The 121,896-nt window shown below is 40.2% G+C and overlaps 6 protein-coding genes across 10 annotated transcripts; 1 reads left to right on the top strand and 5 right to left on the bottom strand.

Moving 5' to 3' along the window:
- Positions 1–13,090: 13,090 nt before the first annotated feature.
- On the top strand, positions 13,091–14,801 carry rasd4 (rasd family member 4). The gene has a single exon (XM_075464341.1). The coding sequence runs from the start codon at positions 13,403–13,405 to the stop codon at positions 14,027–14,029; it is 627 nt and encodes a 208-aa protein (XP_075320456.1). The 5' UTR covers positions 13,091–13,402; the 3' UTR covers positions 14,030–14,801.
- A 2,477-nt stretch (positions 14,802–17,278) lies between these two features.
- LOC142378281 (phosphoribosyl pyrophosphate synthase-associated protein 1-like) lies at positions 17,279–32,133 on the bottom strand. Of its 2 annotated transcripts, XM_075462594.1 has the most exons (11): positions 31,468–32,133; positions 29,094–29,146; positions 28,913–28,979; positions 24,040–24,212; positions 22,601–22,716; positions 22,420–22,475; positions 21,651–21,796; positions 21,030–21,071; positions 18,918–18,988; positions 18,368–18,514; positions 17,279–17,705 (listed from the first exon to the last, which is right to left on the bottom strand). In XM_075462594.1, exons 1-11 carry the CDS (start codon positions 31,629–31,631, stop codon positions 17,547–17,549), a joined length of 1,194 nt encoding a protein of 397 aa, XP_075318709.1. In that variant the 5' UTR covers positions 31,632–32,133; the 3' UTR covers positions 17,279–17,546. The 2 variants fall into 2 exon arrangements, with proteins under 2 accessions (XP_075318709.1, XP_075318710.1); XM_075462595.1 differs by lacking the exon at positions 21,030–21,071.
- Positions 32,134–33,908: 1,775 nt separating this feature from the next.
- LOC142379203 (uncharacterized) lies at positions 33,909–41,124 on the bottom strand. Its single transcript, XM_075464342.1, has 7 exons — positions 41,071–41,124; positions 40,325–40,441; positions 40,017–40,158; positions 39,758–39,866; positions 37,970–38,054; positions 37,392–37,589; positions 33,909–36,946 (listed from the first exon to the last, which is right to left on the bottom strand). The coding sequence occupies exons 1-7, from the start codon at positions 41,105–41,107 to the stop codon at positions 36,819–36,821; spliced, it is 816 nt and encodes a 271-aa protein (XP_075320457.1). The 5' UTR covers positions 41,108–41,124; the 3' UTR covers positions 33,909–36,818.
- Positions 41,125–45,359: 4,235 nt separating this feature from the next.
- On the bottom strand, positions 45,360–66,414 carry pik3r6a (phosphoinositide-3-kinase, regulatory subunit 6a). The gene is made up of 6 exons (XM_075462596.1): positions 66,192–66,414; positions 59,991–60,111; positions 55,948–56,021; positions 54,326–54,440; positions 52,287–52,357; positions 45,360–50,467 (listed from the first exon to the last, which is right to left on the bottom strand). Exons 1-6 carry the CDS (start codon positions 66,268–66,270, stop codon positions 50,355–50,357), a joined length of 573 nt encoding a protein of 190 aa, XP_075318711.1. The 5' UTR covers positions 66,271–66,414; the 3' UTR covers positions 45,360–50,354.
- A 170-nt stretch (positions 66,415–66,584) lies between these two features.
- Positions 66,585–91,134, bottom strand: pik3r6 (phosphoinositide-3-kinase regulatory subunit 6). 3 transcript variants are annotated; one of them, XM_075462598.1, is made up of 21 exons: positions 91,043–91,134; positions 79,555–79,639; positions 79,269–79,373; positions 78,761–78,852; positions 78,461–78,529; positions 77,923–78,055; positions 76,475–76,544; positions 76,148–76,346; positions 74,615–74,762; positions 73,575–73,655; positions 72,332–72,575; positions 71,952–72,248; positions 71,198–71,297; positions 70,719–70,841; positions 69,876–69,983; positions 69,679–69,781; positions 69,401–69,462; positions 69,114–69,204; positions 68,886–68,947; positions 68,659–68,765; positions 66,585–68,453 (listed from the first exon to the last, which is right to left on the bottom strand). In XM_075462598.1, the coding sequence occupies exons 2-21, from the start codon at positions 79,574–79,576 to the stop codon at positions 68,297–68,299; spliced, it is 2,373 nt and encodes a 790-aa protein (XP_075318713.1). In that variant the 5' UTR covers positions 79,577–79,639; positions 91,043–91,134; the 3' UTR covers positions 66,585–68,296. The 3 variants fall into 3 exon arrangements, with proteins under 3 accessions (XP_075318713.1, XP_075318714.1, XP_075318712.1); XM_075462599.1 differs by lacking the exon at positions 91,043–91,134 and adding an exon at positions 80,977–81,140 and having other exon boundaries at positions 68,659–68,762; XM_075462597.1 differs by lacking the exon at positions 91,043–91,134 and adding an exon at positions 80,977–81,140.
- Positions 91,135–92,539: 1,405 nt separating this feature from the next.
- pik3r5 (phosphoinositide-3-kinase, regulatory subunit 5) lies at positions 92,540–120,614 on the bottom strand. Of its 2 annotated transcripts, none has more exons than XM_075462600.1 (18): positions 120,357–120,614; positions 111,256–111,371; positions 105,011–105,126; positions 104,836–104,904; positions 103,490–103,628; positions 102,841–102,910; positions 102,241–102,415; positions 101,917–102,085; positions 101,725–101,793; positions 100,719–101,620; positions 99,789–99,914; positions 99,461–99,592; positions 99,167–99,260; positions 98,582–98,658; positions 96,963–97,056; positions 96,628–96,710; positions 94,944–95,059; positions 92,540–94,496 (listed from the first exon to the last, which is right to left on the bottom strand). In XM_075462600.1, exons 2-18 carry the CDS (start codon positions 111,353–111,355, stop codon positions 94,346–94,348), a joined length of 2,682 nt encoding a protein of 893 aa, XP_075318715.1. In that variant the 5' UTR covers positions 111,356–111,371; positions 120,357–120,614; the 3' UTR covers positions 92,540–94,345. The 2 variants fall into 2 exon arrangements, with proteins under 2 accessions (XP_075318715.1, XP_075318716.1); XM_075462601.1 differs by lacking the exon at positions 120,357–120,614 and adding an exon at positions 113,739–115,352.
- Positions 120,615–121,896: the final 1,282 nt, after the last annotated feature.

Raw genomic sequence — 121,896 nt, forward strand, 5'->3', positions numbered from 1 at the left:
AATGTTTTAATTTGTAAAACTGGGGATTAGGAAGAGGATGAGAGAAAAGAGTGCAGAGTAAGGAAAAGTGCAGTGGATCATAGGTTCCCCGGTAGCGTGGCCCTATGGCAGCATAGCTAAAGGGATGGAGATAAAGAGGATTTCTTCATCCAAAATACGTTATCATTATGATCAGCTGGAGGCTCTGCCTCACATGCTACCTACGGAAACTCAAGGAACCACCACTCAGCCTGCAGTCTGAGAGGGTAATCTCATAAATGGGGAAATATGGAACTGTGAGGTCTTTAAGGTACGAATGAGCTTGGTCATTAATAACTTTATATCAGTGGAGAAGGATTTTAACTCCGTTTCCGAGTTTCACAGGGAGCCAATGAATAAAGCTAAAATGGAAGAAAGATGATCTGTCCTAATTCTAATCAGTGATCCCACTGCAGCATTTTGGATCAGCTGGTGGCTTTTCTGAGAATTTATGAGAAGGGCTGATGGGGAAATCCCAATAGTCCAATCTGCAAATGCAAACGTGACAAATGAAGCAACAGATTCAATTAATCCTTTAAACACAGATGGTGTCCGAGTGCTGAGGGCTTGTCTGAATTCAACGTGAATTCTCATGCCAGAAACTTTATTCTTTGTAGATTATTATAGTGTTTCTCTACAATAGTTATTAGGTTGTAAGCATGTTATTTTTTTTCCTCCTGCATATTAGGGGCTGCAATTTTCTAATTATGTTTGTAATTCTAGAAACAAAAGTGCTAAATTAATGTCTGTGGTCATTGTTTTCATGGTGCCAGTATACAATTCAAATGCATAATGTCCTCAAACACATTATGCCAGGTTAAATAAATGACAAACCCCAGCTGGTGGAGGCGGATGGCCACCCTTCCTGAGTCTGGTTCTGCCAGAGGTTTCTTCCTGTTAAAAGGGAGTCGTTCCTTTCCACAGTCGCCTCAGGCACGCTCAGGACGGGAGATTGGACTGAAGACAAGTTTCGGTGCAATCTGTTGGTTTCCTTAGCAAGGAAATAGTTTTTGAATTGGCTCTATATGAATGGATTGGATTATTTTATAAATAATTATGATTACAATTAATTGAATTCCAATTGGCTTGAATTGGACTTTATTATTTAAGTGCCTTGAGATGACATTTGTTGTATTTGGCGCTATATAAATAAAAATTAATTGAATTGAATTAAATATGGATAACACCTGGATCAAAAACAAAAAGTGTCACAACAAACAAAAATACTTTACAGAACATATTATCACAATGCACAACATTTAGTTCACAAGGGAGGATGTGAGATGCAAACTGCAACGCTGTCTCGTCTTTGCTTCCCACCAGCCACACCACCGGGCTGAGGATGTAGACATCAAATAAGAAGCTCGACAATATATTACAACAACATTGTTGTAATGTTTTAAATACTTGAACGCAGTTTTTTTCTAGAGAAGATAATTGTTTTGTATATGGGAGTATCGTCCATTGACTCTTTTGGGCTTTCACATGCACGCGCATACCAACAACCGGTGAGTTACATGCTGTTTATAAAGTTGTTTTGTAACGTCCCCATGCCAGTAATGTGAGAACCATGCATTTGGTTTTGATGGTAAGGCTTGTGACTTTATTGTCGGATGGGTTATAAAGTGGTGTGATGTTTCTGCAGTGTGCAAGTTGTTGTTTTAGATGGAAGGTTTATTATTTCCCATTAGCCACCACGTATTTGGTTAGCATAACAGGCTGCGCAAACAGCGCAATGGCCGCACAGGAAGTGCCGATTTGCACCAGTCTGTTATCCTATCGTCAGTGTTTTACAACCTCTAGCATTGGGATTGCGCTTCAAATATACCGGAGTTCCCCTTTAAGTAGCCAAGTAGTTGTATCAACATCTGCATGTAATCAATACCTGACGGTTAAATCAAATGAATTCATCCATCCATCCATCCATTTTCTATACCGCTGAATCCGTCGGTCGGGTCGCGGGGGGGCTGGAGCCTATCCCAGCGGTCGATGGGCGAGAGGCAGGGTACACCCTGAACAAGTCCAAATGAATTCAGTACAATTCAAAAACTTTTAGACAATATTTATTGTCCCAGTGGGAAGTATGAACAGAAACGAGTCTGTCCATTCCGGATTAAATGCTCTATTTTCGCTGTCCACTTTTTTTTTTTTTTGGAGAGCGCCATTTGTTACTTAAAGTGATACTCCGGAGTAGATTCAACTAGTAGATTCAGCTTCGTACAAGGATTAATGGATCCTGGCAGTATCTCCAAAATTACCACACTAAAATCACATGCCATGACACCAAACTTCTACAGTAGTACATCAGCTGAGTACTACTGTAGAAGTTTGCTGCTCAATTTCTCCATTGATAAAATAATTTCACAACTCTACAACATAAAAATTCATAAAAAACATGTAGAATATAGCATATACTTTGTTGTCTACAGTAGTAGATCAACCCTCATCTTACTTTGAAGCTCCCAGCTCCCGGAAGTGACGTCGACGCAGCTTTAGCAGCAGAAAAGCTATCAGGCTTGTGTTGATAATAATAAACTCCTGGACAATTTTCAAACTTCCAAATGCATCGTTTTGTGAGTACAGACCATATTTGTACTACTGTAGAAGTTTGGTGTCATGGCATGTGATTTTAGTGTGGTCATTTTGGAGATACGGACCAGGATCCATTAACCCTTGTACGAAGCTATTCGGGATAACTCAGTAACTCGGCTGATGTTCAGCCAATATCGGAAAAACTGCAGGTGGGCTACTTGGCTGGATGTCACGGTTCAAATGACCCCAGGTTGAATCTACTCCGGAGTATCACTTTAAAGGTAGGGTAGAAGATCCTGGATTTTGAGTCCAGCGAACCTGCATTTTGAAAATACACCGGTAAAAAGTCCCAACCCTTTTCTTCACTTTTCCCCCGAAGGCACGCCTCTAGAGTACATGAACGAGCACGAAGGTGCACGAGCGCTGTTCTGACAGCATGCATCGATCGTTGCCTTATTTAGTATTTAGTTTATGCTAACTATACGTTTAATAATGCTAGGTGCTAGCCAAGATGGCTCTAGTTTAGCTTTCTGCCAAGCTTCTGGGCGTTCACGGAGCAGGGTACGCGCACAGGGGGAAGGAGGGGGAGGGAGGAGCAGATTGCCGTTTGATAGACGGCATCAGTATCCAATCATTGTGAACGGTCCGTTCACAATGATTGGATACTGTTTTTCCTAGATTGTACGTTCTAGAGACCACTAAGAAATTTCATATTTGTGTCAAAACTTTTAATTAATTGGTTGCAATGGGGATGTGAAGAGTATTTCAAGCAATATGTAAAAAAATGTTCCAGAAAAAGATCCCCTACCCCGCCTTTAATTTTCTCTACCTTTCTCCGGCTCCGTTGTCCGTTCCTCTCCCTTTCTCAGTCTCACTCCTGTTTCTTGTTTAATACATCACGCGGTCCGCCAGTTGGTGACCTCGGCACTATATCTTTAGGCAGGTTCACAGCATATAAATATAGTGAGAATGCGATCCTTTGTTCAAATAAAGTAGATTGGCTAAATTGCATAGATTCATAGATAACTCTATCTTTCTAGATTACTCTGGTCAATTTAGGTAAAATAGTAATTGATTTCATTGCATGAAAAGACGTGTTTTCATTAACCTTATAAGTTTACATCATCATATAAACCCACAAGTACTTAAAATGTATATGTTTTATGTCATCAATTCTCTTTTTTTCATGAGCTCCTCTTGATTATCCATCATTGGGATGCACACGTCTGCATGGCTGCAAACCAGTAACTACAGAGATAAATAATGGCTTCTAGACTTTGCTCCAACGCTGAAAGTCTTTTACAATGTTGTCAAGTATGAGTGTGTCTACTTTCCTTTGGTTTGGAAAATGAAGGCAACAGACATTCTTCTAAAAAATGTCAGTTTGTCTTGGCCAAGGGGAGCTTTGGGAACATGTTTTTGTGTTGATGAATCACCTTCAGACATCTCCAAGAATGTGCCAAAGTGATAATCACACTCAACTCCAGGCCCAATAATACTTGCGTCAAGGAAAGTGTTGAAAACCAAAAGCCCCCTTGCCAATTAAGAATAACTGTGAGATAAGACATATCAATGGATGCACTTGAATGTCCAACACAAATATACACAAAACAAATGGTAAGCACTAAACTGGCCCATTTAAACAAACAACAGTTTATGTTTTCTTATTGTAAATAAACCTAAACAAAATTACCCCACACTTGTCCAAAAAAACCTTTGAATACCCAACATTAAGGCATACTGTGAAATTATATGCTTCCAGAAAATTACTGTTCTTCTTTGAAAAAGGAGCTATCTGGTCCAACTATTGTCTCAAATTATCAAATTCTTCTTTTCTTCAAAGGATAAGTTTTCCTATCTTGTTTTTAGATTTTGTCTCAAGTAGGTGAGAGCAGGCTTTGGGTCAAGTGCCGCGGACACAGTAGGGTAACCAAAGAGTGTTGAGAGAATGCTCAACCCATTCATGTCATTGTTTAGCTGGAAGGAAAATCAAATAAAGCTTGTAGAATTCCATCTGTGTCTTTCAGGTTTCCTTTATTATGCAATCAGTTTCCTAATACAATCTCTCCTTTGTACCTGCACTGAAACATCAGTCCTCCTCCACCTCTTCTTTTAAAAAACACACAAAGGGAGAAAAGTCGAGTGACAGTAAAGGTCATCTGTTACTGTCGGGCAAAATTTATATTTGGCATCCATCAGACTTCGACTCCATCATCTTGTCATCATTTTGACAGGATGGCAGTGCAGTGCATACGTTTCCCACTGGAGTGTAGATGCAGACAGTCAGGCCAGAGGGTCAAAACACAAGCAACTTTCCATCAATACACGCAGCCGGGGCCCTCACTGCTTACACAAGGAGCTCATCGCCTACGGGAAATCAGTTCCAAGTAATGACATAGAGTAATAATAGTTAACGCTACCAGGACAGATCTGGGGACAGTGTGTGAAAAATATAGGTTCCTTTGGGAGAGTTGAATATTTTTTTTTTGTTTTTTAAACAGAAAAATAACATTGTCCTTGCTTGACTTTGAGAGGAACAAATGAACATGAATACACGATCACACAAGACAGAAAGAAGCAGCAAAAAGATGGAAAACTAAATGAATAAATAAATAAATCACTGACTGAGCAAGGTTGCATTCATATACAAAGAACCCACTAAAGCACAATGGCACATTCAGTACAGTGGTGTCACGACACAGCTGGTGTAAACAAAGCCACCTGTGACACAGATACTGAAAACTGCTGGTAAACTGAACATAGCATTAAAAAGACAGATGTTATGAGGATAGGATAAAAACTATCTACTTTTATTCTTTTAATAAAAGCCATTTTGTACCAAAATGATCAACAAAAGCTTTGATGATTGAATGCAGGCTACAAATAAATCTAAAGAATATCCATGAAATCATTATGATAATGGTGTATAACATACACAAATGTTTCTTGCCAGCACGCATCAGCGCTGAACATTTCAGTGCATTGGGCAATGCCATCTGGTCATTCTCATCTCCACAGGGCAACATAAATAGAAAATGCCTGGAACAATGGAGATAAAAGCACACGAAAAACAACAGAACCACCACTGTCCACAGACAGGAGGCACCACCTCGGGATATGCACGGTTTCAGCTTTCTTCGGCATTTTGTCACACAAAAGTTGGCAATTAAGGGTAATTAGAATGCTGCATTGGTTAAGTAATTAATTAAAATTAGCAACATGCAAAATGTAGTATGAAGTGCATCGTCTGTTTTTTTCCCCTGACATGTGCAACTCGTGGCAAGTATATGGAATCATCACTCTCTGTTAATCTTCACTCAGCTCTTTTATGTTATAGACAAAAATGATAGATAGATAGATAGATACTTTATTACCCCAAGTGAACTTAAATGTTAAGTATCCATCTAAATATCAGTGGTACACTCTCTGCAGAAAATAGTTAGCACTCGTTATCATTTATAGACAAGGCTCCCTCTCTAACCATTAATGCATAAAGTTTTATATCAAAGGGATATCATCATAGTTTGAAATGTAGTGCAAGCACACAGACCTCATAAAAATGTGTGTGAGACAGTATACTCAAGTGCTCCAACATCTGCTCTAACGCTTACATGCATCCAGTTTATCTTTTTTTTTTTAGCAATCAAAGTCAATACTTTAAACCAAGTCTTGTTCAGTTTTACATTGGTATATTTGCAGCAGTGGTATATCTTTCACTGTGACAGCAATAATATGGTCTAACTTATTTTGGCTCATTTTGTATGCATTGGAAAAAATCAAAGCCTTTGTTGTCAGCCCTGGTGTACTGGTGTAGGTTTTCAGGTGAAACAGGCGATGGATGTTGGATCTTTTTTCTGTGCTAATACAGTTTGTTTGATGTTTGGTATTATGGATCTGTGTTGGTCAGCTCCTGGAAGAGGATGTGAGCCAAGACAGTTTGTGTTCCAAAAGTACTTGTCTTAATAATCTCCTTTTCCCCATTATAGGGTCCAAAGTGTGCCCAAAACATGACTTCACTGAAGCCTGAACTGACTCTAATTACCAACTCTGAAGTTGACTCAACACCAACAGCCTTTCAAATGTCTGAATCATTCCTGAATCTAAGAAAATATGAAGCCCGGTTCTTCTGTGATTCTACTTTTTCCAAAACCCAAAAGTGCTTTAAGACTTTGTGTCTGTGTGATTGAGAGGAATCTTCAACCAAACCAGAGAGCAGTCAGTTGAAACAATTACTCTTTCAGTAAGGTGATTAAACATGGTGTGTGGCAAAAGATATATGTCGATCCAAGTCAGCTGTGGGATCAAGTACAAACACCATGGAAAGGTTTTAAAAGGGAAGCATACAGGTTGACCAAAAAAGATGTCAAAGCATCAAGACAGAAAAATCGAATTAAAATGCACAGCAAAAAAGAAAAAGAAATCAGCAGTATCTAGAGGATATTTTGTGACTGTACTGTAAGCAATTGACTGAATAATTATGTGATATACATCCAGAAAAGCTGAACACAAACCCTCACTAACACCTAAACAGAAGAAAACAAGGTTACTGTGGGTTTAAGAGAAGTAGTCATGGACTGTGGATGAAAATGGTGCCCTGCATCTTTTCCCTTAACCTAACCATTTGGCTATTTATTCCTTTATATTTCAAGGGCAAAATGCAGATAAATCCATATAAATGTCAAGCGAAAAGCACCAAAAGCGGTGTGCTATTTCTGTGCATTGCCATGAGATCATGTTGACAGTTCAACTGGAACAAAAATCAAGCATAGTTTGAAGAAAACAAAAACATTTTCATAATTGTTTCCTCTGCTTGATCTGATAGAAAGTTTGCCATTAATTACAACAACTGTATACATTTTATTTTTTTTTAGCATTTTTAGAAGTATATTTAACAAAACAGTGTGCTGTTAGAATAGTTTTGTTTCAAATATGGGATTTCTTTCTTTCTTTTTTCCTGCCAAATAAAACAACTGAACTAATGTCCTCAAACAGTGATGATTCCATATTTTTCTTGGTGTTGTAATTTTCAAACTCTAAAGTGTATTTATTTAGTTTTTTCATCAGTGTGTCAAGAAAGCCACTCTGCAAATGCCATATGTTCACAAACCCTAATTTATCTTCCACAGCATTTTTGCTGCTCATCTCATGTTATACACAGCTAATGTTCCCCCGGTGCTTAGCCCTGCGCTCCTGCCCGGCTCAGGTACAGCAGTCTCCAGAGGAAAAAATGTATGAGTGTGCACTAAAAGTGTGAGCTACTGCAACCATGGGAGGTTTACAGTATTCCCTGAGGCATGTCTTTCTTCCACACCGCTGCATAACCAAACAAGACGGGCAGAGTCACAGTGTGTGAGACGATACCACTCTCAAGGGAAATTTAGGAGGATCACGAGTCAGACTCACTTCTCTGGAACAAACTCTGACAAACTGGAAGCAGACAGGATTCTGTCGCAGACGGTTCCAGCCAATGCATCACATCTAATTGGGCACCAAGGACAGCTGAGAGAGTGATTCAGAGTCATGCATTCTCATGTGTGACTGATCAACATGCTGCACTTGCCTGGTGAATAAAATGTCATAGACTTAAGGACAAATAAGTTCTGCAACACAACAGGAGGTTCATTTTTATTTCCTGAAAATTTTTTAAAATAAACAGAGGAAAACTTGACTGAAAGTTGTCCAACACCAAATATACAAAGCTTTTATTTAATCTAAGTTAATACCCTTGAAAATAAATTCTCTCACTGTGTCTTTTTCAGAGATTAACCGGCTACAGGCAAGATGGTGGAACTACAGAGCGAGAGGAACCGCAACAGCTGAATTACAGATAAAGTTATTAGGTATTAGAAATATATTGTAAAGTCAATTGATTCTCAAGGATTTTAAACAGTATCAAAATTGAGTTTAAAGTTACAGGAGACTTGCATCCAAGTCAGAGGGCTCCCGTCATATGAGAAACAAGATAAACCAAACAAGACACCTTTCAAAGTTCCAAAGATGGAAGTTCGAGTTTAAACATCTTGTGAATTAAATGTCACATTAGAGAAACTGCAGCAAACACGGCTCTCTATTTATGCCTAGCTGAAGATGTCAGCATCCCTTCAGGATTTTTTTTTTTTTCTTTCTACTCTCCAGATTGTTAATGATACTACCGAGCTGTCGGCACACTGTGCATGATGCCAGACAATAGAATTAGCCATGTTTGCATCGATACAGCCAACTCTTACCAGAAACTTTGAATCAGAAACATTTGTCCATACGTACAAATACATGCAGTCTCAAAATTCAGGCTTAAAAACTGAGATGATGTTCTCTGTAGGCGTTTCACACAACAGGAGCCGTGACGAATGAGTAATAAACTGTGCAGTCTGTGGCAGTGAGTACTGTTCCAACCTTAACCATGTACCTTTAACCCCTAACCATCACCATTAGCTGGTGAGAGTGAAGAAGAAACATTAGGCCCACATAGATCTGGACACAATTGCTCTAAACATGACACTTGACACACCTGCGACACTTACACAGTGAACATTCCTTGAATCCTTGACAACCACATAATGAGTATGGGTTAAAGTGAAGATTCAGTTTTAATTTGAGGGTTTATGAATCCAGCAACAGTGAATAAATGCCAAAAACACACTCAATAAAGTAACTCTATTCAATAACTGTGGTTTAAGGTCACCTGTATATTATATGTGATTGCTGCTGCTTGTGTTTTTTTTGTTTGTGTGTTTGTTCTCAGCTTGTTTGCTTACAGGTGCTCCTGGTGCTTCTAAGGCTGGATTCCCCAAAAAAGCCGTGAATTGTCTTCAGTTTTGTTTTAACAGGTGTAGCAGCTGGTTGTCTGATTTTTCATTGTTTTTTCTGTTTGTCTCTTCATGTTTCTGTTCCTTTTTTCTGTTTGTCTCTTCATGTTCTGTTTTCTCTTCTTCGCTCTCCCTCTCTCTCTGTCCCCCGGTCCTGTTCGGCACTATCACACTATCACATCATGTTAAGTATTGTAACAAAAATAAATAAATAAATATGAGGAGTTGATGGGAATCAAGGGGAGCTTTACATTCATAAAGCTTCCCTTGGCATAGCAAATGTGTTTAGCATAAACGGTATTCAGATTACAATTCTGCTGCCATAATGCTGGACAGGACAAGGGGTTAAAAAAAATAAAAAATGTAAAAAAAACTAACTCTATTCAAAAAGCACATTAAAGTATATATAAAAATGTTTAGCTCCATAAACTGCAAAGTTTTAAATTAAGATTACAAACCAGTTCATACGGTCACACCAAAGTAGATAAAGCATGTATTATATTATTATAAAAATATCTACTAAACACCAAAATATAGACGAAATGCAGACATTACAATAGCAGAAATAACTGAGTAGCAATGTAATATCTGACCTCTGAACCTTAAGTTGAATCTCCTGTATTTTCTCTTATGAGGTCGTCTCTTTATGGCAGACACAGATAAGGTATGTCCCCCTGGAGAGTCTTCTTTGCTTGGCTGGATGTTGTAAAATGGTTGTTCTTTATATCAAAAGTATCCTGCAATCACCCAACAATGTTGTTGTGTCTGGAAGTCTGCGTCCAGCTGTTATCTTGGCCACTCCTAATGTTCCTGCTGTCTCTGATAAATTTTGTTTTGTTTTTAGGGTCTATTGGTGGCCTATGTTGATGCACAGGGAGCTCACTTGTGGGTTCATAGCAGCGGCTTTGAAATGCAAATAGCACACTTGAACACACTTAAGAACTTGTACCTGCTTAATAGATGAAGGAATATGGAAGAAATAGCCCACACCTGTCCATGAAACAGCTTTTGAGTAAATTGTGAGAGCAAAGTTGAGAGTCTGCACTCAAAGCCCACATTCATGAGAACTGCAATATGGATTATGTGATCATTTTTTATGTTGCTTGAAGCCCAACAGAGTTTATGCAAGAACATATATCTTTCTTTTTTCTCCCATTAACTCTTGTCATTCCTCTACAGATAATCCATCCATGCATCCATTTTCTATACATGACAATCCATGACAGGGCATCACTTATCATCAAAACACAAAAGAAGTCAATATCAACATCATTTGAAAGAATAGTTTTCCATCCTCTTGTGAACAGAAACCTGTAGAACAGCATCAGTGCAAAGGCACATGAAAGCTGTTTTTGGTGGAACTTGGGGGCCAAACGCCTTACAAGTACACTTAAAGGATAAGACCGGTTTTTTGACATTGGCCCCTTGATTTCACATTATAACATGATGTTCTACTCACCCCTGCTTGTTGTTGAACATTTGGAGCTGTTCCGAAGATATTCGCGAGGCGTCTGGCTGCTCTCTTGAGATATTCGGCCATGAAACGGTTTCCTATGGGCAAGCTTATACAGGCACAAACTATGCTGTTTATAATTTATTAATTACTCTACACTAGCACTGATAACGTGGAGGTGCGTCGCTTACTTAAAAAAATCCGGGTTACTAATTTTGAATTTTAGCCGAATGAATAAATAGGCAGCAGGTCTGTGGGCTGTCTGTGGCAGTAGCACGACGATGACGTCAGTAACACCCACTTTACGACAAAAAAATCAAAATTACAATAACCCGGATTTTTTTAAGTAAGCGACGCACCTCCACGTTATCAGTGCTAGTGTAGAGTAATTAATAAATTATAAACAGCATAGTTTGTGCCTGTATAAGCTTGCCCATAGGAAACCGTTTCATGGCCGAATATCTCAAGAGAGCAGCCAGACGCCTCGCGAATATCTTCGGAACAGCTCCAAATGTTCAACAACAAGCAGGGGTGAGTAGAACATCATGCTATAATGTGAAATCAAGGGCCCAATGTCAAAAAACCGATCTTATCCTTTAATGTTTGCTTTTCCTTTACAGTTACGAGTACATTTGGCTCATTGTAATTGTGTTATGATGGGCCTTTAGTTCCTTGAATGGCCACTTGAGTCTGGCTCCAGCTGTGAGTCAATCCCTACCAACCCTCCACGTTGAAATGTGCCGCTGTAATACAGAAATAAATTGTCATTTAATACATTGTAATTTAAATAAGACAGATCCCTGCCCACCCTGGTCAGGTTATCCTGAATCTGCCCAGATAAGTATGGACTCTATGTAAAGCTATATAAGAATCTTCTATTTATTCAACTGTTTGTAAAAATAATGCTTATGAAGCCACAGTGGCACCATTGTTATAGCATACATTTGAAAATTTCAAAAGAAAGTCAAAATGCTAAAATGTTACTGGTTGGACTCGAAGACTAGAATGTCAAATATGGTCCTAATACATATTTTACAAGTAAGTTCTTATGTCCTGCATCTGGGACAGAGGAGGAGACTAGCCACTTCCTAGATGACAGTTTATGGAATCATTGGGCTCAGGATTTTTTTAACGGAGAATAAAAGCACAAGAAGAGCCACACACACAGACGAATACTAAACCCAAGGCTTCAGAAAGACACTCCACACACCAACTTCAGATGTAAGAGTGATCAAGTCTTTGTTATATGGTTACCATAGTCTCATCCATGAGCACATACAAATGACCAGCACAAAGCAAGGCTGCTCAATTTCTCCATTGATAAAATAAATTCACAACTCTACAACATAAAAATTCATAAAAATTCATGTAGAATATAGCATATACTTTGTTGTCTACAGTAGTAGATCAACCCTCATCTTACTTTGAAGCTCCCAGATCAAGGAAGTGACGTCGACGCAGCTTTAGCAGCAGAGAAGCTATTAGGCTTGTGTTGATAATAATAAACTCCTGGACTTTGTACAAACTTCAAAATGCATCGTTTTGTGAGTACAGACCATATTTGTACTACTGTAGAAGTTTGGTGTCATGGCATGTGATTTTAGTGTGGTAATTTTGGAGATACTGCCAGGGTCCATTAGCGCTTGTACTAAGCTATTCAGGATAACTCAGTAACTCAGCTGATGTTCGGCCAAGATCGAAAAAACTTCGGGTGGGCTACTTGGCTGGATGTCATGGTTCAAATGACCCCAGGGTGAATCTACTCCGAACTATCACTTTAAAGACCATATTTACAATTTAGCCATTATTAAATAATTATTTGTGGTACTTAAAAAATGTGCATCTGATGTGCATTGCATTGCTGAAAACATCAAATTCTACACTGCTAATAAAGTACTGATTGCAGAAAATATCTGAATTATAATAGAAATGACTGTTTTCTCAGGGGATTATCTGGTCTCATGTCGAGGGACTTTACAATGTAGTTGATTGAACGAAACACTCTTGATTTTTGCAATACTTTGTCTCCATATACTGTTAGAAGTGAGAGATAAGAACTGTGTCTTTCCTCTGAGATACTGTGGACCTATCTGGATTTATAATCAGCACTCTGCTTAAACAGTATTTTCTATGCTGTTCTTGCAGAGTGTTCACTCTCAGATCGCCTCCTCTCTTCCTGAAGTAGCTCTACACGCCGATTTGCATCTCTGCCATCATTGGCTGCCTGGATGTTATAATAGCCTGTTCTCTTCTGATTGGTTGGAACTACAACAGCCATGGAGGACCTCTCTCTCTCTCTCTCCCATAAACTTACACACACACACAAACAGGCGTAAAAAGCAGTGTGTCAGATGACAGGTACTTAAATAAGAAACTTTGAGCAGCTGAACAGGGAGCCACGACAGTAAAGACAGCAACTCAAGAGGAAGACTCATTTGCCAAATTGCTGTTCAGGAAATGTGAACGGAAAATAAATTAGAAACATAGCCAGTGAAAGGTGTTGATATTTGTAGCTGTAACTGCTAAGAGGAAGAGATTATAATTAGAGTCCTTTGGAACATTTTTATCCATTTTGGCTAAAAAAGACACAAACATGTCTCTTGAGGTGAAGGAGAAGACTCAGGTGCGTATTGTATTTCTGGGAGCTGCAGGGGTAGGCAAGACGGCTCTGATCAGACGCTTTCTCCAAGATACTTTTGAGCCAAAACACAGACGCACTGTGGAGGAGCTGCATAGCAAGGAGTATGACATTGGTGGGGTCAAAGTCACCGTGGAGATCCTGGACACCAGCGGCAGCTACTCATTCCCTGCCATGCGCAAGCTCTCCATCCAAAACAGTGATGCCTTCGCTCTGGTGTATGCCGTGGATGACCCGGAGTCGCTGGAGGCTGTCAAGAGCCTCCGAGATGAGATTCTGGAGATCAAGGAGGACAAGTACACACCGATAGTGGTGGTGGGGAACAAGGTGGACCGACAGGAGGAGCGCCAATTGTCCACCGAGGACGTGCTGGCGACTGTGGAGATGGACTGGAACAACAGTTTCCTGGAAGCTTCTGCAAAAGAGAATGCCAATGTGGTGGAGGTGTTCAAGGAGCTCCTGCAGCAGGTGAACCTTCCCAGCCGCCTCAGCCCGGCGCTACGCAGACGCAGGGAGACGTTTCCCAAAGACACCGATTTCCGGCCACCCATGAACAAGACCAACAGCTGTATTCTGTCGTAATGGGAGATGGAGGAGGGGGAGAGGGGTTTTATCTCACTAAGCAACAAGGTGGATGAGAATATGGAGAGAATGTTGTGCAACGTAGTTGTGTGGAACAAAGAGGGAGAAGAAAACAAGGAGAGGAGCCTGAATTTGATCTACTAAAGAAATGCCTGAGTGATCCAGGAGCAACAAAGACCATTTATAGTTCACAACTGAGAGGAGAATAAAAAAAAACAGACCAGACTGACACCTGACTTTGCAGAATTAGATGAAGAGAAAGGTGATGCGTTTAAAACTCAGTTGCTCAACGTCATGTATTGTGGTTCCTGCTTTATTTGGTGACATGCTGCTGGTGTTTAGATCAATTTATAGCTTTTGAGTTTAAAGTGAATTTTTCTAATAGATGCTTTACTGAAGGAAAGTAAACTGTCCACACTGACAGTCGTCCAAAACTTGGATTTCACATGTTTTTTTTCTTTTCTTTAATTTAGTCATTCACATGTAGCACACATCATGTTTACAGTTTTTTTATTATGTAACTGTAACTTTTCTATTGAGCATGACATTACCTTTGTGTCTATAAAAGTGGTGATATGCCATCAGAAAATGTAATAAAACGCACTTTTCATTTTTGAATTGCAAAATGATGTATCTAGCTTTTTCTGTTGTCCTTTTTTTATATATATAAAATTACTCACAAATGGGGTTTTTTTCTATGTAGCTACTTATTCAAAGATGTTCTGTACGTGGAATCTTGATGTAAATGTGTAATAAAAAGGTAAAAGCACAAACGCAAAAAAATTGTGTGAAGTTTTCGTTAATGTGGATATATGGAGGTATGCAAAGGGCGTATTACCAAAGCTTGATCAATAATTATATTAAATTATGTCAGTCCAGTAATGGATGATAAAATAGAGACAAAGCAAACAGAAGATAGATCAAATACAACTTAAAAGGACAGTCATTTAAAGACTACTTAAATCATTCGTAAACATATGTTCGCTGTAAAAGAAGATCTGTTCACCATCAACGTACAACAGAATAATGGATTTTTACATCGTGCATGCAGGAAATCTGCTGCCCAGTAGAAATCTCACAGAAAAAGACAAAAAAAAACACATTATTTCAGACCAGTTACTTTTTTCAGGTAAAACTATGACCCAAAAACCCAAATATGAAAAAATATAAAAAGTTTGTTTTTTAAAAGAGTGCCTGTTAAAAGCATTCTGTGTTCTTGTTTATGGTCTGGTGGTATTCGTTTCATTGTAGAAGTGAGTCAAAACAGCCAGTAAATGCCCAGAACTGAACCTTGGTAAATCATTTCTGAAATGAATGCATCTTCTAGCATTTCTAGATCTTTGCTGCCCTCTGTTGGTGAAAAACTAAAGTAACATTTATTAAAACTAGCAATGAATCAAGAGTGAAACCCACCTGTCTATTGTTGCTCGTCCACAGTGCTTTCAATTCAAAGGCTTAAAATCACTCATTAAGAGGAGTTCTGTTTGGTTTAAGTCAAGTTCTGATGTGCACATTTAAGATATATATGAAAAGGCTTTTATGTAAGACTTTTCAATTCCTCTGAGCAAACATCAGAATAAGTGCTCTCGGTTATTTTGCCTCATGAGTTCAGTCACTGGTCTGACAGCCAGTATTGTACATAAACAGTTTTTGAAGCCCAACGCCTCACAATTTAACACGCATCCAAAACTTTAGCCTAAACTCTGAAGTAGCCGTTTTCTTAATACACAATATATTACATGATCAGACCAACAGAGGAGAGCAAGTCTGACATGAGTTTAAGTTACAACATGTTAAGTGTCTCTCCCAGCACAGGCGCACAGCAGTCAAAGCTGAGCAACATGAATTAAACTGTGTTTGCATAGCACAACATTTGAATAGTGAACAATTCAGCTGTTCAGCAAGATTACAAAGAGCATCAGTTTGCAGTTCCTGAAAGTCTTGCATGGTTCCTCTGAACGAAACCTGTACAGAGGCAGTTGTAAAGTTCAGGTCCAAACACCAATCTACCACCCCCCACTCCATCACATTAGACTCTGCAAAGTTTCCTGTTTTAATTTGAGGAAGTAGCCGGGTAAACGTTTGTGGGCAGTTCCTCTTTCAGTCCATATTTAAACATTCTTCCGCACTGTGGTCTTGCTTAGTTCCGAAGGACAGGAGGCCTGACAGCTTCACGGTCACGCAGGTGTGTGGATTTGTCATCTTACTACATATTATTTTAAAATATTTTAAACATTTGAGGTTTTCAGGAGTACAATCTTTCAGGCAACCACTTTGTGAATATATTGACTGGTGTTTGAAGATTTTGGCTGCAGTGAAGGTGGCCGTTCACACAATTGTGACAGATTTTCTCTGATGTCTCTGCCCCTGGACTTGGTCAAAGCTCCTCAGCAGATTAAAACGACTCTGAGGCGTTTAGAACAAGTTCAGGGTCCCGGACAGAAACACTGCAACATTTGAATGAAATGTCTGTGTGTTGCCTGTTCATAAAACAGAAACATTGTTCAGGCCCATTAACATGACTGCAATGCACATTTTTAATAGCTTTTTTATAGTCATAGTGGAAACATTACCATAGAATTTGTCACGTCTACATTTAACCTGAGCCGTTATGGGTCAAGTATCGCTGTGTAAAATATACTTAAACAGTAGTACTTAAATGTAAGCCTTATTGAAATCATGAATGAAAAAAGGAATTCACTTGAACTTATTCAAAAATTAAATCTAATCGAGGCAAGAGCTCCTGACTGCTCACTATCTGTCCCTTGAAATGCTAGGAGAGGAATATAAAAGGTTCGATGACATTGTTTTTTTTTAGTGGTTTCACTCAAAGAGAATTTGTTAAATAAATAGATAATCCAGCAGCCAGCCTGCTTAACACTTGCCGGTAATCTTTTTCCTCCCGCCGAGCACGGTGCTGGATAATATACTGCAACCACTAAACAAAAAAAACTCACCAAGAGCACATCTCCATCACAAGCTCTAATAACGGAGTATATTCATCTACCTGCGCCTTAATTATGCACCAAAACATTTGGCGCTCATTTATGCTTCAAAAGGCAGCCTGAGTGTTGACTGAAAATGCTACTGAAAGTTTAGGTTCAGGTGTGAAGCCAGTAAAGGCTTTTCTAGTTCCTGAAATGTTCTCACACTTCTACTGCACAACCTATATTTATACTTGACCAAGGCAGCTGTGGTACTGAGCTGCTTTTATTGTTGGAGAAAAAAAGAACGACTTTACTATCCTCATCCAAGAACAACCGCTTTATTTGCCATATTCTGCAGCGTACAGAGAAGAAGCTGCACACGATCAATTATTTGTGCCATTTACCTTAACTGATACAAAGCATACATGAGTGAAGTGAAACTGGTGTATGAAAGAAAAGAAAAGAAGCAAGGTTTTGCTTCATATGCGACATAGATTAAGTACAACTAATCAAACCATCAACAGGTGAATTATCAGCTCGGAGACATGTTTACTTTGTGTGTGCCGTGCTCTAAATGTGTGTGCGTGGCCTCAGTCATCCACAGCAATGTTGCGGAACAGGTAGGCCATGGACTCTCCGTTGTGAATGCGCCGGATCGCCTCAGCCAGGATCATACTGACATCCACCGTTTTGATTTTGGGACACTGGAGCTTCTGCACCTCATGAGGAACAGTGTTCGTCACCACCACCTGGAGACACCGAACAAAGGGAGCAACAACCGTTTCAAACTTCTTCCGTTTCTGGGAACATTTTACTGAATAGTTACATTTCTAAAAGTGGAAAAAAAAAAAATTTAAAGAAAAGAAATTTTTAATTTTAAAATGCTAATTCGCTTAATTTTCCACAGCTTTTAAATCCACAGATCAAACACTCACACTTTGAGGAATATATTATGATTTTGTGGCTCCTAAAGACGAGGTCACGTGAAACTCTTGCTGTCTCCAGTGTAATACCTCCATAAGACATTGTCCAACTCATTAAGTAAGTATGAGCTATATGCATTTAATGTCTAACAAATAAAGCATTAATAAATGCAAACATCGTGTCGGGACTTTTTGTTGTCGTTGTTGTTGAACAGATAGGCAACAGACTTTTTGGACGAATTGCATGATGCTTGCAAATGGCTTATAAGGTAAATGGATTCAATCGGATTAAATCAAACAATAGTTCCAGTCGTCTCATTTCCCCCCTCATTTCCAGACGCATTTTTACAAAATGAGCAGACTGGCTTATAAATTGGGAAGGTGAACCCAAATTCAATATACATTTTCACCACCAAATGTTAACTTTGTTACCAGAGGGCTGGATGAAATCTAATCTTTTCTCTGTAACCGAGTGCAGGTGATTTTACCTCATCGATAGCAGACTCCTCTATTAGTCTTGGTGCCTCTGCAGACAATAAGCCATGTGTGGCCATGATGTAGATCTTGTAGGCTCCCCTCTCCTTCAGAATTTCCGCCGCTGCAACAAAATCCTCCACATCGTCGATGATGTCATCCTGATAAAGGGACCACAACGTTAGGCAGCAAAAGGGCAAAACTGTTAATACATGCGCCTAAATTGTTGGAAACCCGATTCCTCGTTCATGTTTGCAATTACAAGCATTAAAAAAAAATAAAAAATGTTTTTCTAAATATCTGTAACGAGGAATGAACAAGACTAACGAGTTCACATGTATGTGAACACAAAAAGCACCAGAAATACAAGGCCCTGCTGTGATATATCATTTCTGCTGGATGAAAAATATTAGAAACGAATTCTGAATCAACGTGGACAAAACGGGAATAAATATTTGAAAATCTTATCCATATGACACAGAGTAAGCCCTCATTTCTCACACTGTATTTCTGACATAAATATTTCCAAGTCGCCAATAATCGTATAAAAAGGTGAGCTCTTACAACAATGATGGCGATTCTGCCTCCAACGTCTCCGACAACGGTGATGGGCGGCTTCTCCTTCGCCATCATCACTGGCAGACGAAGATAGAAGAGCGTTACTTTAAGAGAAAGAACTGCAGCGCTTTCTTTAAACTCAATCAGGAACGACGTGTTGCAGTAAAATGAGAAAGATTTGGTGAGAGAAGATTTGGTTGAAACCTGCAAACATCATGCAAACATCATGCTCCAAAACCCAACAAGCAAACACAACTGAGATCTCAGTCTGCAGAGATTTCAAATCATTCTTGATTCACAACTTTGACCCAACACATCTGACTTGCAAGGTCCCCTCGACCTGATCATGCAAAAGAAAAAACATTTGGAAGACCTCCTGCAAGGCCTCTATAAAGAAATTAGAGATATTTCTTTTCTTGAATGATCAGGAATATTTGGGTTGGGAGGCTCTTTGTGACCCCAACTAAAAACAAGCACTTTGTAATGCACAACGTAATGATGGAAGCAAGAACAGAAACATAATCAGTGGGGCGGGATACGATTATCTGGCATGATTTTGTTCATGTTAAGCGAATTATGAACTACAGTTGTGTAGTGTATGCTCGGTGATGTGCTTTGAACACAACAAGTCTCAAGTATTTCAGGAGAGGGAGAAAGGAGGAAGAAAAATCTTGAAAAGAAAACAACTTTAATTAAACTTTAAAGTTTTCTCTGAAACTTTGACACTTAGGAGCCTGAGGATCAGATAGATTGTTCACATCGCAGCATCTCGATTCTTACACACATGGTGCCAAAAATCACATCCGCTGAGAAGATGAGACTGAGGGCTTCCAACAATCATCATGAACATTCAGACACAAAGATCCAAGCCTGCCTAAATGTTCCATATTACAACAGTGCAGCTGCATGACATGTCAAAGACCAGACAAAAACACACCGTGGCTCACAAAAACTAGTGAAGCCTGCTGTGTGCACATCATGTAGAGAACAAAAGTTCAAAATATTTAAGATAAGCCTTACTCTGTGTTTAATACACATTTACTCATATTGCAAGCTGAACTCGTAATAATCAAACCTGAACATGTTTAAGGGGATCCGCTGGCTCCGTTTCACTGTGAAGCATTATGCTGGCATGGTCTGTGGTCCACTTGTCTGAAGTGCACTGATGCTGTTTGAGTGGAACAGTGCTATTGGACTTTTAGCTGTCTCAAATTAAAGCTGGAATAGAAATGAAAGAACTGTGATAATACCTCACATCATGGGAGAGGTTCAAAGCTGGTTAACAATCTAGTAACTTCAGATAGCTTGGACCAAATGTCCGAAATTGCATCAACTAACCAATCAAAGAGCTCAGCGTGAAATGAGGTGCTGATCAATGCAACATTTGTAGAACTGAGGAAAAACAAAACCCGAACGTGCAAAAAAATTAAAAGGTCCCCAAGCTGGATGACATGTCACAAAGTTTCAGTAAAAATAAATAAATCAGTCTCTTCTCATCAATAATATTTTCACTAAAGTTTATTAGATCTTGATCGCACAGTGTGTGAGTGCCTTAAGACAATTTGTTGTATTTAATCTCATTAGCCACCCATCTGTTGATCTGTTCCTGAAAAGGAAGGCTAGCACTAAAGAGCCGGAAAAGGTATCTACATTTCAAATTCCTCCAGAGGCGCTGCAGTAAGATGGGGTCAGTGTGTGAAATACCTAAAGGCAGCTAAGGTGTCACTCTGGGAAGTCAAATAATGAAATGGGGAATCAGTTTGGCAGCAGTGAGACGTAAAGAACTGTACTTAAGCAGCGTTTAGTTCTTATGCAGTGTGGGGGAACATCTTTTGCTACACCTACTGGCTTCATAAGCAGCTTTAAATGCAAAGATGGAGATTTCAATGATTACTAAACACAGTTAAAAAAAAAAAAAGGGGAAAGTTGGTCTGGTTTATTTATGCCCTAAAATAGCACAAAGATATAATCAACACCTCCAATGGAACCTAAATGCCCAGATGTTAGGTGGAAGCCCTCTGTAACTCACTGTCACTCCATGCAGGGAAGCATTAAAGTACATTTCCTTTAAAAATCAAATAATTCAAAATCAAGTTATTTCAAGCACTATAATCCTACTTGGGAGCTCTATCCCAGGGAATGGGACATGCCTGCTGGTTGCTGTTGAAAAAGATAGGATGGTACAAAACAAATTAAGACATAATTAGACACGTAGACATATTTACTTTATTTGATATAAATCTGAGAAAAGCTGGTTTCAGGAGTAAAAACCTTTCGGAACAATGAATCAATATTTCAAGTGATCAATGAACGTTTAAAAGAACAGGAAGAGAAAGCTGGGATGTGACTCAGTACCTGCTGGAAAAGGAAAAGACGAGAATGAGGGAGACGGGATATTCAACTGGAAGGAGAGCAGATGGCACAGGATGAGATGAGGAGGAAAAGAAATCTGAAGAAGGCAGCAGGAAAGGAAGGTCCGAGTGATGTCAAACACTGCCTGCAGTATTTCACAGATGGCTACAACAACGCCTGAAGCAGGGCTGACCTGAAAACATGTCGAGCGCTCTGGAAGGGTCAGCGCGGTCATTACTCTGGACTTTAAATCCATTTCAGTTTAAAACTTCTAAAGATAACACAGCAACATCTCTGGCCCATAAACATCTACATAATTAGCTTGTTTTCAGTAAAATATCTGGATGAAACTCCTGGAGGAGACACAGAGAGCAAAGTTTGTCTTACATGGCAGCTCCAGACCGGTGTGTCCCGTGGTCGCTCGGGACAACGGGGGAGAATATCGGCCGTCCGCCATATCCGACTCTGAATGGTGGCCCTCCCCGTGCATCACTGCCAGTCCAAGTCGCAGCCTCTCAGCATAGGACTGAGCTCTGAGGCAGACCAGCATATGGACATGCAGATGTCAAAGAAACAGACAAATACGACACATACAAACAAATGCGTGAGCAGAAGAGTGCAGACAGACGTTTGTACGGGAAAGTGACACTATGAGACTGTGCTTTCAACAATGATTTCTCTGTGAAAAGGAAATGACTCGAGTTAGAAAGGCTTTGTAATGGATGTTTAATTCCCATTTGCACTAAACTATATAAAGAGCTGATTGCCATTTATTTTGAAAGTCTCCCAACCCAGCTAGTGAAGCTATTGTATTTTTTCCTCAGTTTCAGCTCCTTTATTATTTAATATTTATTTTGTTTTACATTGGATTTGGATTTTGAATCCCCAATTGCACTGACTGAACCAGTTACACTTCTTATATTTTTAAGGTTAAGATTGTTTTACTGGTGCACAATTATGCATTTTCTCATGAAAACAAAAACAAATAAAATGTATCCCTCTGACTAAGTGACAAACACACACACAAAGATAAACTAGACAGATAAAGGCAAGGACAAAAACATACCCGTTTCATTTTGGAGTAAATAGTCTATTGTCTCTAAGCATTATCACCGTTTTTAAGTTCTGAGTGTCTCAGTTTTCTACTTGTAGTTACCTCTTAGCAGCTGAAGGGGACTTTGCAACAATTATGGCATTCCTGTAGTCTGGGATCTGAGGAGAGAAATATTCTTATATTATATTTCATGTACAGTATATAACGGTCTTCTCTGCGACAGTGTGGCAGCTTGACCAAGAGGACAAATATCTTTGTGTCCACTGCGTGAACGTAGCCTAACCTCCTCCTGGATGTACTGGATGAGGAAAGGAGAAGCTCTCAGGTTGTCAACAGGGAAACTGAAGAAGCCCTGGATTTCCTTCTGGTGAAGGTCCATAGTGATGATATGAGTTAGACCTGCAACACCAGATTCATAAAGTCAATACAAAAGTACGGATTCAAATCGAACTCCTTGATTATTTGAAGATATCCCAGACTTCACTTGGTAGAAAAATAATCATAAAAGCATAGTGCAACCGCCCTAATGCACCATGTGAACAGATTGATCCCCCAACCTGAAACTAACCCCAACATTATGCAACAGGGCATACACTAGTTTGCACCAAGCTTTAGTTGGCTGATTCACTTTGTTAAGTGCAGTTAAAGATATGAAAATAAACTGAAACCTACAAAAACTGGACAAAACAAAGACAAAACTGTTACATGTTCTTCTGCCTTAAGAAACACAACAGCAACCAGCAGCTTTACCATCTATACATCTATACCCGGGTAGCCTCTTGGTTAAAAACGCTGATGTTTTGTTTGCTACGAAAATGGAGAAAACTAGTGAACAAAGCTATCCTTAGTGGACTGCAACGTCACCAAATAATCTGAAAAGTATATTGATTATTGCGTCATAAAAGCTACATTACAGACCAAAGATATGGCCGTTGGTTGAATTTAAAGCAGGGCTCAGTAATACGGGGTTTGTTTGCCATGCAATACACACCCCAAAGCTGTAGGGGGAGCTCCGTAGAAAATAGGCGACAGTCTAACCAGACTGTCGTAAACCCACCAAGGCAATTTCCGGTTTATTTTTCAAGACACTGGCAGAGAGTTGGAGAAGACGACGGAGGTTCGCGATGTCTTCAAAGGTATGTAATAAAAGTAATTATCAAAGCAGTATAAAAGCACCGTCAACAGCTAATGGAGAGGGGGGGTGTCTATCAGGCTCCCTGGCTCGGCTCAGAGCCCTTTACGACCTGCCGTGAAGCAGTAGTTCTCGGCTCTCGTGTGTCGCGAGACTTCCAGAGCTAAACAAAGCATGCGGCGCCACAGGCAAAGTTGTAAGCGCTGTTTCGGGCTAGGGCCACCAGATGGAGATGGAAATGTCACCATTTTCATCGGAACGGGTCAGCCAAGCAAACTGATGATTGCCAAGCAATTTTATGACCATGAAAAAGTTGCATAGCATGTCTTTAAAATCATTTTTTCTTATAGTAGGTTTGTATGAAATATTATTGAGTAGTCAATATTACATAGCTGTTTAAAGCAAGAGGTATTTTGGCGATATTCACTGTACATCAAACAGATGGATGTGCAAATCTTTTTTTTAAGTCAATCTAACTTCACCAAATGAATACAGCACCCGGCAGAGCACTAAGCTCTGAAAATGAGTTTTCATGTGTCGTTTGTTATCAATAACTTGCTCAATGGTTGTAATGTGCAGCCATGCCTTACCAGCCTTAGCTAGCATGGATGCTAGCAACTTGCAGACAACAGAACCTCTCTTCCTCATCTTGCACTGCTTGCTGTAGGGAAAGTAGGGAATGACTCCAATGATGTTCTTGGCACAGGATGTCTTCAGTGCATAAGCCATAACTAGCAGCTCCATGATGGCCGTGTTGACATCTCTGAGAAACAATACAATAAAGCAAAGCGTATAGATTAGATCTCTTACTGCACAGGTGTGGCTTAACTCAATGACCCATTAAATAAGCAACCAAAAAGAGGATTTACGGTAATGAGCTAAACATGAAGCAAGAAACTGAACTTTTATTTATGAGATTACCATAATCTCAGCCCCTAACAACTGAATAAATTGTGAGCAATAGAGACTCTTTCTTTTCACACTTTCTGTTATATTCACATAGCCTGCTCTCAAACTATCGGCTTTTCGTCTGACCCCGAGGCAAAAAGAACCTTAATAAATGTATCAACGTGAATATTACGTTCTAGACAGCAAAGACAGTTGAATAGAAGAGAAGTTTTCTCCAAAGAGATTTTTGAAACCCTCGCTGATAACAAAAAAAATTATGATAATCAATACCACATCACAAATTCAGTATACTCTCATCACTGCTCGGAACAAGAGAGCAAATAGCTTTTTATCTATTCCATCATAAAGTCATGAGGCCGTACTAAACAAAAAAACATATCTGTCGCACAGCAGCAAAACAATCTTGGTCAAGCTGTCGTGTTAAAAATAAAGCAAATGGAACATCAGCACTCATCAATGTTGGCCCTTTCCACACAGAAGTCGTGCCCTAGTGGCACAGAAAAGACTTTGTTGTTAAACCTCCATTATTCCCCTTTAGTAATTCAGACAGGCCAAAAAGAGTAGTCTTAGTGCCTCATCAGTGTGCGCTTAGGCTTCATTTACACTGCAAGTCTTGATGCCCAGATCTGATTTTTTGCCTAAATCCGATTTTTTTTTTAATGTGTGGTTACACGTACTTTAATAATGTGACTCATATCTGATTCACGCGATTACACTTGCCTATCACCTGAAAAATCACGCATGCCTACTTAAGTGTTTACCAAACTCTACTGCTGAGGCAAATGGACGACGTTGACATAGGTGTGATGCTAGTGTTGCGGTACATGAGAAGTTCGCCCAACATTGGCAGGATTTTAAGGCAGAGAAGGAGGAAAAGGGCCATTATTGCATCCTGTGCACACGCGGCAATTATTGCCTCCTCAGCTGTTCAGAGGTGTGTCTGGGTGCGAGACCGATCCCAGGACTGGTGGGAGAATGTTGTGGCGGGCTTTGATGAAGAGCAGTGGGTCAGCAATTTTAGAATGAGCCGACAAACTTTTGATATGCTGTGCGAGAGTTTGTTCCCATTCTTCTCCTACCAAGACACCACATTTCGTCGGGCGATTCCACTGAAAATGCGTGTCGGTGTCGCTCTTTGGTGGCTAACGAAATGTGTAAGAATAACCGATATGCCTGTTTACACGGCGGTCGCATTGCATATATCCGATTCGTATCTGATCAATTTCCACATATGAAGGAGGCCTGTATCCGATCTCAAAATATCCAAATGCATGCGTCCTTGTCCTATTTACATGGTCAAAAAACATATCCGATCTGTGTCACATGAGAGCAAAAAAATCGGAATTGGGTAACATTTAACTGACAGTGTAAATGTAGCCTTAAGACACAGCAAACCAGTTTTGCACAATCAGCTAAGTAACAAAGGGTCGTTGCTAAGAGCAGTGTTTCTATCTTTCCATCTTTGTGGCGAAAACAAGACACGCACACACACACACACTGATTAGGCTCTGTGACAACTTCTCTGCAGACTCAGTATGACAGTGTGAAAAATATATATAGTATATAGAATAAAGGGCCAAAAGAATGAAAAAACAATCAGCAAAAGAAATAATGCTTTTGCTTTTCACATAAAAACATGTGGAGATATATATTTGTTAGGGCTGGGACTTTAGCGCGTTAATTTCGATTAATTAACTACACACATATTAGCGCGTTAAAAAAAATAACGCATTTTAATCGCACACTATAATTTTTTTTTTTTTTTTTTTTTTTTTAAATACAGACGGATGGACGCAAGTCAAGCAAGACTGATCGCACCCACTCAGAAATTTACTGATGATGAGGGCTGACGAGGGGCTCGTTGTGTAGCCAATATTTCATGCGGTATTAAATTTCATCTGGGCGGAATGAAAGAAAGATATGTCTGGAGAGAGCTTTTGTGTGTGCGCGAGTACTTCCGGTGAAAACTTCCGGTGATTTGACAGCTAGCTCGTCAGGTTAGGGCCAGTGGCCGTAAACAAAGGTTATAGCCGAGAAGAAAGATGATAATATAACATAGCTAAAAAGACTAGCTTTCTTCAGTAGCCTAATGCTTACCGATTTAGCAAGCCTAGCAGCCTCGTTGCTAATGCTAGCCGCCGTAACGTTACCAACCATACCCGACGTCAAGGAGTTGGCTGAGCAGGTTATGGAGGGGCTGGCAGAGTTAACTTCATAATGGGTGAGTGCAGGTTTCATTCACTTGTTTTCATTCTTTCACAGGATTGATTCACTTCAATGGTTTATCCCATTGCTGGCCGCCGAGCCATTATGTGTCTCGGACATGTAGCAGCTAGCGTGGAAGCTAACGGGGGCCCAACGCAGCTTAACATCCAAGATTCTATATACTGTGTTTTCATGCATGCTACATTCAGATTTCAAATAGGGATATGTTCTGTGTTTGTTGAAATATTGTTGAAAATGTTCATTTTCTAAAGGATAAAGTATATGCGATTAATTTCAAAGCCTGTAGTTAAAGGATAAGACCGGTTTTTTGACATTGGGCCCTTGATTTCACATTATAACATGATGTTCTACTCACCCCTGCTTGTTGTTGGTCATTTGGAGCTGTTCCGAAGATATTCGAGAGGCGTCTGGCTGCTCTCTTGAGATATTCGGCCATGAAACGGTTTCCTATGGGCAAGCTCATACAGGCACAAACTATGCTGTTTATAATTTATTAATTACTCTACACTAGCACTGATAACGTGGAGGTGCGTCGCTTACTTAAAAAAATCCGGGTTATTGTAATTTTGATTTTTTTGTCGTAAAGTGGGTGTTACTGACGTCATCGTCGTGCTACTGCCACAGGCAGCCCACAGACCTGCTGCCTATTTATTCATTCGGCTAAAATTCAAAATTAGTAACCTGGATTTTTTTAAGTAAGCGACGCACCTCCACGTTATCAGTGCTGGTGTAGAGTAATTAATAAATTATAAACAGCATAGTTTGTACCTGTATAAGCTTGCCCATAGGAAACCGTTTCATGGCCGAATATCTCAAGAGAGCAGCCGGACGCCTCGCGAATATCTTCGGAACAGCTCCAAATGACCAACAACAAGCAGGGGTGAGTAGAACATCATGTTATAATGTGAAATCAAGGGCCCAATGTCAAAAAACCGGTCTTATCCTTTAAAGCTATGGTAGGTAATCCTAGAGAGCTAGCAAGAGAGCTAGCAAGATTCGAAAGTGTCCACTCCTCTAAGCTCCACCCCCCCCTCCCCATTCCGTCAGTGCTTCATCCAAAGCCGGTGGAACCGCATGCGCACATGGAGCAGGGAGCCGGCAGAGGGGGGCGTAGGCAGAAAGCAGAGGCATCTGATTGGTTTTTTGTAGGCGACCAATCCGAGATCAGCGGGACGCTGATCTCGGATTGGTCAGCTTTTTCTCAGTCCTGCAGCTGCCACAGAGGTCTGATTATTTTCGTCCCTTTTTCTAAATACATCTTGTATAGATTTCTCTCAGGATAGACGGACCATTTCACCCAGTATTACAAAATGTGTTTCTGAACAGGATTACCTACCATGTCTTTAACTCGATTAAAAATTTTAATCGAGTCACAGCCCTAATAAATACATAAACACAATGCAATAAAATAAGATAAGATTAAAAATAAATAAATAAAATAGAATAAAAGAAATTAAAATGTTTTGCCAAGTATCTACATAAGCTTGATTAGAAGCCAGGGAGAAAAGGTGTGTTTTTAAACCTCAAAAGATCCTGCAGATCGGATGTGCCAGGGCAGGTTATTCCAGAGCCTAGGGCCCGCCGCCACAAAGGCTCGCTCACCTTTGGTTTTTAGTTTTTTTTTTTTAGGGGCGACCAGTGGCAGCTGATTAGAGGATCTCAGTGTTCTGGCGGGGGTGTGGATATTAAGGAGCTCAATCAAATACTGGGGGGACTAGGCCATTAAGAGTTTTAAAAACAAACAATAAGATTTTAAAATCTATTCTAAAAGCAACTGGGAGCCAGTGCAGCGAAGCCAGGACAGGGGATATGTGGTCACGCTTGCGTCTGCCAGTGAGGAGACGGGCAGCTGCGTTTTGTACCAACTGCAGGCGGTGCAAGAGTGAGTGATCCAGGCCAAAATAAAGAGAATTACAGTAATCCAATCTCGTGTTAATAAAAGCATGGATTACAGTCTCCACATCTCTACGTGGCAGGTATCCTTTACTTTAGATAAAATTCTCAAATGGTAAAAAACGTTTTTCACGACTGAGCTAACCTGGCGATCAAATTTCAGCCTGTCATCAAATATTAAACCAAATTTTTTTTAAGTGGGATTTTGTAATTAGATTGTTTTTTTTTTCATGACATGTAAATTTGTTTATTCTTAATATTAATAATATGCTGTTACTACTATTCTCCCAGTATTCAGCAGGACTTCAAGCTCTCTCTCAAAGTTTAACTGTTGAATGTTGTGTGAAATAGGTGACAAGATTGTTATTTTTTTTCCCCATCTCATCAAAAGAAGCTGATAAAGTTTAAGACATGAGGTGTATTTTCCTGACTTACCTGGGGATGGTCTGAATTATGAAGATGTCTTGTCCACGGACAGATTCTTTCAAATTCACTCTAGTCTCTGTAAAAGAAAAGAGAAAAACAATTGTTTGTTCAGATGAAAAAAAAAGACTCCAAATCCCACTTTATCAGATACATTCAATCTGAAATTGAGTTATCTGGGCATCAGTTTTACCTGTATTTGACTCTTGATAAACTGCTGACTTGCCCAACTCCACACCCAAGCGTCTGGGAAAATGAAAAGTCAAAGACAGTTAACACACAAACGCCTTTATACGTTCTATTCATTGACCTGTGCGAAAGTTCTACCATCTACCAAACAAATATTTTTTTACCATGGTGTTCATGCAGAAGCACCAACTCAACCACAAAACAGCATTTTAATGTTAAGAAGAAGCATTAGTTTTGATAAATAATATAGACATGGGGTCATTTAAACGGGTGAAACAATGAGTTGATTAAGAAACAAAATTTTTCTACATTTTGATCCGTCATTTGAATCATTTCTCCTGGGTGGAAAATTGATAATATTCAAGTTTAGTGTTTAACAGTTGATTGCATCAAGCATGAACAACACAAAACAATAATACAGGAGAATATTGTGAAAATAATGTTCTTCACATCCCTAAAACTTATCTGAACAGCTGCCATCTACTATTATGACCACAATGCTTTGAAGTAGAGTAATTACAGAAGTGTAGTTCGTAGATCCTAGTTGTGAATAAGACGAAGCTCTAAAAACTTTTAAAATGCAACACAGTTTCTAGCCTGGATAGTACGTTTTCTACACACCACATCATGTAAAATATTGTAAAATATATTTTTTTTTTAAAACGACAAGTACAGCAGTAAAGGAAAACAACAAGTACAACTTTAGAAAACAGCCCAGTCATCATAAGTGTGTCACAGTAAACATTCAGAACGGTATTCATTAACATTTTCTGTGTGCTCATGCTGTTATTTAACCTTTGCTCCACGTGAAAATTCCACTCGACAGCAAAATGGGCACATAATCTCCCCGGTAATGTTGCCAAACATTCAGACCTGATGAATAATAAGCTCCCCCCTCCCCCAACCAACCGCACCAAAAAAAACAAAAGTAGGTAGTGCAGCTGACAAGTCAGCAGGGTTAGGAAAAACATGACTACTCACTGATGTCAGTAAGAGAAAATGTATATGTTTTATCTAGTGTACCATAACCATTTAAATGCATCACGAATCACAGCCTACAACACATAGCTGCCACAGTAACATCTGGGTACAGTATCTCTGCTCTGCTTACACCCTTCACCAAAAAAAGCCCCTGAAGAGTATGTTCCTTTGATCACAACATGTGCCACTGAAAATATGTGGCATTAAATGAATCACTAACATCAGAGGTAATAAAAATAAATCCCTCATCTTCACTGTACTTGTGTTGTGAGCAGTGCTTACAAATCTCTTCTGAAAGCTTTACCATAGTAGATAAATATAGATCATTCTTGACAAACAGAATGAGAAATGGGTTAATAATTATACTCTGACTATTCTCAGATTGGAAAAGCAACTGAAAAAGACTCCAAGTGGCATCAAAACTAACAATTGTTCAGTACGGTTGGAGAAATGCAGGCTTAGTTAAAAATGTAACTGTGGGCAAATATACAAGCAAACTAAACTAAATGATATGCAAATATAGTTTCACAGCAGGTCATCGGTCAGCATCGTATTTTTGATACATGGACACAGAAAATAGTAAAAGGCTGAGTAGGCAGTCTAACTCGTGCAGTTCGATCACTCAAAGTAATGATGACTAAGGCATGTGTAAGAATAACATTTTAACATTTAACAATAACATTGCCTTTTGAACTCTGCTCCCCAATCTCTCCTCCCAAATCTGTCAATATAGATGTATATAATACCACTGCACTTTAATCCGTATATTTATTTGTATTTCATTGCACTGCATTTCATTAATCTGTAATTATTCATCTGTAAAAATGCACTATTTATTATTACTGCTATTTGCACTTCTGGTGAGATGCCAAAACCTACTTTTCGTTATGCTACATGTGTAATGACAATAAAGTTGAATCTCATCTCATCTCATCTCAACATTTTAGTTTAAGTGATAAGACTTTCCGGTGCAGTCTTCAGATCACAATTCACCCCAAAACCTGTGTGGTGTTAGTTCAAGACATGATCCACTCGTGCTTTAGTTATAATTTATGCAATTTTATCAGTAGCTTATGTGTCATGTTTCCATCCAACTAATGTTGCAGAGAATGCGTTTCATCACTGTTTGTTATGCCACAACACCAAAGATTTCCTTTTTGTAAGACTCCACCTTAATGCACTGATTCATAACACCAGCTCCCTCAGGTCACCTGCTGCAGACTCCCACGTGCACCGTCAGAAACAGAAACATGGCAGGTAACGTGGACGTGGCAACTATTGAGATTACAAACACTACTGCTGTCTACATCATTATTATCTCAATACAAATAATACAAATTAAATCCCATGCATGTACGTGATGTATACGACTACAATTATACTCAAACCTTACTTACTCTGTTATCTTCTTAGCCAGCTCGGTGCAGGCGGTGGTGGAATTGGCAGAAAAAACACGGTAGCCGGTTCTTGAAATGTTCATTTTCATGTAACCATACGACAACTTTGTAGTTTGAGAGTAAGAAACCAGAGACCTGTGACCCCCAAAACGCCTAATGGGCATGGTGCATTTAACTCCACGGGGAAAAATGCGGTTACCCTTTCCCTGATTCGTCACAATCGCACGTTGATATGAAGACGAAGCCTAAACAAATGCAAACACTGGAACTGTTCCAACTACTCAACACTGTATGTAAACTAAAGAACGCAAAAGGCACGTGCTCCACGTTTCACGTCAAAAAACAACACGTCGGTGCTGGCGAGGTCAACGAGCACCTTGGAATTTACCTGTGACACGAAATAGCCCAAACTACAACAAAACCGTCAGCAGATGAAAAACTGAGCTGTGTTTGTTTCCATGCGGTCATGTCTCTTTTAGCATCCGAGATAGACACAGTTTTTTACTTCAGTTTTTATCTCGAAATAAACTGCAAGGTACAACAGGCACAATACTGTGCACAGCTACAACCTACGAAACTCAAAACTCCTTAAGTGAATTTCAAATGTGGTTACCACTCAGTTTGTAGCATTGCTATCGCAGCTCGGGGAAAAAAAAAACGCTACCAGCGCACGTTCATTGGATTAATGAAAAGAGAGACTGACGTTCAAGAGAACCAATCGGAGTCGAGATTGAAACAGGAGCAACACAGCTCACCAATCAGAGTGTGTCTTTTCTATGACGTAATATTAATGCGCAACGACCAAACCAAACTTCGTTGTTTTTTTTTTGTTTTTTTTTATACAACTTTATTTTGCTTTACAAGATACAAAAACAGTGCAAAAACATGACAAGTATCATTAATAATAAATGAAGAACAAATAAGCATACCAAAATAAATACATACATAAGTAGTTTAAATAATAAATGAAGAGAGAGAGAGAGAGAGAGAGAGAGAGAGAGAGAGAGAGAGAGAGAGAGAGAGAGTATACCAGGGGACATGAACAATGAGGATTGCAAAGTGGGAGACTAGATTTATAGTTTTGATAGCTTTCTTGTTATTAGAGGAGGAAATTGACTTGAAATACATCTGGAGTTCTATCATGAAAGCACAAAAATTGGGTTTCACTTTGGAGGCATACTTCGTTGTTTTTTTTTTAAGTGGGGTTGTGTGACGTACTTATGAGTAGTCCAGTGCTTTATTATAGAGCCTATTTACCCCGCTCTGTTTAGTACCTTACGTGCAGCAGGCAGGGGGCAGGTCATTCTCTGTAGAAGAGGGGAAGAATGCACATGAGGGGGCCATTAAGAGGGAATTTTAACCATTCAAAAAAGTCAAACCTAAAAAAATTACTAGCATGAAACGCCGACAACTTAAAGGGATGTTTAGTTACACAGAAATTCCACAGAAGTAGAAAAATCTATTGCACTCAACATCATTAGATATGCATGATTTTTACTATTTCATTCCTCGCTTCAAAGTTGAGATAACCACGTAAGATAACTGATCTGACAGCCCCAGAATGAAAATATATCACGTCACATTATCAGTAAAACCTAGGAGTGGATCTCAGCTGCTGCAGTCAGCACAGTGCACCTGTAGCGCCAGGTGTCAGACAAGATTTCGTACCAGAAAGCTTTATCAAATTGGCACTGCGCTGCCTAAAGTCGAACGCACCTAAAGCAAAGAAACCAACCCAGAATTCAATTCGGCAACACAAGATGAAGTGAATATTTGCGTTGTAACTTTTACAGCAAATGCTGACAAGTGTTACATTTTAATTCATATTTTATATTCCATCATGTAGAAAGAGACATGAAGATAAAGAACCAGTTTATCATTCTGTACCTGAGGGTCCCACAGGATATTTGCTCTGTCACTCTCCACCACTTCTGGAGGTATCTTGCACTGTGACCTTGACTTCTAACCCATACTTTGTACAGATGCCCCTGTACAGATTCTGGATAGTGGCTCTAACATTCCCTAGCCCCTGTCCCCTCTCCTTCTCCTTGGTTTACAGCGTCAGCGTGCTGGACTTGCGGTGAAACCCACCGTGCATTTTGAGTGCTTTCTTGTCTTGATATCAGTGGCTTCTACAGTATCTCCTTCTTTGACTCGGTTATCAGGGAGGTTATCTGATAACCAGCAGGGCTTATGTGTTGAAGTCTGAGTCTTTTTCTTACCACTCAGCGGACTCCTCAGGACCTGCTCTCCAATTTGTAGGTACTCGGTTGTGGCCTCTTTATGGTTGTCATTTGCCAGAGGGACACCGAGGTATTTGTAGCTGTCCTTAACATCTGCTATGTTGCCGTCTGGTAGTTCAACGTCTTGAGTTGTGATAGTCTTGCCAGTATAAAGTACAAGTGCTTAGTAATCAAACACAGCAATTTCAGTCAATGAAATTAAATGAAAAATATTTTATTCATCTTAATGGAAAATTACATTGTTGCAGTATTTTCAACCATCATTTTATTCTCTCATTGTGCATGGTTGGTGCTGCTAGCAGTTAAGTATCGTCCTGTATCGTTTTGTTAAGTATGCAGGAGAGTTTCTGCGTGCCTCTGGCTTCGAGCGATGCTGCTGTCCTAACAGACGGCTCTTTACTCAACTAACAGGTCTGCTACTTCTGTTGGTGACTTGTGAGGAAGGGAATTTATCAACTTTGCAAGAGACACAAAGTGATCCTGTCCACCAGATCTCTACACCTTAGACACTGTGTCACACCCATGTCTGCATTCTGTTTCTTAGATGACAACTGAGGAACTGCCGTACTTTCAAATCCTCATTCAGACTAAGCAACTGCAGGTGTCTATAAGCATTCAAAAGAATGAGATCTGAGCAGTTCATTTAGGCAAATATTGACGATGCAGTTACATTAAGTTTTACAGCTGCTGGAGAAGTAGCCAGCAAACATACCCTCTTTCAGTCGCATGACAAATTTAACAAGCATGGCTTTGGAAAATGAGGAAACAGCAACACTCAAAGAAAAAGCACAAATGCACGGAGAAAACTTGCAAAATGCACACAAAAAGGCCCCAGTCAGTCAACAGGTTGGACCCAGAACCTTATTTCTCTTCATTCTTCCTTCAGTTCCGATGAGTCTCCAGGTCCTTAAAAAATGGCCTTAACCTTTTTCTTCTTTTAGTGGATGTATGAATATGCTAATTGTTCTCTGCCCAGTAAACCGCCCACCAGCAGATAATACTATCTACTTGAATCTGCTTCATTGTGCAATGGCCAATTCTAATATTGGGCTAATTCAGATGTGCACGTCTCAACCAGAGAGGGATTCTTAAGAATAGGAAGAGCTGATTATTCAAGATTGCCAGAGTACCAGAATGGAAATGTACCCATTTATTTCACTTACAGTGTTATCAGCCACACTGCTGATGGATGATTTTTCCCATGATATCTCTACTGAGAATATAAAAAACATCTTAAGGGCACGTTAACAAGGTTAAAAACTTAATTTATATCACTTAAATGTTCTTGCATCCTTACCCTGAACACCTCAAATTTATTGAGTGAGTCTACAGAGTGCTTTGGACTTAATACTTGACATCAAGATCAAGATTAATGCAACTGTCCTTATTCAGCCTGAGGCTATAAAACAGAATGCAAGAGCCAGTCAGCTCTATGCTGCTCACACAAAAACACAGATATCTAGATGGGTTCCAGTAAAATGTTCACTATTGCTCTCATGTTGAGGCATACAAAAACGTGGCAGGGGATTAACTTTCTTAGGTTACCTTAGAAAGTGCTCGGTGTGCAGTCATGGGTGTCCAGAGTGAAAATGAAAAAAGGCTCCTATGTTGAGGAGAGGAAGTGTGACAGCCAATCCAAACTGACCAATATATTTAGTTGCAGAGTGTGGTACTTAAGCTCAGACTAGAATCAATCAGTTTCATGAGGGAGATACAACTGAATGAGCAGAAATCAACAAACAGCATTCTTGATATAGGAGTTATTTTCGAGGTGTGTTCAGAGTAAATGGAGGGCAATGGAAATGGTCCAGATGGTCTTAGATGCAAACTGTCGAGTGTCCAGGCGGGTTGGGATGTTGTCTTTGATGTACGTCCCAGCCAGCCTGGACTCTCAGCAATTTGCACTGCCGTAGGGCGACAGTAGTTTATACTCGACAGTAAAGATTTAAAAGATACAGGGACGACGGTGGCTGACTTGAAGCAGGTAGGAAAGCTTTCCTTTGTTTTCACTGCATGGGCAACACAGTTGCATCATCAGCTCAGTTGCTGATGCAGTTCTGGGGTCTGTCTGTTGTTTAGTCATGATGGCATCATGCAATTCCACTGGTGCATATTTAAAAATCTTTATTTGTAGGAAAGTAAACGACAAGAACAAACACAGTAATATGGCCGATGTTTCAACAGTCCTTCGTCCTTGACAACATTTAATCCATCTCTGACGTAAAAAAAAAGTCCTCCACCACCTTATCGGAGTTTTGTGTCCTGTCCGGGTGGAACAAGGTCTGCACATCAAGCATAATAGCTTGATTGGGGATGTTTTGAAGAAGTTAGGTTTCTGTAAATATGTGAATACAGTCTGTAGTCTCCTAACCCTGCAGCCTCAGCCTTATGACAACAATTTTATTCTCCTGCAATTAGACGCTTGCCAGAAGAAGACTGTAACTAGGAACAGCCTTAAGTCTAAGCTGTCTGAGCTTTTACTCTTATCCCAGCTCCCACTTGGTTAATCAAATCATTTGCTGGCTGCTCGTTGGATACCGAGGGCAGAGATGCTGTGAAACATATTCACTGGTGTGTACCTCAATTAACCTTGTTTATTCTGTACTTGACGCAGTTTACCGCAGATGGACAGATGTCAGCGAGTAACATAGAAAACAGATTGCATCTGTCTATAATTGGGAAAGTCACAGCAGAATGTCTGTAAATGAGGCATTTTGGGTTTGTCACTTTTATTAAATTAGAAAAGTATCTAAGACGTGTTTTTACTTCAGCTGTATGGATTATTAAGTCTAGAGTGACTGAGAGAAAAAGCAAAAAATTTGACCCATTTAAAATATGAATGACTTTCTTAAGCAAAAGTGTGTGCACTTCCTGTGTGCGGAGCCAGTGTCTGGCACTCACTACTTTACTTCTTTGTTCAATTGATAAGATAGACATATTTAACTGCCAGTCTCATGTTAACGCCCTTCATTTTAAATTTGAACTCACCGCTCCTCTCTTTGATCCTCTCACTTCCAGTTTTGCTTTTACTTCCTCCTTTTAGCAGTCTGCTTCGGCCTTCACGTCCCCCAACCACAAATGCTGCAGGTGGCAGCTGTGGGTGTCCTTTCAGCCTTTCAGGACCTTCTCTTTTAACAGGTCCAAGATGACCTGCCTCTCTTGGCTCTCAAGATCAAATCTGCGCTCCCTCTCTTTTCTGTCAGCCTCCAAACGTTCCCTTTCCAGTGCAATCTTACCTGAAAACAAAGATATGAATGTCAGAACAATGACAGCCCAGCATAAATGAAGATAATACAACAATATGCCTATAAAGACTTTACTAAAAAGACTCGTATTCCTACTGAATAATGGCTTACATTTTTTCTTCCTACTTTATTTGAGCCCAGTCTCGCATGTATGAGTTACATCTCAGATTCTTGAAAATGAAATGGAAATTCTTTAATCTATATTTCAAGCAAAGAAATAGCTTTTTTTTTCACCATTTATGACAGCTTTTATCATTAAAGTAAGTGACATAACTTCAGTATTTATTGTCAGTTTAACTTCTAATCCTGATGGTTAAATAAAAAATGATCAACACCTGTGGCCCTTCCTTCTTTCTGTGTGTTTTAGACTCTAAACAATAATTGAATCCGCTTTTTGGATAGAAAGTCACGCATTAGTGCTCTGAAACTGTCTTACTCCTCTGAATCTCCAACTCTTCTCGGCGCAGGGCAAGCTCCTCCTCTCGTAGCCGTTGCTCTGCCTCTGAGCGTTTCTCCAGAAAACTTAGAATCTCAGAGTACGTCTGGCAGCAACACTGGCATGGTCGCTTGGCTGTGGGCGCCGCTGAAAGCGCCGCTGAAATCTCCGCCAACTGCTCGCGCTCTTCCTCTGGTTCTGTAATCATGACAAAATTGACTAAATCCTGAAGGGAACACAGTTGGCGGAGATCAATTTTAGAATTCAGAAGGACAAATACATTACATTGCAGATGCAATACATTACATATCAAACGCACAGTTGCCCTTAACTTTAAACTGAGGTCTCGGGTTGATAAATTTTACTTGTGCGCCACAAAAATCTGTGCCAGGAAACATCCATCCGCTGACAATACTGTTGCAGCTGTGAGCATCACACCCTCCATCCTGTCAGTGTCTTTCACTACTCACACAGTATTTATTGCCATTTATAGTCAAAGAGCCTCTTTCATTCTTTTACTTGGGCTGTGGGTTTTAAACGACGCTCTTGCCTTGTGCTGCATTCTGAATCTGTTTTACCTGCTGTGGGCGTTTGGTTGATGTCTGGTTTGTCCTGTTCCGCCAGAGTGAGTTCCTCTATGGCGCGATTTCTTTGCTCTTCATCCTAGGAGAGATAGAGACACTTCTATAACAAGAGCAACAAAAGAAAATGAACAATGACCAGGTGCAACAACTAATTCAATCTTAAATAGTGGGAGGATGTTTGTTGCAGAGGAAATAACAGAAATGTTGGGTCTCTTGTTAATTTAAGTGACCTTTTTAAGAACTTACAGTTGGTTGACAAGTGTTTTTTTTATCGTTTTCTGGCAGATTTTTGATAAAAATTAACATTTCAGCCGACAGAAACGATGCAAACTCATACGTTTAATATTATTTGATGAATATACATATATACATACATACAACATTGTCCCAACAGGAGCCACAATTTGGCTCCCATTACCAGCAGATACTCAGTGTTTGGAACACGTGTAAACATTGACCACGATAAATTAATTCAAATTGAATTTAGTGAAAATTGACTCCAATGACTCTGCTTAAAATTCCCACGACGATGCCATGATGTAGGTTGTGCACTGATTTAGGCGAAGTTGACACCTTTGATTTCAGATGATTTAGGATCGCCCAGCTAATTTTTGGGAAGTGGTTGAAGAAACTTTGTCCACTATATCACACATTCCTTCTTCTGTTCCAGCTTGTACTGCTTTAACAATCATCCCTGTCAGCTACAACAGTCTGGCAGAAAATGAGTCAGCGACGCTGACCACTCACTTTATGAGAGTCGTCTTTATTGAACTTCCCGCAGTTTACATCTATGCAAAAGACAGGTAAAGTAAAAGACTTTGGGTCTATGTAATGGAGGATCTTAAAAGGATATTCAGTTATTTCTTTGTTTTGTTTTATGTGAAGTACCTATAAGTCGTCAATGTTTCACATGCAGTCGATAGCAGTCAAACAGCTCTCAGTTTGGACAGTCAGAAGGATTCCTGGTGGCTGAGCTAAGCCAAGGAGCCATGATAGGAGCAATTTTTTTTACTTCTAAAACACATCAAAGCTCAAATATTTCCTATTAGTTTGAGAGAACGCTGTATTGTGGGTCCCCTTAAAGGCCTTTTGACTTTAGAACCCCTTTCTTCACTTCCAATTTTTATGTATTTTCATGTATCTGTTTATTTACCCTGACAATCTCCAGTTGTGGTGGGAAAGGTCCAGGTTTGAATTTCGGTGCCTTTCTGTGTGGAGTTTGGATGTTCTACCTGTGCCGGTTCCTCCAACAGTTATGAATGTTTGGTTGGAAAAGAAAAGAAAAAAATAATCGGGACCATTTGGTTTATTGGTGACCCTAACTATGCATGGTTGTAAGCAGGTCTACATGGGTGGATTTCCTCTCTGCACCTATTTTCTCGCTGAGGTCTGTTTTTCACTGAGTGAAAAGTGGAAGCAACTGGTTCAGGTGATACCAATCACATTGTAAGTGATCACTTTGTGCTGTCACTGTAGATATGTCTGTGTGTAGATCTGTGTCTCTGTCGTCATAAACGCAGATGGTAGCCAGATAAAAGATTGGGTGCAAGTTTATGCAAATATATAAGCCTGCACTTGCGCCAGATGTTTGTTTTGCATGCGTTTATTGAAGTGATTTAGAGTGAGCTATAAATATCCTTTGTGAAAGCTTCTCATTTCATTCTTACACTTTGCGGATCAATCTTTGTAAAACATGCATTTTGTTTTATCACCTAACACTTCTACAAATTCCTGTAAAAATAGCACATTTTTGTGAAAATGAACATTGGCAGTGTGACACACCTGGTACTTTGCACTCTCGCCGCCGCCTATGAGCCCCTTCTCAGCCTCCAGCTCCAAAACCTCATGAAGCAGATCCTCCTTTTGGGCGTAAAGCCTCTCTGTTCCAAACCTGAGTCGAGGCAGAACAAAAACACTCATACTGAATTAGTACTTTTAGAAGAGGCTGAGCAGGTAGCCAAGTCACTACAAAGCCACTTCACAGCCAATCTTTCCTCAGAAAGAGGTGCAGCTACAGCCTTTTCTGACTGAATCAACCAACCTGCGCAGACTGGGGAAGTCTTGTTTCTTGTAGTAGTCCAACAGGAGCATGGTCCTCTCTCTACACCTCCTGGCGTCCACCTCAAAGTTCTCCTCCTGGAGGGCGGCAGTGATGATCTCCCCCACACGGGCCCAGATTCGTCCTGACAGTATCGGCGAGTAAGATAACTGCAGATGCTTTATGCAACTTTTAAACAAAAACATTTTCTACACAACAAATAATTTGACACTCATTTATCACACAGGACCTGCAGTTTGACAGCATGTCAGTGTCTTCCACTGGATTAATCCTGTTATAAAATTACGAACCTGGTTCTTTTGAGGCAAAGGGGTTCTGGGCAATAACCTCTCGCAGGAGGATGATGTCATGCCGCGCAGAGAAACGCACCTGCCGCTTCCGGGGTGTGGGGCAAGCAATAGAAAATCCTAGGGTTGGAACCAAAACAGAAAAACATTATAGAATAGGACAGAAGCTCATAATATTCTGATATTCCCAAAACAAAGGTCCCCCCCCTCCACATCCAACTTCCTTGCTAATAAAACAGCTAAATGACATTCTTCCCAGTTGTGTTATCAATATATTTATCACAATGCTTCCTATCAAACTTTAATCTCATGGAATATCGTTGTTTTATTAAAAACAAAAAAACTGATTTGACCAACACGAGGTGCTTTTAAAAAAAAGCTTATTTCCCAGTCCTACTTGTGTCCCCGTGTAATCAAACGTTAACACAGTGTCTATAACCAGTGAGTCCTGTGTTTTGGTGACACTGTGTCAGCTGCAGTTAGACGGATGACAGCAGCTCTCCCACTGATGCCTCGCACTGACTCCAAAGGGCGAGCAGCTTCCAGCTACAACACATTTTAGCAGCAAGCAGACACACAGCCTGCGCGCCGCGGAGCTGGTAGAACCCACTGTGGCTACAGCAGTTCCAAAGCTGAACCCAAAATGCGTCAGAGGGGGAGGAGCATTGGTGCACGAGTACAAAGAGGCACTTGCAGTGTAGGATATGTTGTTAAGAGCCGTTAGACGTGGAGGTCGTGGTGTATCTCACCGTTGTTGATCGGTACTTCCACCACCACCCGTTCCATGCTTGTGTTTGGTGCATCCGGGACCCGTCTGACGCGCACGGTACACGTCCACTCACAAGTACAGGTCCCCCCTCTGACGTGTAACTCAACTTGGCAGAGGATCTGTCCGAGTCTCCGCTCTGCTTATTTGGTTGTACTTACTCTAAATAACCACTAGATGTAGGTAGAGGACTGCGGGTCGTGGCCATGTTGGAGCAGCAGGAGTTTAGGGCCCATTCACAAATATGTGTTATAAATTGGCTTTATTCTTAGACTTTATGTATTCATATTCTGTAGTTCTCTAGATAATCTATTTTCCTAGTTTGTACGTGTACATTCTGCTCATACAAACGGAATGTATGTCCAACACTTTAAGATGACGTAGCGGGATAAAATAACTGGGTCAGATAAAGCGTCTCTTAGGACAGATAGGTCTGGTACAGTAGATGCACGCCTGAAACAACACGCACACACACACATCGCTTATCACATCCAAAGAACATGACGAAGACGGTGGATGGCCTGCTCGCAGCATGAGTAAGTGTTCAATGATGCGTCGTCAAATGTAGGTACAACCTCTGAGATAAGGGTGAACATAAATATGAAATGTTTCCAGATCTCAGGACTTGGCCAGACGGATTTCATGCGAGAACTCTGTCTCTCCAAGTCCAGCGCTGATACTTGACCTGTGACCTCCAATAAACACTTTGTTTAACTTACGACTGCTCCAACTGGTTCTTGGGCTTCCAATATAAAGAATCGGATCTAACATATGATATATCCCACAGTTACATGGAAATAGACAAACATCTAGTTTTCGTTTTGATCAGGTAAGTGTATTTTATTTGTGGGTACCTTGGCTTTTTTCACTCTCCCACGAATGTGCTTTTTTTTTCTCACCATCACTGAAAACGGAAACTTTTATCCCAGAATATTTGGTGAAAAATGCAACAGCCTTTAATCTCCTTCCTCAACACTCCAGATTGAGCCGTGGCGTATTAAAAAGATCAACTCCAAAGTGTATAAACGCCCCTCATTTGTTCATGTTTTGCATCCGAGGAATCAGACTTTCACGAGGCCCTCTGAAGTGATGATGAGCAACAGTTCTCTAAACTCGCTGAAGGTCTTTTAAAGTTTTTCTGTGGACAGTGGCTACATTTTCAAAATTTCTTTAATGCAGTCCATGTGCCTGCCCATTTTACAAGGAACGTATTCTTTATTTATTTTTGCTGTCTGTTAATCAGTTACCACTAACATATGAAAAGGCAGAATTAAGAGCAGTGGTTAATAAACATGTATATACACACACATATATATATATATATATATATATATATATATATATATATATATATACATACATATATATATGGAGCATGCATACAATAGCTTGACCTATGAGGAACAATCAAATTCATTGTGCACCAAGTACAGATCAAGCCTCGCTTTTTCTGTTATCCTGGATATCTGAATCCTGTTTTTGTGACACAACTTTAGATGCTCATAATTTAGTGATTGGTTTTAAGATTAGGTTGAAAACTTTATTTAAATCTCTTTGATAAAACTTATAGCTCGGGATGGCTCAAGTGACCCTGAAACATCCCATAGTTGTGCTGCTATAAGCCTAGACTGCTGGGAAACCTCCCATGATGCACCTCTCCTCACTCTGCTGTCTTTTCTCTCCATGTACATGTGACATTACTGTTGTCATTATCTTGTGTTTCTCTTTCTCAGCAGGTATCCCTGGCCTGGTGTTATGGTGTTTGTTGTCCTCTTTTTCCTCTCCTCTCAACCTCCTAAAGGGAGTTTTTTTCTTTCTAACGTCACCTCGGGCATGTTCAGGAAGGGAGATTGGATCGAAGAAGTTTTGATGCAATAGCTTTCCATAGCATGGCAACTTTAAAAAAAAAAAAAAGGCTTTTGTATGAATTGGACTGATTTGGAATTGAATTAATTGGATTTGATTGGATTATGATTGGATTACAAAGAATTGGATTCTAACTGGCTTGAATTGGGTTGTATCTTTGAAGTGCCTCGAGAAGACATTAGTGGCGCTATATGAATAAAACTGAACTTGAATTGAATTAAGTGTGTTCAATAGATGTGGTTTGGAGCTACATTAATAAGGCTGACTTAAACTAAGTTCAATTTCCATGTCCAAGACTTTTTTCAGGCAAATATTCTGTAAATGTCTACTAATTTAAATCTACCACAAAAATGCCACACATCTTAACAATATTATAATCATAAATTGTTCTTTTACTGATAAATTATGGAAAAGGGGCAAGAAAAAAGTCTTTAATCCACTGAAATTGCTTAATATTCTAGCAGTGGGAAAAATCCAATGTAGGAGATGCAAAAAGAAAGTTTATATACTCAAATAATATATACAGAGGTGGAAACCTTCCCACATAGTGCAATATTTAAAAATGTACATGAAAATATTCTGGATTAATATTGCAAAAGTTCTGTCAACTTATTTTTCACTTCAAACTTGTCACATAGTAATACCATTGTCTCTAAATGCTCAGGGCACCCGTATGGCAGTATTTTTTGACTTGTAGGGAATGTCCCAGCATTGTTCAGATTGTACAGATATTGTTTGTACTGCCTTAAAGATTCTATATCGATATAGAATCTTAAATGATAATCAAATCAATGCAGTCTGGAGTTCTTTTTTTTATTTACAGTATCCTCACCTTTACTGCCCACACAAACCTGAGAATGCATGTCTGAATGCACTCACACTGTGTTAATGTTACTTTTGTGTACAAACCCAGCCTTGACGTAAGTTCTGACATAATTATGTGGAGGTAAGCAGGAAAGCAGACCTAGCAACCCGCTGCATTGAAATAATTTGATTAACTGGTTCGTGAAATGTTTTGAAAACCAACTGAGAGGGAGGGATGAAGGAAGACTCGGAGGAGAGTGTGAAGGATGTAGTGAGTCAGAGCTGCGTATGCTCTCATTACCTGTGACAGTGATGTTGAATATTTCTGTCATTCAGAAAGCAGTGGACTGAGGAGAGATGACACCTGCCAGGAATACCCATAGGCAACAATATGTTTATCTAAAAATAACTGAACGTGTGAAGAGTTACCCGCATCAGCTGTGTACAATCTGTTATTATACAGTACAAATCATCACCATGGTAATGCACATGAAAGAATAGGAAGCATGCAGGCACCAGCAGCTTGCACCACAGTGGCTGCCAAACTCTGTGCTCAGATGCCAGTGGACTGTTAATTAGCCTGGACACACAGTTCTGGTCATGCTGTGATCAAAGAACTTTTCCAGTAAGTGCTTTAGAGAGAGGCGACCACTGGAATTACAACACGAAGAAATATTCCTCCAGGCAGCAATCTGACAACCTTCGACAATGTCTCCTCTCCGCTCATTTTGTTGCACCTAATAGGCTTTTTTTTCTGCATTTAGACACATATGTGGACACCCATTCTCCAGTGTTAACTCTGATATTTGTGTAATCTTTTTACACACGTCACTTGACGTTATAGGTGTGTCTTTCAACACTTATTTGTACAGTTAGTCCTCTACTGTTACAACTCTTTGAAAAAAACTACCATTGAAAATTAGATGAAGTAGTTCTTATACAACAAAGGAAACACTGGAAAAGATCCACCAGAGCTGCATTTCTAAATGCACGATCGAATTTGTGGCTTTTGAGATTATGTTCACAAGTTATTCTGCGCTTGTGGTATCCATGGCAACAGGTTGGCTTGACATGCCCTTTTTTATTCAATGTTACTTTTTCAAATCTTTGCTAAGTTAAATACACTGAACACTAATGTCGGGTAACTAAAACTGAAGTATGTGAGGGCTGAATATACGTGACGATTTCAGCCGTTGTTTATTGGAGGGATAATTTCGCAGATGTGTTTTTTTTTACTATACCTCCTTCACTGTTAACAACAAAGCTTTATAACGAGATGAACACCCTCCTGCGACAGATTTACTGAAAAAAATGAAAAAAACTCCCAAGCCATCAAGTGCTGCAAAACTTCAAATGAAATAAAAAAGTAAGCTTAAATTATATATAAAAGGTTTCTTTTTTCTTTTTAATAAACTCATAAAAACACTTCCTTATCACTTCCTTGATGCACAGATGAGAGAAGCACCTTACCTGAACTAATTATTAAGTCAAAGTATTCCTTTAAGAGATGATGAGCTACACAAAATTATCTGCTGAAGATCTATGCTCAAATATGTGCTCAGTGTTTTTAGTCTTTAAAGATGCTGTCCTCCGCAATGGATCTGAACTTGTATCTGGGACTTTTTGCAAGACCTTCGTTTTCACATCAAAATGTAATGAATTAGGACAGCGAAACAACCAAAAAGGACTCGTGTATTAGAACATTTGTCATGCCAGTCATTTACAACTTTTAATTTAAAACATTTTATGAGCCACATACTTTGATCATCATCCAGCCGTGTTATCTTAGTCTGCGCCAAGCAGATTTAAACAAATGCATCCTCCCTTTAAAATCTGTCATAGCATCTAGGTGGCACAGCCAGATGCAACAAGAAGTTAAGCGTGTAGCACCAAGTCAAAGTTAACATAACATAAACATAGAACGCAGTTCTAAGAACGCAGTTCTAAGAACGGTCCTCTTCGAATTTTGTTCTAATAACTGCCCTTCCCCTGTGGAACTGTTTCAGTCTGCATTCGCACATGAGTCGGGACTGATGCGGCGCAGCCATCTGCGACAGTGACGTGTTACTTTAGCACCACATTTAACAACAAAACAAAACAAAACCCGCGAAAAGTAAGGAGAGAAGAAAAAAAACACATCAAAGAAGCTAACATGGAGAGCGGGGAGGCCACCGTGTTCATGGTCTGCATGATTAATCATGGACGATCACATCGGGCGTCTAAAGGCTCTAGCATGGTTGCTGCGTCTGCTCGCGCGAGCGGTGTTGATGACGTCACGAGTTCTTGCCCGCAATATGTAGTGGCGCAAGTCGTTGCGCCAGTAGTTGCAATCTTTTCCGTCACAGAGGTGTCGCTACTACGTGAAGGTTTCCGCTACTCTACAACCACGAAAGTGGAGAAGAAAACAATGAAGAGCAGGAATACTGTCATTAATGATACTGCTGCAGTATTCGGATCATTTTAATTTTTTAATTCAGTTAATAGAGGTGAAGGTCTGAAGCCCCCGGCATCACCACTTGGAGTCTCTGCCCTCTTCTTTGCCTTCACGTATCTGTCCCGTAGCTTCTTCCACACCTTCTTACAGAACTCTCCCTCTTTCCCCAAAGTTCTGCCAATCTCTGTCCACCAGTTTTGGGAGTTTACGTGCTCCCTGTGCAGTTTCACTGCAGTTTCGTACAGCTGCTGTACAAACGCACCTCCTGACTGAGCCTGGTCTCACATCGGTCCATCCGGTTTGTCATTTTCGACGCAGCCAAGTTACAAAAATCGACTGGTCCACGACAACGCACTGCGCCGTCTTTTCGAGGCAAGCGCCATGCCTGAAACGTCATTTTGACGTCACGGTCCGCCACCACCGTGACAGACGCGGCAACTGTAACTCCGGCTTAACATGGGGGCTGGAAGAGCTCACAGAGAGTCAGGAGACGAAGGATGGAGCGCAGGCCGTACTTCTTGGTTTCATGAAGGAAGGAGAGCAGAGCGCCGCAGACAAAGGAGACCACGTGGAGGTTTAACTTATTAAACACACGCCGGTTGTGTCCGTGTCGTATGAGGAAACATTTCAGCCTGACAACATGACAAGGGGCGGAGCTACCAACCACCAAACACCTCCGTCAGATGTGTTCCTATGGAAACCAGAACAGACCCAGCTGAGGAGAAGGAGCTGAAATGGTTCCAGGAACTGAGGGCTGTGGTCCCGAGTTCCTGTATGTGCGAATGCGGGAAAAAACGCATTCGCACACATTTTCCCTTCATTCATTACTTACAGAAACATATTAGTACTCATTTTCGTATGCACAGTGAGGTGTGCAGAAGGTGTGCAGAATAGTGGCATTTGATTGACAGTGCTGCCCTTTTCAACTGAGAGTCGTCCTCGTGGGAGCTCACAGTATTTCCACAAGGGATGACTCACAGTGAAGATGAGACCCTCACCGACACCAACTCTTTGCCCTCCCACTGGCTTTCTGTCTTTTTCTCCTCTCCTGCTTTCAGCCACTTCAGCCTCGCTTCTTATATCATCTTCTCTCTGTGATTTTCTCTCCTGCGACACTGTATCCCCTGAGGGGACCATGGTCTCCACCATTTTTTTGACTTGTGCAGTCAGGGGATGTCACACAGCTTCCACTTGCTGTGCTTTTATGTCTAAATGAGACAATTTGTCTGTTCAGTTGTATTTACACTGTCAGAACATTTAAAAAAAAAAAAAAGAAAAAGCAATTCTCAACAGACTGTTACTCTCTTTTCATATATGACTTGCACTCACACATAAAAGTACAGTTTTTCACAAACAGCGTTTCAATTTTATCGGCACACATTTAATTTCCCAGTGGAGCTCCATGACAGCATCAGACATGGTTGTTGGATGATACATGACCCAAAGCCTCTATTGTCAAAAGACTATCAAAAGACTCAGTGACTGAACTAAAAAGACAGCTGTGTTTATCCCAAGGACAAGCTGGGGAGAATCATAACTCTGTATCAAACAGGGATGAGAACAAAAAACGAAAGATTAAGAGATATATACAGATTAAAAAGATGTGAGACTTTGAAAGACATTCTATTAAAATAAATAAGTGGAGTTTGGAGAATCAGGGAGGATTAGACCAAATGCTATACTGTGGATTTTTAGTGTTATTAATGCATCAGCCAACTACACAAAATGGATCTGTTCGGCAACCTTCTTTGGATAACAAGATAGTGAAAGTAAATAACCCTCTGATGCAAAAGTAATGGAGTGTCTACAATGAGACTTTCATTCTAACCACGATGACATTTTTGAGGTTTGAGTCGTTTTAGATCATGAAAATGAGCTCCTCTTTGTGTCCTCTGTCTAAATGAGATTTGATGTGAACTGCTCATAAGTGCTTGAAAAAAAAAAGAAATCCAGAATATTATTTTCAGTGAACATTTTGTAAGTCAAAGAAGTGAAGAGAGGTTGTGTGAAGTGTCAATAAGAGTCTTACCTGCAGTAGACAGGGGTCGGTTTGGAAATGCGTGGAGATGAAACTGACAGGAGGTGCTAAGCTAACAGCAACTGTACTCAGAACGAGGCCTCTGAAATGTGACATTTTCACCATATAAAACAAGTCAAATCTACAAATATTCTTTGCAGTTAAAGTGACCAGCATTACGTTTGCATCACAGTTACATTGACCGGGTGCAGACAGATCATGTTACATAGATCGTGTTGCAACATGGACATTTTGGCATCAAGAAAATTCAGTGACAAAGAAAAACAACTATCTGATGCAAAAGTTATGAGGTATAAAAATCCACAAAATTGCAGCCCATCAAACCACAATCAAATTTCTGAGGTACCAATTTGATGTAATAATTATGCAATTTGAAACATTTCGTTGTACTGGATTAAACATTTGAAAGTCTTAGTGACAAATTGATGCCATTTGACTCATTATCAGTCAGTTCTGCGTATCAGAACAATCAAAGCCCAACTAAGAACAGAACGTTTTCTATCCATTTACTGTATGTTCAATTTAGAAGAGGTTCAAATTTGAGAAGATGCAAGAAGTGTGTATTAACAGCTAATCAATTCAGTAGTTTGTTAGCCCGTTTGCAACTTTGTTTATCCAACTCCCTGATGACTGTGGTGTCTGTCTCCAAACCCAGTGTAAAAGTGCCAAATTTTCAGTGTACTTATACACCCATCCCAGATTACAGAGATACCCATTGGAATGAATGCAACAAATGACTGAAAAGTATGAGGCTAAAAACAAAATGAGACAGTTTATAACATTAACAACAAGAATTAGAGGGGGGAAAGGCTCACACCTAATAAAGGCCTGGTGTTCTCTGCCTTTATTTGAGTAAATAATCTGAAAGTGTGTTTGTGTGTAAAGAGCTAAAAGGCTCCATTAATGTAGAATATGAACGTGACAAAAATGGCAGCAGCATATTATTCTGTTTCCTTCCTGCCCGCCTCTCATTTGGTAATGATCAAACCTTCGAAATCTCATCTCTCTCTGACACAGACAACTTTTTTCATTGTTTCCCTGTAAAGATATGGGTTACACAAGGTTGCTATGGCAACTGTTCTTCTTGGCAACACAAAGAATTAAACCATAAATTAGTTGGCTATTAAGTCCCTGTGCCCATGTCCTCTGCTGTATTGATGGACCACTATCCACATATGAGCTTAATCAACAGCTTCCATCGGCACATAAAGGCCGTGAAAAATTATCTTAGTGGAAACAAATGTACAGTGATTCTGAAAATAGCCAGCAGCTTAACATGGAGCAAAGAAGAACAGTTTAATGTGTTTTGCGTTGGAGTGTGAGATGGTGAAGTGGTGTGTAGTTTATTCTAGGTCTAATGGCATGCAGTGTCAGCTGACTGTTGAATCATTTTCTTTGAGGAAGTAGATGATAAACAATTAAGAGCAGTGGACTGAGATTGATGTGTTCAAATAAAGGGATTTTGTTCTGATACCTCAGTTTAAGTGCAGAATATGAAGGTTTGTACCACGACCAAAAGAAGAATGCAGGAAAGGAAAAAAGGGAGACCCTATGAGTGGACTCTCATAATTGTGTTAAAACACTAGTTCCTCTCACAAACCACCACCTCTAATAGGTCAAACTCATTTAGATCTGCAACCAAATTGCAGGCCACTTCACACCAACAAACCTCCTGATTAATGTCAGTTCAGCGTTATTTCCCTAATGCGAATCATAAGGTTCCAACTGTGTCTGAACTGGCCTGCGAAACATCTACGTTTATAATGAGATGATAGTTATCATTACTCCAATAAGTCTTTAAATGTAGAACTTGTGGGTGAGTCGTGGTAGTTGAATCCAATTAATGTGCACACCAAACATGCAAGGCTTGTGCTCAACTGTGCATGTCCGTCAAAGCTTGTGGGAAGAAGAGAAATAATTGCGTGGGGTGAGAGGCAGGGACACAGGAGAAAAAGGAGGAAAAAAAATCAGGTCTTAGAATGGATAACTGCTGTCTGCACTGCTTTGCACAAGTCTTTCTCAAACTGAAAGGTTGAAAATGGAAATATTGACTCCTGTGAAGTGGTCATCTTGGTCTGTGACCCACCGACACCTCTGCCACAAGGCCCTTTATGTTATCTCCTCTCTACATAATGGAGCATGTGAAGCCACAACACTCCTTTAGGAGGGTGAGGCCTGTCTTGGTGAATGGGGAGGAGCTCTGCTGTGCCCTGGTTGGAGCCCTTCTGGCTGCCACACCTGAAAACACAAAACATTGTGTGAGGAATGTACTGTGTCGCACTATATGTTTGTTAAAAGAAAACTTCATCTGTACAGTTGTACAAAAAGTAAGAAGTTTATTTCTATTGTCTTACATATAACTACATCTGAAAAATCATTTGCCCTTACTGGGTACTGAGATTAGATAAATACAACCTCAGATGAACAACAACACACTGTCATCGTTCAAAAAGCTGTGCCAAAATGCAGAAGCAGTGTGTTAAAGAACGCCTCGTGATTCATTAGTTTGTAGGACCACCTTTCACAGCAATAACCTGAAGTAGCCATTTTCTTTAAGATGTTATCAGTCTCTCTTATTATTGTGGAGGAAATTGGCCCACCCTTCTGTGCATCATTATTTCAGTTCATTGAGGGTTGTGGGTATTCGTCGATGCGCAGCTCTCTTAATGTCACACCGTTGCATTTAATTGGGGTTGAAGTCTTGACTTTAAATGGATCATTGCACCACCTTCATACTGTTTCTTTTTCAGCCATTCTGCTGTAGACTTGCTGGTCACATTTGATTCTAGAGTGCACTTATGTATACAGAGGAGTTCATGGTCAACGCAATGATTGCAAGGTGCCCAGGTCCTGTGGCTGCAAAACAAGCCAAAATCATCATCCCTCACACCACCGTGCTCGACAGCTGGTGTGAGGCGCTTGTGCTGATATGCTGGGTTTAGTTTTCACCAGTCGTGCTGCTGTGCATTATGGCCAAACATCTCAGATTTGGTCTTGTCCGTCCAAAGGACAATGTTCCAGATGTCTTTTGGTTAGTTCAGATACAACTTTGGAAACCTAAGTCATGCTACCATGCTCTTTTTTAGAAAGAAGAGGTGTTCTCTTGGCAGCCCTTCAGAAGAAGCCTTCAGGTCTTTTTATCTAATTGTAGTGACGCTTGTGGACTCTGAGATGTAGATGAGTTTCTCTGAGCATTGCAAGGTCTGAACTTGGGGTGACTTTGTTGCGACGCCCACTGCTGGGAGGATTGGTAATATGTTTTTAATGTTTTTTTCCTTTTGAGTAATCCATCTCACTGTAGAATGATCAACTCCAACTTGTTTGGAAATGGTCTTATGGCTCTTCCAGATTGATGTGCAGCAACAATTGCATTTCTAAGATCATTGCTAATATCTATTTTACTTGGCGTTGCGCTAACACACACCTGAATGCTCCAGACCAGCAAACTGCCAAAGCTTCTGCTTTTGTAGAGGTGCTCACACCTGCTGATTATCAAATAAGTGCATTTCATTATCAGCACCTGGCTGCTACTTACCCGCTTCTTTCCTACGGAGGCAGTAAGGGTGAACCTAGTTTTTCACACCCTGGTTCTGCATTCTGTCGTAGTTATTGTGAAATAGATAATGACGTTATTTATTATGTTGTGTGTTGTAGTTTTTTTTTTTTATTATTTTGTATTTATCTCATTTTGAGACCCGGTAATGACTAGATAATGTTTTTATTATGTCCTGATATGTAAAACCTTAGATTTTGAGAATGATGTCATTTTTTTTCCAGCCTTTCTAATGAAGGGCACAAACACATATCTTATTTATTAAAGGCCGGCAGTCCAGCCTCAGCACCAAATTGTTATTTTATTGGCAACTCAGTAGATGCATTTATCACTCAAAGCACTCAAAGGTAAATACCTAAAAAAAATCTACAGATTTATGATAAAATACTTAATACCTAATATTTCCTGGGAATTTGGACCACTTCAACCACAAAACAATGTAGACATTTGAAGTGTTTCCCTTTGAGAGGTGACCATGAAATAACAATTTGGAATGACGAATACCTGTGCTCTTCATATTTCTTGGGAATTTGGACTTCAGAAAATCTGCCATCTCTTTATCTTCTTCTTTCTCCCTGCAGAAATTTTAAAAAAATCACCACATTACGGACCTTTTTTTGCTTTTACATAACAGAAGCTTGCACACATATATGTATTTACATATATCTTTGTCGATATCTAATAAACATGCATGCATACATACAAAAGTTTTTATAAAAAGAGAGCCTCAGATACATGTCAGTGAAAGAAACACTAACTGAAAGTTTTGCTGTGACCTTCCAGCCCACTAAACATCAACTTTAACCTAAACATGCTCAATAATCAGTGGTCACATCTCAAGAGAGCACATCATGTAAGACAGATCTAGATTCATCACAGAACTAGCAGATTTTTGCAGGAAAAAATGGGCAAATTTTAAGAATTGAGAGCACATCTCAGTGGTGTAAGGGTGTTACTATCCATGCAAATCATCTCTCAGTCTCTAGTGCGAATGTACAAAATCGTATGTTTATTTTATAGCTAGAAAGAAATAAACATGAGAGTCATCTTGTTGTGAATAATAACGACTGTGTAAGCTTTCATTTTATGCAATGTTATGCAGGCTAATAGGGCTCTTTGTGATCACTTTTATTGCAAACTACCTCCAAAGTACATTGGTCTCTAAACTCTAAATTGCAATGTCTGGACACACATATGCATGCACACACATATTACTGGTTTAAGATGCCTGTGGATACTTCCCATTGACACAATGCCTTCCCTAGCCACTTAATCTAACCTGTGCAGACAGATTTGTTTCCCCATCATGTTGGAAAAACAAGCGCGCACACAGACACACACAGAAGCAAGTAACCTGTGGGTGCAGCATGGCACAGGGGTGAGGAGGCATTGGACTTAAACTGCTCATTAAGGTAATGAAAACACTTCTTGTTTTTGTGCAGTTCTTAAAAAGTATTGTTGTACATGTATAATTTGTTAATTAATTACAGGAAAACATAGCTATACAACATAGCTATACAATTTCCCTTTGGGATATATAAAGTGTTTTTTCTTAGAATTTAACTTAATGATGATGATAATCATTATAAGTTGCATATCTGAGAATATATCACCCTTAATCAATCACCCACTGGAATTTTATGTTTTTTTCCAATATTGTTTCCAAAAATAAGTTAAAAAAAACAACAAATAAAAGACGTTTTTGCTTGAAATAAGCAAATAAATCTGCCAATGGAACTAGTGAAAATCGGCTTGTCAAGATTTCTTGAAATAAAATGTGATATTTAGGACTTTTGAGTTAAAAGTGATCTTGAAATTAACTTAAAAACCTCTTCAAATGAAAAAAAACTTGTTTCATGTGAAATATGACTCAAAACAAGATGTTTTCAAGACTTTTTCATTTAACAAGATATTCCAGATGTATTGTACTAAAACAAGTCCCCTATATCTTGCTGAAATGGTACTTGTTAGGCAATTGTGTCCTATAGCAAGTGTAATGAGATACTCAATGAGAAAAATATACTTGGTAAGATTTAGATTTTTTCCAGTGAAAACCTTGCTTTTTTTAACCCCTGGTAATTAGCGCTCACTGCCACACACTGCCACATCTTTAATTGAAACTGCTCTCTGCTGTGCGCTCCGAGGGGTTCACGCTCGCAGCATGATGCCTAACAGCCAAAGTTCAAGTGTTAGCATGGAAGGAGTTGGAGCGGATTTGTGGAGACGTGTACAATATTGATATTCAGAAACAGATTTATCAGCATTAGTGACAATCAGTGATGCAGAAAAACGCAGCTTTTCAGTCATTATTTAGATGTTCCTGAAGAAATTTCAGTTCCCAGAGAGCTGTGTGCCTGTGCGTGAAAAATTGATTGAAACATTTTCCCCACTGGTGCTTTGCACAAGGCTACATGCATGCTGCATCTCTAATGGGCAGAAATGGGGTGTTTTCTTTTTAATAGTCTGTTAACAATCCATATGTTCAGACAACGGAAAGACCTCGTAGGACCATCTATAACAAAACCACGAAGTTAGAAGCGCACCTGAGTCGTTCAAATTCAACATCGTCCACGAGGAAATCCCTGGTCTCTACCAGCTTATGGATCTGATGAAGAAATTCTTCCTCTTTCTGCCGATCCTCATTGGACTTGTCATTATCTAGACAGCAAAAGAAGAACCCATGTAAGTACCTGATATGCTGTATGTTCCATGCATATGCTTCCACTTTCCCTACTTTTAATAGAACTTTATTAGTTCTAAAAAGACTCACAAAATTGTCCACACAGAGCAGATATACACTAATGATTCAAAATAAAACTAAAATTAGGATTTGTCATAAAGATAATAATAAAGGCACAAGTAGAAGAGACAATTAATCATCAACCAGGCAAACTGCAAAACTGAGTGCTCTCAGTTTGGAGATTCTTACAGGGGAGCGACGCTGACAGCTACTCAGAACAGGTCAGGAGAAGGCCAACTGTTCACCACGTAATACATATCAAACCTCAAAAATTCCATCATGATCCAGGTGACTGAGTAGAGAGAGAACCTGTGTACTGAACAGTCGGCCTGAGTTTGGCTGAATGCCACACGATTTATCTCTGCCCATTTTCCTGTTCAGACACTTTCAGAAAAAGAAAAAATAAACTTTCACAGCAGCTTGAGATATGTACCTATTTTGTCATTGCATTTTGTCCTAGTTGCAATGCCATACGACAACACTGACAATGTTATCTGGCCTAAATGCTCTGATATAGTTTTTACTCGAATCTTTATGGAATTCTAGAGGTTTGAATTGTTTTAGAAGCTGAAATAAGGCTTTAATATTTGAGTAACAATGTAATTAATTGATCATTTTTATTTAACAGTTCCATTCTTTCCAGAAATTTCTCTTTAAAATAATGCCGACTGACTAATCCCCATACAAACATCTGGGGTAATCAGTCAAACAGTCCAATAAACAATTTTATGGCCTTTTAAAAATACTAAAAACTTGGCTGTAACTTTATCTGTCATTGATTTTGGACCTAAGATGTAGGTAGAAAGGCTCGATTCAAGGCTAGTCCAGGCTCTGTGGAAGATTCATCACTTCATAAAACCTTTTTTGTCCAGTTCTTTTCTCATTATTCATACCTCAGCCCTTTGAGAATGACTTCTTGACGGCCACCCTTTCAATAATCAATTGAGAGGCTAGAGGACCTGTCAGGCCTGTGTTGGATTTTTTTTTTCCTATCTTTTAAGGACATCACTTTTGGATACTGTTCATCTGCTGTAGATAAGTCTGCCACTTCTCCTTTTGTCCTCCACTTGCCCAATTCTTCATATCTTTCGAGGACACACTGAAAACCATACTGAGACAATCCAAGTTTTAGGTAAGACTTCTTTGGGAATGATATTTTTTCATAGATGCAATTAAGAAATGCTAACAATTGATGTGTCTTTGTAACAAGCTGCTTGTGACAATGTCCAAAGAAAAACTTTGAAAGACCTTCATTAATATTTTCTTCATAAAATGTATCTTTTTAAAATGTACTTTCTGTTTATAAAAGTATATCGGTGAGCAATTGAAATACTTTTGCACAGTACTGTGTTCATCTATTAAATTAATCCAAAATGTTTAGTTTCATCCACCATCAGTTGTTATCTGTATCCAGAGGAGTCCTACCTGGTATGGACACTAATTTGTGAAGCTCTTTCTTCAGACGGGTAATCTCTTTGCACAGCTGAATGTCATCCATCCTGCTCAGGCATGATAGCACAGAAGAAACACACAGAAACACACTCACATGTAAGTACCGCACATAATGCCTATCACAGTTTACAATGACTTTCAAATTGCCATTGAAGACACACGCAAAATCTGATAATAGCCTCACTCAGAGTTCTTAATTAGTTTGCCTGGTGATGGTACCAAAGAGGAAATCTACTTAGACAAATTGTATGCAAATTGCAGCTCTCATGCAAAACTGGGAAAAAGATGAGTGATCCAGCCCAGATTTAGCTTTATGTAGAAGTTTCCGTTTCTGTCAGACAATTTGAGACAAACGTCTCATTTGAACTGATTTACACAGTTTTTCTCCTATGAAACTACTTGAGTTAATGTCAGCCATTAAGGGCCCCATTCCAATGAGACTGTTTAAGGGTGTTTTAGCTCATTAGTATTTGTAGTTGATCAGATAAATCTATCTTTGTCAACTTTTCGGTTTGCTCTCATTAAATCATTGCTTAAAAAGCCCTCTCTTGATGCTGATCTGTCAGTCAACTACAGATCAATTTCCAATATCCTTTTTATCTCTAAAATCCTTGAAAAGGTTGTTTTAAAACAGCTTATTGATCATTTGCAAAGTAAGGATCTGTATGAAGAGTTTTAGTGTGAATTTGGAGCACACCATAACACTAAAACTACATTACTTATAGTTACTAAAGACCTCCTTTTGACAATGGTCTTGTCTCTGTACTTGTCCTGTCAGATCTCAGTCCTGCATTTGACAACATTGACCTTAACATCTTTTCATAAAGACTTGAACATTCCATTCATTGGACTCAAGGGTACTATATTGGCCTGTTTTAAGTCATATTTATCTGACAGAATGTATGACACAAACTGAAGTCATTCATCGTTGGAGGTAACAACTCCAGTTAACATGATGTGGGCTACATGTCTGACATTGTTGTAGCTTCTTTGGCTAACACATGACTTACTGAGCACATAGTCACGGCCGCCATCTTGTGCCCCCACCATCACATGATCACCGCTGCCATTTGGTCTCATGGTCACTCCCCCTTCTGCCATTCACACGTCCACACACGAGCATAGACCAATGGTCTGTCTAATTGCTTGTTTATTTTGTACATTGTGCAGCAGTTTAGACCATAGTGTCTAGTACTATTGATATAATAATTTTAGCTAACTTTAATAAATTCTATCGTACTGTTTTAAATGAGAAGTTGTGTGTGGTCATTGTGTATGCTCACTGTGACAACTGCTGAAAAAGATGGTCAGTGCTTTGATTCATAGCATTCATATCTGTTCTGTTCGTGTCATTTCTGTCCCACGTTGACACATGTAAATTGACATATTTTGAGACTGAGACTAGGTTTTAGTTATTAACTTCTGACTTTCGTCCATGGCCTCGCTGGTAATAACTCATAATAATTCTTTGCTTAAAACTATTCCAGCTTGATCCCCAAACAGTCCCTTTAAGATGTTATAATAACCCCCACAAATATATAAGGAATTCTTGGCTTTCTGCCATGTGCCATGAAAGAAAAAGTATTGTGTTTTTCCAAGTTAAGCTATTCTATAAAACACAAAGCATCGTAAACGGTGGGAAAAAAAAAATGGTGAGGCCGCTATCATCACCTGAGTTCAACCATATTTGGAGCCTGCAAACAAAGTTTCAAAAGAAAAACAAAGAGAGACAGGAATGATATCTCACTTCTGATTGGGTGAAATGAAAGTCAAACAGGGAGAGCTTGACATTGATCTTGCAGGTGAAGATACAATCCTTTTTTGAGTGTAAATCTCTGAGAGATGTATGCACCAGATAGCTTTCACTCTGCCTCTGTCTGTATCGTTATGTGTTTTAATAGCCTTTCATGGAATCAATGTCAGTGGATCATGACTGACATATAGATGGGTAAGAAGACCCTCCTCACCCTCTTCAACAAGTTAGAGGCCATCATGGGAGTCCTGCAAGTCCTGTGAGGCTCACACATGGTCACACACAATTCATCACTGTCGGCAGGCCTTGCCACTGTGCTAATCTACCTGACATATTGGATGTTCTCCTTAGATATGTGGGTGGGGAAGTGGCTGTAAGGTCTGCAAAACAGCTGACACACTTGGTTTAAGTTACTGGAGGAAAGTCTGACCTTGGATTTGTTTGTTTTTGGATTGGACAGAACAAAGGTCTTTTAAATTGTGACTCCAGAATCCATCACTTTCCTCTTCCCCTCCTTTCCCACTACTCCTCTAGTCTCTCATCTTTTTGCTTTGCATGCTTGACTCTTGCTTGCTACTCCACACACGCCACTCGTCACATTCCCCCTCCCATCTGAGCAGTGCTACTGTCCATCAGTCAGAGGAGTATATGAATAAATATCCATATCCATTAGCTTGCTTAGCGGAAGCAAAGGACAAGCAAATTAAATTTTAATGGGCGCCAGCTTGAGTGTGATGGAGAGAAAGAAGGTAAGAGAACAGAGTTACGTCAGAAATATTGAATTTAAAGTATCTTTAGAAATCAATGCTCATGAGTAAATTCTACTAAACCAGAATAAGCTTTCAAAAAGCAATGTGGTAAATAGAGAAAATGCACTTTGCACACAATTATTGCCACCCTTCATTTACATTTGGTTGAATCTTTGACAACAATGACAGTGTATAAATGTCTCTTGTAGTCATCTAGAATCTTCTTGAACCAGTGTGTGTTGGCAATGATAGATTTCAGCTCTATCTAGAGCTTTCCAATGGGAAATAAGTCAGGATGCACTGTTTGCCCCAGCCCATCTTATCTTTAACAATTTTTCAGTGCCGCTGGATGTGGGCTTAGGGTTGTTGTTTCATTAAGATTTAAGACTTTCAACACAAACTGACATTTCTGACACTTTTCACTTTAAAATGACTAAGTAATCTTTAGATTACATTACACACATTCAATGTATCCAGTGCCAAAAGCAGCAAAGCAGCCTCATAGCATGATTAACCCTCCACCATGTTTTCCCATGGGCAATACATCTTCATGCCCTCATCTTTAACCCCGACTGTACTATTTTATAACTGTACAGTATCTTAATAGAAAATTGGAGAAGAAAACCTACTCTAGCAATCTCTTCTACTTGTCTTAGGCATGTCTTGCAAAAAAACTTAATTCTAGTTGTTATCACACCAAGGAAATGGGGAAAAAAAGCAAAGTAACACTTTTTTCACTGCCCTTTCTTCTCAGTGAGGGCATTATTGGGATTTGCAAACTAATGCACTGCATTCCCAGAGTTGTACTTCTAATTCCCTTTTTCCATAAAACACCAAAAGAGACTTGTCTCTGAGAGTTTTTGCAAAGAGTTTTTCTTTTCGTGCTTTTCTTTTAGTTAGTGTCTCCCTTGGCCTTCAATAATGGAGTCTTACTTGGTTAGGTGTGCAGCTTATCATCCAGACTGAAATCACCAGTTAGCTCTAAGACCAGTTACAGTATGCTCTCTTATATGGAACACCGTGTGGAAGAGAGGGTTGGAGTGGATTTTAACGGGTCCCTTCAGGCTGTAAAACTGGCCTTCTGAAAAGAGGTGGAAATTCATGGTGTAAAAAGGGGCTGCTGTGCTAACTCTTTGTGGTATTTTGACCAAAGTATGTCATTGGGATTTCACTTAGACCTTAGAAAATTGTCCTAGCTGGGACATTGTACATGATATAATACAATTCAGTTTGTTTACTACTGATGGTAGGGACAATACTATAGCAAAGCTTTGTCTCTATTATACATTTAATCATCAATTATCTTCAGATATGGAATTTAGTAGTCCGGCCACTAAAACAGTCATCCATCAAGTCTTAACTCTGGTCAGGATTTGATATACGAGCAAACTCACCAGTGTACAGTTAAGTAATCTGTGCTTCTATATTACTAACTATGTTTTCTACAGAGAAATAGCCACAAAGCGGTGGTCAGCAGTGACCTATTGACATTGGCGTTGCGATTAATCACTCACATGTATCTGAGCTCTGACTCCCTTCTGACCAGGACATCTCTGACTCTCTCAATTTTAACGAGCTCCCCCTCAATGTCATCCACGGTCATGGTGGAGTCCGCCATGGACACCACGTCATCCTCTGACAGAGAGAAAGAGAAGGACAGCTTTCAGTCTATGCTGCGTGTTGGGAAGGAACGAACAAAAGTATTGTCTCTGACAATGTCTTTATTACAGGTCACACCTGTAGTTCACACCCTCTTCAACTGACTGGTAGTCAGTATACACTGCAGGTTTTTTGAAAATAACATACCCTGGCACTGCAGAACAATAACCACATAATAATCTGCATTTTGAGCAGGTGCATCAGGTGTTGCTTGAAATTGTTGCTTGATGTGGAGCAGAGTGCCACAGTGCCACATCACCATGTGTCAGCGGCTGACTCGGGTGGCTGTCCCCCACACTAACATACACATACACATGAGCATACATATTATCATAAACAAACACAGATTTAAAAACAGGAAAAGGGCAATAAGGCTGTGAATCCGTGAGTGTTCTGCTCTTCATCCCTGTCTCCACACATTCTGCTCTAAAGGCTTTGGTCATTTCTTACATTTTTCACCATCTTGTATGCATGCACATTTTTATATTTTGCACAACTTAATCTTGGTAGGAACATCTATTTGTACTATTCTCCAAGTCCAAGGATGGGTATGCATGATGCTGCATGTGATACTCGTCTCAGGTGAAACCAAACGGGAATTCAATGATCCTCATGACAAGGAAAATAAGGCAGATGTACATTAAAGCAATTCAGGATGTCATCAATGACAAAAGATTGTTAAAAGATGTCTTATTACAAAAAAGCACACCTGTGGCTCAATAAGCCCCGGATTTGGGGTAATTAACCCTTAAATGACCTGCTCTACTGTTTGGCATTGGAGATAAGCCTGTCTGAGCCTTCCCTATCATTCCATTTATTGTAGGTATGTAATCCTCAAACTGAATAAATGTTAGTTTCTAATTTTGAAATGTGTACTATGAAGTGATATATCAACCAAAACACAAAACAAGCCAAATTAAATTTAGATTTGAATATTTCTTATTTTTTGCGTTTACAGAACAATTTGTTGAACACCAAAGTTGTAACTTTCCATAAAGCACACTAAACATAATTTGTCGAATAAAACAAAAGAAAAATCACAACAAAAATCATTCAAAGACGTTTTAAAGACAAAGTCTAATTCCATCCTGTTATAATCCAATTGAATCAATTTCATTAAAAACAAATTAGTCCATTTCGTAAAATGCCAATTCATAGAAAAGTTGCCTGGCTAAGGAAACCAACGGATCACACTGAAGTGACCCCGTCCCCCGACTTGAGCATGCACGGGGCAAAAGTGGAGCAGAAAATTCCCCTTTAACAGGAAGAAACCTCCAGCAGAATCAGGCAACCACCTGCCTCGACTGGCTGGAGGTTGAGAGGACAGGGAAAAGGGTTAAATATAAACACCATGATAAGACTAGTTAAAAGACCAATTTTTAAAGAAAAATATTAAATAAGAAAACTGGCAACCAAATTAACACTGACATGGTGTATGTACCTTGGTGACTTGAGTACAATTAACAGCCACAGCCTGAACACAAGAACAAATGAATATTCAACATTACATTCAGTCCAGTGAAATTTGAGACTTCGCTTTCAACCAGCCCAGTGTAATTGTAGCTCTTGCTTTTGGTGGCAAAATTTGCTATTACAAAATCGTCGACTGACAATCAGAGAGTTTATTAAACCTTTCATTTCAGTTTGAGTTTGTTTCATAGGAATAGTGTACAAACAGACCAAATTCATTGAACTATTCCAAGTTGAACCAATGGCTTAATTTGCCCCATAGCTACCATTTTGGAGAAAAAAAAAAACAGGTTCATATTTAGATGTGCATTGTTTTATAGGTTGTCAAATCACCAACTCACATCACAAATATTTTTAGATCTGAATAAATTGCCTTGAATCTATTTGCCATTGCCTCTGTTGCACAAAAATTCCACTTCGACGAGACAAAAACTGTTTTAAAACAAAATTGGTCCTTATCACTTCTCCCAGGTGCTTATTCTTTTTTTCACCCTGTAGCAGAAGTGATGAATGGTTCCAAAATGAATGGTCCTGTGACAATAAAAGGGAACAATTGCCAGGAATCAGGGGGTGGGTCAGCTTACCCACATGCTCATCTTATCACACTCCCCAACAGAAAGGTTTCTATCAGAACAAAGAGGTGGTAGTAATTGCACAAAGCAGCGCTGCTTTTAAGCAACTGAATAATTTGTGTCATTGACTACATATCCCTTTGCTTTTAACAGTGTCCTTTCAAATATAACAGATGTTTCACCGTGAAAATAGTTACACCGAGATCTGGATTCAGGACTTCAGTCTGGGTGGCGGTATGCGGTCTCAGGCTGCTCCTGTTGCATTTTGTAAAGGGTTTATTTTTTACTTCTCTCATTGTAAAGTTTCTATGCTCTTTCTCTTTCTTCTTCTTGACATAAAGTACTTTGAATTGATATTGCGCATTTAACGATTTCTTTACATAAACCTTTTCCATAGATTTAAAAAAAAAAAGAGCATCCCAGAGAATATTCTTTAAGAAGAAAAGATGGGGATGATGTGAATGGGTTCATCATTCTTTGAAAGACCATGTGGGCAAATAGTTTTCCAATATAAGAACGATTCTCTGACACTTTCTTGTCTGTGCCGAGGAGGAGAGTGATCATCACGCTTATTATGAAAAACATTTTCCTTTCAAAACTGCAGTTGTTCTCCTCAGTGAAGCAACACAGTGGTAAACATCCTCTAAAACTATACAATTCTGAAGGCTTCAGCAATTAATGTTCTGTTCACTCCCATAACACAGAACACATTAAAGAATAAGTAAAACCCTTTATACTGCTTTTGAATTATTCCATTGAGTGCTCTAAGCAGCATTGATGGATAATTGGCTGCAGACAAGGACATGAACAGGGAGACAAAAAAAAACACCATCACTGATAGTCGGTTCCTGAGTCTCATGGGACCTTAAAATACTCCCTGTAAAGAACGCACTAGTTAGCAGTGCTCTTGTATGTAATCCCTTTTCTCGTTTTACTCAGCCTTGGACAAGGTAGAACTGAGGTTCAAAGAACTGTGAGGGTAAATCTTCTGTTTTATCACGAGAAAGGGCAGAAAAACAGTGCAATACTCATTCAAACTCAGCTTCTGTGACTCAAGGCTAGCGGCAAAAGCTCTTTGGAATACATCAACCATGGTTCATGATAATTACTGGTTTAGATTGACTCAGATATCTGTTTGAATTCATCTTGTGCTTGGGGGATCACAAATGCAGTATGACACACAAATAGGGATCATAACATGAAGAGAGACATAGTCACAGAGACACTCTGATCTCTGTTACTTGGACAAATATGGCTGACGTCAGTGTATCGTCAAGACAACAGTGACATCTTAAAGGAGGAAGAGCTGGCAGAACTTTGCAGTGAGCATTAAACTGTTAATGGGACTACAAATATGAAAAATAAGACATACCTGCAACCCTCTTCTCACATGCATTGCATGATAATGGAGCAAGTCAAGTAGGTCTTAAAATATTTGTTTGAGATTAAAGGTGGATGATGCCCACACTCCATAATAAATAGAAAAAACATTTTGCATTATTCAGTATGCACGGTCTCATTATTTTTATAGCCATTCATAGCTTCTGTCTGATTTTCAGCTTGCCTGACTTTTGTCTTTAACTAAGACACAAGCAGGCTGCTTCACCCAGCAAACAACTGAACACACCTTCTTCACGGCACACCTTTTGATTTTATCAAACACAGGTGTAACTGACACAAACATAACTCCTCCAAGTGTGTTTTACCTGCACTGAGAATTAGACATGTCTTCTGTAAAACTGACTGATGGATTTAGAGAAAGGTATCAGCTTAATGCCGAGTTAAACAGGATCCATTGTTGGTCCCCACAAAGCTGCCAGACCCCACAAGTATGGTGGTTCTCCTGGTTTTCTGATCCATCAAATATAGAAAAACAAGAACACACACGCACGCACACACACACATGTTGTCCAGCTCTGATGTGAGTCTAATTTTCAGATTGAATTTTGAAGTTTTAACATTGTATTAACATGTCCATCAGATGTTTTTTTTTGATGACACATCATGAGCTAAATTAGCGACCGGTGCTAATGCTGGAGCTTTCTGCTGTGAATCTGTAGATCACCACCTACAGTCTCAGAGAGGTGAGGTCACACAGTCCAAATGTTCCATGTAGAAGACAACCTGTGGGTGGGGGGTGCACTACGAGAAACTGATTAAAACAAGAAGCTAGCTCACTAACTGCCCTCCATAGCTTCTTAAATCCCAACGGGCAGAGATGTAAACTGGGCCAGATTACAGAAGCATAATCAATGATTCCCGTTCACTTAATGAGGAGAAAGCGGTCCAAACCACTTTTTTCTTTTTAAACAGGAGATATTTCAAAATGAACAATTTAGAGGAATGTATGAGTGTTAGGGGGTTTAATAACTGCTGGAGAGGGAATTTAAAAAGAATTTATGAATGAACCCATTTTAAGACGTTTCAACTTTTCAGCTAAAGTATTTACAGTTGAATGTGAATTTATCTAAAGTACATATGAAACATTAATACAGATTTTTTTTCTTCCCTTTTCTGTCTCTGATCTTAGATTGCATGCCAGAGCAAGATAACATTACATATACTGACGATCCTTGAACATCCTGCTCACAATTTCGCACAATGACAGTGATAAGAGTGACAGAAAGACAGAGAGAGGCACACAGACTTTGTACTGTCAAATCGCACACTGTAGCCTACTCACAATGCATACTACACATGATATTACCAATGCGCATTACCAATATCCGAACAGAAGATGAAGAACTGTTCATCATCACCTGTGTATGTACTTCTGTTACCCACTGATATATTCTTTCAGTGTTGTAGACGTCATACTCTAATGCAGAGGCTCTGAAGAACAGGTGATACTGCCACTGAGCAGTTATGACTCATCACTAGACCTTTCAGAATTCTTCCCGCCTTTACACTGGCTTTTTTTTTTTTTTTTTTTTTACTTGCTTGCAGTTGGTGTTTCTCATTTCCTTTTAGCTTCCCCTCATTTTGCATCATATCTCCACCATCCAGCTCCTTTCTTTATCCAAACCCCTGACAATATAGAGTACATTATGTCTCCTCAAACTTTTGCTTCATGCCTACTGCCACAGATCAGCCAGATTTTGGGGGGGGGGGGGGGGGGGGGATGACAAGGAGGGCTGAGATTACTGAAGGGCAAATTAAATCATTTAAGTGTAAAGATAAACAAACAGGGAGGTTACCTGGCATTCCACTAAGCTACATGCCTTGAATGAATATTGATTCAAGATTTTACAACAATTTTTTTTTACTGATTAATGATTATTTTTAATAGGTTTTTAATTTTAATTTTATTTTTATTATTATTATTTTCTTTCTTTTTTTCTTTTTAATGATTTTATTGCCTTCTTGTGATTTTATGTAGCTGTGAAGCACTTTGAATTGCCTTGTGTACGAATTGTGCTCTATAAATAAAATTGCCTTGCCTTGCCTTGCCTACTAATAGAGAAAATGATTATCAATTTAATTAAAATAATGCTGGCAGGGGTCCTATAGGTGAGCATGACAAGAACAGTGAAGAGCACAATGAGACAAACCATTTCCTTCACCAATAGTTTAACATAAGTCCTTCTTCATTATTCAAAGTGCTGGAACACTAAATAATGGACCCTCAAGTCTTCTACTCCATCAAGGATACACGAACGCACCGATGACAGCTGTGGATTCTGAATATTTCCGAGCTGCTGCCTGAGCTGCTAATAGAGAAACATACAGTGAACTACCAACTATAAGAATGGCCCAAATTAAAAAGAGAAAAAAGTAAAAGAAGAAGAAATAATCTCAGAGTTTTGAAGATATTATAGAATAAGCACATAGGTGAGATTTTCAAATACACAGAGGAGAATTGCACCGAGATCCATACAAAAACAATAAAAATGCCAAGGTGATTCCCCAGGTGAACTTCAGTGAGATTTAAGATGATTTCAAACATATAAACACAAAGGTCACTTTAAACTACAGTCAGTGGATCGACAAACATGAAAATGTTTGCAAAATAACCTGGTTTGTCTGCGTCTCTGCTCCATTCAGTGCGCTCCAGTGAACCATACTGATCAGGGGACCCTTGCTTCTTCTCCATCGGTGCTGCAGCTGCTCTCCAGTTGTGGAGGCTGGGAAACAGCGAAAGACAATCACAGAGGAGGGTCTCACGCTCCCAGCTTGTTGCTGTATTTCAGAGTCATCGACAGTCAGTCGCCAACCTGTCGAGGCAAAGGAAAGATGCTCCAGCGGTCCCCACCAGCTCCGGCAGGTGATGCTGCGCTGAAGGAGCCTCGTGGCAACAGTTTGTGGCTGGACAGCCCCACCTGGTGACCACTGGATACAATTACAGCCCGGCAGATTTTTTTTTGCCACATTCATGAGAAAACGCACACACTGTTTTACAAAAAGCACTTTTGTTTTTTAATTCATTTATTTACACATAGGCGTAAAGTCAATCTTCATATATGACATTAGAGGAAAATAATGTGCAAAATATATCATGAATTTTTAAACCCATGATTTTACCCTGTCAGGCCAAAGGACACACACTCACGTAAATGATTGTTCTGTTGTTGTTGCTTTTTTCATGCAGCTAATCACGGTTCCTGAGGTCTTCACTGACAGACATCATAGCTGCGGGGGTGCAAATCAAAACAGGCAGCTCATGGGTGTGTGAGAAACAGATACATAAAACCAAACACTCACTCTTTTCCATTAATAATTACTGAACCAATACAAGTAGTTGCGTCAGATCTCAAACAGACCTTAACGGTGTCACATGACTGCACGTTGTTGGGCAGTTTCACAGTAATTACACAAAAGCAGTTTCCAGTCTTTTATGCAAACAGTTGATTTACTCCTTCAAAAATAATCGTAACTTCAGATTTAGTGCAAACAGAAAAACACTATCACACAAAGCATGTATCAACCGACGGTAAACGGTGGCCGTGGTGATTTGTGGAGAGATTTCAGACATTCACGCACCAGTATGCCCCAAATTAAGCTATTTGTCTTCTATATCACAAAAGCAAAAGTTGAAAGTTGCATCTCTCGTTGGAACACAGCGCAGTCAGCAGCTTTCTGTCACCCTGTCTGGATATCATCAAAGATCGCTTCTGTTCTGTAGTCATTCCTGAGATTGCACATGCTTCTATTTGCTACACTGAGCATAGTGTGCCTCTGGTAAATTCCTGGAATACTTTTTAAACAGAAAAACCCAAAACTAATGTCAATCATTTGCACTTTCATCACGTAACAGGTACAGGAATGACAAGTATCTGAATGATTGTTCCAAGAGAGCACTGGGGAAACATCAGCTGTCATCGTACCCGTCCTGCAGGAGGTGTTCTTGTGTGTGTATGAGTGTATGTATGAGTGTCAGGGAGGCAGTAAAAGGTAGTGTGTATATAGAGTAAAGCGACCCTTACAATCAACTCTTTAAATATGTCACATTAAGTCATACCTCTAAGAGGCCGACTGCTTGCCGATTTGTTCCAAACATTTTTACACATGATTACAGATTGTTGGAAATCCTTCATGCACAGAGGTGCAGCCACAACATTTAAACCACTGACAGGTGAAGTGAATAACGCTAACCATCGCAATTACAATGCAAAATTCTGCAATATTCTGCAAAATTCTGCAATATTCTGCAAGGAAACAACAGCATTCGTGTGGAATGCCAGGACCATGTGTCCCACAACACTTGCTCATACACAGTGCTGCTCTGGAGGCCGAGGGGGCCTTTTACACTGCTGGTCTTAGGCAATAATGTCCTTTGGCAATACAAAAAAAAAATCATACACAGACTGCCCATAATTATTAAAGTATGCACAGGAGACCATTTATAAAGAGCGGCAAACTCTTTCAATCATCAAAGTTCAATCACGTACTGGAGAGTGATAAAACCTCCTTATACTGTACAAGCAGCTCACTGGATTGATCGACACTACTACTGTACATGGTGCTTTTGAATGATAGTTTTTTTCCATTCAAACTACAGAGTGCAGACTGACAAGAGGTGAAACTTGGTCCCAGGAGCAGCTCATTTGTCTTTTCGTGTGTCAGATGAGAGACTGGATATACAGACGACCGCCGTTCCTGCGTTTCACAACTTCATCCTGTTAGTTGACGATGCCAGCAAATGTGTTGATTGGCAGAGGGAGGGCTTTGCTCATGTATTTGCTCAGTCCAGCGTCTTTGTCCTCTCCCAGGTTGAATTTGGACCTCATGGCTTTCTGGACGCAGTATCCAGGATCCAGACAAGGGGAGACCTCGATGCTATGAAGTAGATGTTCAACAGAGATAAGTCAGACTCAACAAGACTGAGCAAAAAGGATAAAAAAGCTTCTTGACGTAAATGCGATAAAAGAAAGAAGAGACGCAGATCGAGCTGCGGCTAAAATGATCATTGAATCTCAAACGCTTGTTGTCGGGGAGCTTTGTTCAGTGGTGCAAACAAAAACAAGTGACACTTGTGTGTTACCTCTGCACATCTCTGTAGGTCCTTCGACTGTCTCTGTCCAGTGTGAGATTGAAAGAACGACTCTCCAAAGTGCGAATCTTTATGTTGCAGATCCGGATCTTTGACTGCTGCCAATTTCCACACGAAACAACAAAGAGGTTAAATGTTATACAAGCTGTTTTACATTAGACACGATTCATGGGTGTAACTTGAGCGCTCGTCCCTTCTCTCATGTTGCTTCGACTCACCGCTGCGTTGCTCTTTGTCTTTACTGGAGCTTCATTCAGAGTCAGAGTCAAACAATTCAGGTCTGTGAGATAAAGGGCGAGTTAACGTGTGAAGCGTGAAATTCAGATTACGAAACACTTGGCTTTGAATTGAACTTGTGAACTTTTCTTTGAAAACTGCCCTTACATGCCTTTGCTCGTGAGCTGCTGCAGTATAAATCAACTGAATAAAAAGACTTAATATCAAACCTTCTGCTTGACTTGAAGGAATACCACAAATCTGCGCCCCTGATGTCCTGACTGAAATTCCTTTGTCAACATCTCGGCCGCTTAACGTCACCTTGGGCGCACGCATAGAAATATGTACACAAAAATGAACATCAGAATTCATCTTTTCAAACAGAGGCAAGCATACAAATAACACCCACACGAAATGAAAATGAACCGGTACTTGTTTTGGTGGTTGAGAGGCATCTAAGTACACAAATGCGCCAGTGATGGGAATGAAACAGTGGATCTAAAAAAAGGCAACACACCTTTTTGTAATTCATAGAGACGACAGCTCCGCATATTTCCCCCGAGCTCTTCTTTGGTTTATCTGTTTGAGAATTAGAGGCGTGTTGTTACATCAGTGTTTCAGGCCTAGTGGAAAGCGCAGACCAAAGCATAAAAAAACCCCCAAAAAACAGCTATTCATGTTTGCTTTCTTTTTTTCTTTCTTATTGTAATTTAGGGGGGCAGAAAAGCAAACTTTTGCAGGTATTTATAAAAACACAAATATTGACGACAACACTGGCATGTGTAGCCAATTCACCTCTGATCGATGCTGAGATCTGTCTGAATTCTGGAAACTCTATCTCCAGGTGCGTAAGGAACACATCTTCCACGGGATCCTTTGTCATGTTGGTGAATGTAATCTAATGGAAAATCATGCAAATGTATAAACCAGCTGATATCTTCAGCATGCTCTTTGGTTTTATAGTGAGGGAAAACTCCCAAGATGTATCGTACCTTAACGAAGTAGATGGTGAAGTAGACGGGTAGCTGGCCACTGCGGACGTAGTAGGAAATGACATCAGAGATGAAGGGCTCTTTCGGCCTCCCAGGGTTCGCTTGTTGCTAAAGAAAGCAAACGATATTCAAAATGAACTGAAGCGCCAGCGCAATGTCGAGACAAGACATTCGCTTGGCTTTTAAGGAGAATACAGTGAGTTGATGACAGGTAAACTGCTTGTCACTTAACAACCATGAGTCACCAAGAAGCTTTTAACTTTTAAACAAATGCATCCCCAAAAAAGAGAGAGAGCACTGGGGTCAGCAAAACAAATCCCATTTAAGCTAGGGCAGAAGGAGGAAATGAAACAGGGAAAGTGCACGTTCCGTAGAATCAAAAGGCCTTTCACATGAATGTTTGAAAAGAGAACTCAGTCAGGCGTTCCCCACCTTCTTTCAACTCACTTCACAGCATTATCTAATTTCTTTTCCAGTGTTATAATTACTCTATTTCCCATGTAAAGGAAATAGAGTCAGAGGTGTGTCGAAAAGTATTTAGAGTTTAATTTACTTTACTTGTTGTGTGGTGAAATCAACATATTTATTTTCCTTGCAGAGAGTGTGATGTTATGCAACTTCCTGCGTTTCAGGTCATGCAAAGAACAGCTGCCATGTTGACTGAGGGGGGATGCGGTAATGTAGTGACATTTTCTCAATGTGTCTGTAAGTAAACCTACCACCCAAAGCACACCACAAGAAAATGTGCAAGTGAGCAAACCTGAGCCAATCAGCTGTGTGTAACTATTCTTAAGTCTCGTTATTTGATTTATTCATGATGTTTCAGATGTAATCGCATCATACCATATTGGCCAGTTTGTGAATTGTGCTGCCCAAACTCTTGATGTTGCAGTTGTACCATGGGTCCACGCTGCTCAAGTAGGAACCGAGAGAGCAGAAATCCTCCTTGGACTGATGGAGGTTTTCCTGCAAAAAAGGAACATGAAAGTGAACCTGTAAATTACCTCAAACTTTGCAAAATAACAGTGGTGAGGGAATAAGATAAGTCTGTCAATATGGAAGTTTGTAAATGTCACAGACAAACATCCTGAAAGTATCATTCATAGTGGTTGAATACAAATTTATCAGTGTTTCCTCCGTTAAAAAGCGTTTACAGATAGATTAGGTCAGCAGGTTTCAGGTGACCCGATGACAACACGGACAGTTTCCCAAACTGATCTTCCGTTATAACATGAGCTCTTTGTCGCATTCATCTCTGGATGTGTTGACTCTCACACAGTAACTGGTGTTGTGTTGTGTTCTGTAAGAGGAAGCTGACTCACCTTGGCAGGGGAGGTTGGAGTCGGAGCCGCGCAAACAGGAATGTAGTAAAACTGGAGATTGACTTTCATTGTAAAAAAAAGCCGCCGCGCTTCCCTTTTCCTGCAGAGGCCAAACCGAAGATTCGTGAGAAGCTCAACGATGGCGAGCAGTTAGACATTTGCAGCCAAAAAAAAGGGACATTTGCAGTGACATAAGCACAGTTTTATGTGGCAAACCAGAAATAATAAAAAACTTGTCCTGCCCAACTGTGTTGTTATTCTACCTGAATGTAAATGTCAGTGCAATCCAAGTTTATTTCATGATTAACTAAAGACAACATGTCCACTATGCGTTTAAGGTCTCATTGTTAGGGCATGTTTGAAATGGTTTCATCAAAGCTGAATATGTTCCCTCAAGTACGGACAGACTGCTTCTTGCATTGCAGTATTTAGCAGTTTAATTCTGGAGAAAGACCAACATTAGCGATTACGTTATAGAGCTCCGATGCAGGAAAATATTTCACGATGGCAACTGTTCCCACACTGTACAGATTGTTCAACTGGCTTGAAACTATGTGTGTAAAACTACCACTTCACAGTGTAATAAAGGAATATAAATCATACTGAGGCAGCAAACAGCTAAAAGCAGTATATTCAGTAATGCCACTAACCAACTATAATCCCAAAGCTGGTGTCACAGTTGAAAAACCCGCCAGTTGCTTTCAGAGAAGCTTTATCAAGATGCGTTTGTATCTCGTGACGTAAAGTCCCTCACCTGAAGAAGTAATAGGCCTGAGCAAGGCGGCCCACAACCCTGTCATCACCCATGATGACTATCCTGGCAGTAAAGTGTCGCTGCTGCTTGGGAAAGTTCTGCATGGAGCTGGCTCCTGCCCGCCTCTGCAGAGTGGCCCCTCTGCTTCCTCCCCTTCCTCCATTTCCTCCTAGATTTGCATGGTCCTCCAACGTGTCTTGCATCAGCACCACGCCGTCCTTTGCAGATGGTTTCAACTTGATGCCCCCACGGCGTGACAGCCTCCCTGAGTCTGGCTCCCTGGGAGAAGGAGGGGATCTGACATCGTACTTTAAGTTAGGATCAGTTAAAGTGCTGTAACTACCGCACATTGTGTGGAATTTCAAAACAACAGTATTTACATTTTGCATTGCTCCCATGATGCGCTAATGCTGGATGTGTCCAGAGAGGACGACAGAGAAGGATCAGTGCCGGGGGGCAAGTCCCTTTCAATCCCGCTGTCATCGGACATAACGGAGAAGCGGGTCATGTCGGATGGCATCGGGTCACAGGGCGCTTCACCCAGCTCAAAGTCCTCCTGCTCTTGGTTGAGGGAGAACTGCTCAGACACGCCGCTGGATCGCAACCACTTGGCCAGCTCTCGCCCTGTCAGTATTTTGAATATCATATTTCAGACACATGGAACTAACGTGAGCCCAGCGAATCAGCACAGAACAACACTTAGTTCTTTCAGAAACTGTTCTCTCTGTGATGGTTGGCATATTTCACCTCTCCCTAACTGTGCCTCATCACAAACACATACGCATAGCCGTGTCAGAGCTTCATCTCAACGCTAATGTTTCAGTGAATCTGAGTATATGAAGGCCTCCCAGTCAGTGGGGTTACAATAATTACTGAGTTATTAAGTTCATGTTTACACCTTAGTTTGACAAAAAATTGGATCGGATCGGGTTAACTGAGATAACTGGGTTGAAAGTCAAATTAAACCTGCTTGTAGACGGTGAAGCACGTGGTGAATTGGACTTCAAGTTCTGCGCATGCTCGAGATTTTTTCCTGAGGTTGTGACCCCGGAAAAGTCAAATATTCCGGACTGCACAGTGGAAACACGCCAAAGGAGACGATATTACTGTTGTTGTCGCCGTCAGAAAGAAAGAAACAACGTGATGGAGAATGCCCCGTTGGGCAACAAGCAGCTCATCACAGACCAAATGTAGAGGGACGTAGCTTCATCTGGCTCTTCGTTCGCCATCTTTCTCTAATGCCTGAGTTTGTTGTTGTTGGTGGGGACGAGGTCAACAGGAAAAGGCTATATTAGCAACAGTTGGAATGGGTACAGCGCCACCTACCGTACCGGGGTATGACACGCTTTGGGCCTCTGATTCCATTCATTCACCGCCATATATCCAAGGATAATTACCCTTGTTTAAATGCTATAATCTCATCATGTAGACCCACTGACTGCGAAGCATGACACTGTTTGTTTGGTTCATCTTTCAGAAACAACACATCCTTGCATATTCTCAAGTCTTTTTTTTTTTTAATTTTCACTTTTAAACAGCCTCATCTTCTTCAGTCTTTTCAGAATTATTTCAGAAACCTTCAAAATCAGTATAATGTGTACAACTTCCTCAGGAGCCACTCACAGATATCCAGATCCTCCGTCCACAGGTGGAAGCTCATGTCGGGGTTAGGAAGAGGGCAGTCACACAGCGGTCCACCACGCTCTGCAGAACACACGGCGGAAGAGTGAGCGAGGAAGAGACCAAAACTGTCAGACGAACAATCAAAACAAACACCCCCCCCTCCTCACGACTTCCGCTCATGTCCATCCTTTTGTCTTCCAGCTGGACGGACTGCAGAACAGGCTCATCGGATGAGCCACCAACTTGATGACAGCGGGAGGAAGAGTAGAAATAGATATCCGGAAGTTTTAATAATACACACAACTGACTGGACAGATTTGGACACGGAGGAAAGCACTACATAGACAGCGGACAGTGTTTCAAGCTGTGTTTAAATGTACAAAACATGTCCATCACCAACAATGTGCACTTGAATGCTGCTCTGAATGCAAGCGAATTACAAATCAGTAGCAGCTAAGTGAGACTGAGTATGAGCTCCGAAAAGTGTATAAATGCAGTGGTCGCAGGAGAATTTAGAGCCTGTGTCATAATGTTAGCAAGAAGACCATTTTTTCCAACATCCTTTTAGGTGATTCGCTAATCTTAACAACTGTTGCAAGCCATGCAAAGTCTCCACGCCTCTGTTCTGTGAAACAGGACAAAGTAACTAATTGTAATCTGTAATTCACAGTGATCACAACACATTTTGAAGACATGTAGTCAATAATATCAAAGATACGGCGTTATAGTGGGACTACTGACAAATTACGCACACAGTCCCCGTCACTGTGTTTCTTATGCCCTTTTCAAACTGACACACTAATGTCTGACTCAATCATTGCAAAAATGTTTGCATGATTTAAAGGTTCATTTCTGAATCAATAAAAATATCTGGACTACTGAAACTCCAACGTGTTTTTAAAAAAAATCTTTTCGGCTTCTCTTTTCTGCATTTCTCTCCAGCTCTGTTGCATAACCAGATGTGACAGCGCTGAAGAGATGTCTAGCCAAACCATGACCACGTTGGGCAGCTTTGCGTTTCCACTTCAGAGAGTTCATACCCGAGTCTGTGTCAGAGACGATCTCTCCGTACAGATGCTGAAGACGGCTCCTCAGTGCTCCGCCATCTCCTCTGCCGCCCTCCTCCACGCTCTGCTCAAGGATCGCTAACACTTCCTGAAAGTACGGCTCGATATCTTGACCCTTGTCCTGTCCCAAAACACACACACACACACATACGTGGGTTAAGACACGCACTCACAGGAAGATAAACATATAGAGGCCATGTATTCATAGCATCGAGGTGAGGGGTGAGAAATGTGCATCTGTCTGCCCTTGAGTGTGTCCTGCTGAGGCGTTATGTTTGGACCAGTGCCAGAGACGCCACACAGTTCGGAAACAACACACTTATCAATGCGGATGTTTCCAGACTTAAAAGAGTAACGCAGAATCCTAAGCGAGTTTTACTGTATTTGCAAAAACGTGTGCCATCAACAGAATATAGACGGACAGCAGGGTACCTTCCTGCTCATAAGTCATTGCAGTCAGTGTTTTTATTCACTTCAAAATGTCCAAACATGCTGCCGCGACCACAGAGACCGTGCACTTTAGTTATCAAACCACCTCTACGCGTAGGGCGTTTTATTCCTTCTTTACAGGCAATCAATACCTTCAATTGTGCATTTGCATAGTAATATACAACTTAAAATCAACAGAACAAAAAGTTTCCTTCAAAATTATGGAAATTTGTGCAATGAACTTGCAGCTAAAACAAAATAAATGAAATGAAAAATAATACTGCCGCTTTAAAAAGCAGTTGGGCTGGTCTGTGGCGTAGTGGGTTAAGCAGGGGCCCCATTTACAAGAGGCTACAGTCCTCGCTGCAGCTGGCCCCGGTTCGAGTCCTGCATCTGACGGCCCTGTGCTGCATGTCGTTCCCCCTCCCTGTGCCCCCTGCTTCCTGTCTCTCTGAACTGTCCTATCCATTAAAGGCACAAAAACCCAAATAAAAAAAAAAGAACATAGTTGAGTAAAACCTTAACTCTTAAGACAATAACCACATAAAGTAATCGTACAGCTTACTCTACCACAGCTGTGTGCATGTACAGCAGCCACCAGGTCGTGGGTTTCTGAACATCGCTTTGTTCAGGGTTTACTGTGGCGGAGCACAAGCTGATTATCAAAACTGAGCCTTGGTAGGTCAAATTTACTGAGACACCAATTCCGTCCAAAATTTGTCAAAGTCACATTTGAGGAAAACAGTTTAATCCGTACAAAAGCTGCCTCAACCCTCTGCAATCTGGGATGCAGAAGCAGGGTAAGAATCGGCTGATTTTTGCAGTCGACGAGAAGCGCCAGCAACAAAAGAAGCAGAGCGTTGTAGACTGCAGTCAGAGTGTAATAATGCAAGGGAGCCAGCTGCTCTGGAGGGAATACCTGCTAGAACAACACATTAAGAGGGAATGCATAGAATTCATTCTTCCAAATACAACCAAATGACATCACAAGGAGGGTTAAAAACAAACTGAAATTGAAGATTACCAAGAGAAGGCAACAAATGAGAACAAGTCAACAAACCGCACAACTATACTGACCCTCAAGGCCCGAGCCAGGTTCTGCCAGTGGCACTGGTCTGCTCCCAAAACAGCCTGCATGGAGTGTTGGACCACACTGCACATATGTTCTAAAGGACTTAGAAATCCAGCCGAAGTGGAGGCAGAGGCCTCAAAATCCCCAAACAGGACAGGTATCAAGGAACCAGAAAAGACGACTGGATCGGCCAAAATAAAAACCCTGCAGAGATTTAATGACACAAAAGGAAGGCAGTTTGAGACACTGCAGTGGTACAAGTGGGATAACAATATAAAGTGTCCGTTCAGGGAAGCTGTTAGTGCAGTTTTGTAGAAAGCAATACGACTCACCTCTCCTGAAAAGGATAGTGTTCACTTTTTAACCTCTGCTCTGCTGTGACCATCCTCTGGTACATCAGACCTGTTGATGGAAGTAGCATTTAATGATGGCGTAATGTTGCAAATGCTCAAACGTGATATCCTTTCAAAAGCCTGGACAGCTCATTTCACATGTAAGCAGTCATAACACGGTTCTTAGGGCTCTGAAGAACTCTGATGAAGCCAAAAATGGCGTCCTTCACGGCGTCATCATGTACTCATCAGGAGGAAGGGGGATGATGACACACAAGTCTGGAAACATGAAGCCGTCCGTCACGGCGAGCACAAGCTTTTCCACTCACTCTCACTCTTCTCTTCTTCACATTACCAGCAATCACATTTACTGTTTCACATCTTGTCAAAATGATCACAGAAATCAGCTGAATCCCCCCCCCACCATGGCGAATCATTTAAAAATGGGGCTTTAATAGTGGAAAAACCACCTATAAATCGGTCCGCCTCAGTTTTAGGACTCATAACAATGATACGCAGCTCGGCCACGGCGCCACACATTTATTTATTTTATTTTACTTATTTGCGTCAGTGCTGTTCCTACATTTCACAGTGCTATAAAAAAGACTACAGTTTAGGCGAAAATAGTGGAAAAATAGTTGTTGAGACAGTTTGACCTTTGACCATGTGACCTTTATATTTTTTAGATAGGCCCAAAACTAGGTCTAAATGAAAGCTAGGATTGTACACTTCAAAATGCTACCAAACATGCTCTCATAACATATGAGTAAAGGTGTGAAAATGAGCACAAGACAGGATATGCCATCTGCGTTTAGAGGCCTATTTATTGCAGGGGATTGATAACTTTATGTGCTGATAACTGTCATAGAGGTACCACTTAGGATGGGTTATCATACCAAAATATCATCTATGGACATGTACCTTTTGAAAAAATGTTACTAGATTTTGCCACCTTGAGTGGTACCAAAAAGTCAAATTTTGGCCTTTGGCCCATGGACTGATTGCAGTGGTGAAGGCGTGCTGGGTGAGGTGAGAGGAGAGGAGCGGGCTGAGTGTGTGTGGCAGCGAGTGCGTGCACCCTCTCTGCACTCCCAGTGTGACTTGGCCTGCGCACTCTGCTGTCTGTTCACTGCACCCATTTCACAAAAAGAAACATTTTGTTCTACAATCAGCTGTTTGATGCTATGTTGAATCTTTCCAGTTGATGTTGCCCATTTTCTCAATTAGCGTTGATTTGTGTTTGAGATTAAGAGTACGTTTATTCAAACTTATTATCAGGGAACAGCTTTGCCTCATGGAGCATCCTCACAGTTTGTCCTCAGCGCTGAGGGAGACGCTCTGATGAAGGAGAGTTGACGACACACAGAGCAGAAATTGATCTGTGGTGCGAGTTGTTGTTTATCTTTTAAAGGCCGAAAGGTGATCGTGGAATAGTTGAGGCTCACTACCTGGAATAAGGCGTTCAGTTTTCATCTGTCTTGTGTAGCTGAGGCCCACGGAGCAGTAGGGTTGTGGATAGGTCAGTAGTCGCTTGCAAAAGTCGTAAACGCGCTTGTACAGTTCATCTGGAATGTAGGCCGTCTGAAACGTCACAAAACAAACAGGCTTACTTCAAATACCCCATTTGTGATGAGCAAATGATAATCATTACAGTGTTGGCACTCAAATATGAGGAAAAACACATGTGGTGCAGACTTAAATGAGCCAGTTTCAGGTTAGAACTTCCTTGTTGACATTTGCTCCAGGATTAGATCAAATTCTACCTGGTTCCCACAACTGGCATTACCCAGTGCAAAGTTCCCCACATTTACCGCCTTACAAACAATGCAAAAGTAACCTGATTGCATTCCAATGAATTCCATTTAATGAATCAAACAGACATATCACACTAGGCATATAACCAGTGCCATCAGCCTGACCAGATGAGCTCACCAAGCTCACCAAGCAAGCTTTTCATGTTGCAACAATTTGGCAGAAATGCTGTACCTGAATGATGGCAAACATCAGTGTGTGGAGCAAAGGGATGATACATTTGCGAGAATCACATCTTTCAGCCTGCAGAGAAAAACATGCACGTCAGGGCTCCGAACACATTTTACTATAAAAAGTGTATCAACTGGCCCAAGATGACTACAGCTTCCTTCCTCTTTGAAAGTGCAAGCAAAAGAGATTTTAGAACCCACTTGAAGGCAGACGCTTCACCACAAATACGGGTCTGTACTGAAGTGTGCCTTTTAGAATAGGTGTTTAAAAACTGTTGACAGTGTCACAAGTGAGATCAAGTACCTTTTCGAGCTCCTTAATAAGCACCCACACCAGAGACAAGCTGTTGTCAGGATTGTTTCGAACTTTCTTATGAAGTGTCCATCTGAGCATTCCTGCACACACACACACACACACACACACACACAGACACACAGGACATTAACAAATGAAAGCACTAAATAAGCACACTGACTCAATGTGTCACGCCTCACTCCACCGCAGCACTAATCCAAAATATGTCTGATGACTAACAACAAAACAGCCTCCTACTGCTGTTTGTGGCTGTATTCCACAGTGTGATTCATACTGGCTTCAATAAGACTCTGTCCACGGAGGAAAAGTTTAGAGTGGAATAGTTTCAGACGCAGAAAAACACGAAAACAAATTAAATCTGCAGCACAAAAAGTAACTTTTTGCTAAATGTAATTTGCCAAGATCTTGATCAAACCTCGGCCACCAGTTACAACAAACAACTTCAGAACTTGTAAATTAGATTATTTCGGACGCGGTGAAGGAGATCTTACAGCACCTTTGTTGAAACAGCCTGCAGGCTGCTGGTTGTCTGTTTCTCTTGGCAGCACAGCCTGGACACTGCGGTAGAGCTCCGCCTGCGGAACAGCGGGCGAGCAGCCAGCTGACAATAACACCAAAACATTTGAAGTCAAAACTCTAAATATCAAATCGTTTTATTCGCAATTAAATGCAGAATCGGGCCATCTTTCAAGGTAAACAAACACCAATCCTGTAAAATTAAGCTTGTGGGACATTCCTTCATTTTCCTGCACGTATTTGGTGTGCGCGTGTGTGTGCGGTACCTGTTGGCTCCATGCTGTACATGGTGCTGGAGCTATCCCAGTGGGGCTTGTCGGTCGTGTCTCACATGCATTGTGGATCCATCAACTGCAACAACACATGGTAAGGTAGTGTCACTTATGTTCTGTCATTACGTCCACGATTAAACGCCGGCTCTTCTCGCCCTTCCAAAAACAGCCTCTCACTCCACCTGACCTGCAGGGGCCGACTGTTTTTCTCTGTCTGCTTGCTAGCAGCCTTGTGTAGAATGTCTTCAGTGGAGCTATTTCAAGCTCATTTCTTTTTTTCCGTTCACATGCAGCCTAACAATAATCTCATCTGTATCTCCGCCTCTCTGTATGACAACTTCTTTTTGCACCTCTGTGTGAAATAGAGGGTACTTAGTTTCTGTTTGAGAAGTCTCTGCTGAATGTTTCGGTCATTCAGGCTTGGAGGTAAAGATGAAGCGAATGCCATTTTGCAATGGCTGCCAAGACACAATCAGGAGGTTCGATACCATCAGAGTCCACTCGCCGTGATAAAACTCTTAATTTGAGCTTCACTTCACGGTTGTTGTGAGCTGAAAGTAAATATGGCCATTTTAGCTGCAGTTTTTTTTAAATCTCACAATGCTCTGCTGATAATCCCAATGAGCCTTTTTGCATTTAAATAAACACATTTTCTAAAACTCTGAGGTGTTTCCTGCCCATACAACCATAATTTTGTTTCTGTTGGTCAAACAGTTTTGTTTAAAAAAAAAAAAAAGTCTCCTCAACAGGACAGGAGAAAAAAAAAAAACGAGTCTACCCACTCAAGCACCTGCAGACATATCTTCTGTCACGCATGTATGAAGCTTAACAAATTAAAGATGGTGCAAAGATCCACCACAAACATCACCCCCATCCCCTCCCCCATACCACCCACCCACCTATACATGGTGTTATAAAGTGTTCCTATGAATAGTAAAACTTATTTAGGCCACATCCTTTATCCAAAGCCCACACAGGTTTATGAGTCACGGCTCAGACATTTACAGCCCAAATTCATAGTTTCAGTTCACCAAATTTACCTGAAGAGACCCATCTATGCACTTTTAAGTTCAGTTTTCACATCCCGTAAGATATGCAACACACGCACGGATGATGAGAGCGACAAAAAAACTGAAGACGCTAAATGTTAAGCACTTGAAATGTAATTTCTTGTGGCATTCACACGATGGATGGGACTTGTATATGAACCTTTGGGAGAAATTTCTACAATACAACAATCCAATAATTCTTGACATGATTTTGCACAAGTAAAGAGATCCTGACGCAACACATTTCTGTAATCTAAACAGAAAAAAATATCTTGACATTATGGGACTAGTTAGTGAATTATTTTGTTATCAATTTGTTACCGACACATTAAAAACAGCAAACTCCATTAATATGACATAGACCTACCCCGCTCCACGGCACAGACTGTCCGTCAGTTCTCCTCCATTCACACACCACACATGTTGGACTGAAACAAACGTTGAAGTCAAACAGAGAGGGAGCGTGCGAGTAAATAAGGGAGTGAGGGCGCATGCCGGTGAGAGCAGCGATTTACTGGTGAGTGTATTTCCTCGTGTGAGAAGGTGGAAGTTAAGTAGTGACGGGATAATCAAGCTTTGTGCCAGCGGCACATGTGGGGGCGTGGAGTTTTTGTGTGAAGGTGCTGCAAAGTGGCAAAGTTTTAAGTTAATTCACAGCTGAACGTACCATTTAAAAGAAAAAAGAAAATTCTTTCTTTCTTTCTAAACAACATTTGGACCTTCGATTCATGACAAGTTTCATCGGTTCTTTTACTCGTGGTATTTCTCCCTCACTCACACCACACTGGGAGCGAGTCCACAGGCCCCGCAAGTACAATGAAAGTACTTAGTTGTGGACTCACACCACACTGGGAGCGAGTCCACAGGCCCCGCAAGTACAATGAAAGTACTTAGTTGTGTTGGATTTAGCCTTGATCCCTGAGCAGTCAAAACGCAGAGCTAACAGCGCTGCCTCAGCAGCTGAATGCAGCCTTTTTGACCACATGCTTCCGGTGTCACTACTGTAATCACTCTCTGTCACATTGTTTCAGTTGCTGTCACCTCTCGCTGATTTTTCTCAGCTCGCAACTTCAGTCACTTCTTTAATGCACCCGATTGGTCAAGGGATTTATTGCTTCTTTTTTTCTCTTTGCTGCTTACAAACCGCACTGTTCTACAGAATTGGCCGCATGCACACACATCTGAGCCTGTGAGCATGCATGGACTCTAACCTACACAGAGAGGCTGACTATTAATACAGTTCAGGAGGTGACACACGCATAGCATTTCCTTTCGGTCAAAATGAGTGGGCAGATGATGCTCTATATTTAAACAGAGAGACAGAGACAGAAAGATGCTGAACTAAAGAAACAGACGGAACAAATGCTTTAAAAAGGCTTAAGAATAGATGCATCACAGCACTCGCAACATTTTCCAACATGGAACAAACACGGAGCTTTGCAGAAAATGTCCCGCAAAAGATGAATTACAAAAACCAAAACAAAGCATTTTCTTGAATATTAAAGAACGGTGGGAAAGGGAAGCAGGGATTGGGCTTTCTGAGGTGGTCTATAGTAAGATTTGGAGCTTCCAGTGAAGCGCAACCAACACCACGGCTTGGAGGGAGCTTTGCTGGAAGCATGTTAATAGGTATTTTAGGACATCTCACCAGGAAAAAATCTAAAGATACAAACAGGCTGGCAGGACGTGGCTAACCACTTTCACATACAGCATTCTGGGAATGTCCCTTACTGAGTGAGTTTTGGCAGAATACCAAGGCCTTTTTAGATGACTGGTGTGTTGGACTCACTACTTCGATCATATTTCGTTTTTGGAATGAAGCTTGGAAATAAAGTTAAAGCAATCTCTCCTGGTGGCAAGGGAGATTGAGCCTACTTCCGCCTAATTAGGTGATTGGTTCGGAGTAATTTTAGAAATAGTTAGAATGGAAAATCTAACTTATTCTTTCAGAACCCAAAAAAAGATCAATTTTACTGGATTTGGAACAAATGGACAACGTTCACAGCGCCTAAAAAAACAGATCCCCCAGACTTCTTGGCACCTTTCTTTTTTCCCCCTCTGGACAACAGCAGATGCATGCTATCATACAAAATGTCGTGCAACTCATTAAATCAGAGTGACTATTTTTTTTTATTATTATTAGAGTTTTTTGAAGACAGTGTTTGGCCTCGAGCTCAGAAACCACAAAGCAGTTTGTTTTAAATGGAGCTTTTGTTTCAAGCCTCCATGCTTCTGTGTTGTTTTTACACAAAGATTAAATCTATTTCGAGCACAAGCTCTGAGACTTGAGAACACATGCAGCAATGGAGTGAACTATCAAATCTGCACCAAATATGAGCAAGGCACAAAGTATATGGAGACATTTGCATGATAATCGCGTCATTGTACTGCACGCACACAACGTTCTTCGTGTTTAAGGTGCAAACAGAATTAAGAGGAGATAACGTACAGCGAATAAAATGGAAAGTATGCAAAAGTACAAATCTAGCATCAAGACATGGTGGCGCAAACTGTACAGTACATCAGCTGAAATGTGAGTTCACAGCTCATAGAAACATCAGCGGTCAAACTCGAAGTGAGGACCAACTTTTACAGCCTAATCATCTTGCAGCACAAAAATCGTCATCTCTCCTTTACTTTAATCACCCGTGACTAGTTTGGCACAGACTGTAATGTTCCTGAACTTGCCAAGCCAAGATGCCAGTAAACAAAAAAAAATAAAGCACTTCCCCATGTCTGCTTTCTATTTACGGTTGATATAAATCAGTTACTGATCTAAGTTTCGGCCACGATACGCATCTATCTATCTACACCTTCACCGCACAAGGGCCTGTTGCCACGCTTGATATCGGTCAGCTAAAAAACAATGAGACCAAACAGCAAACTGAGGCATTCATTTCTGTTCAGGCACGCTGCAGACATCTCAGAAAACAGGAAAGACCTAACAGCGCTGAGTGGAAGTGCGTTCATAGAGCAAGAGAGAAGTGGGGTCTGGGTGACGCGCCAGAGGGGTGGTGCTGCACATATGTGTGTTTGATTGGAAATCCCCAATCTAGGATAGCGCAAGGTCTTGTCTCACCGGTAGGCTTCGTCGTCTCTCACATATACGCCTGGGCAAAGCAGAGTAATGTGGAAAGCACCTTTGAGGTTTCAACCTTTTGCAGCTGCCCAGTAATACCTCAACAAACAACTTCGGAGAGGAGCCCCTTGAATTTCTCATCAAGAAAAATTTATAGTGTTTTATCGCACTGACCCTGAAAGAACGAACTAGATTCCTCATGGTTTTTCTGTCACTGCTTGAAAAAAAAAACACGTTTCATGTGCGTGCTCTTCGTCACTGCGGGGAGCATCTCAGGGAGCATCTCAGGGAGAACTAGCAGCCTGTCATTAAGCTGGACAGTACAGCGCAAAAAATGATCATTTCTGAAAATAAGCATGCAAAGAAATACGCATGCATGCAAGCGGGAGTTGCAGAAATCCCCAAAATAGACAACATCTATGCTGTATGAGCAGTGGGGGATATAAATCAAAGTGATATCCTGTATCAACATACTGGACAATATGAGGAAGTTGTCTTGGACCAGAGACTGTCAGTGTGTGCGCGCACGTTTGTGTGTGTGTGTGTGTGTGTGTGTGTGTGTGTGTGTGTGTGTGTGTAAACCCGTCTGCCCTGATTGACCGGGGATAAGTTCAGGACCTGCAAACATTTTCAGAATTGTGCCCCAAGTCAGCAGTAAATGGGCAAAGACAACACAAAGATGACGAGACAAAAGTGGCGGAAGGGAGGAGTTGGTGTGAATTCAATCTCTGGCAACAAGTCTGCATGTAAAAGATGATGATTTATACAGCTCGAGCTAGTATGCTAGATCCATCAGGCAAGAGGAAGACGTATACAAAGGGTGTGTGTGTGTGTGTGTGTGTGTGTGTGTGTGGTATGCTCCCATCTGTGGGGTCTACAGTGGTGAGAACGGGGTTAGTTGGTGCATTAGGAGTCAGCTGAGGATGTGGACTGGGTTACACATGGTTTACGCTCGGTGTTAAAATCATTGCATCACAAGTAAACAGCACTGGCTGCAGGTGTGGGCGTATTTAAGGTGCATTGAGGACACAGTATAGATGGGAATCTTCAGAGTTCAGGGTAATGCTTTGCAGTTCTTTGTTTAAACTGCACCATCCGAAGGTTTAACATGGGCAGAAAACCTTGAAAGCCCTTCTTTTTTTATTTTCACCCTCTCCACATGTAACTGAATGATTTGAAGCTCTCGGGTTAATGTTTAATTCTTCACATTTGGGAAAGTTGCTTTAGAAAAAGAGAGAAATTGTAGTTTTATTTGACTCCACAACTTTTATGTCAGGTTGATGCCTGGACTTTGACTGGACCACTGCAACACCTCAATTCTTTTCTTTTTCAGCCACTCAGTTGTACACTTGCTGCTGTGCTCGGTATCATTGTCCCCGTTATATGATCCAATTTTCGCAAAGCTTTAGCCGTCAGACAGATGATATCAACTTCTACTCTACTTTGGCATAAAGAGGAGTTCAAGGTTGAGTCAATGACTGCAAGATGTCCAGGCGCTGTGGCTGCAGAACAAGCCCAAATCCTCAGTGCAGTGCTGTGCAAACCTCCTCACCTCGGTCTTGTCTTTCCAAAGGACATTGTTCCAAACAATTTGTGGTTTGTTTAGATCCAACTTTGTAAACCTAAGCTGTGCTGCCATGTTCTTTTTAGAGAAGATGATGTCAAGTGGAAACCCTTCAAAAGTAGCCATACTAGTTAAGTCTTTTTCTCGTTGCACTCATGAACCTTAACATTTAAAGGATAACTGCGGTATTTTCAACATTAAGCCTCTTTTCTGAGTCGTCTGCAATGTTTTAGAACCCCCCTCACCGCTTTTTTGATGTTTACTGCTGTCTCCGGTATTTGCCTAATTTTGATTCTTCTCAACCTGCTTCAGAATGGCAAGTCATGTGCATGTCCAAAAAGGTCCGTGAAAGCACCATAAACGTCCGTTTTCAAAAACATCAACTCACCGGAGTGGTTACTGATGTGCACTGGTAATCCATATCAAATTTCGTTGCGAAAAGTTGCTTCTGTCGTGTTTTATTTGGCAGCTCGTTCATGCTCGAACTATTTTCTTAGCCATCTCACAGTCGTGGATAAACTTCCGCTATCAACGTAATATCAACGAACATCCAGTCTTCAATAGAACTCAATGGGATTTACAAAATGTCAAATAAAACACGACAGAAGCAACTTTTCGCAACGAAATTTGATATGGATTACCAGTACACACCAGTAACCACTCCGGTGAGTTGATGATTTTGAAAACGGACGTTTATGGTGCTTTTACGGACCTTTTTGGACATGCGCATGACTTGCCATTCTGAAGCAGGTTGAGAAGAATCAAAATTAGGCAAATACCGGAGACAGCAGTGAACATCAAAAAAGCGGTGATGGGGGTTCTAAAACATTGCAGACGACTCAGAAAAGAGGCTTAATGTTGAAAATACCGCAGTTCCCCTTTAACATGCTAACTGAGGCCTGTAGAGTCTGAGATGTAGCTCTTGGGTTTCTTAGAAATTCTCTGAGCACTGCATGTTCTGACCTTGGGGTGTCCACGCCTGTGAGGAAAACTGTCTCAAATGTTTTCCACTTGCGAATAATCATTCACACTGTAGAAAGATGGATTTTTTTTAGAAATGGCCTTGTAAACCCTTCCAAGATCGATGGGTAGAAAAAAAAATTGCTTCTCTAAGATCATGACTGATGTCTTTCCTCCTTGGCATTGTGTTAACACACACCAGAATGTTCCAGAACAGCAAACTGCCGAAATGTCTGCTTTTGTAGAGCTGCTCACATCGGCTAACAATCAATGAATCAAGTGCAGGTCATGAGCAGGACCTGGCTGCTACTTACCCTCTTAATTGCTATGAAAGCAGTGCAGGTGCACTTAGTTGGCGTCGTTTTTCTTAAAATCATAAGCACGCAGTGTAAAATGTCATGTGCTGTTATATGTCTCTCTATTAACGGGACGACATGTTTCTATTATGTCCCGAAAGATTCAAATGAAAGAGGGTGCATTTTCTTTTTCACATGACAGGGCTTCTGGACTCCTAAACGCCTCGAAACACAGACAGCATTGTTATTAGAAACGCCACTGTGGCCCCTGGCAGCAGTTTAGTGGAGAAATAAAAAATTTAGGAGAAAAAAAAAAGGACAATCTATATTTTAACTCAAACTCTTCAATTACAAGCAGTCTTTGTTACTGTACACAGATGCCACAATATCAGCTATTCAGGCTTCTCTTGTGGGCTTGGCTGACAGCTCCAAACAGGTTTGCTTTGTGTCTCTTTGAGGTTTTCCAAGAAGTTGCCCTTTGAGTACATAAGATGGATTCAAATCTGCTTTTGTGGTAATCCTCCTGTCAGTTTGACCTCTTGCTGAAAAGTATCTAAGGCATTCCAAATATATAAGGTACTCATTGTAGCTTTTCCTTAAAAACAACCCCATGTCTGCTATTATTCAGAAGCCCTCTAACAAAACGATAATCTTAAACTGGTATTCATGTGGAAAAAGCTGAATGTGCGCAGGAGACGACAAAAGTCATCACCCCTGTCGATCAACAGAGTTTCGGTGTAATCTGTTGGTTCCCCTAGCTAGGAAATTGTTTTTGGATGGGCTCTATATGAATGAATTGGATTATTTTTAAAATAATTATGATTACAATGAATTGAATTCCAATTGGCTTGAATTGGACTTTATTATTCAAGTGCCTTGAGATGACATTTGTTGTATTTGGCGCTATATAAATAAAACTGAATTGAATTGAATTGAATCAGCAGCCTCCCCATGGTGTATGAGGAGGTATGCTGTATCACATCACAGAAATACATTTCATAGAAGGTCAGTGACAATGAAAGGCTCAAACGGGTAATGAAACAGGACGTACAAAGTGTGCCGCAAAAAATACATCTTTACCGACACGGCCACAATAAGGCCACCGCTTTCCAAATAGCTCACAGGCACATGCCTCTGCCAAGAAGTGTTGCTGTTGTTTTTTTACATTCCGATCAGGACAAACAAAAAGGATGGCATCTGAAGCTGTGGAAAGTCTGCCACAGCCTGCTTTCTTTGTCCCTGCAGGAAAACATGACAATTGGGGCAGGTTTTTCTGAGAAAAGGCAAAAAAAAATGGCCAGGGCAGTCAAGGACAAAACACCTGCATGGTGTGGCGAGCAAAGCGTAGGAGTTTCAAAACGAAGCTTTCACAGTGGAAGTCATGATTTGTACGTGCGGAATATCTATATTTTATTCTTCCAACTGTTTGCTTAGTCTAAAACTTTTTGGAAAATGTGAAGAAAGAAACAGTTGATCCACCTTAAAACACGACGGATGTGAATTAAGACGCAGCAGCCAGTGATCACAACTTTTTTGTTGTTGTTTCAAACACTCCACGTGTGGTTTTGTTAAAAAAAAGAAAAGAAAAAAAGAATAGAAAACACAACTGAAACAGTTCACTGTGATTATGCCAGATTACATTCACAGAGTATCATTCGAGAGTTTGAAGAACACTGTGGTTATAAGGCAGCTTGTCGAGTTACTGTACTCAGGAGTAGTTTAAATAAATTGTTGGCTTATCTGACAACGAACGGATCATACAAATCTATGATTGATCACAGCTTTTGTACATGGTTGGGATAAGCTGATATATTTAGTTGTTTTTCCTGCAGTGGGTTAAAAAAAAAGTACTAAACCAGTTCATTCCTGTCAGTTCTTTATGTATTAAGCTAGTAATCATGATAATGATAGCCGAGCTCAGTTTGCTTTAGTTAATAACAGAGTCTTAGAGTTTCTGCTTAGGCTCACACAGTCTGCTTGAATTCTTCTGTGTGACAACGGGCTTAATTCAACCAAAGCAGGTAAGTAAAGACAGTCCTTGAATGTGAAATCAGTGCTAAATACGTACTGATTCCTGACTAGTTGGCATTAAGTATCAAGTTAACTAACAGGAGCAATGAGTCTCTGGGGATAAACAAATAAGTCTAAAATTACAAAGACAGTATGGGACAGGGACGTCTGGGTTTCTCTGCTCAAGCTGCCGCCCCCGCGACCCGGAGAAGCGGAAGATAATGGATAGATGGATGGATGGGTGGATGGAGTATGGTATGCATGAGTTGAAGCGCTCACTAGATTTCTGTCCGAAGGTGAAAAAATTACAATAACAGAACAAACTGACGGGAAAAGGATCGGTTAAAAACTCCAGCCGGGTTATAAAACTCATCCTCTGGAATGTGCATGTGCACATGCTCGTGCGTGCCAAAACTACCTAAACTTTCTTCCGAGAAGTCTTCAGAGAAGTCCCGACCATGACAGCTATCTAACCCTAACCAAGTGAAATTATTGGCCAACCTAATCAGGAAGTCACAAAGTATCATCGTAACCTGACGTGTTTGCATGTGAACAAGACAAACCGCAGAATGGCAGCTACGGGGGAGACTGTCACGTTTGAATAATTAAAAAACCCAAAAGTACTTTAGCTCCAACCATGGTCTCTTTCTAACCCGTAGAAAGTAATCTTATTGTCTTAACCCAACCAGGAACTGACAGAGGTATTTTAGTAAAGTTCTGCTGTGTTATTAACTGAATATAACCTGGAAGTGAAAAACCTACTTGCCAAACATTGGTCTTGAACGTGTGTCGTGACATGTAGGATTGAAAGTTTTTCGCATAGTAGTGAAAAGGGGACCTGTCTCTGTTTGATAGTCCCTGTTACCCAGTGACAGTTAGGATAAGCTTAAACCCTGACCAGGATAAAGCAGCAATAACAAACTGCATCGGAGTGCACGCTATCTGACACCTAATAACTGTAATCTGCGCTTGGCACACACAACATTTCCTTTACTTTTTTCATTACCTTTACATCCAACCATTCAGCGAAAGCTTTCATCCGAACTGGCGTACAAGTGAGGAAACAACATTCAAGCTTCAGCGCAGTGAGAAACCCTGATACGTACATTAGGTGCTACATTCATTTAAAATTCTACTCAAATAACCCTTTACAAGAGCAGATTTCCGGCACTGAGCTTCTAAAGGTTAAGCAGTCATGTCATTGTTGTCTAATCTCTGTTTGCAGAGCCTCTCCCAAGAACTGACATCACCTATCAGATTCTTAACTAGATTAGAGAGGTGATTTATCAAAAGGCAACGATGCATTAATAACATTGGATAAAAAAAAATGTTTTTAAAAACTTCATTTTTAAAATGTTTGAACATTTCCAACACACAGCTTTAAAAGGTTCACGTTGTGTAGGGCAGTTTATCCATACTGTGTGTTTGTGTGCTAACGCACGCACGCACGCACGCACGCTGCATCTCCCTTAATCTTAAAGTGGCACCAGGAAGCTCAAATCTAAAACAAGGAAGCTGGAGGAAAAACAGCGGTGCTTTCAGACTCCAACAGACACAACAGAGAGCCAGAGCTTCAATTAGATCACGCACTGTTATCAAACTCTTGTTATTATCTTAGGGGGGGGGGGGGGGGGGGGGCTTTGACAAGGCTTGCAAAGGCCATCATGTTTTTCTTTTTCTTCAGTTTATTTTTGCCAAATCTGACAAGGAGCCCATTCTGAAAAAGATGAGACGGTGTTATGCCGAGAAGTGCATCCCCAGAAACGTAAACCGTTTCAGGCGTGTGGATTATTACATTTTTCCAATAAAGTCACAGTGATGATATTGAGCTGACAATGGTTTTTCATTCGTTCATCTTTTTTCTTCATGTAGATGAATAATACATGTACAGTAGCCTACACTTATGATAATCCCATAATTGTACAGTTTAGAGCATCTCTTTCACCTGTTAATTAAATTTTAGAGACGATTTTGGACTTGTTGAAATTCACATCTGTTAATGTAATACAATGTAGTTATATCATTCCATTCCAGACTCTCTTTAAAGCAGGGGACCAGCAGGTGATGCATTTTTCGGCAAAGGTCTCTCGAAATATGCATCCCCTGCGAATGGGGATGCATTTCTCGGCATAACAACGGCGGCCGTGTAGCTGTCATTGAGCTGCAGCACCGGTCCTACAGCCCGGTGCCCTGACGCAAACCACCGTCCTATCTTATCAGCGAACCGCAATAATGTAAACCGTTACCTACATCAGATAGTAACCTATATGGCTCATTGGTGCCCAACACAAACAAGACCAAACCTCCGCAACCGTTAACTTTTTCTGAGCTCTGTCGGAGAAATGCAGCAGAACAGAAACTCCAGTCAGTGCGCATCCGCAGGCACACAAACGGCTGGCGTACATTTTATCATCAGGTTAGCTACAATTTACACATCCCACCGAATACGTGAACAGTCTAACTTTCATGTAAAGTTGTAAATTAGTCTCATGGGAGATATTTTTTGGGGATGGCGAAAACTTACCTGAGGTTGCTCAAACGGTTCAATTCGCTTCGCTTAAGTTACTGCATGATGTCTCCACCGGTGACATTTGGTTCCGCTCAACTGTGTCTCACTCTGAGTTTAGTACGGCGGTGAGGCCAATCTTCTGACCACGCCCACTTCTGTATCCGCCAGTTGGACGGGAACCAATCAGATTCATTATCTTTGTAAACCGTTATTAACACCGCAATTTTTTTCTGTAAGTAAGTTTGTGTGTGTGCGTGTGCGTGTGTTTAAGTACATCTACAGTGCTGTATAAAGTACTGAAATCTCATACTGAAGTAAAAGTATAGGTACCCCTCCAAAATATGACTTTGGTAAAAGTCCAAGTCACTGACTGAAATGTTACTTGAGTTAAAGTCTTAAAGTATCCGAAACGTCTTGTACTTAAGTATGAGAATTACTGTAAAAATAGATGTACTTAAGTAATGTAATGAAAAGTACGAGTAAAAAGTAAACAAGGCAAATGCAGTTTGAATGACATTTTTTATATTTTGGTAAACTTTGAAGGTCAAATACACTTAAAATCTACACACAACCAAGTGCAGGCAAAATTTAGACCAGGTTTAGACAGAAAATACAAACTTTGTGAACCTTTAAGTTTTTCTTCTTCAAGTAAGGTCAGTGCTGAAAATGAGGCGTACATTACACCATTAAGAAAAAAATGAAACAAAAGAGGCTGCTACTGTTATTGCCATCATTATAAACAAAATTTAAAGAAAAAAATAGAAGAAAACTGAAGCTTATCTGGCATCTGAGGAGGGAGTCCAGTTTGAAACCCCTTTTGTAAACTTTTCTAAAAAATAAATAAAATAACTCAGTACAGAAAATGCGGCCAACATCACCAAGAAAAAAAGCTGTTACGATTACTGTACTTCACAAGCTATAGGACGTGCACACACAACCGGTCATTATACAAAAGAAAAAAAGAACTGGGAGGGAACTGCAGCTTATCTGGCATCTGAAGAGGAAGACCTTTTTTGTAAAACTACCTTAAAACCTAAAAAAGGGCAGTTTCTGTAAGATAAAATTTCCACGTCTTTGGGCAGGCATAACATGCATGGGGTCAAAACACTGTTGCGTTTTTTTCTCTTTCTCTTTTTTTTGTAACGAGTAACTAAACCGAACAATGAAAATGTATGGGAGTAAAAGTATGCAATTAAGTTTGGAAATATAGTGAAGTAAAAGTTAAAGTTGTCAAAAAATTTTAAACTTGAGGAAAGTAGAAAGTATTCCAAAATATACTTAAGTACAGTAGTGAAGTATTTTTACTTCGTTACTATACAATACTGCACATCTACATATTTATTTTTTAGACAGAGAAAGCGAGTTTATGTAACAGCTTTGATAATGATAAGCCGTCAAGGTGAAAGTGGCAGAGTCAAAGGTACAGTTTTTGCCTCTGATAAAAACGTAAAATGTCCTTGATAGAAGGAAGTCTGTCAAAAATGTGCTGAAGTCATCGAGTACATCTACTCATTAAATGTAAGGCCCTTGCCTTAAGTAGGTAAGTTTATTTGTACAGCACAATTCAACTACAAGGTGATTCAAAGTGCTTTACAGATACATTAAAACAGTAGACATAAAAAGCATGATTTAAGTTTTAAACAAAAAAGAAAGAAATAAGAACAATAGATAAAAGCAGATAAAATCAGTAGTTAAAATGTGATTAAGTTTAGAAACTCAAGCTTCAGATTTGGAGCTTTATTCAAATGCAGCTGAGAATAGGTGTGTCTTCAACCTGGACTTAAACACACTGAGTGTTTCAGCTGAAATGCAAACAGTCGCCGTCCAAGACTGTAGGCGAGCTAGTGTTTCGCACGCACATAACATGTCAATGCATGCAGAAACATACATTTCAGTCGCGTTACACTGAAGATATTATACACGTTTTAATATGGTATAATATTAAAACAGGAAAACGATCAAATATATATATATATAATTTAATCAGAGGAGACCTGTATGGGGAAGCCAGTGGTGTCAGTCATTTATTTTGAAAAAAAGAAAGGAAGAAAGGAAAAAATGAAAGTTCAAAAGTACCAAATTCACGTGCAGGTAAGTCATTTCCATGAATGAAGCTCCTAATATATATAATGCTCCTTCCACTTAATTTCCAGTCAAGCAATCAGGAAATCATCCCTTCACAACCACAAAACTACAAGATTTTTTTAATGTCACTGTTTACATCGTGGAAAGTGCAATTAATCAGTTACACATGAAGATGTACATCAGAATGCTTTTTATAGCACCATTATTTTCAATCTGTGTCCTCGATGAAGTGATAAACAGTCCTGAAAGTAATATGATATTTCTCAGTAAGCTATATAACAGCAAATACACTGACACTCAAAGTCAAGTTCCACAAAGTTCCACCAAGTTCCTCCACTTCAAGATTGTCCTCATCTGGACTTCAAGTAAAGATTTAACGAAAGGTCAACAGAGCCGCCTGCTGGTCAATAAAATAACTGCGGTTAAAATTGTGACTTTCAGCAACTCTTTGGGCGAAATGTTACCAAACTCAATAATATACTTTAAACAAAAACAAAAACAAAAAACAGGATAATGACGGTGTGTTAAAATTATTGTACGCTAAACAATATTTTACAACATTTACATCTTGTACACCAATAGTGTCCATTCTCAGATATCATCAATTGGTTAATCACTCCAAATGGAGCTTTTACATAGTTCAGTATATGGTTCACATTGCCATGTTGATCCAGAGAAAACTTGCAGAACAGAATAGAAACAGACATTTTTCTGCCTGTCTCTAGTATTCCGATTTACCACAACATACTGGATTGCTTTAGCCAGTCATGATGCCAATTTACCTGAGATTCTAAATTCTCACCCTGATCGACCATTATACATTCTGATGTTACTGTGCTTAACCTCAGTTTGGCCTGCCAACACAGAAAAGAGGAACTGAAACCTGGAGAGTGAAACTCGAAAGGTTCCCCTAAAACAATGAAAGACTGCCAAACAGCATCACCAGGGCTCCAGTCTTTCTTAGTTTCACAGGTCTTCTTTGCACTGTTACTATCCCTGATCACAGAGGTCAGCCAGGCTCAGAGTTCTTAGATGACCTCGCTTGGTGCAAGACCTCCTGTTTCCTGATGTTGCATTGCACCAATGTTAACCATGTGAATTCCACCACACAGCTTAAAAGATTAAAAGTCCCATGTGCTTTTTTTTCTGCAGTCTGTGAGCTATTCACAGCATACAAAGAACAGCGCGGAGAGTCTTTTCTTCTAGTCCTCCAAAAACCAGCGTTCAGCAGTCTCAGGGAAGAGCCCCACTGAAGGTGACTATGGGCAGGCAAAGGAGGGAGCAGAAGGTGGGGTTGAGAGGCTGGATTTGAGCCGAGTTCCGGGATTTTCTTAGCCTCCAATCGGCAGAGCTGTCAGGTTTGTAGCACACCGATATTTCGCACCTTAATGAGACGGAGGGAAAATCGCGGGTTAGAGAAAAACACTTGGGTGAAATTTGAGGCTAAGTCATTTAATGCAGGTGAGCAAGAAGGTGTCAAATAAAACAAGAAATGACAGATTTTTTTTCTCCTCATAAATAAAACTCCTAAGAGCTGGCGGCTTACGAGTCCAATGCTCCAAATACATTTTATGAAAACATGACACACCCCCACGTTTCCCACCAATGTGTGCATCGGTGTATGGATGTGCATGTTAGAGAAAAATCACTGTATAGCCTGTAAAACTGTAGAGACTAGAAAAAGTGCCCTATAAGTACGGTCCATTTACCACCGGAGGAAGCACGAAAGTCACTCCACTTTACAAACCCGCTGCTAGTTGTATCTGACTTTTTTACCAAGAAGCACATTTCTCTCCTTCAATTAATGTACATGTTGTTCTTGATTCCACACCTGGTGACACTTTGTAGAATCTTCTTCTCATCCTGGTCCAGGCACACTGCAAATGTTGTGTTTCCGGCCCCACAGACCTGCACCTTGTCCACCTTCACCTCAGTCACGGTCAGTTGCTGCAAAGGTAAAGCAAAACTCGATACATTGCACCTCACAAATGGATGTTGTGCAAAAACAAACAAACAAAAAGGTTTGATGGTAGAGTATTTCCTCCAAAATTAAACGTCTCACATGATATACAGTGTTGCTGCAGCTTGTCTAATATTCTGCCATTTAAATAGGCCTATACAGGTCCTTCTCAAAAAATTAGCATATTGTGATAAAGTTCATTATTTTCTGTAATGTACTGATAAACATTATACTTTCATATATTTTAGATTCATTTTCACACAACTGAAGTAGTTCAAGCCTTTTATTGTTTTAATCTTGATGATTTTGGCAAAAAAGTAAAGAAAAACCAAAAATCCCTATATCAAAAAAATAGCATATTTCATCCGACCAATAAAAGAGAAGTGTTTTTAATACAAAAAAAGTCAACCTTCAAATAATTGTGTTCAGTTATGCACTCAATACTTGGTCGGGAATCCTTTTGCAGAAATGACTGCTTCAATGCGGCGTGGCATGGAGGCAATCAGCCTGTGGCACTGCTGAGGTGTTATGGAGGCCCAGGATGCTTCGCTAGCGGCCTTTAGCTCATCCACAGTGTTGGGTCTGGTGTCTCAACTTCCTCTTCACAATATCCCACAGATTCTCTATGGGGTTCATGTCAGAAAAAAGTACTTTGGACCACTGAGCAACAGTCCAGTGCTGCTTCTCTGTAGCCCAGGTCAGGCGCTTCTGCCACTGTTTCTGGTTCAAAAGTGGCTTGACCAGGGGAATGCGGCACTTGTAGCCCATTTCCTGCACACGCCTGTGCACGGTGGCTCTGGATGTTTCTACTCCAGACTCAGTCCACTGCTTTCGCAGGTCCCCCAAGGTCTGGAATCGGCCCTTCTCCACAATCCTCCTCAAGGTCCGGTACCCTCTTCTGGTTGTGCAGCGTTTTCTGCCACACTTTTTCCTTCCCATAGACTTCCCACTGAGGTGCCTTGATATAGCACTCTGGGAACAGCCTATTCGCTCAGAAATTTCTTTCTGTGTCTTACCCTCTTGCTTGAGGGTGTCAAAGATGGCCTTCTGGACAGCAGTCAGGGCGGCAGTCTTACCCATGATTGCGGTTTTGAGTAATGAACCAGGCTGGGAGTTTTTAAAAGCCTCAGGAATCTTTTGCAGGTGTTTAGAGTTAATTAGTTGATTCAGATGATTAGGTTAATAGCTCGTTTAGAGTACCTTTTAATGATATGCTAATTTTTTGAGATAGGAATTTTGAGTTTTCATGAGCTGTATGCCAAAATCATCAATATTAAAACAATAAAAGTCATTGGTGTGCAATGAATCTAAAATATATGAAAGTTCAATTTTTATCATTACATTATGGAAAATAATGAACTTTATCACAATATGCTAATTTTTTGAGAAGGACCTGTATATAGACAACACAGATGCAAAACCTGTGTGTTTTGATTTGTTGTTCCATCGCTCATCAGTGTGAGAAACGGCTATTGCACATATGTACATCTGTTTGATGAGACGTTCATGTGAGTGTTGGAGCTGAGGATGTACTGAGACTGATCTCACATCTTACCTGGTTGTAGCCCTTCTTGCTTTTACCGTTCTGCCTCTTCAGGACCTCAGTCATGGTGAGCTGCAGGCACTCCATCTTTGAGTCTGACAGAGATTGTTTGGGTCAAAATTGAATATGTGTACTTCCTCTGACAATAATTTCCTCACAAGAGGCTCACAACTCAAATAATATGTATCAAACACCGGCTTTAACTGAGATAATTAAATGAAATTGATTTTACTGAATAAAAAACTACGTGTAATTATAACATAGCAAATCCTGCCAGAGATAATAATAAAGGCAAGCACAAAAGGTTTTGTGTTTTAAAAAGATAACAATAATGAGCGGCAGCCCACCTAGTTCCTCTGGGTTCTTGCATGCTTTGATCAAATTTACTGAAGTACAGACTTTGGTTTCTCGTTTCCACTGGCTTCTCCCACTAATTACCACCTGAGTGAGAAGAGAAGAAATTAGATCATCACTGTTGAAAGGGGAAAAAAAGAAAAAAAGAATGCTTGGAACAGAGAGTGATTAATTATAGCTGCTGGAAGTGCTATCAGGCAGTCCAGAGATTTTATCATGAGGAATTATTTCTCTAACAAATAAAACTCCTAAGGGCATTAAATTACCGTTTCATTTGTACAGTTTTTTCTTTATTCTTTGTACAAAAATCCATATAAATTTAATTTAATCTGGATTGCGTTTGTAGCATAGGCAATGTGTGTTCTAACCACAAGGTGGCACTGTGGACTGCACGTGTATATATTGTCCATAAGATGCGCTCTAAAACCTGACTGAATCATTTCTAATTTTGTCCATCCATTTTCTACAAGTTATCCTGAAGTGCGTCGGGGAAACAGCGGTCAGAGCGGGCAGGCAGACCCCCCAGCTGGGAATCAGGCCCACCTTCCCTCTGAGGATTCCTGACCAGATGACTTAACCACCTCAACTGGCAGAACATGGAAACTCAAACTTGGGGTTGGTTTTTGGGGTTAACAGTTTATTGCTCTAAAAAGCAGTCTAGGATTTGGTGTGTTTCTGTTTATGATATCGAATTTGTTTGAAAGCTGCCGCATGAATGAAGTTTGATCAGTTAACAAATGTGTTGGGTGAGGGTGCTTATCAGACGAACACAACAACTTCCTCTTTTGTGGCAAAACATAGTATTTCCCTAGGCTGCCACAGACATGCAACAAAAAAATCAAAACCTTCAAAATTTAGCATCTCCAGGGAGTCTGGTTTAGACTTTCTAAATGTCAAGTCAATCTGACCAAATGTACAGGAGGAGTTCTTTAGATGTAATACAATGCCTGAAAAATAGCTAAATATGGGCTGAAATTGAAAAGTGCCAACTTCCTGCTTGGTTTAAGGTGTTAAAAATAGACTTTTTTTGGACGTCTTGGCCTGTTTTATATGTGTACTAAATTTTGTACAGGTCAGTTAAAAAAGTAGTAGTTTTCTAGGGGATGTTACAGAGCTCATTTTGAGGCTCATGAGATCTCAGTATACACCACTCCTGAACAGTGTGCCTAATTTCATGAGCTCCCAAACAGCAACTCCCTGTGTCGTGACAAAACATCAAGATTAAAACTGTAGACAGACTACTGCAAAGATTCAAACTGAGCACAATACTGAAAACTGGACATAAAGGACAGATAAAAGATTCTATGCTGTTAGACCATCTGGAAAGAGGAATGCTTTGTTTAGCCATTTCTAATGTTTCATACCGCATGGACCACAGAGGCAAGCTTCGTCAGGATATGTTTGTTAGCAGACTTTGCATTTTGACACAAAATTCTGTTGTGTCAGGACTGAGAAGCGACCACAACTGAAACAAGCTTAATTCCATAGAAAGTAGGGACACTGCAAATTTTAACGGAGGGTTTTTTTTTTTTTCTGTTGACAAGATTCCATATTTCTGAACAGAATTATGATCAAATGCAGCTTTCAGGCACCAACTCAAAGGTGCTCTTACCTTGTTGTACAACACCTCCAGTGTTAGAGGCACCGCTTCTCGATCACCGTCAATACCAAACCGCTTACTAGCAGCGCCTAAATAAAGCAGGACGCACACACATGCACAATGTCGTGATCCACCTCAGAGTAGCAGTTCTGTCATGCAGCAAAGCGAAGAAATGCAAAATAAAATAAATAAATAAATAAATAAATAAATAAATAAATAAATACCTCTGCAGCATTTAGATTTACTACCTGCTAGAGGAAAATGTTTTTTTTCGTTTAAAGTAGTCAGTGTTGCTAATTATGTGAGAATACTGTGAAATAATGGAAAAGCAGGAAAGTCGTTTCCACAGTAACTACTGGACACAAGTCGTAAACAGACTTCTAGTTCTGAGGTAATTAAAGGGAATTAAAAATCTGAAGTTCAAGCAGTGGTGACGAGTGAAACCAGAAACGTAGAAGTGAAATAAATCATGTTATAGAAAAAGCCAATGTTCCTCTTCTATAAAATTTAGTCCAGTCTCTGTAATAACCGATGAAGCGCCGCATTGCACGGAAATGTGCGGAGGTTAATAGGGATATCTGCTTGGCCTGCGCTCACCCATGGCCTTGATGGCTCGTGTTCCTGCTGTGTGACCCAACTCCAGGGAGTGGACGAACACCTCAGTCCTCCTCTCGCCACAAGCCAACGTGAGCTGCAAAACCAAACACTCTGCGTCACTTCCCCCAATCAGGCAGATATTAAGACCCAGATAAACTGTGGGTGCTGTTTTCTATTCACAATGCCTTGGTAAAAAAAAAATCTGGATACAAGGGTAGGAAAAGAGTTCAACAAGAGAGCTGTAATGAATGGACACATTTCATAACCGTGTGTGTATTTTGTGTCACGTCTGACCTCAGCCTGATAAAGTTGGATTAGAGCTGGCCGAACAGCATAGCGGCAGTAGTACAGCACCAAGTCGGCCAGGATGGGTAGACGGTGCTCGTATGAACTATCATAGGACTCCGACTCCGTTTTTGAGGTTTGCTGCAACAACATTTATAATTGAGACATGGATGAAAGGTATTTGGGCTTCAGTGTTTTTCTGAATTATGCCAGTTTGCAAAAAACACATCTCAACCAGTGTTTGTATTCCTGACAGTAACAGATAACACTGGAGGTCAGCAATGTTCTCAGCTGGATAAATCTGACTTAAAGCAGAAAAGTTACATTCCAGGCGTACCTGGCAGACGACGCTGGCAGGCAGCTTGAGCAGGCTGAGGGTGTTCCTTTCGTACCACGGGTCCAACATGCCGAGGAGATGCGCAATGTCATTAGTGCTGTCGCCTGTGCCTATGTGGTTAGGATCCTGTTTGAGCAAAAGCAACACTTAAAGCCAAATAGTGGAGAAACACCTCATATGTATGTTGTCTCATTTTTACATTATAGCCTTGCCACAATCCTGCAAGGTTTTCTTTTTAGGTACGGCTCAAATATTTGACCTAATGATGCTATAAAAAAAAAAAAATAATAATCTTTGTATTTAGTTTTTAAAGTTCATCATATTAGAAATAAAAATGTTTGTTTGCGATCTGACTGACTGTACAATTAGCTTTTACAAGACTCTATGACACAGGCGGCACCGTTACATGCATATTTGCTATTATTTTGAGTTCAATCTGGCCATTTAATGCATGTCCAGGAAGAGAATTGAGTTACCGAACAAATTATTTCTGACACTTTGGACTGTGTAAGTATAGGTTCAAGGCATTCTGTCGCTTCTAATTTCCTATGTTGGAGACCATCCTAAATGTAAGTATTGCTGAATTCACTACACAGACGTTGTCTTTAGGTTACTTGAAAGCAGATTTTATCAGATGATACTGCAGAGCTATTTTGCAACTATTCATAATAGTTTTGAATGTTTTTCTGAGAAAACTATTTCATAATGTTCATGACTCATCTTGCTCTTGGAGGCGTATACTAAAATTTCCATTGAATTGAAGAGTTTGTTTTCTAATAACAGAGCTGATAGTGGGTGTTGAATGGTGGGAAGGAAACTAGAGCTGACTAGGTGCAGCCTCCATATCTGTAAATAGGCAGAGGCAAATAGTACTGTTCTATTTGTTTCATGATGACTTTAAAGTTTTGGTTGGACTATTCTTCCACTTACACAAGACAGTGCCGTTCCTTTTGGAGATCCGAACTGTAGCAGTGGACCAGAGGACCTTCGACATGCTAACCCTTCTGCCGAGTCCCTTTTCACAGGCACAAAGTAAAACTGAAGTTTGAAGGCTCTGCTGAGACGTGGACAAGCACTTTCCTTCTTCCTCAGGCTACTGTAGGCTCGGGCCACCTTCCCTGCCACATGATCAGCACCAAACACCACCACCCTAAGCGTAATATTCTTGTTGTCCTCGTCGCTGCTCAGAATAGGTCTCCTTCGAAAGCAAATGTGTCTGAGAGTTTGACTTTGTGGCTTAAGCAAGGGCTCAGGACCAAATAACTTGACCTGCTGGGGTAGAGAATTAGAGCGTGTTTCCCGAACTGCTAAAAGGTCTTTCGATTCACTGTTTCCTAAGCTCTTGGCTCGGGAGAGCAACCGAGGGTTTTTGGGTTTAATGAAGAGCCTGTAGAAGTGCTGGCTGAGACGGGCTGAAGCTTTGTTCGACTTCGGTGAACATTTTTCAGCAACGGGAGAAGAGCAGATGTAGTCATCAGAATCTTCAAAGTAGTCGCTATCAACTCCAGAGGTGACCGAGAAGAGTGAGGGAGTGTAGGACTCGGAGGCGACCGACAACGTGGAGAACATGGAGTCTTTGGAGGTGGTGGACAGGGAGGACATGGTGGAGAAGGTAGAGGCCCGATGGCTGCCGCTGTAATCATTGGGGACGATCGATATTGAAGTTGATTCCACTCCATGTCTCTCCTCATCTTTGTCTTCCTCCTCCTCCTCCTCTTCCTCCACGTCAGTTTCTGTCACATCGTGGTCATCATCATCAAAATCAACCTCCGCAGAATGCCCATTAGGGGCCAAGTCATTTAGGTCATGCTCCAAAAGGGTGTTCAGGACATCTGTAACAGTCAAAATACGAATAAAGAAAAAGAAATTAAGACTATTCAACAGCTATCAAAAATGTAATTCACATAAAATAAATCAATACATATGTATACATTACCAAAGTTATCTTTTTCCCAGTGAAACATGTGACATTTGGCTGTGGGCAACGGTAACGTCTGTAGCATTCCTAAAAGGGAATACAGAAAAGGACAAAAAAAGGAAAGTTGTGCTACCCAACTCAAATAGAAATAGAATCTTTCATCATGTATTAAGCAGCCAACCTCCCAGTGAATAAAAGTGGCCCTCTTACCATCAGACTTCCTCCCATTGGACGCAGGGATTCTCAGCCTCTCCCTCAGTTTCTCCAGTCCCTGAATGACATGACTTCTCGCCTTCGGTGGCTCACCCATAACAGCAGCCGTCTCCAAGATGTCGCTCACAGAAGAGAAGATCTCCTCCAGGTCATTCACAGTTTTTTCCTTCAAAATGAATGATGCCGCATTGAACAGGCACAAAGCAGTTATTGGCAACCTTGTGTTGCTAGGAAGCACTTTTAAAAGTTTCTGTTTTTTCCTTTTTTTCCCCTCAATATATTGTGAGTAAAAAAAATAGTGTCAGGTTTTTCAGTACGTACCTGCAGGGCCTTGTGGATGCTATGCAGAGGGTACTTGGTGCCTAGTGTGGACTGGTAGGCGTGTTTAATCAAGGTGATATAGGTTTCTTTCTGTGAGTGCTGAACGTGACTGAGCTGCTCAGCCACCAGGAGAAAGTCTGCAGGAACCTCAGCCGGGTTCATCAGCAACACAGTCCTGCAGGCAGCAGACAGGTATAATGTCTAAATGAGTGCACGGCGTCACATGGGAGAAGACTCAGACAGGATGCTAAAATATTGTGGTTGGGTGTGTAAAGAAGACTACGAAAAGAGATTTTTTTTCCCACTTTGACTAAGCACCAAACCACATATACACGTTGTTCTGGTGAATCTGATAAGACAGCTATACAGTATGTTCTCTTCTGACAAAAAGTATGTTATCTGTTCAGATAAACTTATGGTGAACCAGGGACAAGTATGACACAAGAGCTGATTCTAAAAAGGAAGCAGAAGGTACAAGATAAAAAGATATCATATTCTGGACAGAAAATCAATTTGAATAGCTCTCAGCAGGTGGAAAGATGCTTTATGTTATGTTTTACATGTGAAGATACAGTGAGTAGTTATAGAATGTAGACTTACATTGTTTTTGAACATTCAGCGGAGATGCTCAGGCCCTGCTCTTGTCTCACTAGTCTTTGAAAGGAAATCCCTGTGACAAAAGGAAAACTTTTTAAAGAAGACACTCATGACCATGTTCTGCTGGAACTACTGCACTGAGACAAAGGCTTGTCAGTTGCTAAAATATCCATGACGCCTTGACATTTATTATAATTACAAAAAGCAAACAATAAAAGTGAACTGAACTGAAAGAAAATGAGTACTTCTATGCCGCCTATAAAACTTGGCCACTGGCTAATCAACACACATTCATTCAGTTTATTCAACTGGCACTTCCTTTACTTATTCCTGTAAATATCTCTGTAAAATCTGAGTGTGGTTCCTGCTTTTTGTTTTGTAAGCGCTACAGTTTGATCCGCTTTCCGACAACATCATGATGGAATGAAGAAGTGCCCATAAAACCTGAAGCCTCAACATCATTCTGTCACTGTGATTGATGCCAACATGAGAGACTGCTTCAGCACGATCCTGAATGCATTTCATTAATGTGTCACTAGGGGGAGTGCTATAATAACATCCGGAAATACACTGCTGTTAAACAAGGTATCAAAGAGACATTGTTGTTCAACAATTAAAGGACCTTTAAATGAAGAATATTACTCATATTTACCAGGGGCCTTGATCTCCAGATGTAATGTGGAGAGGAGTTCTTTGCACACACTGCTGTATGGTTCAGGCCATGTGAGGAAGCAGCAAAACACCTCAATAGCCTCCTCTAGGAGTTCTGTGTCTGGTGGACAGTATGGTGTCTGCAAGGAAAGCACAAACAAGTTATTTTAATTTAAGGAAAATTAAAAACAGTTGAGGTTTGATTGTAATATTGTTTTTCCATAAATTGGAGATTACCTATACTGTCAAATTAGGTAAGTGTATATTGTTAGATGTTTTGAGCCCTCAGAACACTAGTTACACAATAATGTGGGGTACATCTGAGACGGCCGCATTTTTTATGTTTAAACTTCCATACATGCTGAAGCTGTAAGCCACAAAGCTTTGATAGATAACTCAAGCAGTCCTCGATCAAAATCTTGAAGTGTGTAACATGGAAGCCATTTTTATACTTCACATGCAGTTCCTCTCATCTTCTCCAAACAAAATTATTGGCTGTTTTAGCCTTCACAAACAAATGCCCCATGGGGACGTATTTAGGAAGAGGGCAGACTCCACAAACTCTGTCAAGAATTGACCTATTATTTCTAAATTTGCATAGACAAGCTGCTGTAGGAGGCAAATGTGATAAATTAAACCTTTCTGTCACATAGTGGCATTAGTGGGTTTGTGAGACATCTAACGATGCAATAACGATACTGACTAACAGTATTGTTCTAAATGACAATTATGTTACTGTTTTTTTTATATTAATGGACTAATCTTTACTACTAATGTTGCTGTAATTAACACAGTTTAGTGCAATAATGTGACTGTTATTTCTTTACTGTAGTTTCTTGGTCACAGGCTTTATGAAAGACTACCTAAAGTACATTTGTTACATAACTGCAAAACCTCAAGGCTGTTACGTTATTGGTGTTAAACAAATCCACTACTGTGGTGTTCTAACTTCCTACTGTAAAAAAAGAAACAAAAATCTTTAGGTCAGTGACGAGGCTTTAAGGTGGAATGTTTTTGCAAATTGTCACGAGTACCATTTGATACTAGCACGCGATAGCAAGTCAGCCTGACTGAAATACAGAAGCTGGGTTGATGAAAGGAAGAGGAATTCTCATCAGACCAGTAAATTTTGTTCTTGAAAGTATTTTTGTAAGTGCGCTAGACACTTCTTTATGTCTAGCGTCTTTGTAACACCTCAAGTAGCCATCACAGTGGTTCAAATTGAGGAACAACAACAAATGACATTTTGAATTCTTGATTGTGAAAGCAAACGCACTGAATGGGTCAGAGAGGTCACTCAAGGTTAAATGTGTGGGTGACATCTCTCTGGGTGCAAACAGTCTGTACCTGCAGCAGTGTGGAGGCGAACATGATGGCAAGGGGAGCCACGAGCTCATACTGACACTGCTCCTGAACCTGAACTCACAAAGTGAAAAAGAGAGATGCAAACAGATATTTAGTCATTACTTTACTGCTGTGTAAATAACACACCACGAGATATTCTCTTTCAGAATCCTCTTACCTGTTTTGTCTTCCGAATGATCTGTTGCAAAAGTATGAGGAAGTTCTCAGGGTCTCTCTTTACCAGCTCCTCCAAACTCCAGCGGTTCATCGACTGACCCGCTGAGCACATCAACACTGAAATACGGCACAGGAGATTTCAGCAAAATACGTGCACAAACTCTATGGACAGATATCCTCAATACAGAACAAATAGAGCACTTGGAAGGTAGGACCCCCAAATTTGGCAACCAGTTCAAAACATATACCAATTGAAAATACGCATAAAAAGCTAAGTCCAAACATAGGGTGTTAATCTGCATTATCAAAGTGTCCCCAGTGTACACAGATCTTGAGAAAAACAAAAGACAGTTTTAAAGTTTACGAGCTATGTCTCCCACAGTCTTGAGCCTAGAGTGAGCAACAACCAAGAAAACCTGATCAGATGCCCCATTTGCTGACTCATACTTAGGAATGGGAATTGATAAGATTTTTACGATTCCAATTCCATTTTCGATTCGGTTCTTTATCGATTCCCTTATCGATTCTCATTTGGGGGAAAAACGGTCGATTAGCATCAACTTTGTTTAGTTTAGAAGTAACACGAGTCATGACCTTACAAACCCAACAACGATGAGGTCCACATTCGTCTATCATGGCCTGGGTAATTTAACTCTTTAGTTACCTGCAGTGTTAGCCAAGGACATGCTAACGTTGCTGCTTGTTGGTTGAGATTCACCAACGTTAGTCCGGGGCGGATCGAAAACGCGACATTCATTCATAGTTATTGCATGTTGGTAGTATTTCCTCCCTTTGGTGAAATATTCACTTTGCAAGTTGCCCTGTTGTCGTCTTTTTTAGGGATGTGTAACCAAACTTTTGAGCGTTTGTACCACGCCATGTTTACTGTTGGCTGCACTGGAATCGATAAGGGAATCGTTTGCAAAATTGCAAAACGATTCCAAGGAATTGAAACACTGGGAACCGGTTCTCAACGAGAACCGGTTTTCGATTCCCATCCCTACTCATACTAGTATCAAATGGCTGTGACAGCAGAATAGGTGAAACGTGAGACCCACTGGATGACCTATTCAAAGTATTAGCAACAACATTATCCACGTCTTTTCAGTTAATCATGTACTGGCAAGGGTCTCATCATGTTGTTTGTCCACTTTCTGTTTGTTTTCTTTCAAACACATGTCTACTTGTTGTGGCTCTTTGCTGTCACTTGAGGGCAGTTTCAAGGACGTGCACAACCAATGCACCAAACGAATGCAAGACATGTGAGGCAGCCATGATAAACACGTGTATGGGCAGTTAACAGCAACTGTATTTGAAGCTTTACAGTCAGTTAATCACCACTCAACATCACCTTGAATCACTTTGCTCTGTTAGCATTTTTGAGGCCCGTATGAATTAGGTGCCATCAATTTTTTATCTCTATTTTACCCTTTTTAGGTTTTCAGGAGGGCTGAAGGTGCATCTCATCTGTTATCTGGCAAGAGTGAAGGTACCATCTGAACAGCTCGCCAGTCCATCACAAAGACAAACGGCCAGGCACACTCACGCACACTTGAGTTCAGTTTATAGTAACCAGTTTACCTAACATGGATGCTTTAGGACTGTGGGAAGAACTGTGAGAGGAAGCCAGAGTATCCAGAGAAAACCAGCTACAGAGAAAGCCTGCAAACTCTACATAAAAAGGACCGTCTCGCTGTAAAGCAACAGTGCAAACCACCACACCACTGTGCCACTAATCTACATTGGATGTATCGCCGTAATCCTTCACTTTACATGGGGTAAGAGCAATGCAGAAGAATATGTACGTACATAGTACCATGAAGCTTGCCTAAAACCCAGTACACTGTGCCATCTAGAGCTGTCCAAGATTAAAGTTGTAATATGTTTTTTAAATCATCTGGTGACATCTTTCATTCTGGCTAAAAAAAAAAGTGAGTCCTTAAATGTAAAATGAGAGATGTTCAAAGACCGCCATTGTGATTGTCTTGCAACCAAACATTGGGAGGGGCAAATTTCTGACAGTGACTACTGCTACAACCGACGTTTACCAACCAAGCAATAGGAATGTAACAAGGAAAGATATTTACAACAAACCAAAGCAATTTAGATGGATATTTTTAACCTGAAAGGAAGTAAGGTTTTTGCAAACATCATGGGGCCCATGTCAGAACCTTGTGGAACATAAATTGATGATGTATAAAAAAAAAACAACACTTGCTGGTGATATTTGATTAAGTGTGTTATGGCTAATTTACATTGATAGATAAAGTAAAACGAAATTAAACTTTTATTGTACACAACACACAAAGTAAACGTTAATGTAGCTTAATAGGTTGGAGACAGTATTGTGTTTTGCTCTGCAACTGTCAGTATGGGAAGTACTGACGCAGGGTGTGTTTTGTCACCTTTTTCTTAGCGTTTCATTAAAGAAGATTTTAAGACATGACAGGATGCATTTCCTGATGCAAGGCATAGTCGTTGAGCACTCACTGTCACTGTCACTTCGTTTTTTTTTTGTTTAGTAAAAAAAAAAAAAACGAATCTCAAAAATATTATTTTGGAACAAAAAAAATAAAAATAAAATAAAATAAAGGAGTTATTTGAAAATGAGGATACGTAAACATACAGATTATAACTACTGTTAAATTTAAGCTTTAGTTGTAATCCAAAATTACAAAACTTTCAAACAAAAAGAATAAGGAACACTAGAGACATCTCGTCAACGTGGTAGATGTGTTGTTTCAAAGAATTTTGTTTCATTTTTAACAGTGTGAAATAGAAAATAACACAGGGGAACCATGAATACAGTATCTCAAACCACACAGTGTGTCACTCTCACAAAAGCAACTGAAAGGTGAAAGCACGTTACTTTTCATGTGAATAACTCTCCAAGAGTGCATCTCCACTCAGTCCCCACGAAAGCAACAAATCAGTAGTTATCAAAGTTGCACCGAAATGTTTTTATAGAAATAAAGTTAGTTGCAGTTTGTTATTTTTTTGTTTTTTTCCACTAAAGTTCTTTCTACTCACGAGAACAATCCAACATGTCCAAAAGCAGTGTGCTATTCGCTGGGGAGCTTTACAGGTATATTTTCCTAAGATCTCAGCTTTAAAAGATAATGCTGGAAGTTTCAAATGATCCTGTTAGGATGTATCATTTCAGCATGTGTGAAAGGATAAAAGCCATACATTATCCTTGAATCTTGGTCGAAAAGCAATGCCATTAGAAAGCATGAAATCAGAAAACAAACTAAGCTTGCGTGTAAATCATGTCATTAAGGTGTATCACAGCACAAAACCTAGAGCACACTTCTGCATTTGTGCGTCGTTCTGTAGAGCACTAGCTGACGTGGATGTCGACCTGATCCTCTGCCTTGTTTTTACACCCTGCACCACAGTAACTCCTGCCTCATGATGTCTCACTCACACGCTGCGGTCTGTGCCACCACTTCCTCCCAGCTGTCTATTCACACAACTTCCCCCAACACCCAATAATACGCTCCCCTGGTGATCTGAAAGCAACAATGACACCGATAACAAGTTCAGACACCTCGGTGCTCATAAGCACCATGCACTGCTGCCTCTATCACATACTCTTCTGATGTTAAGAAAGTGTGAACAAAACAACTGCTTTCTGTTAGAGTTATCATTCTGCCAAAATGTAGTGCATCCAAATCTGTGTACTGGTGTAAATAATTCTGGGGAAATGTGCTGCTTTTCACCATCCGCAAAACAGAATTTTCATCCCACACGATGGCCACAAAACCTTTTTAAAAAAAAAAGCTACTTCATGCAGCATGTCAGAAGCCAACTGTGAAAACAGGTTACATACACCAATAAGCCATAACATTCGAACCGCCTGCCTAATGTTTAGCTGATCTTCTTTATGGCCCCAAAACAGCTCTGACCAGTCAGGGTGTGGACAAAGATTATCTGAGGGTGTCCTGGTGTGATGTTAGCAACAGATTCCTTTGGGCCTGTGAGTTGTGGGGTCTTTGTGGGCTCGGCTTGCTTTCCATAGATTTTATCAGATCCCACCAGATGACATGACCGATGGCTCAGTTCCTTTAATCTTGCGAAGAAACAAGCCCAGTGAGCCAGTGTACCCAACCCAAAGGCCTCAGCTGCTGCCATCACTGGTCGACTGTATTTCTGACATGTTCTACAATGGTCCGGCTGCAGGAACTCAGCAGACATGTAGCGTCTTTCTTTGCATCTTCTTGAGATTTTCTATTGAGCGTTTGGTCTGTGAAAAAAGATTGTTGAAACTTTTTTCAATGCTGGTTTGGATGCTGTGCAATAATTTCAGCCAGTATCTCTTTGGCACTTTTTTTTTTTACACAAGGTGTAACATCACCAACTGGAAAGTTGTTTGCATGTGGGAGCAGCTTGATTGAGATCTCCAAAGCCCAAGTAATACCTGGAATAAGACCCCAAATCCAGATGAGCTGAAGAGAAGAAACAAAAGCAGGAACAAAACAGAGAAAAATGCGGGGGACGTTTAAACCATTTTTTCCCTTGATCATCATGGGAAGTGTGAGATCCTTAGCAAAAACAATGGACGAGCTTGGAGCTTTGACTATATGGGCAGACAGACTGCAGACAAAAAAGGTTGTCCTGTGTTACCCGCTGACTCTGTGTGTGACAATGATAACCAAGATGTTGCCAAGCTACAAAAACAACACTGCAAAACATTCATGCTGATATATATATATATATATATATATATATCAGTATATACTAACCCTTTCAAAAGCTTTGTCTGCTGATTGATTAAATTTAGTTTTGCTATCCATCTATAGCAATAGTATATCCTTCAAAATAATTTATACTGAAGCAATATAATTTCTTTTTGAAGGATTGATAAAGTATTACTGAATTTAATTGAATTTTCTGTTATTAAACATTTTAATTACTTTGAAATATATGAAAACCTTTAGTTCATTTTTTTCCTCCCCACTCCCCTCACTCTCCAGACCCCTGCCCCCCCAAAAAAAACATTTCACGAACAATTTATAACTAAAAAGGTTGACAGTAGTGTGACAAGAACAATTTATGTTTGATATTTTTTTATGAAGTTTGAAAGTCGGTTTTTCTACCGTTTGGATTTCTGAAATTTCCGCTTGTTTGTTTTCTCAAAATCCAAGTTATCTTCTTTACAAACATGACACAAGACTAATCTATTCATTAGCACCTGGTTTATTTGTTCACTTCCATTGAAGAGCTATAAGCCATATAGCTTGCATGATCCACCTCCATAACGTTAAACCCCCTTTCAAGCAATTCAAAGATGGAAGTTGACGGGCTCAAAATGAATTACTGTATGATGTCACTGTACCAGACAGGTATTTGGAAAAAGTATTCATTTTCAATCAAATTCTTTCACTGTGCCTTTTGTCCTTTTGGGGACGCCACAATATAAGAAGACATACAAAGAAGAAATCAAGTTATTACTTAATGGTCTGGATGTTCCCGCAAAAAAAAAAAAATGTTGGCGTTTCATAAGTTTTATTTGGACTACGGCAGATAGAGAAGTGTGACATTTAAAATTACTTTACTATGGTAGGTCTGGTTTAACAGAGCGCGTCTCTTAATTTGCACAGGCTGGAGGAGATTCTTTTGAAAAGCAAAACAATCATTTGCAAGTGGGCTACCGTAGGATATCAACAGCACTCAACATCTATAACATGACGGGGCCCAACAAAGACAATTCTAGTCTTTGGCATCTGTGATTTTAAATAAATTTCGCCTCTGGAGAGTTTTCTAGCAGAGATGCGATTTCCCTACAATGACAAACATCTAATATTTCTGTTGTTCCACTTGAGTGACACCACAAATTTGAAAAAATCTAGGTCAGATTCTAAAGTCAGTCTCCCATCGTTATTAAATGTTGGTGTGTACAAAAATGCAAAAGATTTCATTATATTTGCACCAAAATAAACATTAATACATGTTGCTGTTTTGCCACTAACAAAGCCAGAGGGTGCACATGTTTGAAGTTTTACAGTACGTGACAGCCCGTTTCCCCTTATTTGCAAGTATTAAAAAAAAAAAAAGCACATTAGATGAAAACACTCTCTGAGCCAGTGTCAGAAAAATGTGACACTGGATTTCAATGAAAATATACAGCACACCTTTCTTTCTACAAAAATATCATCATCCCTACTGTAGCAGCGCTGGAAAGTTCTTCTTTAAAGTCTCGTCTAAAACCTGCCTAAAAATACAGCGTAGCCTTTGGAGTCTTACCATTCCAGTGGTGTGCAGCTGTGGGGCTTTGTCTCAATCCATCCAGGCACCTGTCCAGAGCATGCTGGATCCGGTCCTCTGTGCATGAGGTGTGCTGCATCTTCACCGCTCAGGCTCTGAAGAGGAGGGAGGAAATATAGCCGATGTCAGTCATCAAATATATGACATCGTGCCCACTCATGTATTCTGTGGAATTTTATAGTTCAACGCTGTTGCTTTTATTAATCGTGTCAACATAAGCCTGCACACACACGCTCTTCTATTTTCGTGGACATGGGGTTATCTCATCTGTTTTGCATGAAGGCAGATCGCCCGCTAAGCATGAAAATGAGACCAAGAGGATACACAAACCATAAAGGGAAATGAGAGGAAAAGCAGATGCAGGTTTGTTTGTGTTGGTGTTTGGTTGCTGTAGCTGCTAAAGTCATGTTGAAATGACTGTACAAAAATAGCCTAAACATTTCATAGAAACACAACAGTTGGGCACACACAGAGTTTAAAATCGGGCTTGAAAATTCCAGTATAACAATATATATATTTTTTTTTGTGCTGAACTTCACTTTTTTTTTTTTCTAACTTTCAGTTTATCAGTGCATTTGGCTGTTTTTCATGCAGCAACTGAGGACAAACCCAGGTGTGGCAAGCCGTTTCAGTTCTGTTATGAATGTGTATCATCATCAGATACGCGCTTAAGTGATTTATAAATCTTGCTCATCTTTGGTGTAGGATCAAGGATCCGTTACAGTAAAAGATGTTCGATGATGCAGCTTGAAAGTCGCGACCTTAAACAAACCAAACGAAGATGCTATCTTAGGCAAAGAAAGCGGGTCAGTAAAAACAGAAGTTCATCCGTTCAAAATGGTCCAGTGACCACCTAACTAATAGCAAAAGCATTTCACGATCCGCAAATTCCCCTGCAAATTGCACAGGTGTCTCTGTGGGAGACTGTTTACCTCAAATTAGTGCCTCAGAAGATGGAGTATCAAACTGAGGAGGTAATAATGAACCATCAAATTCTTTTTTTTCCCCTCCAGCAATAAGCACCTCTTATTTTCATATTCAATGACTTGACTCATTGACGAATAGGGTCTGTGTGAAGAAAGAGACAGATACACTGGACTGGTTAAAAGACATAAATGTCAGTGGTTCAACAGTGAGATTGAAAATCTAACAGAAGTGGCTTCTTAAGTCACATGAGCAAATGGTATTAATTCATCTTTTCCTCCTTGGAGTTCCCTAATCTGGGTCTGCATGTTTTTGGAGTTTTTGACTAAATTCGGGTTGACAAATACCAGAATTCAAACAGTTAAAGAGGTCGGATGTAATGTTGCTGATGATGCGCTGTGTAACCATTTGATTTATTTTTAAACACTTCTCTTGACTCATATGAGAGTTTTACCATGGTAATGCAAGACAATTTTTAGTATTTGCAAATACTGGAAAATGTCTACATTGGAGAAGCAGAACTAAAACTTCCTTGAAAAAGATGAAAAAATAAGCAAAGCTTTTTAAAGATTTGCCGTTCAACAGGAATTGTTTTTGGATTTCTTTTCTGAAACAGACAGTAAATGAAGAATTTTCCTCATGGGAGAACAACTCAATATCATATTCGTTGGAAAACGCCAATGTCTATACGACTGTTGATTTCTTTTAAAACATCCCAAATCAAATTTTGCTCAGCTGAAGAAAAAAAAATAATTAAATAAATCATTAGCAAAATCTTATCATAGTGTGAAGACGAGCAGATACAGAAATGAGTAACTGAGAACATCAAAACAACTTTGGCTTTAAATGTTCTCAAAATTTCCCCTGAGAGTGTGACAAATTCCCCTTTTCACGTGAAACTCAGACATAAATGATGGCTGGGGAATGAAAAGTGTCAATCAGTTACTCACTTGTTCTTTACAAACCCACTCAGTTATTAATACAAACACATTATTCTTAAAAGCAATTAGGCTTTTGGGGGAATCCTGAACATGTCGTTGGGTTAAGTATTAAAACAGAGAAAGGAGGAGACACCTACCAGGCTGTCAACATCACCCAGACAGCTCATCTTATCACCAAATTCTCATCAGAAATTTCATTTTCATCAACACAAAAAACACTGAATACATATGGGACTTGCAACCATAGGGCATTTGATAAGATTTCAGACTGTTACAGCTTGTAGCCAAGACACAGTTCCAACTGAAAACCCACCAATGGCATTTAAAAAAAAAAAAACTTTTTCTCTCCTTAGGAATTATCCAACACTTATCAATAAACCTGGGGGAAATATCAGTGTATGTCTTAAAAAAAACACAAAGACTATGATGTAAACAAAAAGTTTACTCACTGTAAGAAAGTCTTGAGCAACCCCTCATTTCTTTGCAGGAAAATAAGAAATGAGTTTAACTATTGATTAAAACATGTACAAACATAGAAGGAAATACAGCATATCATGAACAGAATTTGTACAATTCTAACGAGCTCGGTAGGAGTACCTTTCTTCTTCAACACGGCCTGAATCCTTTTAGACAAGCTCTCCCATCATTTCTTTAAGTTGTCTTCAGGAATAGTTCTCCAGGCTTATTGAAGGACACTTCTCCGTCAAGATTGTTGCAGACCGCTTCAAGAAGGATTGCCACTGATTTTTAGTCCAGTTCTTGTGTCATCCGGCTTTGGCAAAGAGTAGGTGGATCGACTGAAAGTCAAGATGCTTCTCTCAGGTCCTGTGTCAGGTCTTTGCTGGATTTTTTTCTCCTATTTCTTAAGGACATCACTTTAGGATGTTGTTCATCTGCTTTAGACATTCTTTAGGCCTGCCTCTTTTGTCCTCTACCTCCAGTTTCTTCAGTTTTTCCTCAAGGACACACTGGACACCATGCTGAGAAATGCCGAATTTTTGAACTACTATCTCTTTTGGAATCACCTATCTTTTACCAGTAAAACTGTATTATCTTTGGTATTTTTTTTTGTAGATCTATCAAGAGAAATGGGAAACAAATTGTGTTTTTGTGACAAGCTGCTAGTAATGAATTCCCTAAAGATACGATATAAAATAGTTTCTTTCCCCAAGTTAAGTACTTTGATAAACACATTCTGTTCAAGTTTAGGGCAGGACTGAACTTGAAATCAGCGAGATCTGGAGAACTATTGCTCAAAACCATTTTGAAAGATTACATCCATCCATCAATCCAATTATTTTCTATTACCGCTTAATCCAATTCAGGCTGAAGCCTATCCCAGCTGTAAAAGATTACGAGAAAGTCAAAATATAAGGAAATAAGGGGTGGATCATGACTTTTGCACAACACACAATCACACCTGAGACACATATTTTTGTTTTTACTAAATCGTCCACACTTTCATGTACAAAACATGCCGAAACACATATACTGTACAATGTAGTGGCCCCATTTCTGTGACTTCATCACAGAAATGGGGCAGGAAGTCCAAGTTCAGGAGGGCCACAAGAATGAAACTCAATTATCCCACAGCACTTCACTTCTTCCCTCAGTTAACATTCAGCAACAATACCATCCTCTCCAGATGTAAACAACACAGCCATGCAGCCCTTTCTCCCTGCAGTCCCTCCTTCTCAGGCTTGTATTGTATCCAAGAGGTTTTCCAGATGGCACGGAGCAGGGTCTTTAGAGCCGAGCACAGCGGACACTCCGGCAAAGGGCTCCGGTCATTGTCAGCATTGGACAGAGCTGGATGAAAGCCCGGTGAGAGTGGAAGGAACTAATAAGTTAGAGTCGTGGTGACTCCTGCATCCCGGATCGGGTTCAATGAGGACACATAATAGTAATAAAGAGAAGCGAAGTCATCTAACACAATTCAGTGAGCATGTTATCCAACAGTGAAAGGTCTGAGCAGGTAATCTCTTTCGTAGAGCGAGCCTTGTCAAGCACTTGTTTGAACTAAGAACGGTGTAATTCTTTTTATTGGCTACATAAGCCAGTTTTACCACTAAAAGCGCACCTCCTCTTGAACATGACGCGTTTCTGCAGTTGTCAAAGACAAGTATTTTCAGGTCAATCAGCCACTTGTCGCAAGTGTCATCACAGGGTTGTTTACGTAGAGCTGCTTGTCGTGTTTGCAAATGCATGAGTCTGTGGTGTTTCATAAGAGGATGTATGCAGTACATCCCTGAGAGTCAACAAGGTCACTTCCACTTTTTCACGGGTTACATCTTGCAGCAGCCTGTCAAAAACAAGCAGTGTTTCGGCGGTGCGGAACAAGATTTACAGTGGAACCAACCCGGGAGTGTCGCAACAAAGTGGTACACGCTGTGACAACCATGAAGAAAATGCAATCCTGGCATTGTTTTTGTTATGCGTGGTCCTCATAATTGTATGGTGAAAATCTCATATGGTGGTGACCTACATTAGGGAAGCTTCGTGGGGAATTGCACCATGTTTATCCCCACTTTCCAGTCAAAAACTAAGAGTCAGAAACCTTGACCTTGCATGTAATAATATCAAACAGGGATATTTGTATATCTTGGCTGAATTGCTGAGTGATGATATAAAATAACAGTTTAACCTCCAAAAGCACTCAGGAATTATACCGACAAACAAAGGTCCCAATTTCTCTGCCACTTAACTCTACCCTTCTGTTTGGCAGAGGTACGGTCGCCCTTTTCTTTTAGGGATCAAGAAGTGCCGTCCATCCAAATGGATGTCTAGGGCGAAGGGCTTGATGATCACTACTCCTCGATCCCCAAAGAGAGGAGCACTTTACTCCTGGAAAACGTGGGTTTGGCTGTGTTAGGGCCAAGAGGAAGAATTGGGATTGAGGTCAATAATGATCAATAATTGCTTCCCAAACAACCCAGTCAATGACAAAACTTGATGACAGTAACCTTCCAGTCTTTCCCCTCTCCATCCTATCCACCCCCAAGTTGACAAATGGAGCCCATGTTCAAAGTAAATCTAATAAAACAACTAATTAATTCAAGTTGATACAGCTGCAAATAGCAGCTATGAACCCAGAATGATCCCTTTCTGTTTTTATGACCCTACCTAGTTCTAACATCATTTTGTTTTCAGTCCACATTAGAGACCACACCACAATTCTTTCCTGCCTCTTATTTACTGTCGCCCTGCTTTCACCTTCTCAGCCCCCCCCTGTTTTGTCTCTGAGTATTACACATATCAACATTTCCCAGACGAACAGACCCTTAGAACACGGCCCCTCCTCCGGTGTTCGTCTTTTTCTCATGCTGTCCTTCCATCTCGTCGCAGGCTGCTTCCCATCTCTCCCACTGATCCCATTACCAACTGCTTCCTAACAGGAAGACAGCTTCCCTGCTTTGCTGTGGAAGCAGGTGCCTCTCTATTGTTGCAGTGTGATCGCACTCTTAGATATGCTCCCACAGACCATGAAGGAGATCTCTGTACAGTAAAAGCGTGCCTGTCTTTTTTTTTTTTTTTTTCTGATAATCACATCCAGCCTTCCTCTGGCAGCCCACAATGCTCTTAAACACCGTCCTCTCTCAGCTGAGCCCCTGGATGTGAACTGGCCTCTTACAGCTTTAGGAAATAACTCCAAAGCTCTATTGTAATTAAGTGCTTCCCTTTAGTTCAAACAAATGTCACTGGTGGGAATTTTGATCAACTAAGCTAGAGTAAGAGCTAGTCCAGTAAATATTACTATTATATTTCTAAGGCTGTTGTTCGAAACTTCAGTCCCCCCCACCCTCCAAAAAAGAATCTTGTTACCATTGACTTTCAGGTGGAACTGTTGTTTTCCAGAGCAGAAAAGGATAGGATGCAGGATAAACTAGACTTTCAAGCCTTTTTCTGTTAGCATTTCTTTTTTCACAGGAATAGCAGTGTATTATTGCCACATCTTTGCGTAAAACATACTCTGTGGGCACTCAAGAATGCGCAACTGGAGAGAACTATCTGCTTTTATAGTTACAATGGGATGCCACGAAAACACAGAGACATTGTCTCCTGGAGAACAGAAAGCCTATCTCTATAACCTTCTGTCTTCACTTCCTCAATAAAGGCTGATAAATGAAATTTTAAATGCAAATATGAGGCTCTGTAAGAGGGAGACACAGATATCCACTTTCTGTAGAAAGCTTTGTGCCGTTTGTTTGACAGTGATACTTGTGATGCTTGTATCACTGCTTTTTTTTTCATGACAGGTGTAGAGTTTATGTGCAGATGCACGTGTTTACACATTTTTGAGGTGGCGACCTCAAAAGTATGTGTTGTAAATGTGAAGATGAAGATTTCACTGATACCACAGTCATCGAGAGATAAACAGGAAGCAATTCTGTGAATTACACAGTGCTGCACTGGGATGCCAGCATCACTTCCGCCAAATACGTATGACAGCCTCCGCTCCTCATATCTGATATCTGTGGCAAGCGACAAAATGTGTCAAATCCTCTACCTACAGAGAGGATTTATGTCAGTAATCTTTTTTTGTTTGTTTGTTTCATCATTTGAGTTCAATTCAAGGCCTCAGTGCAACTCCAGCAGTTTTTATTTCCTTACCGAAGAATATGCTTGTATTATACCAGTTTGTGAAATTCAATTCCTGTGGTTGCACAGGAAGACTTACACGAAGAAATAAGAAGGTGTTCATAACTTCTTTTTAATGAAAGTAATTGAGACCCATTATGTATTAGATTACCGTTATGAGATAGAAGTAGTCTGTCTTGAAGTAATAGGTAATATTCAAATACATATAGGTTAGGCGATATTGCTGTATATTATCTATGGACTAGGTGCACCTTTACCATGATTTTTCCTGCATTTAGGGAACTAATCTAGAGCTGCATTTTACCAAGCATCCTTTTGCGTCAGTTAGTGACACACTGGCTGCGTCAGTGTTAGCAAACGCACCAAATTATGCAAGCATCTTTCTACAGGGCTCATTTCTGTTTGAGGCCAATTGTAGGACAACTATTTTTCACTTCCTAAAAAGCTCAGTCATCCACTCCTAAGTTTTGGTTTCAGGCATTACTTGCTAAGCTTTAGGCATTAAGACTAGTTGGTTAGGTTTTGGCATTCAGAGTTTTTGTTCAGACTTCGACAACAAATCTAATGGGTTGTGGATAGGAAAGCATCATGGTTGAACGATAGCATAGGTAATTGTAGTGCATAAAGATTTCACCTTTTCCGAGGTTACCAAGGCAACGTGTCGCTGTCATAGTCACCACATAAAAATAAAGCGGTGTCCTGATCGTTGATCACAAGGGGTCCAGACCAAACGTCAGGATGTGACGAGCTGGGAATGACCCTGTGTTGGGTTAGCCATTTGTAATATTGCATTCTCAAATACATATTAATATATACTCATATCTATATACTAATGTTTCATCTGACATAAATCAAACAACTGTAAATCCCCTCAAAGTTTCTATAAATCTACAAAAAACTGTTTTTTCCTCATTTGAGGACAAAATCTCTTAGAAGAGGATCCACTGAAATGAGGAAAGCTGCACCGATTTGAAAAATATGGACTTCAGTCGGAGTAACAGACCTAAGGTCAGTCAAATTCTGAATAACCACACGACACACAAAAATGTGGAATAATTTGAATAGTACTGAAGTAACCAGGCAAAAAAAACAATGGTTGTCGGGCAGTTTTCATGAAGGTGCTTAGCTTGAGTGGAAACATGCTTTGCCTTGTGACTTGATTTGATTGATTAATAGAGACTGACTCCATATAACTCCGTCACTTTTACATAACTAAGTCTGCTAACAAACCGTGGGTAACACAACTGCACGTGATGACAAAAGAAAACAAGATATATGAAGCATTTTGTTGTGTCAGACAGAGATAAGACTGCAAATAACTAAATAATTATGATTGGAAAAAAATCTTAGGTTGTGCAGGTGAAAAGAATCAGATCACTACTTGTTGCCATTCTATTAGCATTTGAGTTATTGTTGGAGAGTGTGTAGATTGAAAATTACCTGCTTCTGCTGCATAATTTATTTTAACAAATTTAAAACTGTCCAACATAAGTGTGACACTGCTACTGGAATGCAACAATAAATCAATGGGAAGTTAACTGGACCGATAAAAGACTAGAGTTTTTATCTTATACTGATAGTATCTTTTCCTATCAAGAACAATTAACATCCCAGTTTGACATCTTCCGCTCGGTCATTTCATGCTGGCTGTAACTCCCTGAATTACTAGCAGAGATTTTCCAAAAATGTCTTTTAGCAAAAGGTCCTTCAATTACCATCTAATCTTAATGTTGTTTACAAGGCCTTGGTTTATTGAAGAAAAAAAGGATCGGAAACCTTAACAAGCAGGCATTGGCCTGGCAGTCTTTCTCAGGAGTGAAGTAAAGACCCTTAAAGACCATGAACTGATTCTCTCTTTCTTCTGACTCTGAACCCTCGGGACACTTATCAGATTCCAAGCAAACACCCTTAGTGTTTTTAGTGCCATTCACTAGTTAAATGAACAAATGTTTCAAATCAAACAGCCTTCCCCTGCTTTGTAAAACAAACCACCAACTGAAACTACCTAGAAAGAGGAATCATTTTAAATGCCATCATGGAATTTAAGATAACAAGCCATCACGCTTGCTCAGATTGTTGTTCCCATTTACAGGCAAAGACACAAGATTATCATCCATGCAGTTTGCACGTGCTCCTACAGGTCTACTTCCTCACAGTTTATTAAAAAGATGAATCATACAGTACAGAGCTCGAAGCGGAAGTGCCCAAAATGATATGACAGTGGGGGTCTGTGAGCTCATGGAGGAGGCCTGTAAAAAAAATGATATTCCTGCTGTTCCCATCACTGTGATGCCCACATCAACTTCAGCTCCTCTGACAGAAAACATAACACCCAACAGTTTCACCTAACTCAGGAAATGAGTTCTGACCACTTAAAAAAAAAGTACTGATGAGTTACAAGATGGCAACAGACGACTCTGGCAGAACCAGCTTCACTTGTTGTAACTCATCAGTTGTCACAGATTCTAAGTGAATATTGAATACAGTCAATGAATGGAATCTGTCGAATAAATGCTCCATGAACTTCACCAACTATGACCGTCTCCTTCCAAGCTCACAGAGCAGGGACAAGGTGCCATTAAAAACAAACACCCATTTCAGCCCTCATCGTCTTACCTGCAGTTTACTGCCCGGGCTCCATTGCCTCTGTGGGAAGGTTAACAAATCCAAAAACTCCACGGCAAGCGGCTCCTGCTCAGCGTCGGTGCCATTCATTCACGACACGCATCGCGACTGAACAGACGAAACCACATCCTGGGCAAGGCCGAGAAGTTCAGTCAAACAGGCGTGGAATCAGCGGCTGCCGGCTGATTGTTGCTCTCCGCCGCGTTCACAGAGCTCTGCGCTTCAAACGCACACACAGACACACAGACACTCTCTCTCTGCGGCTCGAAAAAATAGCAAACAGGAAACTGTATGAGTGTGGTGCATGTGAGCACAATGAGGGAGGCTGATCGTACCGTTGTGTGCGCGCAAAGGTGGGAAGTGCTTGTGTTTGTGTGCGTGTGTGTGTTTAAGAGGCTGGGGATGTTGAATCCCGTGTTGAAGGGATGTGTTGGCCCCCAAAAGGAAGTCATCTGTTCCATGAGCTTGTTTTCACGCTATTTTCACACATGTGTGTTTGTTTGAAGGGCTTTGTTCGTTATTTTACTAAACTTAGATTACATTTTGCTACGAAAAGAAAGTAGCCTACATGCTGTTGTCTATTGTAAAATATGATATCGTGACCTTAAATTTGAACAAAAATTAAAAAGCAAAAGGTTTAAAAATTCTGCACCGAGCTTCCAAGTCGTCATGATTGTTGTGCTTCATGGCTGCATTAAACGATCAGGTGATTAAACACCGAGCAGGTGAGTTTTTGGAGTTCATCTTTCTCTGCATCCCTCTCTGTCAGGGAAACGCTACGTCCCCCCTCCTGATTTGCCTGTTATTTACATAATATGTAGATATGTGACTGTGAATTCCCCTTTTCTTAGTAGGGATCCAAATGTGGTGACAAGCCATACAAAACAGCAGCAGTAAACATGAACAGTGGCTCCTGAAAATTGACTCTGAACACAAAGCGTATTAACAGCACACCGTAAAAAATGGTGTTTTCATTCAAGTTCAAGCTCTTCAGACTGACAAATATTGTATTTTTAACTTGCAAAATGCAGTGAAAAACCTTCCAGAGCGTTACAGTAAAACGTTTCATGTCCCTTTTTTCTTGGTCGTCATTTGATCATACCATGATTGCTTTTTATTACTTTATCTCGAAAGTACATGTGGAAAAACAAAGTTTGATGATGAACAGGACCGTGTCACAATGATCGAGGCTTCTTAAACCATCGAATAGCGCGCAGGACTTCTCGTTTGTGATCACAAAACCCATGACGCAGACTTTGTGTGCAAGACATTTCATGTCCGATACATTAAATGGACTGAGAAGAGCCAAGATGAAACTAAGCAAAGACTAAAGAAAGTCTCTGACTGAGGCGAATGTTTGTAAGTCAAGCCAAAAAGAAAAAGATCAGGGAAATCTTGCTTCATTGTGCAAACATGGTTTTTAAGGGTAGTTTTCTTACAAAGGCAGGATCCATGTGATTTTGTATGTGTCTGGGATATATATATATATCAATATCAGAAATACCACGCAGGGTTTTTCTGTGAATTCGTT

This window comes from Odontesthes bonariensis, chromosome 4, assembly GCF_027942865.1.
Source record: "Odontesthes bonariensis isolate fOdoBon6 chromosome 4, fOdoBon6.hap1, whole genome shotgun sequence".
In the NCBI taxonomy this organism is placed as follows: Eukaryota; Metazoa; Chordata; class Actinopteri; order Atheriniformes; family Atherinopsidae; genus Odontesthes; species Odontesthes bonariensis.

Coding starts and splice junctions, on each gene's coding strand:
- pik3r6 (XM_075462598.1), bottom strand. CDS start 79,576: ATGTACAGCATGGAGCCAACAG. Junction 78,530..78,760: donor TTATTAAGGAGCTCGAAAAG/GTACTTGATCTC, acceptor TTTTCTCTGCAG/GCTGAAAGATGTGATTCTCG. Junction 69,984..70,718: donor TTCACAAACTGGCCAATATG/GTATGATGCGAT, acceptor TGCTTTCTTTAG/CAACAAGCGAACCCTGGGAG.
- pik3r6a (XM_075462596.1), bottom strand. CDS start 66,270: ATGGAGAAGAAGCAAGGGTCCCCTGATCAGTATGGTTCACTGGAGCGC. Junction 54,441..55,947: donor CAAATTAGTGTCCATACCAG/GTAGGACTCCTC, acceptor TTTGCTGTCTAG/ATAATGACAAGTCCAATGAG. Junction 50,468..52,286: donor AAGAAATATGAAGAGCACAG/GTATTCGTCATT, acceptor TTGTGTTTTCAG/GTGTGGCAGCCAGAAGGGCT.
- pik3r5 (XM_075462600.1), bottom strand. CDS start 111,355: ATGCAGCACACCTCATGCACAGAGGACCGGATCCAGCATGCTCTGGAC. Junction 102,086..102,240: donor GCATCCACAAGGCCCTGCAG/GTACGTACTGAA, acceptor TTCATTTTGAAG/GAAAAAACTGTGAATGACCT. Junction 97,057..98,581: donor TGGAGGTGTTGTACAACAAG/GTAAGAGCACCT, acceptor CTTCTCACTCAG/GTGGTAATTAGTGGGAGAAG.
- rasd4 (XM_075464341.1), top strand. CDS start 13,403: ATGTCTCTTGAGGTGAAGGAGAAGACTCAGGTGCGTATTGTATTTCTG.
- LOC142379203 (XM_075464342.1), bottom strand. CDS start 41,107: ATGGAACGGGTGGTGGTGGAAGTACCGATCAACAACG. Junction 39,867..40,016: donor GACTTCCCCAGTCTGCGCAG/GTTGGTTGATTC, acceptor GCCTCGACTCAG/GTTTGGAACAGAGAGGCTTT. Junction 36,947..37,391: donor AGAGTTGGAGATTCAGAGGA/GTAAGACAGTTT, acceptor CTTTGTTTTCAG/GTAAGATTGCACTGGAAAGG.
- LOC142378281 (XM_075462594.1), bottom strand. CDS start 31,631: ATGCCCATTAGGCGTTTTGGGGGTCACAGGTCTCTGGTTTCTTACTCT. Junction 22,717..24,039: donor ATCCATGCTAGCTAAGGCTG/GTAAGGCATGGC, acceptor CTGGTGTTGCAG/GTCTAACTCATATCATCACT. Junction 17,706..18,367: donor AGGAGTCTGCTATCGATGAG/GTAAAATCACCT, acceptor CGGTGTCTCCAG/GTGGTGGTGACGAACACTGT.